The sequence below is a fragment of the Balaenoptera musculus genome, chromosome 12, assembly GCF_009873245.2.
Source record: "Balaenoptera musculus isolate JJ_BM4_2016_0621 chromosome 12, mBalMus1.pri.v3, whole genome shotgun sequence".
NCBI lineage: Eukaryota > Metazoa > Chordata > Mammalia > Artiodactyla > Balaenopteridae > Balaenoptera > Balaenoptera musculus.
The window spans coordinates 39,487,300-39,631,478 of NC_045796.1; the positions used below are offsets into that span (position 1 = coordinate 39,487,300).

The window sequence follows — 144,179 nt, forward strand, 5'->3', positions numbered from 1 at the left end:
GAGAAAGTTGGAAAGCTAGTTAGACTATATGAGCTTGATCAATTCCTGTCATGTGGTGTCAGGAGTATAAGAAATATGTAAAGATATCAAATATAAAACTCATTTGATATAAGACTTCTGTTAAGAGGGCTCATGGACTAAGTAGTTGCAATAATATAGATTTCTAGATCATGGGAAGCTCTTAGAAACACCAAAAAATTTCCTCATTTATAATTGTTTCAGAGAAAGGGTGATCATAATCTCTTTCCTTCTTCCCTCTCTTTTCCCTCTCCTTTCCAGTAAAAGTAAGTTAATAGGCATATTCTCTTGATCTGTCTTCCATAGTGGAAGAACTATGGTCTTTTAACTTCCTGCAATTTTTAAAAATTGGAATTAACTAGGGTAATCAACAAAGAACAATTTACTATGGTTTTGAGCTCAAAATGACTTTTCATCTGAGGTATCTTGTAGTCTCTCTAGGTGTAAATATAAGCCATGAATATACAGACACAACATCTAATGATCTTAGGGTGACTTCCAAAGATAAAGCTCAAACAGTTATGTAAAATTTAGGCCCTGGAGTAGAGACCAGATTTGGGAGAAAGGGGAAGAGAATTCTCGGCTCATGATTCCATCATCATCAGAGAGGTAAAACTTCCCACTTTGATGATGAGTTTTAAAAAAATATTTCTTATTAAGAAAAAAAGGACTCTCCTTAAATGTATACTACTGGCTAATACATAACTTGCTGAAACAACTTAAGATATTCATGCAGTCTTTTTGGATTTGCTACTAAATTCCAGTCACTATTCAAGGCACTGGTAATACAACAGTAAACAAGACAGACACAAGTCTCTGACTGTGTGGAGTTCATATTCCATTAGGGGAAAATGCAAAGTGAACAAAATAAATAAGCTTTGTGATGTATTAGAAGGTGATAAAAGCTATGGAGAAGAAATAGAGCAGAAAACAATACGTGAAGAACCACAGGGCCATGTGATTTTAAATAGGGAAATCCAGAGAGTTCTAAGAAGGTGTCATTTGAGCAAAGATCTGAAGGAGACGAGGGAATAAGCTATGGGGCTATCTGGGGGAAAGAGGCAGAAGGAACAGAGAGTAAAAGTTCTGAGGTGGAGGAATGCTTGGCAATTTCCTGGAAGCGCAAGGATGAGAGTTTAGCAAGACAATAAAGAGTAGATGAAAGCTTAAGAGATGATCTAAGAAAAGTCAAGGTCAGGGGTGAGAGGGTATAGTGTCTAGAACTTAAGAAGCAAGAAATTACTTGACAATTACATTCGCATCGTACAGGTAAAGATGCCAGCCCAATCAGAAAATATGCTCTTCTGTTATACTGGTGCTTACAAACTTCATATCAATCCTCCTCAAACATCGTTATAAGGACTGTGGTTTTTACTCTTGCAGAGAGTTTTGAGAAGAATGAAATCATCTGAGCTCACCCTCACTAACGTGTTATAAATTAATTCTAGGGGGCAAGGGCAGAAGCAAGGAGACTAGTTTTCAGATTATTAAACTGTTCCAGGTGGAAAATGAAATCTTGGAGCAAGGTACTGATGTTGAAGGTTAGAGAAGTGGTCAGAGTGTGGATACCATACTTTGAAAAGGAGCTAAAAGTATGAGCTAACAGATTGGATGTGGTTTTGAGATCAAGAGAGGAGAGATAGGATGACTATAAAGTTTTAAGCCCTAGAAACTAGAAGGTTAGGGTTGACTCTTAGTGAGATGGTAAGGTTATAAAGAGGAAACAGGTTCAGGATAGAGAAGTTTGGTTTTGTAAATGTTAAATGTGAGATGTCCGTTAAACAGCCAAATAAAATGTTTACGTATATGAATTCAACAGAAAGGATATTACCAGTCTTCCCCACGAATCCCAGATACAAAGAACATTTAATAATTTTCTAGCAATAGAGTCTTATTATATATGTTTTTAAATTTTTAGGAAGGATTTGTAAATCAGGATGCAAATATTTTGGTCCTATGCAACTGAGTGGGTTGTGTTTATGTGGGTATAACGTAGAATTTTTTTCTTAAAAGACAACTAAGCATTTGTGGTTTCCAACTGATACTTTTATGTTTCCAGTTAGAAAAAAGGGAATAAGAGCATATTTTATTTTTAGAGAAAAGTGATACTTAGAGATAAGGGTTTTGGTGGTGCTGCTGTGTGCAGACAGACCACATACCAGAGCCCTGCCCATCATGTCCCCATGGCCTCTGTTCTTGGGCTAAGAATGTTTAACTCTTGATATCAGAAAGCCTTGACATTTTGAAATCATTTTCTGTATTTAGAATTAGTAATACAGTTTAATGCGCTTTTAAGTGACAAGGAGTGCAGACCATATCTCTGGCTTTTTGTGTATCGTCTGGTTGCCCTTGTTTTATTCCTACTCAGGATGCTTCTGCAGTAGCTGCTAGAAACTTGGGCTCCTCCTGACAGAGCTTTAGAAAGAGGCGGCAATAACGAGACTTGATAACCTCAAAAGCTGTGCACAGGAAAATCATCTGCCTTTGAGCTAAAGAAAGTCATGAAATCAATTATAGAGGATTCTAGTTAGGTGTCTCTGGCCCCTCCATAGATGGTTTTTCATCCACAGGTAAGATAAACGAGGAAAACTCGCAGAAGATACAAATGTATATTTATTAAGTAAGCATTTTTTTCAAGTCAGGCTGAATTTTTTTAAAATTTTACTTAATATTTTTAAATTTTACTTAATTATTTTTATAGAATTTAAATCAATGTTTTTTATAATTCAAAGTTCTGAATTTAGTTCTTTGTCTAATCCAATATCATTACATGAATATGTGAAAATGTTAGTTATTTTACTTATTGATCATTCCCATTGCTCCATGCAACTTAAAAGTTAACTTACTTCTTCATTCAAGCTCTCCTTTGAAGGCTTGTCTAGAAGTTATAGACTATTGAAAATGTAATTTTGATGAAATGAATTGTGTTTCTCCCTTTAGCCCCAAACATATAAGTATCAGAAAATTTCAGGTGTCCTAACCAAAATAGCTAACCACAATTTCTCTCAAAATAAAGTTACTGTTGCTCATTTTTAGATGACATTTTAGAAATCTCCATTTCACAGATGCAAAGATCCATACTACAAAATTCAACATCTACTATATGCAAAATAAAGGCTTTTTTAAAGCAGAAATGTATATTTATTCAAAATTACATTACCCCATTTGTAATATTGTATTGGAATAAACAATTCCCTCAAAAGGTCAAAGGTAGTTGAGCCAAATAGTAAATATGTGCTCAGTATTCTTATCAAAGACTTGTATAATTACCTCTTAGACATCTTATTTAATCTGTTTTGAAAATAAAAACTACTTAGTTTGGGGGGTTTTATTTATCTTTAACACAAATATGAAAACTGAAAAACTGAATTAAGAACAAGACAAAGCTTTGAACCTCTGTTATATATAACCAATTATAATGCATTGCAATTTTTTAATATGGTTTAGGGTTTGTTCACTTCTTATCTAGGTCCCTCTCATTCACTACAGGAACTAATTTTGACAGAATAAATGCATTGATATCATTAAGGAAAAAAATATTTGCATGAAATTTGAAACTAAGTCAAATACTGACTGACCAAACACCTGAATTGTAACAATGTCCACTATTTACTATAAAAGTGCATTTATTGTATTTAAGACCTATGCTTATTTGTTTTCTAATTTTTTTTTTATTTCAACAGTATCATTTGCACTCCTTTAAAAAAAATAATACAACTTGAGTGTTTCAGTCCAGTGCATTGTTATTTCATATTTTTCTCCTACAGTATAGGGGAATAAATTCCCATGCTCAGCGCAGAATAGGTTCCACAGTATTATGTCCATGTGCCGGGCTAATCTATGGATATTTACTAAATAAAAACTTCAATTCATGAAAAAAATTATATGCTTTAAGCCTTTAAAGTGATATAATAATGTTTCAAAGCCAAGCCTCCTTATGTATTTATTATTTTCTCCCTTTCTAATAGTAATAGTGCTAACTAGTTCCAATAGCATATTGGAAAACAGTTTTTTCAACTAAAACAAAACAAAACAAAATGTTTTTCACTACTAAAGATAATTGCACACACACTGGATATTTAGCCAATCCTCTACGTTTGTTCCAATATATTTTAGATAATCTGCTGATTCTTACACCATCTAACAGCCTCATAAATTTAAAATGTATCACTATTTCTTAGGCTATATAGCTATATAGCACATATAAAATGGAACATTTGCCTATTAGCTGATTGATGCAAAAAATATAAATACCATATCTGAAACTTCACACATCGTGCCAGAGCTCTGCTCCTTTTATTTTTTGTGTTGAAAGTCATTCTGAAATGTCCTCATAACTGGTGGCAATTTTTCAAGTAATCATTAATAAATACACACCAAATAAGAAACAAAAGAAATTATTAACCAACCAAACCAGCTAGATGCTTAGATAAAATAACAGAAGATTGTACAACCTTTCAGCAGGTTTTCCTGATATAACTTCTTTAAAGGACCATAAGCATGTCCATATGCTTTTGGGTTATTTGTAGATGAAAAGGAAGTCTGTTCCTGAAGACACACTGCCATAGCTCTAAAAGTTTCTTTTTGTGAAGAGCAGTAAACATGTTTCTTGATGTTTAAAACAATTCTGCATTATCTTAATGCATTAGAGGGACCTCTGTTCCCTCAGGAATATTATGGAAATTTCAAATGTTTAATTTAACAATGTGACCTAGTTAATATTAAAGAGAACCCAGCTGCTTGGCTTTCTTGCTTATGAATGTATGAATTTTCAGTACTGTAAAGTAAACAAGCATTTTATATGAGAACACTTAAGGAATGTCTCTGCCTACACTTATGCAAACTATTAATGAAATAAAAGTAATCATGCATGCACTTCAAAAACTTGCTTGCAACACTCAATTTAATATTTGTATATTGTTTTAGCATAGTGCCATGTTTGTCAGTAACATGTTGAAGTTACCGTATTGAACTTACACAATAAAGACAATACTATACGAGAATACTCAAAGCAAGACCTCAAATATCCTTCTTCAAATTATAGCTATATTTCACCCTTATAATATAATAGATGCATGTATTTACTTTTTGGAAGAGAGAACAAATAGAATCCATATTCTACTATCACTGCTTTATTCCATTTTTTAAAGAGGCACTTCTTCATATTTCTTAGAATATATTTTTATGATAATCTCTTCCTTTTAAAATATCAGTCAAAAATGTGTGCAAATATCACTGACAACATAAGGAAGTTACTTATTTTTAAACCAGCTTTGGAAGCAGCTGCCCCTGAAACACTGGAGAAAAGAAATGATACAAGAAATAGAAGGTAAGGCAGGCTAAGTGAGGGAAGTAAACAAACTATGGGCCTATTCCAAATCAAACGTGGTAATTCTTTGATGCCTACAAATTTTAAGTAACAAGATAACTGAAAAAGAAAAGCATAGCTCTCAAAATAGAGAGGCAAATCATTAGAGCAAACAGTCTAGTGTTCGTGTGTATATGTGAGTGGGGATGTACTGTGTTCGTGTGTATGTGTGAGTGGGGAAGTACTATCTCAATTAAATCAAAAGAATATAAGGGTGCTTATTTGCTATGTTATGTAACAGTAGACATAGCTACATAACACAGAAAATCACATGAGGAAAAAGAAAATTCCTAAACAGTGTTAGTTAGCTGGTGCTGAGGGGAAAATTCATAAAGTTGATCAAATGTTCTCTAAGCAGCTTCAAAAACATTACTGGAAAATTTTTTTCCAGACTGAAAAGACATAGGCAGACCGAACTAGATACAGTAATTTCAAAACACATCATTGTTGTAATTTGTTCATTCATTTAAAAATATTTTACACAATCCAGCCAACTCTCAATTGCTCATTTGAAGAAGAGCAGTCAAGCAGCAATGCCAATGCAGTTTCCAAATGTGGGGTAGGGAGAGAGTGTGAATGATAACTTATAACTGGGTAGGTATACACAGAAAATATGCCTTCCAAGTTATTTTTGTATATGACACTAGCCTATGACAAGGGGAAAAAAAAGCTGGCTAGGCTGGTTGACATCTGAAGCTGGTAGAATTCTGAAAATTGGCAATAAATGGTGCATATCAATTGAAACTCATGAAAATGAAAAGTTGACCGGCCTTCTGTACTTACTTTGTTTCCATTTTATTCCAATGCATCATATTGTCTAACACTTGCTTGTATAGTATATAAAGCCCAACGCTAAAAAAATGTATGTCAAGTTGGCAAAAACGTAAGAACACCATTGGTAGGGTTCTTAGATTAAGAGTTGCTGTGGCTTTTTCCTCCAGTGCATTCCAATCTCTGTAATGTTTATGGGTGGAGCAGAGGACCGACAGTCATTATTCTTCTGCATTTGATTGGAGGTCAGCATTTTTAAGGTATCTTTTATTCATATTTTTTATGTATATTTATGTATTTTTACAAATACTAGACAGTCCATTGGTGACACTGTAGAATCGTGTACTGATCTTCATTTTAAGATTCTTGGCTGTAGAATTAGAACTGGACTTTTTAAAGCTTTTGACTAAGAAGTATATGAAGGCTGCTACATGCCTTTATTTCTGTTGGTTTCCAAAAGTTCCTTGAGATATTTTTCTTTCAAAAGAATATTTTAATGCTAAATCCTTAGTCTCAAAAATTGCCACTCTGAAAAGGTGGTAAAAATCTTGCTTTTTCACACTAGAATTTGAAATTAAAGTTAAATTTTTAAAATGTGTTATCATTGCAGAATTTTTATGAAATGAAAACTTTAACATAAGGATTCCAAATCTAGATTTATACTATAATATAGTATCTCAGATGCCCTCAGAAGATTTCATTATCTCTCCTGGATGCAATATGCTCTTAAAATCTTTTCTGAGAAGAAAATGTGTACTTACTGGATCATTAGGAAAATTAACTTGAATTTGGGGAAAACAATATTACTCTCCATCACCTGATACTGCCTACTGCCTTTGTTGATACCTGTTGTGTTTTTTGAAGAAAAAATATATTTCACTAAAATGGCAGAGTCAAGATTGCATTACAAATTAAATTGAATTCCCTTAAATAAGTTCACTGAAAGTCTGTTTTACTATACCTCATTTTCATTAACTTTAGTGGAAGTGGTTTTCCAGAGTTAGCATTGCATACAATAATCTATAACATCTCTAAGACCATTGAATATGTGTGATTTATTCTGTAAGCCTGTCACATCAAGGATTTATTAGAGCTCAGTAAAAATATATACGTGTGTGTGAATATATATATTTTTTCAACCAGTGCACAAGAATTAGAAATTAGCCCCTTATTGGTACTTGGCAACTTTTATGTTCAAAATTAGCTGTCAAACACTATTCATGTATGAGTTCTCTTTCTCTTGGTCAAAGAGTTTTGGGGGGAAAAGTTTCTTAAAGTACATCAGACAGGGATAAAATGGGGTCTGGAATAAAGGACACATTGTGAAGACAGCAGTTTAAAAAGAATCCACTCTCTTTCAGAATTCCACATCTTAATTTGGGGAACATATTTTTTCACAAGACTCCAGGAATTAAACAACATAGAAGAGTTCAAGTGTTGAATTTACCAGGTCATTTGCCATTTCTTGTCTTCCAAATGCAAGGCCAGTGATAGTCACCAGGGTACGTTTTCTGTGAACTGAAAATCACTAGACAGTTAATACATTTATCATAATAATTTCCTAGAATCATCTAGTTCCCTGTGCCCATTAAATGTACATTTGAGTACGACAGAGTTTCAGAGAAAAACAACGAAACAATCACTATGATAGCTGAAATATGGCTTCATAGGAAACAGGGCTACATTTAATTAGCTTTGATTGTTTATGTGTCTTTTCTGTTCTTGTTATAGTTCATATCACTGGCATAGACTCATAAGTCAATCTTCCAATTTAAGTTACTACCAAAATTTACAAACTTGACGTGAAGAGTACATTGTATTTACAAAGAACTTGGCACTTACAGAATAAATTATTGACTTTTTAAAAAAAATTCAGACCAGGGCACCCAGGGTTCAGGCAAATGGGAAAGCCTGATGTCTTATATATTATGCTACATTAACATGAATAAATAAATTTCCAGCTGGTAATTCCTCCACAGCGCTGGCCCTGGTGCTGAAAACAAGTACCTTCCATTTCTAATCCATGGGGAGGGTAGAGAAGTTATCAGTCCAGAGAGAGCAAAGGTTGCATGTTTTCTTCCTCATTTTTATCCATGCGTTTTAGCACTGTAGGATCCACAACTGATTGGGATCTAGAAATGATAAAGCCAATGTCAGTGCGTTACTGCCAAACAATCACGTTCTCTTCTCTGTCTTTTCTCCTTTATTACTTCTCTCATGGATGCGGATTAACTTCTTCTACATCAAGAGATTTATGAACTGAGAATGCTGCACATTTAGAGAGATACATTTATGGTGATGTTTTGCATCAAAGGAAACAATCCCCTCTGGCCTCTGAATAAAATAATGCACAGCAGAGGATTCTAAATACACAATAATAGGCTTAAGCTCTCTTCTTTACAATCAAGCAAGAGACTTTTCTTTGAGACTGAGAATTTCTAGTACAGGACTGATGTATTCCAAGAGATCACCAAATGGGGGAATTATTACAGTGAACTTATTGTTATAAGAAAAGAAGTAGAAATAAAAGGAACCTTGATTCCTGTCTGAAAGGGCTCTATGAAACGACTTCAACAGGAATGTGCATTTTTAACCATCTTTTTTTATATTTAATGAGAACATTAGGAAAAAATCAATATTTCAATATGAGTTTTGTTAAATTTTCCATTAGGACATCTGAATAAAATCAATCTTACTCTTGAAAACTTTAAGAAAAGTAGAAACCCCTCTTGTTTAGTCAGCAGCACTTTATGATTAGGAAAGCAAATAATGTGAAAACCCCTTACACATGCCTTTGATAGCAGGTGGGAATTATATCTCAATTCCTCACTAGGAAACAACATAAAACTGGGAAGGAGGAAAGTCAATGAAAAGTGCTACTGTGGTGGCAGGAAGCTGACATCTTAATGGCTATGGCATTAAAGAAGCAGCTGCCCTTTTAAATTCTCCTCCATAATGAATTTTTCCCCTGCTGCTGCATTCCAACCATTTGGCTATTGCTGTGGCAATATGCCACTTAGCAGAACTCATTAATTTTCAAAAAGAAAGACTATAAGCTAAAATACAACCACACATGCTAATGAAAAAGAACAGCAATGGAACTAATTATCAAAGCAAAAATAATTACAGAATTAACTGATAAACTGACTCCTTCATTTAAATAAACTTAAATTCATTTCTAAAGAGAGAATGAAAAGGAAGGTGAGAACTTTAAAATAAGGAGGTTTATTTCCTAAGTCATTTTCACTATTTTACCTCAATAATAGGTATTAGATGCATATGTCAGAATGGAGACTGACTGCAGTTGAAAGTGGTGTGTGTGTGTGTGTGTGTGTGTATGTGTGTGTGCAGGAGAGAGAAAGAGACAGAGAGAGAGAGACAGAGAGAGAGAGAGAGAAGGAGAAGGAGCAATGATAATTTATCTTAGAAAAAAGTACATGAATAAAATACATTTTAACACAATTGACAATTGCACAAAGCACTTAATAATTAGACCTGTAACACTGTTTTTCTTAGACTCAACTGAAATAATTGGTTTCCCAAGATGAATCCATGCTAAAATATACAGGGGTTCATTTAATGTCCTGCACTAGAGCGTTACTTGACAACGAGTACCCACTAGACTATAAATTCCATGAGCAGGGACTTTATCAGTTTCTCTCCTTGCTGTGAACACAATGCATGTCACAGAGTCTATTACACAGTAGGATTTCAATGTCTTAACTTTTATCCCATAAATAGTTTCCATACTGAAAGAGGATGGGTATCAAGCATTGAAAGCGAAGAGTGATGAAGATAAAGCAATTTATCCTGTGGAGAAAGAAATTCTTAACAAAAACATTTATTTTAAAATTCTCACAAAGTTAAATATATAAATGTTGAGGCATATCCTAATAATAGTCATTAAGTACACACCAAAGCTCTTCAGACAGCACAGAGTCTACAATATAAGCATTTGCCATAATGTTCTATTAAAACACACATCATACAAATACACATACACATGCACACACATCTTTTAAACCCTTAAGTTCGTTCCTTGACTACTTTTACTACCAAATGTAAAATAGATAGCTAGTGGGAAGCAGTCACATAGCACAGGGAGATCAGCTCGGTGCTTTGTGACCACCTAGAGGGGTGGGATAGGGAGGGTGGGAGGGAGGGAGACACAAGAGGGAAGAGATATGGGGACATATATATATGTATAACTGATTCACTTTGTTATAAAGCAGAAACTAACACACCATTGTAAAGCGATTATACTCCAATAAAGATGTTAAAAATTTTTTTTAAATAAAAAAATTTATTAGAGGATATGGCAATTTTAATAAAATATTTTAAATTACAGTGCACTAGCCAACCTGGGATTAAGTTCCTAGTTTGCTTATTTTTTAAACATCTATGCGGCTGCTTCCCACTAGCTATCTATTTTATGTTTGGTAGTGTATATATGTCCTAGTTTGCTTTTATCATGCACTACAGATGTCAGAATTGTTGGATGATGAACGCTCCTGGCTCATTATGCAGAACAATTCCTCAATAAAGCAAGCCAGGCAGAAACAATTTCTGATTAAGATTTTTTTTGATATTTAATTGCCCCAAGAGTACTGCTGTTTTAGTCTAGATTTTCTTTTTTGCTCTCTTATACAAAACAACAGGGTGATTTGTGCAGGACCATAACTGTTAATAAATTGGTCTGTTTCAACTGCACTAGAGGAAGTTACTTAACATTAACTCATAGTACATCTTAGCAGTCTCCAGCCTCTACTGTCTTTCAATGAATAACTTGTTTTCCCCTTGAAAACCTATAGCTTAACTTTAATTATCCAGGTATCATTTATTCATTTATTATGTATCTACAATATTGTGCTATACCTTAGTGTTTAAGAGACAAGATTTTAGTCAGAAATGGATTCCAATTCCACCTTCTGCTATTTACTAGTTCTGTGACCAAGGGAAGGCTATTTAAACTTCCTAAGATTTTATTCCCTTACCTGTAAAATGGGGAAAATAATACCTACATCATACAGACATATTGAGGATCAAGTGCAATAATGCATGCATAACCCCCAGCATTAATTCTGGCAGATAGCATATGGTAGTGGTTAAGGAAATGACTTAGAGAATACTATTACCTGTGTTCCAACATTAGCATTGTAGCTTTGTAGCTATGTGAAATGTAGAAGTTACTTACCTTCTCTGTATCTGGGTCTCCTCATCAATAAGATGGGTATAGTATTACCTTATTAGTTGTTTAGAAAAGCAAAGGAGTTGATGTATACAAAGCATTAGATAGGGTTTGGCATGTAGTAACAATAGGTGTTGGATATTATTTAATAAAATGGAAGTGCATATTACTGTAACAACATTAGTGTTGATGCTCACTGCACCTGTTGTGTGCCAGGCACTATCCTGGGTCCTAGAGGCGTAAGGTAAAACACATTCCCCGAGTTTAAGGAACCCACTCTCTAGTGAAGTTTGTATTCTTTCACATGATTATACTATCTCTCCACAAATTTATACAGAGGAACATAATCTTCTAGCTATACAAGTAGCTAAATTCACCCAAAGTAACAGTTATCTACAACTCTTTGGTGAAGGAATGATTTTTCCCCTCTCAATCTAAGAATGATATAAAACTGGAAAAGGAGATGGAGGAAGGGTGGAACCTAGAAACAATTTTCTCCCATCCTTGATGGGGAACTGCCATCCCCTGCCAGAGAGAAGATAAAAATAAAGTGAAACAACTTTCTTGATCTCATTCTTCAGGAGTTTTCAAATAGAACCATATAAGCTTCATATGATACAAAACCTACACCAAACAAAGGATGTCTGAAATTCCAATCAGCCCATGTCAGAAGCAAGAAACTCAGGGTTGGGGAGGCCATCGTGCTATAAGCCAAGTCTTCAGGGGACAAAATGGCCTAATTAATTGGAGAAGAAAATCAGGATCCAAAAAGACTTCAAAAGGTGGATCGCCTGAACCAAATCTAACAAGATGATGTCAATTAAAGTAATGTGCTTGGAGGAAAAAGCTAAACACAGAAATAAAGAATTATGAGGATAAGGATCTATAAGTAAAGAGACCAGTTTTAAGGGGTTCAGTATGAGTCAGCAATGTGCCTTGGCTGCCTGAACGGCAGCAACAGTGACAACAACAGAAACTAAACGAAGCCAATGAGGTCTACACTGCACAGCCAGAATTCTGGAACCTCTATGCAAGTAATGATAGCGTCAGATGTCACCTCTACAATTCTAAACACTGCACCTAAAAGGGGCCACTGACAGACAGCAGAGGACTCCTTCATTCATCTAACTGGTGCCTAGTGAGCATGTTTTGTGTGCCAGGCTCCATGCCAGGCACTGAGGATTCAGAGGAGAACAGGATAGACAAAGCCACTAAAGTCTCCCTGAAGCTTACATTGCAGGACAGGGGGATAAATAACTAAATAAAATCAATCATTTCACTGTCTAATAATGAACTATGAAGAAAATAAAGAAGGTGATTGATAGGAAGTGGCTAGAATGAGGAGGAAGTAGAGCTGATTAAGACCTGGGGACTGAGAAAGACCAAAAGACCCTCTTGAGGAGATGACCTTTGATTGGGGCCAGCCATTGGAAGACAGAGGACAAGAATATTCCAGCCAGAGGTGACAAGAATAAAGACCCTTGGATAGGAACAAGATGGGGAGGCTGAAGGAGAACAAAGAAGGATGTTGTGTCTGAAAGGTAGGGGAGGAGAGAAAAGGTAAATAAACTTAGAGGAGAGAGGTAGGCAGGATCAGATCATGCAGTATATTGTAAGTCTCGATATGGAGTTGATTGTATTCATTGTATAATCAGCAGTCACTTAAAAATTCAAAGCAGAGAAGTGAAATGATCTGATTTATATTTTTTAAATATTATTTTGATTGCCACATGGATAATATAATAAATGGAAGGTAGGGGAGCAGGGTAAAGGTGGAGGCAAAGAGAGCAGGTAGGAAGTTTTGGAGGAAGTGTAGGTTATGGGGGTGAAGCTGAGGCTGTAGAGGATGTGGAGAGAGGTGTGCTCAGAGGAGGGGACCACACTAGTTAACAAGTCACAGAAGGAGGGGCTAAAGGAAATGAGCATTGCTAGCTGGCAAAGGAAAAGACAAAGGGACACCTATGAGAGCTGTCTCCAAATCCTCCTGTAGCTCAGTTCTAGAGTGAGGGCGCTCTGTGTCATGCTGTCACAGAAGAGTAGACAAGATTTATATCAACAACATGAAAGACTCTGTACCTCATGGATTGGAACCTTGTTCCATTACATATAGACTATGTGACTTTGGGGATACAAATATCTGTTTAACAAGGTTACTGTGAGAATTAAATAAGTGAATGTTACCAAAAAAGGTACCTAGTAAGGGCCTAACTCATGAGAAGTTTATTAAAAATGGTAGATTGTAACAATTATCACTGTTAGAATTTTAATTTTTATCAGCAGGAACCTATTCTTAGGCAATGGCTTTTAACCATTTTTGCCTTAGACAACTTTGAGAATTTGATGAAATATGCCTTCTCTCCAGAAAAAAAATGCACTATATATACATTTATATATCTATATATACATACATACATTCAAACATATACACACACAGTTTTGAATACAACTTTTATCACTTTACAGACCACTTTGAGAGTCCATCAATGAACCCCTTTGGTGAGAAGAGCATATAACTCAAATTGGGAAGCCTTGTTTTAAGAGGAGGGAGTTGAAAAGCCCAAACTTGATTTAAAGATAAGCTTGTCAATTAGTGGGGAAATTAAACCTGAAGCTGTTCCTGGCCTTTCCGTTCTCTCCAAGGAGCTGTGGAGCAGCCTGGGGCGAGAAAGGCATCACACCCCGCCCTCCAAGAACAGCAGCAGCTGCAGCAGCAAATAAAAGAGGCCAGTCTCAAAGATGCCACTGCATGAGTCAGTGGTGACCAAATGACCCTAAGGCTTTCCTCAGAGAAGGATGCAAGATAGTGTTTGCAGTGACATGGGAGATGCCCTTGTGTCCTCCCTGAATTAGGTGAAGAGAGACTTGTAGGAGCTGTGGTTCCTATATTTCCTGGATACGAAATGAACCAAGAAATAATATTTGTTATCCAAATGAACCCTGGGCTGGTGTAGCATAAGAATTAGATGTCTTCTGGTGTGCTACAGAATGCAAACTCAGAGGCAGTTATGCATTTGTGTGTGTCTGGCAACCCCGCTGCCCTCGATCACCAGTAGATTATGGCTGGACATATGTTTTACCCATATTGGATACAAAACGCCTAGGAAAGTTTTTATTACACAGCATGTGTTGAACAGATACCCACTGACTGAAAGAAAACAGACCTAATAACACTATGAGAGTCAAAGCAGGAAATCAGATTCTGACTCAACAATGAATTCTGTAAGATTAAAGCTGTAGGGAAGTACAGTGTTTTGCCCCAGGAATGGCTAGACAGAAACTTTTAAACAGAAACTTGGCAGAGATGCTGAAAAAAGAACGTAAGCTGTGAATGTTAGTGTTTGAAGCGTGTGTGTGTGCGTGCGCGCGCTATATGGATCCCCTCCTTCAAATGAAATCTTACACAGAAGTCCAAAAAATTGTTTAGATAGTCAGTCTCACCACAGTGGAGATGGGCACGGTCCCCACCCCCTACCTGCTTGCCCTGAGACACTCAACCAGAACCTTAAAGAACAGTCTGAAAAGCCACTGGATTGGCTGACTTCTAAGGGGTCAGCTAGACTGTGAATTTGGAGCAACACTGAGTTGAGGTGACCTTGAATGAATTTATCTTTGACTTGAAACTCCTTAGACATCCGATCACAGGAGCATGAAAGGCTTTAAAATGTCACCAAATATCTACTTCAGAAAAATATAAAATCTGGAGTTGTATCAGGTGTCCCCACCCTGGCCCAATCCACTTCCCAGCGACCTCCAGCATACCTCTTCATGGACTTGGGGGAGAGTTCCTTCTCTACCTCCTTCACAGGCAAGCTGTAGGAGTCCACACCGTATTCACTGTCATCATCATACTCGTGGTCTAGCAGTGTCCTTGCCCAGGTTCCCATATCGTAAGGGGGGAGCATTCCCCCAAACTCAGAGGGCAAAATCTCAGGATGAATCAGTTGGTGTAGACTGTTCAGGTTGTTACCGTGCAAAAATATCTACAAACGCAAGAAGAGGGTGGGAGAAAACACACAGAGGAGAATAAATATCACCCAAATTTTGGGAACTGGGTGGGGGGCGGGGGGGGATGAAGGATTGAGGATAGGAAAGCCAAAGCAAGAGTTTTCCATGTCTGTTAAAATATTTAAGCCCCTCATCTACTCTGTGAAACAGGAAGGCTGGTTCTGTAATCCTAATAATTCATATAAAAATCCTGAGGCTCAGGGATTTTAGGTAGCTTCTAGAAGGTCAGATGGTTATTGGTTTAAAGAACTCGAACAAGAAATTTAGTTTCCTGCTTCATAGCTGGGAACATGAGCAGAATCTAATGTGCATGTTGATCTGCACATTATCCTGGTGTTAGCTGTACAAAGCTGGTGATGTGCATAATGAATGCTGTCAAAAGACTCTTCTCATAAGGACTCAACAACTGCTGAGCCCATTCAGGTTATTAAACCCAAAAGCTGTCACCAGTATGGCTTTCTCTTTATCTTCAGTAAAAATAAGAATACTGTAACCACTAAATTACTGCTTTATAATACAAAGTATGTGATGTAAATAAAAGTATATTAGCATCATCACAATGAAAGGTTGGCATAAGTTTCACATCCCAAAGGACCAATGTTCTATGATGTTGCCAGCATCTTCTCTGCTACAGATTTCCATGGTTATCATTCAAATCAGAAATGGAATAATGAGTTGAAACTGTAAAGCTGTGTGTATCTGTTAATTATTCTTATCACTGTCTACATAGAGCTTTCTGTTAAACTGGAGAGTTATTTAAGCTACATACTCAAGATCTGTTTCTCCATAAATTGCTACCTCTTTCCTCTTCTTTCACTTCAATCTCACGACTTCAGATCAGTCTTCTCTGATAAAGTACTATTGTCACCTCATATAAACTTATATATTTATTTAAAGATTATAATTTATAAGTGGCTTAGAAATCTCATACTTCAGGTTCAAGATGAACAAGCTAAGACGTTCATCTTGCTTTCCATACTTTTAGAATCCACTGAAGTAAATATACTGGAAAACAAAGACTAGTCTATATCAAATAAAATGAGAGGAATGGGAGTCACCAGTCAACAAGTAATTTCAACAAATTGTGGAAGAGTATAAAAGCACCTGAGAGCGGGTCACTGGCCAAAATGATCACAGCAAGTGGCTGGTGGAATACATAATGTGGGGCTTACAGCAGTGGAAGATACTGTCTGCCCCAAGTTAAATCAGGTTAATTGCAAATTTTACACCTTCCCCTTCCTACTTACAGAGCACAACAGGAAAACACACACATGCACACACACACTCTCTCTCCTATAATTTTCCTGGGAAAATTAAGTTCTAGCACCTGAAATCCCTACTTTATTAGGTATACAACCTTTATTTCATCAGATGTACTACTTCATGTCAGAAACCTTCTCTTTCAAGTCATGCAAGAGTTATGGTAATAAATCCTTAGAAAAGTAAATGTAATTCACACTACTTCTCTTTTCACTAACACTCTGTTCCCTCCTCCCTCAACATCACTTTCAGCTTTGGCCTTGTTTCCTCTTTCTCTGAAAAAATAGGGCAACCAGATGAGACCCACCCACTAGCATCTGTGTCCATATGCTTTGCCTTTGCTCCCAGCACAATGGAAGAATAAACTCTACAAAGGCCAACCCCTCCACCTGTGCACTAGAATTCATTCTCTCTTCCACTCAGTTATATTTCCCAAACAATTCTCTCTTGTCTCTCTCACATCATCAGATTTCCTCCTCTTCTGTATCTTTCCCATCAAAGAACAAACATGCCAACTCTACTCTTCCCTTCCCCCCCCATACAGATGCGTGAAACCTCTCTTGATCTTACCTCTAGTTATTATCCTATTTTTCTCCTTCCTTTCATTGCAAAACTCATCAAAGGAGTCATCTATATTCATTGTCCAAGTACTTTTGTCCCATTTTTCCTGAATCGAATCCAAATAGGCTTTGCCTCCCACCATTGCATGAAAATAGCTCTTGTCAAGATCCTTCTCACTGCTAAATTCAGTGTCCAATAATTCTCTGTCCTTATTTTTCTTAAACTCTCAGCAGCACTGGATATAGTAGATGGCTCTCCTCATTGAAACGCTTTCTCCCAGGATCTCTTGGTTTCCTTCTATTTGATAGATGCTTTTTTCAGACTCTTTTGCTGGTTATTCTTCACCTCCTCAGCATCTTAACATCAGAGAGCTCCAGGCTTCAGTTCTTGGATTTATTCTCTTCTCTAACTATACTCACTCCTTGGTGATGTCATTCAGTCTAGTGGCTTTAAGTATTGTCCATACACTGAAAATTTATATTTTGAATCCAGACCTCTCTTTTGAACTCCATATTGGTATTTCTACTCTCTATGTCACACCTCCACTTAAATGGTAAATGGAACTTAACATATCCAAGATTGAACTTATAATTCTCTCCCCCAAATCAACTCCTCCCTATTTTCAATGTCAGTTAATCGTACAAATATGCTTCTAGTTTCTCAGGCCAAAACATTTGACTCATCTTTTACTTCTCTCATAATCTAAGTTGTCAGTAAATTCTTTTGGTACTACCTCCAAAATCTATCCTGAATTCAAACATCTGAACAACTCCACCCTTACAACCCTAACTCAACTCCCATCATCCTTCACACTGTGTTACTGCACTAGCTTCCTAACTGCTCTCCCGACTTCCACTCTTGCTCTCCCGACTTCCACTTTTGCTCTCCCGACTTCCACTCTTGCCACCAACACTCTATTCTCAACACAGCAGCCAGAATGACCATGTTAAAACATCAGTCAGGTCACATTAGTCTGCTCACAATCCCCCATTGGCTTCCTCTTTCTCTTAGAGTAAGTCCTATAAGATCCTCTATGAACTCTTTCTGTTAACACATCTCCTACTACTCACACCCTGCTGCAATATGCCATGCACACATCTGTGTCATCATTTATTGAAGTTTTACTATATTCTCCCCCGTATGTATTTTTTCTTCCTCCATTTCATGCAAGAAGTCTGGTTCTTTGGGTCTCCTTTGCCTCAGATTACCTTACAATTATACTTAGGCTGAACTTCTAAATTTAAAAAAATTTTAAATTTTATTTTCCTAAACCATGCCATTGAAGAGATTATGGTAGCTGACCATAATTATGGTAGAAAGAGGGTAGAATATTTTTAAGAATTAGCAAGCAATAGAATAGCAAGCCCACGATTGAGGAAGAAGTGGAAATTTGTGACATCTAGCAGGAAAACCTGTTTCCTGTCAGCTCTTGGGGTGTGGCAGGACCACATCCGTGGACCAGCTGAAGAGTGCACTAGGGTAGTGGATTGAAACCTAGCCATTGGGTTCTGGCTTCAGTAAAGATGCTTGGGAGCAGGAGACCTTAATTCAAGGAACTAATACTGGCTTGAACAGTGAGCATGTCAAAAGTGGCCATGATGGATGGGAAGTTAGGCTCTACATGAAAGATTCCAGACACTGGTGAAATTTTGAGAAGAAGAGACCCCTGTGACACCTAAGGTTGACATTCCCATCAGCCCAGCATGTTGGAAACTCAAAGTCTGATTTAATTTAAGAAAATGAAGAACTAAATATCTACTGTGAAAGATGATTCATGACTCTTTCCTAGGTTTCCTTTTACCAGTTTTTCAGAACATAGATTTACAGCATCTGTATTATAAGTTGTTTGAGTAATACTGTAGTGCTGAATCACTTGGGATTCCAGTAAGGAAATATAATAGCGTTGCATTGTGCATTGATTATATACTTAAAAATTAAAGGTGTTTCAATCTATAATTATTTTCTCATACAAAAATTTCCAAGTCATATAGTTTTAATTAAAATGGTAAAATTCAAGTACCTCAGTTCCATCTGGAATAGTGCTAGCAAGGCATTCTTGTAGGCATTGTCAAAATCATCAAATTCCATCAAATAACCCCCAACCTAGAGCTTTCCTTTTTTTGTAGACTTGATACTCTTCAGTCTTTTCACCAGAGCAAAATCATGTCAAAATCATGTCACAACAAGTCACCCCAGCACTCAAAGTCTTTCAAGTGCTCCTCATTTCATTCTGACTGAAAGCCCAGATCTTTACAACAGTGTACAAGACCCTCTATGAGCGGGCACACTACGTTCCTGCCCGTCCAGTCCCCTACTATCCTCCCCAGTAGCTCATTCATCTCCAGCTTTCCTGGCCTCCTTGCTGTTTGTCAAATATTCCAGGCCTGTTTCTACCTAAGGACCATTGCCTTTGCTAGTCCGTCTACCTGGAACAGTCTTCCCAATACACCCACATTTTCAGCTCTACTACCTCCTAGCTGTGATTTAGAGCAAATGGTTTCACCTTCCATGCCTCATTTTCTCATCTATAAAAGGAGGAAAATAACAATGCTTACCCTAAAGCCTTGTTGGAAGGACTAAATGAATTAACATACCAAGAGTACTTAGAACAGCACGCGGCATAGCGTGAACACTACAAAAGCATTCACTAGTACAATTTGTACTAAAAGCCCCAGCAGATATTTTGGATCACCTGATCATCCCTTCATAAAACAAAGCTGAAAGTGTTTTTTCTGAGGCACATCAATACATTTTTCCAAATTATAAAATGTAAATTAATATGAATCTTGGTGGTAGAAATAATTCCTAATATAAATTATAATTGTTTACAGAATTCTTCCTCCTAAATTACTAAAATATATTCAACAAATTCATAAACAGAAAACTCTCTGTTCACAAATGTTTGACACCAACACATGCTAACAATGATTTCACTTTCACACTCACAGTAAGGCTTTTATGGCACTGAGATACCTGAAGTGACTTCTCATTCAGGAGAAACATGGAAAATTATCTTCCATATGGATTTAGAAGTAACTATATTTTACTGTGGAACTAATCATTTGAAAATTGGTCACAGCACAGTGGTAAAAATATCTCTAAATGCAGAGCTATTTGGATTCAAATGTTAACTCTACAACTTTACAGCTGTGTAAATGAATAAGCAAGTTATTCATCCATCCTAAGACTTACTTTCCTCAGCTTCTAAATAGGAGATGATGCTTACTAAGCTTACTTTTCAGAGATGTTTGGAGGATAAAATGAAATAATGTACATTAAAATGCATTTTAAAATATTATCAATAGTGATAAATGTGTTCGGTATTTACAATGTGCCATGCACTGTGTTAAATAATTTATATAAATATTCTTATTCTCAGAAAAATGATTATTTTGGAACATACTTTGAATATCCTCATTGTTGGATAAAACTGAATCTTGGAATTCAAGTAACTTGTAATTTAAAGAGATATTAAAATTTCTACACATTAGTATTCTTTCTGAAATGTGTGATTGATCATGACAATCACGACAAAATTATATTAGAGATCACAAAATTCACTATATTCAATGTAATACATATTGTGAAATAACTAACACCTATTTATAACATAAAAAATTATAACTTTTGTCTTTATATTACTTGAAATTAAGTGTACCAATAACAATATAGTAACATGGTATAATATTTTTTACTTTTAAACCGAGGCTTTAATGTATAATGAATGTGCTAAAATGTTCTCCCCATTTGTGGAAAAGAAAGAGAGCTAGTTTTTAAGTATTTCTTTCACAGATACACTGTTCAGAATTAATCACAAGTTTTTACATTTTGTAAAATATCTTTTATGTTATCTTTTACAGTTATATTCAATACAGAAACACATTTTACCACAGCACATGTTATACATACAGTAGGCATCATAATTTATTGAATGGGGGAGCAGAAAGGAGATAAAAAAACAAAGAAGCAAACAAATACCCTTTTCCGAGTCTTCTCCTTCAGGAAAGGCCGGATTACGGTATACAGGGCATGGATATACCATGGTTGGTTGACAAAATGAATTCCTCCAAATCGTGCTGGGAAACTATCCTAGAGTAACATGGCGGGGGAAAAAAATCAAAACACGCGTTAAAACACTGAGAAGGTTTAGGGAAGGCCGTATGGTATACAAATTTGTTATTCTGCACACTTAAATGATTATCTGCATAGCTAAGGAGAAGAAAGAAGGAAGAACCTTACTGCAATTAAACATTGTAACTTTCATACAGAAACTGAAGCAATATGTAATAAAGCACATCTTTCTCAAGAACAGGTTGTTGATAGGAATTTCAGCATTTTTAGGAGTGCCACGTTTTAAGCCTGCAAACTGCTAACAGTCATTATAGACCAAGAAATACAAGTAAAAGACTTTAGAAATTTGTCAAATAATGAATCTATGTTAGATAAGTGTATATTAAAATGTACTTAAATTAAAATGTTTTATTAAATTTCAATGTAGTTATCTATAATGTGAGGACGGTCAGATATCAAAACTCACTTTATTCTCTTTATTTTATTACCAGCTTTACTATAAACACTTTCCTTTCCTTATTCCAACTACCAAAAAAAGGAAACATGCTTAAGCAAAATTAAAACCTGGAATTGTAGTGTAAGAAATTTGCACTTGCATTTTGCCAAGTTAAAGGAAAGTCAAACCCTCTGAGCTCACCCAACAGGAGGAAAACGGGGCTATCACAAAGCCAGCCTCTCCTTCAGCAAGAACTCAACCATGTAAGGTCTGCATCTGAAGTGACATAGAGGTATTTTCCTCCTTTCTGTGACTAAATAGGTGCATCTCAAGTCCACCCCAAAATCTGAAGAGAATCCTTAAGCCAAATAAATTACCTAGATTTTGCTACTGGTTCAAAATTCCACGCTGAACTGACTACAAAAGTCTCCTTTAGAAAACTGTACCACTAGAAGTGTCTCTCGAGTGGCATCATAATAATTGGCCTACATCTAGATTCTACTGAGAACATAAACAGGAACAAAAGAAAAGAAACTGAAATAATTGTAGATCTATTTGCTTAATTTAAATTTTCTCTTGAACAAGATTCAAAAGATTTAAAAACATGCATGGTGTAACATCATTAAATTATTTTGTTTTTAGGGGACACTTATGAGCATTAGAAATTAATTAGTGACTTTATATATTGATTTTTAGAGTCAGCAAACATTTTTTCTGCAACGAAATTTCTATCTTCGAGAATAACACACTCTGAAAAAACCACAGTACTTCAAATAATAAATACATTCGTAAGCTGTGTCTTGTTTTATGTCAGTGTCTTACTTCTTTTATAAATTTGTAGCTTTCATTCATCAAAAGAGTATTACAAAACAGAAATGAATCAGGTAGAAATGCAGGCATAGTGTCTTTTAATTTTTTTTATTTTTATTTTTTCAGCTAAATATCCTTTTATTTTCATATGAAAAAATACATCTGACTTCCACATAGCAGGTTACTTTAAAAAATTTTTTTATTGGAGTATAGCTGCTTTACAATGTTGTGTTAGTTTCTACTGTACACAGGCATAGAGAACAAACATATGGATACCAAGGGGGAAATGGGGGGGGGATGAATTGGTACATTGAGATTGACATATATACACTATTGATACTATGTATAAAATAGATAACTAATGAGAACCTACTGTATAGCACAGGGAACTCTACTCAATGCTCTGTGGTGACCTAAATGGGAAGGAAATCCAAAAAAGAGGGGATATATGTATACATATATGATTCATAGTGTCTTCTAAAATTAGGACATTTTTATACATAAAAAGAAGATAAATAATGTATATACAATAAAGAGAATACTAATATGTGCCCTCCACTCAGCTTAAGAAATAGAATATAGTTGGTAACCTTGAAGATCACTGTGTTTATATATTCTTTCACTTTCCCCACATTTTAAAATTTCATATTGTATTTCATATATAAGCATTTCTCTTGCTTATCTCAATATTTTATATTTTATTTTATAAATGTTATAAATATATTTATTATTTTTATTTTGCATATTTTATTTTTATATTTTATATTTTTGCTATATATATATATATATATATATCCCTTAAAACATACTGTTAAGTTTTTTAAGTACTTAAACTTTATAAAAATGTCATAGTGAATGTGGTCGCGTAACAGTGTTTTTGCGGTTCATTGTATTTGAAATTTAAACATGTTGTGCATAGCTATAGTTCATTGTCACTGTTGTATAGCATACCATTGTATGGAACACCACAGTTTATTTTCTTCTGTCCCTGCACGTTGTTTTCCAAATTTTCGGTTTGTTTTGCTATCCCCAACACAGCTGCTCTGCAGACTTCATTCTCAGACATGTCTCTTGTGCATGTCCAGGTGTATGTGCAGGGTATTTATCTAAAAGTGTTAACGTTGAGTCATAGAGTGTATACAGTTCAACTTTACAAAATTGTTAGGAGCAAACTGCACCAGTTTATACTCCTCTTTCCCCCAGTAATGCAGGAAAGTTCTGGCTGCTGCACATACTACACTTGGTATTATCCATCTTTCTAACTTCTGCCAGTCTAGTGGGTGTAAAATAGATTCTCATGACACTTTAATTTGTTAGTTGCTTGGTCTTTGCTCATTTTAATTCCATCATTAATAACACTGTTTGATAACATAACCATTTTACACAGAGGTATTTTGTTTCTGGGTCCTTGGGGGCCTGAATTTGTTATCTCTGCTGATCTTGTTCACGATATCTTGTTTATGGTGGATCATATTTGGCTGATATTAATCCTTGGGAATCCTGAAAGAGCTAGTTTGAGGATGCTTTTCTCCCGACAAGATCTATATTAGCTCCTACCAGGTTCTATCCCTGGATATGGGAGAGGCAGAGAGGTTCCTTAAACGTTTCCTGGCCAGCAGGGATTTTCCCAGCACAACCTTTCCCTGAGGATGCAGCACCTGGAGGAATGCAGGTTCTCACATCCAGTCCCCAACTTGCCCTCAGTGTGTGCAGGCCTCACATCTGCTCCTGCCCACCGTGCACCCCCAGCAATCATTACTCTCCAAAACTCTGGGTTCCTACAGTCAACATTGGCCTCCAGAACCACTCAAGCTTCCCTTATTCTGTTTCTTTCCAGTAGACTCCATGTGCTTGTCTCTGTTGGGACTTGTTTTATGTTCACCAGAGTTCAGTAGAGCATCTAGACATATTTTCATTGTGATTTATTCAACATCTTGGTGCTTCATGGCAGGGAGATCTTTAAGAATTTTTAACCAACAGCACTACCTAAAGCAGAACTACTTAGTACACTTTTAAAATATACTCCTGAGTGAGCATTTGATCTCTAGAACAAAACTGAATGAACACCAGCTATCAGGTTTTTAAGCCAGAAGTCTTAGCTCAGTGATTTTTAAACTTTGAGAACCACTTGAAGGTCATGCTTCTTCTACTGTGAACAAAGAATATACACGTGTAAACACATAACTTACACATGATGCCATGGATTCCTTGGACACATCTTTGAATACAGAATGACATGGTCAGTACCAAATCACAACTGAGACAGTGTGAAAGAGAAAGGAAAGTACTGACTTTGCAATCAAGTAGACCTAGGTTAAAATTCTGACTTAACACTCTCTGTGTTAAAAAGGTATCAAAGTATCAAAGTCCAAAACAAGGACATAATACTTGATTCCTTCCTTTCCTCACTGTAATATCACTCATTGCCTTTCTCTTTTTCTTCTCCTTGTGGTATTACCATTATACACATGGTACACCTTTTGTAGTTGCCCTGCAGTCCTTGGATATTCTGTTCTGTTTTTTTTTTCCCTTTGTTCTCTTTGCATTTCAGTTTTTGAGGTTTCTATTGATATATTCTCAAGCTCAGAGATTCTTTCCTTAGCTGTGTCCAGTCTACTAAAAAGCCTATCAAAAGCATTCTTCATTTCTGTCACAGTTTTTGATCGCTAGCATTTCTTTTTGGTTTTTAGTATTTCCTCCTCTCTGCTTACATTGTCCATCTGTTTTAGCATGCTATCTAGTTATCCATTAAAGCCCTTAGCATACTAATCATAGTTTAAAATTCCCAGTCTAATAATTCCAATATCCCTGCCATGTCTCATTCAGATGCTTACCCTGTGTCTTCAAATTTTGTTTTCTACCTTTTTTCAGTTATGACTTATTTTTTCTTGATAGCCAGGCATGATGTACCAGGTAAAAGGAACTATTGTAAAAGGCCTTCAGTAATAAAATGATAAGACGTGGGGGAAGGTAAAGCATTCTATAGTCCAATGGATTAGCTCTTGGGCTTTTAATGATCATGTGCCTCTGGACTGTTAACTCACAAGTGTTTCTTGATTTTTTTTCTCCCCGCTTGGGTGGAACAGGATGGCTAAAGTACCTGGAGTTGGGTATTTGCCTTTTCCCATGTGGAAGACTAAAGTAGGGAGTTTCCCTCCCCCATAGGTCAGTTAAGCTCTAATAATACCCCAGCAGGTTAGGCTCTGGTTACCTGGTTTCTCCTGAGAGCAAGCCTTGGTGAGTAGAGCAGAGTGCTATGGCATATGTAAAAATGGTTCCTTTTCCCCTCCTCCTGATGCAAACACAAGGGGATTTTTCTCAAATATTTACTGGGAGAACTTGGTCAAGATCCTGGAGGTAAATCTCACAAAAGTGTGGAGGGCCCCCCTATACCTGCCCCTCTCCCTGGAGCTTTTAGCTCTCAGCATTTTATACAATGAGCCTCCAGCAATTCGTCATTAACAATTCAGGTTGTCCTTCCCCAGATTGGCTCCCACGTGGGTTTCTGATCATGACTTTCTGCCCCAATAAGCCAAGACTCCCTGTATTCACCTGTTTCTCTAATCTTGGGGGGTAGGGGATTGCCCTGTGTCCTCACACCACTTTTATAGATCTAAGAATAGTTGTTGATTTTTCAGTCTGTTCAGTTTTTTCCTTGTGAGGACAGAGTGGTGACTTCCAAGCTGTTTATATTAGGAACTGGAAACCAGAAGTCTGATCCCCTTTATTTCTGATCACACCTCAAGTCTTGCAGTATTTATGCCCCCACCTCTGTGTAGCTTCATGTTTTCATATTCACCTTCCATATGATGCCAATGTGATCATAGTAAAATCCAAAACCCACTACCTCCATTCCACTCCTTAGTACCATGTCACTTCCCCCCATCCCCTTCATGTCTGTTCATGTTCACATGTTGTTTTATAACTTGTTGATTCTGTTCCTTCCCATACGCATCCCTCCCTTTTTGTATCATGTGCTCTTACTAATCCCTTAAGAATTAGCTCAGGCAATATCATTTCCAGGAAGCTCTTTTGATCCTTTTCCTGACTTCTCATCCCACTGCTCTCACATAAAAGCCCATCTCTACCATCACAGTGCCTAAGTCCATCACTGCACTTGCCATGAGATACTAAAATTGTCTCTATTTATCTGCCTCCGCTACTAAATTGTGAGCTCTTTGAGTGCAGAGGTTGTGTGTTCCATATGGTCTGTTGGTGCTGGGCCTGGTATCCATTTCCACCTGCTTCATGCCCCACCTAACAGAGCAGGGGATGGAAGGCTAAAACAGGAATCTATGTTAGCTAGGGTTGTGACTAGGTGAGATCTGTCAATGAGATGCACTTGAATAAGATGTAAAGGACTAAAGGGAGGCAGCAGTCACCTTCCTGTGCAATGACAGCTGCTACGCAAGCTCTAGAAGAGCAATTGTTTACAGTGGTATCTGCACACCACCTTCCACTTTCTAGTTACCACATTTGGAAGGTAAAAGTCTGCTGGGACATCAGCAGTAAGAGGGTGAAGACATCAGTTTCTTGACCTCTGAATCACATCTGCAGGGTTGTGACCTCAAAACCAAGAGAGCAGTCACAATCCTAATTTTCATTCCTCCTGCTCTTCCAAGGAGGTCTTAAGCACTCACTCACTGCATTTAAATCCATTTTTCCTTGAACTATCCGGAGAGATTTCTGCTCTGGGCGCTGAATGCTGATCCAGACTGTGCCTGATTCATCCTTATACTCCCAGCATTTTGAAAACCTGTGTATGTGTAGGTGTGTGTAAGCTAGACGAATATTTATTAAATGAAATAGGTTCTGATATTTATTATTTAAGTAAACTATTTATATTCTCTGAGCTACAATTTCTTTATCTGCAACATGGGAACGATATTTAACAGGACTGCTAATGGCTCACCATTGGTGTCACTCATTGAGCCCACCTTCTTGGTGCTGAGCTACCACATTAACTCCCACTTTACACATGTGGAAATGACCATGGTGGTAATTTTATGACATAGTTTATTGGGCAATTGTTTGGCCCTAAATAACACTACATAGTACAAAATAATAATCAAAATATTAAGAATATACAGTATGTTGATCATTGGCTCTGGCCACACTGCTCTTCACTGGAGACAAGGAAATAAGTGCTTTGCAATTAGTGAGAATATAGCCAAAATGGGCTGAAAAGAGTTAATAGAATTTCTACCTTCCAAAAGCTTTTGCCAATTCACCTACTTCATTTTTCCTTGAGCAGAATACTTTGTGCTTGAGGTACAGATTGTCTGGTCTGAATTCTTCAGTTAATGGAAACTTGACCCGCCAAAGCTCTAGTGGAATTCAGCATCTCTCCAAGCCTCTGCTGCCCACAAACTCAAATAATTATCCTTCTTTGGGAGGAGATGGATTTGGAAGTACTTCCAGCATGTAATATGTGGGTTACAACCTTAAGAGTTGACTGCCATGGCAAACAACTGCAAAACGAGCTCAATCAAAGCAAAGCCTTGATCTTCTCCTCATTGGCATATAAGCACTATGGACACAATAGACTTTGACACCATTGGCACCATATAGAGGGGTAAACATATTTATATCTATCAAATATACATAAGAGAATTATTCACATATTTCTAGCAAAAAAAATACGTTTGCCCTAAATATCTAGCTATTCAAGAAAAAAAAATTAGAGAATCTGAACGATTAGCATGTAACTCAAATTTTTAACTGATTTTGATGAAATATAAAAATTGTGTATTAAGATTAATACTACTATGAGTAAATTGTCAGATTTGAGAACATGAATCAATATAGTTTCTGGTGTAATTAAAGTTTGAGGTCATAAATGTGAGGAAAATGAACTTTTCTATTATTACATCACAACTGTGGTCTTGTTTCACAAGTAAGACTGTCTAGGACTCCTAAACCAGACTGTCTAGGGTTCCTCAGCTTCTTCTTAAACTTATCAACTGGGTTTAAGAATTGTCCTCAATGTGAACATAGGCAAAAATTGTATTTGTAACTCACCCATTCAGAATTAAATCTATTTGGCCTTTTTTAGTGTTTGTTTTTCTTTCCTCTTTTCTTGTACTTTTTGTAGCACTTAGTTTCAACTACTATATGCGCTATGGCAAAATGCATTTAGTGATAAATTGTAGCACCAGCACCTAGAAATTATACCTTTAATTCCACAACTCTACCTCCGAAGTTATACTAGGATCAAAAATATTGGACTATTCTTTTATGATGCTTTTAGTATAAATATAAAACACGTTTGTTGTAGAAATTTTGAACACAAAACAAAATATAATTTTTAAAATGTCACTCATAACCTTACCACCTAGAGACAAAAGCAATACTCTAAGCATCTTGGGGTATGCCTCCATTTCTTTTCAGTTATGTTTTATATAGATGACATGAAACTCTAACAGTCTGAAATTATGATAATAGATTTTTTTATAATGGCTCATATGTGTGCAACATATACAATATCACTTTCTCTAAAGTATGAGTAGGTATAGAAAGTAGGTGATTATTGTAGCAGTTGGTACTACTGGCTCCTTAGGTAGGATCAACATTAGCTTCCTTCAGATATGTTCAAACTTCTTAAGATCGGTCTGCTTTGATAGCTAGTGGGAAGCAGCCGCATAGCATAGGGAGATCAGCTCGGTGCTTCGTGTCCACCTAAAGGGGTGGGATAAGGAGGGTTGGAGGGAGACACAAGAGGGAGGAGATATGGGGATATATGTATACATATAGCTGATTCGCTTTGTTATACAGCAGCAACTAACACAACATTGTAAAGCAATTATACTCCAATAAAGATGATAAAAAAATAAAAATAAAAACTTTGAAAAGAAAGCATAAAAAATATGCAATCAAAAGATGAAGAGAAAAAAGATATAAAAGATGGTGTTAAGTAGTTATTAAGAATATGATGTTATTTGTATAGATTTTATGATATTTGTGGTATGTGTCAGCTTCTTAAAATGTCTAGTTTATAGTGATTCATTTCTTCATTATGAGTAAAATTTCATCTTATATCTGAAAAACAACAACAAAAAAAAATGATTGGTCTGCTTTGACGTGCTAACCATACATGTTTTGCTAAATATGTATACTGAGGGTGTTCTTTCTAGATGGTAAAATAGTATTTTAATACCTCATATCCATCTTTCAGAATGTTGTATTAGCTATTTGTCTACATGTTGTACCCATCTTCAGAAGGTTAAGATTCCTGAATGAAATCATCTTTGTTCTAGTTCCAAAGCCCTGCTCCCATTCCCAACTCTAGCACCCTGCGTAGTGTCTGGAACTGAAAAGAATGGAACTATAGTTGCGATCCCATATATTTAGTGTCATCAGTAGTGGACAGACAGATCCAGGCAAGTCATTCAACTGCATTCACAAGGGAAACAAAAATTTTTACCAAAACATTCTAACTAGTGCCTTCTGCCAAACTGTAAGAAGACAGACAGGAAAGTATTTAATTATCAGCTAATTGGTATGTCTTTTTCTGTGCCTGTCTCATAACTTGTAATAAGCCATATGTAAATGAATGTAAATGACATATTGAAAACAAAGAATCTTGACCCCGGTATGGAGATAAGAGAGTTTACATTGAAATTGTACACATGCAGGAGGATGCTTCATCTCCATCCTCTTAACTTCGAACTGTCCATTAAAACCTCATGCTCTCCAGGTAGGCATCAAATAAAGGAACTTAGATGGAAAAAATTGTGTAGAAACAAAATTTCACCAAAAGGAAGTAATTGCTCTGATATGTAGGGAAACAATAATGATTAACATTTTCTACAACCAGTTTGTTTAACATTTAGAGTTTGTCATCAGAGAAAAGAGAAAAAAATAAGCGAATGGTTTGTAAAATGACTAGTGAATTCCTGTTTCAGGAAACAAGTCAGCCTTCAAAGATATACCACATTGTATTTCAAAATAAGCACTTAGCAAAGCTTTTTATTTGATGAGCAATCTCTGAAACAAAATGCCTGTAAATTACAGATTTAAATTTTTATGATTCCTCAGAAAACAGTGTCTTAATTTTAATAAGTGTTTGAAGAAACATGGATTAACCATGATGGATCATTTAAAAGAGTGATGAATAGGATACATTAATTTCCCATTAATAAGTGGCATTCTTTTTAGAATTAAAAATTTTTGAAATATGAATATATTTTGAAACGATTTTACCCTTATAAAGGTTAAAATCTTAAATCCAAATACACACTAAAATATAGATAACTTTTTATGTTAAATTTTTAAATTTGAAAATTGATGTTCTTAGATTTGCATTTGCATACTTTACAGTATCTGTTTGTTTTAAGACCTCTGGCAAAATGTCAGCTATTGTTTAAAGTGTCTATCATGAATACAAGTGTGTCAACATGAATTTCCATTAAGGGTGACCAACAGAATGTGCTCTACCCAAAGGCAAATACGACATTTACGACATTTCTATTTTAAAAAATAGCCACTTTCCTTCATCCTATATGCATCAATATTTGGCTAAAGAAGATTTTATGGCACCACGACTCCTAATAAATGTCTCTTTTGCCCTGTCACTCTCCTTTTATAAAATTCAGTTCCCATTATAGAGATATGCTAGCTTTGTTCTTTTTCAGTTTTGTCTGAGGGTGTTCTCTGTTTTGTTTTTTTTTTAAGTTAATTTGAAATGATGCCCCACTGCAATGATGTTGCCTGATATTCTCCTTTCTGGGGAACATAAAAGAAAACTCAGAGGGACTCAATGGGGGGCTCTATCTTCTCAATGCAAATAACTAGGAAAACTGCTATAGGATTCTAAGGTATTAAATTATCATGTCCTTTAAACTGTGAGTGGACATGTGCTGTAGGGAGAGCAGGTCTCACACCAACATTTTGAAGGCAGAGGCATTTGACTGCATTGCTTTGGTGATTGCTTGGACTGAGAGAGTCTTCCAACTTCCACTCCAGAGGACTAGGAGGAAACTTCTCTGGGTCACTCACAACCCAGTGGTGGCCAAGGACTGCTCCAGCTCACAAAGCTACAGGCCTAGAGAAAGGGAAGGAGTGATCCTTTCCTCATCCAAGACGGCACATGATTATCACCTGCTCACATGAAAATGAGAATTTTGTAATGTTCTTATTGTTGTAATTTTAATGTAGACCATCATTTCCCAATTTTTAATTTTGTTATAAAAATCTTAAATACAGTATAGTTGGCTTGCCTAAATCTACAAAGAATAACCTCACTTCCTCTCTCACCAGTAAATTATCACTTGTAAATAATGGTTATACACTAATTCCACAGGAAAAAACACAAATGTTATTCCATTTTTTCCTATTCCTGCTATGTTTCGAACACATGTGTTGAGGTAATCCATAACACTCTTGGCTTCTAGGTTCCAGGGATAAATCCACGTACCTATTAGGTAAATGTCTCTGTCAGCAAAAGTATTCCTGTCTCTCCCTCCCAGCCACATAATCAGAATTATTAAATAGACCAGAGGGATTACTATGGGGAGAAAGCCTACGAGAGTACATTATGACTGTATGATCAGGGTCTCTGAAATTTGTGGGCTGGAACTGACTAATCTTTCTCAAAATCTCAGGTATATTCTAATTCCAGACAAATCACTGTTTTATTATTGTGTTCTTGTGCCTATAGTTGATCATCTGGTGTTGGTTAACTTTGGTTCAAGTACAACCCTTCCCATCCTGTGAGGAACCCTGGAACACAATGTTGGTACATTACAGTGGATAAATCCCTATACCAAGATAAAACTCTCAAATTACACTGGTGACACAGTGACATCAACTTTGCACATGGAAGGGTATGTCTGAGTCTTGAGTACAGTAAAATACAGACAGCTTAAAGTGGGATATTATATAAAATATTTCTCCTCGAAAGAGCACTACCTAGATAAAAAAGTTTCTTAAAGTAAAACCCACACTGAAAATTAATTTGTAGCATGTTTAGTCATCACATAACTGAATGAGCAAGAAGATCTCACTTTCATGAGCAAAATAAGTTGGTATTCTCCCCAGCTATTTTTTCTGTCAGAGAAGGTTGAAAACAGATTGAAACAAATCATAGCAACAGAGCCTTGACACAAAGACACAAGACTTATTTAAGTTAGTCTCTGCTGGTGTGTGTCTGGTACATGCAGGAGGTGAGACAGCCAAGAGGACAGGACACAAAGCCATTCTCACACCTCTTCACAATCCATGAAGTGCCAATTTCAATCAACTATAACAGCAGGAGAGAACCCAAAGTCAAAACTACCACCTTATAAAAACACTAGGCTCTTTTATTAAAACTGAACACATGGGCTTCCCTGGTGGCGCAGTGGTTGAGAATCTGCCTGCCAATGCAGGGGACATGGGTTCGAGCCCTGGTCTGGGAAGATCCCACATGCCACGGAGCAACTAGGCCCGTGAGCCACAATTACTGAGCCTGCGCGTCTGGAGCCTGTGCTCCACAACAAGAGAGGCCGCAATAGTGAGAGGCCTGCGCACCGCGATGAAGAGTGGCCCCCACTTGCCGCAACTAGAGAAAGCCCTCGCACAGAAACGAAGGCCCAACACAGCCATAAATAAATAAATAAATAAATAAATCTATAAAAAAAAACTGAACACAAAGCAAAGTTAACAGACAATTGTGCCATTTCTAATCAAAATAGAATATACAGTAATTTTCTATGACCTGTACCTTGAGTCTTGTGGCTTCAGTCTATGTGTTAGCCGCAGCAAGACAGCCTTACTTTTACCCCCAGCCAGTATATCAATAATGAATTAGGTCTCGCACTTGACTTTTAAACTACTTTAGTAACACACATTCAGAAGTGCTGACGTTCTCATATTCAAAATTGCCAAAGGGGAATGAAGCAGCAGAACTTCAGCCAGAGGAATTCAGAAGAGCAAATTATAAAAATAATTAGGCAGAAGTCCTTAAGTGAATATTTCAGGACACTCCTGCCTACATCAGGCGGGTGAAACTGGCCAAGATTGTTTGTAATGGTGAAACTCAGTGCTGCAAGGGTTTGGCAAGACAGGATCTGTCATATTCTGTTAAGGAAATAGAAATTGGTGAAACATTCCTGAAAGAAACCTCAAAGCATGTACTTTATTTCTCCTAAGACCATTTCTAGAAATGAATTATAAAGAAATTATCATTAATTGCGGCAAAATTTTCTGTACTTGAATGTTTTGTACATATTTTGTAATGAGGAAAACACTGGAAGCAATTTAAATGTATTTAACAAAAGAGTGAATAAATGAATAGTATATTTATAATATATAATACTAAAGAGCCATTGAGATGGCATTTTCAAAGAATTCTTAATAACAGAAAACAATCAAAATATAATATTAGGCAATAAACCAGGAAAAATCTTTATTTTAACAAAGAATATAAAAGATTTAGAAATATACATCAAATATTGGCCTGGTTAACTCTGTGTAATAGAATACTAGATGACTTTTATTTTTTTCTTTGTATATTTTATATTTTTTAAATGTTCCGAAATGACCATACACCACACACACACACACACACACACACACACACACACAAGCATACACACACATATACACTTAGAGAAATATTTTTTAAAAATCAATACAAAGACAACACAGAACTCTAAGCATTGATTAATGCTAACAAATATTTACTGAAAACTGCTCAAGCCTAGGAAACGTAAGGAGAATACGAATGAAGCAGAGTCCTTACTTTGAAGGAATTCATATCCTGGTAAAGAGAATAAGTAATGTAAACCAAGGAAAGATAATGTTCACAAAATGTTCTAAGGTTTAAAGGAGAGAAAGGATGACAGATTGAACAGAAGTTGGAATGATGAGGAAAGAACTCCCAAAAGAGGTAGTATTTGGAATAAATCTTAGGGTGTCGATGAGAATCTGGTCGCTGTAGATGAGGCAACAGAGTGAGTGGAAGAGAGCATCCCAGAGAGAAGGAGTGGTGGGGCTAGACACGGGGAGACGGGGCCACCCTCGGGATCCAGTTGCCAGGACTGTTCGTCTGGAGTTGAAGGTAAGTGTGAAGAAGTGTTGGCAGCACAGCTGAGAAGACGGTTTTGCAGGCCACCTGAACCACCCAAGCTGTCTCACAGAAGAGTTCGTGTGCACCTTGCACTAGGTCTCCTTGAGAAGAGTGGCATGTTGCAGTTGTGCTGGGGGAACATTAACCTAGCAGGGTTGTGTAGTTTGTTATGGAAATTTGACATTTTAATATTTATGTTTTAGTGCAACCATTTTAACGTAGAGACATTCTGTCTCAGGTTAAAAATAAAAAACAACTAGAGTGTTAGTTTTGTCGTTTTGTTTTTTAATGACCAAGTGATGTGTGACACACACATCCATCCACCAGGTCCTCCCATCATGCTCACCTACCACATTCTCACCCGCAGCAGGGATAAGGTGGTGAGGGTTAGGGATGGGATGGGGCTGGAGTAAGACTTGGGAACCAATGGAGATAAGGATGGAATAAGAGTCCTGGGTGTCTCCGGTGCACAGTTCTTGGAATATGAAACAGTGATTTTTATGTTTTTACCTGCCCAATTCGTTTGATGAAGCCTTGCAAAATATCCTACTTTGGGCTTCCCTGGTGGCGCAGCGGTTGAGAATCTGCCTGCCAATGCAGGGGACACGGGTTCGAGCCCTGGTCTGGGAAGATCCCACATGCTGCGGAGCAACTAGGCCCGTGAGCCACAATTAGTGAGCCTGCATGTCTGGAGCCTGTGCTCCTCAACAAGAGAGGCCGCGATAGTGAGAGGCCCAGGCACCGCGATGAAGAGTGGCCCCTGCTTACCACAGCTAGAGAAAGCCGTCACACAGAAATGAAGACCCAACACAGCCATAAATAAATAAATAAATAAATAAAAATTTAAAAAAAAATATCCTACTTTACTTGATTTCAAGTAGGGAGAAAGGGAGGATGGACACATGAGGTCAAGCCTATTAGCACTATGCAGGTAACAAAGCTGAATGTGAGTCATATTAAGGTGTTAACTATAAAAGGAAAACAAGATACACTCGTCAGAAAATATGGTGAATACTGAAGAGGGAGCCTACAAGAGAATGGTTGAAAGTAGGCTGGTACATTTTAATCTTGGTTAGTTGAGAAACCACTACTTGTACTAGAAACTGAAAGAGGAAAAGGATTATATTTGAGGGGAAGTGTGATATGTCGAATTTCAAGTGGCAGTAGGCCATGTGGCGATGTCCCCAAGTTTGGATAGCTCAGACTGGAGTAGAGATATATAAAAGCAGAAACAGAGCAAAAAATGGAGATGCATGAATACACTGAAAAGCATTTTAAAAGGCTACAGACACCTGTAAATTTTAAAATGATAATAATACACATCTGTCTCCCTAATTGAAGTTCTTGACCAATATCATGTTGCCGGCATTGGAGAGAAGAGGTCACTGAAGCCAGTGTGATGTTTTCCAATCATTTGCCAGAACATTTTTAGCTCTACAAACTCCTTCCAAGACTATGTGGTGTCCATATGGATGGTGAGGCAGTGGATTATAAAGATAGCTTGAGAGGTTCTAAAGATGTTCAGGCACGTGTCCTTCAAAGAAGCACATATAAAAAACAGCACGGCCGAGGCTCAGGGTGTAGGCAGCCCCTCTGTCTGACACTGCTAATGAGGAGCTCCCATTCAGTCTCTGAATGTCTCCTGCAAGGCCAGGGGTAAGGAGGATGATGTCTCAGTTTAGCTAATCTGGGAATATTTACGTTCTCTTACCTGTTAGTTTTACAACAGGAAGGAAGCAAGGGTATAGCTTGGGATGGTCACCCCCCTCCGCCTCCAAAATCTGAAAACTTGTAATGAATGTACCTCTAATAAAAAGAAATTCTAATTCAATGCTTCAAAGATTTTTACCGTGCTTTCCTTGTGTTTATTACAAAATCAAAGATACTTATCGATTTTGGTCAATTTGAGAAGATTCTAATTAAACCTACAGGAAATTCATGTGCGCTGTATAGGATTCTTCTTCCTTTTGCTTTACCTTCTGTGACTTCATTGGCAGTAATAATCATCCAAAGCTATTCCCTGGAAGTTTGCCTTCACATTGCTGCAAAGTCCTCCTCCAAATAAAGCTCCTTGGGAAGCTGTATTCAACAAGCTGTTGTACCATGGTGCATTTCATCGGAGTGGAGATGTCAAAGATTGGCACTTACTATCCCCCCATAGCATTCCTACGCACTCAAGGCCTCCTTGAGTGCACAGGAACTGGAGAGTTCATATTAGTCTTTGGTCTGCCAATTTGCATGAACAAGATATGGAAGCATCTTTATTTGTCCAAGCATTCATATCAGGGCAACCACACACATCTGTAGTCTTTCTTTCCATAATCTCTGTCATGGTATATACATAAAAAATAAAATAAAATTCTAGCCCAGCCACATAAAGTTGCAGAAAATCCTCAAGAAAGCACAGATTTCCTGAACAAAGAAATGTTATTTCCAATGATAGCTGTATGCATGGATGTATGTGTTTAAGAAAGCTCCATAGCTTCAACCTCTTCCTTGCAATTCATAAGTAGAAGAGATTGCATTCCTTGCCCTTCACCTGCCCTTGAAGGGAACACAACAATTCTGAACTAGTGACAAAGCTGGTAGATATCCGTTTTATATAATGTGTAAATCTGACTGGGGCAATGCATGTCATTTTAAAAATTGAAGTATGTGACATATTTAGGCTGATATTTTGTTCTGTGTAATTTTTAAAAACTCACTCTCTAATCTTTAGAATAGTCCATGGCTCAACCATGAGTTACAATTTAGGTGGATTCCAGAGATTTTGGAGACAAAACACAGACAGCTACACCTTTTCTCCAACTTCAACACTCTCCCCACCCCATCCATGTAGTTTGTCATTGGATCAGGTCTTGATCATATTCCTTTTTTTCTGTCACCTACTTACAATTCCTTTAACATGGGTCTTATCTGTGTTCATGTATATACATATGTATGTATTTGATGGAAAGCTCCACATGAAGTTCTATGTATTAACTCTAAAAAAATAACCCCCACCTTTAGGTAAAGTCATCAAAAAATTCCTTTACAAGTAAATATTACCAAAGGGGTAGATTTTACTTTAAAAAGTGTTGCTTGGTGGAATTCCCTGGTGGCGCAGTGGTTGAGAATCTGCCTGCCAATGCAGGGGACACGGGTTCGAGCCCTGGTCTGGGAAGATCTCACATGCCGCGGAGCAACTGGGCCCGTGAGCCACAATTACTGAGCCTGCGCGTCTGGAGCCTGTGCTCCGCAACAAGAGAGGCCGTGATAGTGAGAGGCCCGCGCACCGCGATGAAGAGTGGCCCCCGCTTGCCACAACTAGAGAAAGCCCTCTCACAGAAACAAAGACCCAACACAGCCATAAATAAATAAATAAAATAAAATAAAATATACTGGGGACTGTTCAAGACCCTGGGGTTTACAAAGTGTTGCTTTTATCTCTCCAATAGTCTCTGCCATATAGATCTGATCAAAAACAAAACAAAACAGCAAAAACTATTCTACTTCTTTCAATGATGCAAAATAAAAACGTTATTCTGAATGTTATTCTATGGTCTTCTTCAAAAGAGGTAATAAAAGTTTATTTCTCATTCAACAAATATTTATTGTTTTAAGTATACATTGACACGATCTTGGTGGTGAGATTCAGACTCTATAATATTTTCACTTTTTTCACCATTCAGAAGGTACTTGTATCTATCTATTTACTCACTGATTTTTAAATTTGTAATTATAGACTCACAGGAAGCTGCAAAACTGAAAGAGGGACCCCCTGCACCACTCCCCCTTCCTCGTCCAATGGAATATTTGTACAATCCACAAAGCTTACTCAGATGACATCAGTTTTACAAGTACTCATTTGTGAGTGTGTTTGTAGGTACTTCTGTGCAATTTGTATCATCTGTGTAGCTCACCACATTCAAGATCCAGAAATGATCTATCACCACAGGGCTCCCTCCTGCTACCCCTCGAGAGTCACACCCAATCTGACCCCAATCCCTCACCTCTGGTAACCATTAATCTGTCTTCCATCTCTATAATTTTGTTATTTTGAGAATTTTAGATACAAGTAGAATCATACAGTATATAACCTTTTGAGACTGGCTTTTCTCATTTACATAATGCCCTTGATATACTTCAAACTTGTTGTATGTAGCAACAGTCATTTTTTCCCCTTTTTATTACTAAGTAGTATGCCATGGTATGGATGTACCATCATTCACTCATTTTAGGACATTTGGGTTGCTTCCAGTTTGGGGCTATTATGCTAAGAATATTTGTGTGTAGGGTTTTGTGTGAACATAAGTTTTCATTTATCTGTGATAAGTGCTCCAGAGTGAAATTGCTGGGTGATATGGTTGCATGTTTAGTTTTATAGAAAACTGCCAATTGTTCTTCAGAACTGCTGCAGCATTTTACATTCCCACAAGCAACGTATGAGAGATCCGGTTTCTCTGCATCTTTACCATCATTTAGTATTTTCACTGTTTTTATTTTTGTTTTTTTTTTGTTTTTTTTTTTTAAGAAATTCACGTTCTTTTATTTATTTATTTATGACTGTGTTGAGTCTTCGTTTCTGTGTGAGGGCTTTCTCTAGTTGCGGCAAGTGGGGACCACTCTTCATCGCGGTGCGCGGGCCTCTCACCATCGCGGCCTCTCTTGTTGCGGAGCACAGGCTCCAGACGCGCAGGCTCAGTAATTGTGGCTCACGGGCCCAGTTGCTCCGTGGCATGTGGGATCTTCCCAGACCAGGGCTCGAACCCGTGTCCCCTGCATTGGCAGGCAGATTCTCAACCACTGCGCCACCAGGGAAGCCCTTATTTTTGTTTTTATTTTAGCAATTCTGGTAGGTATATACTGATATCTCATTGTGGTTTTAATTGCATTTCCCTAAAGGCAAAAATGTTGACCATCTTTTCACGTGCTTATTTGTCATCTGTATATCCTCCTCAGTGAAATATCTGTTCATTTACTTTGCTCATTTTATTATTGGAGGTTTTTTCAAATGTTGACTTTTTAAGAGTTGTTTGTTTCCTAGATAAAAGTTCTTTCTCGGATATGTGGTTTGCAAATATTTTCTCCTTGCTTGTAGCTTGTCTTTTCATCCTTTAAACAGGGTGTTTCACAGAGTAAATATTTCTTTAATTTTGATGAGGTTCAATTTGTTTATTTTTTTCTTTTATAGATTGTGCTTTCAACATCAAGTCTAAGAAACCTTTTCCTAGCCTTAGATCCTAAAGATTTTCTTTGATTTTTTAGAAGTTATAGTTTTGTGTTTTACATTTAATTCCATAATCCATTTTGAGTTAATTTTTGCATAAAGTTTGAGGTTTAAGTCAGGATTCATTTTTTTGCCTATGGATGTCCAGTTACTTCCTGCATCATTTGTTGAAAAAATTATACTTCCTCCACTGAATAGCTCTCACATTTCTGTAAAAAACCAGGGCATATTTGTGTAAGTCTATTTCTAGGTTCTCTATTTTGCTCCATTTTTCTATGTGTTTATCCCTCTACCAGTTCAACGTTCTAATATTTATATCTAATATTACTGTGGCTATATAAATTTGACACAGAAAGAACAAAATCTACTTCTTCCCAAGATGTAAATTAAAACTATTTTCCAAATATATCACTATGTTGTTCTCTGAAACATAAATAAAAGTTGATTTTTAAGGAAACAATTCTGTCCCTAGAAAAAGCTGAAAATTAACTTGCCATTTTATACCTTTCAATTTCATGAGCCAAATAATGTTAGTTTGAAATGTTTCTGTTAAAGCAAAAAAAGATTAATATGCCAACATGAAAAAAACAAACCCCAAACCTGAATAAAAAATACGTATCTAAAGGTTGAGAAAAATTACTAGGAAAAAATATACAACTGAGAAATAATTAATTTTTAAAAAAATTCTTACATAGATAAAGAAACAACAGACAACAAATAAAACTTTGGTGTTTATGATATACAGAATGCCCATAGCCTCTTGGACAAGTCTGTCATTACATGATCTTAATTTTATAACTGAGAAAACTGAGACACAGAAAGTTTAAAAATTTAAAGGATTAAAGTTCTAATCAAACTGTTGTTAGTTAAGGTGAGCATGGACTCTACCATAGTTTCAAATCTACTTCTTAGTCCACTCTGATATAATTTTTTGTCTATTAGTGAGAAAGAGACCAAATTTTGAATATTAGAGTTAAGTATCATACTAAGAAAATACTGCACATACTCCTGTAGCAGTGACACTGCTTCAGTCACTCTACAGCCAACACCCACCTTTATCATTTTCTTAGTTTAAGCAAAAAAGAGCTTCACATTTTATTGATTATATATATATTTAAGGAACATTCGTTAAGCCCCACTTTTTGCCATTCCCTTAGTGATGGTGAGTAAGATACCATCTCTGCCACCCATGGATTTTGCCATTTAGTTGAAATAAAAATGTTATATTCTATGTTTTACCAGAGAGCATTTTGGTGGCTTACAATGATGCAAAACTTTATTTTAAAGTAAATGAGTAGTTTCTGATTTAAAATGACAGACTGGGCATGTGCATTTGCCTCCCTTACTCCTGAGACTTCATTAAAATGATGGGAAAGGCAATTTTTTGAGGAAATGAAACCATAAATAGTGAGCGGAGTGGAGAAAAAAAACAGGTTCACATAAATTATTTCAAAGCATTTTTAGAATAGTTGAGGGATTTAAAAGTCTAATGAATAAAACAGAGGCAATACAGATGGGCATGAAAACAAGAAGAAAGATATTTTAAAACAAGAAACAGTAGATTTAAACCAGGAATTCACTGAAAAACAATACAGGATGATAGTCATGTAGCAAAACTAGAAAGCAATTAGACAAATTAGAAGAGAAAATGACTGGGCTAAAAGAAAAATGATTTTTAAAGGAATAAAAAGAATTTCATGAGTAAATATTATGAAAAGACGACTATAAGATACTGGCAGTGAATAGTGGGAAAAGGTCTTTTACTTTTAGTTATAAATTCTTTTATTTTTTATGAAGAAGTAAATATCTTGATATAATATTTTTAAATGGAGTTAAGTATAAAAGAAGGAAAAATAAGACCAAGATTCTCAATAATGAGACTAATGCAGTAAGGTATATGTAGTACTAGTTAGTACAGATATATCCCTGGGTGTTTTAGCAGCAGAATTTGAAGTTATAATCCCTGAAAATCTTCTGGAAATAGTCACTTAGAAGTTCATCAGATTTGTGAGTAGACATGTGAGCTGGAATTAGAATTGGCATTTGCTTGTGAAAACAAGCAACTTTTAGAGGTGGCCTAATAGAGACACCTAACACAAGAGAAATTCATCCTTCCCCTACTCTGTGACGAGCTGAATGATAACCTTTCAGGCAGGATTAAGATTCTCCTTAGAAAATGATTTCAACCCCGTCCTAATGCGTAGCAAGCAAAGTGGCAGTTAAGGCCCTAGGATTTACTCCATCTAGCTTGGCAGAGCAAGTTTTAGTCTCAGATATTAACGTGAAGAAGAAAGCATGTGCTGTCATTTGGATCTGCCCACCTTGGTTCCACTCCAATACTACCTGGACAGCAAAGTCCAGTTTGGAGCTATGAAAAAAAGACAAAGGGAAGCAGATCTAAAGAAAATGTTACTGAAGACAGGGCTGACCTTTACGCTTAGCTAGCAGGGAGTGAGCAATTCTCTAAGCAGTCATATATGAGTCTGAAGAACATATAGTTTTAGGTGGCATAAAGCTTGACTTCAACATGACTCGTTCCTGCTTCTCTCTCCCATAGTGCTGAGAACATTAAAACAGAACCTGAGATAAGGTTCTTGGATAACTGGGACTCCACTGGAGATTAAATATTACACAAAGAATTCAAGAATCCAGTCTCTTATCTGTCTCTTATAATAGCTCCATAGACCAGAGATGACATCAAAGACCAGAGAGAGATCAAAGATCAGACACAGATAGAATTGAACAAGAAAAGAACTAAATGTACACACTTTTATTAACAGCCTATTTAAAAGCCTATTGCAAAGAAATAAGAAAAAAAATGACATAAAAGGAGACATTGGGATATTATAAGGCAAGAGTGTGATGGTGATAAACTGTAACTTCCTGCCTTTTTCCAGTCGGCATTGCAGAGCTGTGACAGAGCTTTGACTCGGCTCTCTGTACGGCTCGCTAAAGGTCTGGTGTACAGAGGTTATGAGCATTTCACTAAGTAAGGATGATGCATCTTCAAGTCCAATAGCCTTCTCCATGTAAGACGATTCATGAGAACTATTCTCACAGTAGTTTTAACAAAAACTGCCTCATCAATCTGTGTTTTAATACACAGGTTCCTTGCTACCTGTGAATCCCATCATCAGACAGTATTTGCTATAAGTACAGTTGATGATATGCTTAAGTGAACCAACAGCATGTTGCAACTGTTACAGTGTTTCCCTCTGTTTAACCCATCCTTTATAATAGGTCCACTAGATTTTCTATTAAAATATACTTTTCCTGTCAAGTCAAAAACTTGACTGATCACCTACAGAAAAAAATTTGAACTCTAGAGTAGCATTCATGACCTTATACTATTGGTATCAATTAACTTTTGCAACCTTATTTCCTACTTTACTTTTTCATGAATGCTAATATACAACTAAATTAATCTACTTGCTAATACCCATCATGTACATCATGTACGTATTAATCTCTGTTTTTTCCCCTAAAACTGTCCCTCAGTATGTAATGCTTTTAATGATGCATTTCCCTTCTCTCAAAATCCTTCCAGGGCCTTCTACGGATACCTTTTTTCTTAATCCTTTCCTTAAGTAAAATATAACTGCCCTTTCCTTTCTCCCTCTTTAGTATGTTATTTGCACTTTTACAGAGCATTTGCGATTTTAAGTTAACATCATCTTTGGCTATTTAATAATATACTTTACTAATGGTGGGAAATATTTGCCACACTGATCCAAACACATGTGGAGTAATTATTTTTTTACTTGGGGATAAACTGAAAAAAAAAATGTTTTGAATTTAGAAGAAGGAAACTAGAATGATACACTATTTAGAAACTTGGTCATGAGAGAAAGGATGGAGGAACAGGCCATTGGTATTTGGAGAAGAAAATCATAAAATAAAAAATATCAGATAGCTCCAAATGTTCAAAGGGACAACACTCTATGTTTTTGAAATACTGTTATGTAAAGGGCCAGACACTAGGTGCAGTAGCATTGATCCTGTCTTCATGAGTTGGTATAAGAACCAATGGGTGCAAGATTCAGAAGCAGATTTTAGCTGAATTTAAGAAAGAGCTTTGTTGCCAAACTCAGAGATGGAAAGGACTGCCTTTTGAGGTGCTGTGCTAGCAGGCTCAGATTGTGTATAAACGGAAGCTGCAGAATCATCTCTTAAGACTACCACAGAAGTAATTCTTACATAAGATGGCTTGTGTGACTTCTACGTTTCCTTCAAATGCTAAGATTCTAAAGGTTCTAGCCATGTCTACGCTAAGCTTTTCATGACAGCATCTGACATAGAATGTGCTCCTGTGTTGTGTACCTGCTGAAACTAATTTAGATATATATAGAATGGTCAAGAGCCCAATACAGAATGACATAAAATGCCAAGAAATAGCATCATAATTAGATACGAAAGATCACATTAGGTTGCTCTCTGTTATTTTAATACTTGGTTTTCCATTCACTTGTACTTAGTATTAGTCTAGAAAGTCTACAGGAAAAAGAAGAATCTAGTCATGAATCTGTAACCCTTAAATATTTAAAATATGTGAATAGTTGTTTATAATTTACCAACATTTGATCAGATTTTAGAAGAAAATTAATTCATTAAAAAGTCTTATAAAACAGAATGAACTTTTTTGTACATTCAATATCATAAATACAATTTATCATCAGATCTTGAGCAAATGAAAGTATAAACCTTTTCAAGAAAATCTTTTCCACAAAAGGCTTTACCATGAGTAACAACTAATTTAATTTTCTGAGTATCTTTTTTTTTGAATTTTATTTTATTTATTTTTTATACAGCAGGTTCTTATTAGTTATCCATTTTACACATATTAGTGTATACATGTCTATCCCAGTCTCCCAGTTCATCCCACCACCCCCTACCCCTGCCACTTTCCCCCCTTAGTGTCCATACGTTTGTTCTCTACATCTGTGTCTCTATTTCTGCCCTGCAAACCGGATGGAACTCTAATTTAGGTCCCAAACCGCTGCCTCGCCAAAACCTCTGGTTTGTTTCATTTAAGGTAAGCCTGACAAGCTCCGGGTCTATGGAGCATGCCAAAACCCTTACTTCTCGTCTGTTCAAAGAGACCAATGTGAGCAAAGACATGGGCTGGGGGTGAGTGTCTGGTGACTAGACCATGTTTTAGAAAGACAACTGTGATTACCACGTCCATGTTGAGGAGGAACTGGACAGGGTCCAGTTGGAGGCAGGGCCACTGATTTATCTTTGGAGATAACAAAGGTGAGAGGTAACAAAGATTTAAAGGAGGATAGGGAAAAAATGTGAATTGGAAAGGACACAGACAAAAGTACCCTCCCCTTCTTTTTCATATCACTTGGCCTGAACTAATGCGGACTTTCAGCATCTCTGGGCTGGATTGCTATAAAATTGTCTCCTAAATTCCCACTTTTCCAACTTTTTTCTTTAAGATTATCCCACTCAATAGATATTGGTGGGCTGAAGTCATGAACAAATGAATTACATCACATTAGTTTTTCAATTGGCCATTTTCCATGATTTCTTCTCTGACTTAAAATACTCATTGATTCTCCAGTCTTCATAAAATACAGTTTAAATTCAAAGTCCATCCCACTTTGACCTCAACCTATCAGATTTCTCCAGTGTATCTTTCTTGCCTACCTTACATCAACTCGTCACATGAGACTGCCTAGACTTATAACATATCCAAAATGCAATGTATGAATTTTCGCTCTATACTTAGCTGCACTGTTTCCCTCCCTATGCATCTCTATATACCAAATCATGTCATCTTTGAAGACATGCTCAATCTTTAACTCTTACATAAAACATTTATAGCATTTTAGTCCACACACCACAACTCCTTCTTCTGAACTATTAAACAATTTCTGTCTGTAAAAATTTATTTTGCCATTTATAGAACCAATTTTAATAATATAAGGATACGACTGGTAGGCAGAAATAAGATGTACTGTTTAAAAGCATGATTGTCTTTATAAGGTGTAATTTATGTCCACTTTCTGTCTTTTACTTAATTCATCGATGGCTATCTTATTCAGATTTGCATAAAAATGTTTTTAAATGGGGCTTATTGATGGCTGTTTAACAATTCAACTTACTTCTTTTCTCCTACCAAACACTGGTTAGTTCATACCAGGTATATTAGCATAATATTTTGGATTATATATCAGCCTGGTAGCTTCATAAAACATGCTTTTTTAAGCATGTCTGATCTTTAACTCCGAAGCATATTTACATTTCCACTGACTCTGTTTTCCTAGGTCTTACTGTAAATTTCCTTTGTGGTTCCCAAATGTGACCCATCACAGCTATATGTGTTAGCACTGCATAATCTTCTTAAGATGAGCAGCTGCAGCTGCCTGATTCTATTAATTTTCTCATCAGACTATGTTAATATCACTTTAAAATAGAAGCTAACCTTTTTAACACGGCACATTGTATACTTATTTGTTAAATAATTTGCTTTATTTTCTACTGTATATCATGACTACTTGAATAAAATTTTTATGATAAAAATACTATGTTCCCAATGGTAAAATGTGTAAAATGCAGAAAGTAGGAAAAGGAAAATTTCTCCACAGTCCTACAACTCTCATATAATCATTGCTTACATTCCAGTGCATTTTCTTCTCCTCTTTGTTTAACATATTATCAACATAAATGTGATCATATTTTCATACATTCGTTTCTATCACACACACTTAAGATTATTAATAATCATTGCCCATATTATCACAAACTCTTTGCAAACATTACTCCTAGCAGTTGAAAGATCATCCATCATAGAAACATCCTGGTGCTGCAGGGTTCTTTCTCACAAGGATCTATATTCTCCTTCAGCTCATGGATTCTGAGTCTGAGAACTATCTCAGGTCAGGAAACTAGGCATAATATTCTAACTTTATATTTGGATAGCTGCCTTCATTCTTTTTCTCTTTTTTTTCATTTAATATTTTAAGCAACATTTATTGTCTTCCTATCTTTCTTTCCCATCGGAACACCATGTTTAATAACCATATCCATAGCTCCCTTAGGGCCAGGCCCTTATGATTGCCACTCCGACCTTGCCACTCCTTATAATAACTGCACCCAACATACTTCTGGTGTTTAAATGCCATCACCTAGCCAGCAGTATTTCTGAATCCTGTCATCCCCATTGTTCAGGAAATCCTTTCACTGAGTTTCTCTAATGTACCAGGTCTCTTTACCATAGTCCTTTTGATTACTACTTCCCCTGCAGCTTTCACATGTCTTAGATATTGCACTCTCCAGTGTATGTTCTCCCATGAGTATCCCACCCTATTTCACCACTATGAAAGTTTTAAGAATTGCAGGTCTATAACATGCTTTTAGTCCACCCAGGACCAATGATATGATCCTCCTTGCCAGCCAATTGGTGAGTTATTTAGCGGAACTGTAATCTTGCCATTGAGGAAGTTTTCATCTAGTTGAAAACAGTGAGGAGAGATATGTATATTAATCATGTAAATACAAGTCTCTTCATGTATTTCAACAGAAAATATTTGTGATATTCCCAAGAGTGAAAATCCCCAAAGTCTTACATCCTAGGAACAAAGCAATGAGTTCCACATGTTATAAATCACAATACTTTTTATAATCACATTTAACCATTATCTTACAACTTGGAAGAACAAATGTAGTGACTATAAACTTCAAAGAGAAAATTACCCACTTAATTTCTTAAAAGATGCATTATTTTCAGAAAAAGGGGGTGGGAGACTTTCTTCCCACCTAATTTTAGTTGGTGAGTTTTGCATGATCTGCCAAGTTAGGTTGATTAATTATATTATATAACCACTGTATTTTGTTCTAAAGACGTAATCTTCTTGTTACATAGTTTATTTATATTATCTTCTCCAGCATGGGGCAGGGAAGAAGTGCATGGGCAGGACTGACAGTAACCAAGTGACTTCTCTGACTAGGTATCATGCCAATCTCTTTCATATTGTTATCTTGTTTAATCCTCAAAATAACACCAGGTGGAAGGTATCACTCCCATTTTATATGCGGTAACAATGACCGCGATCAGTTAAGTAGTCTGTCTAAAGTTGAAATCTGGATGTGGCTGAGACAAGACTTAAGCCCAGGAATGCTTGCTTCTAAAGTCTGACCTATTCTAGCACTTGTCAGGGGAGAGACAATTCTGCTTTCAACTATATCCTATATAATTTTTGTCCAAATACCTCTTTATGAAGAAAGCATATAATCAAACCATGACTTTCCTAGCAGTTTTCGTGAGTGAAAGAAGACAATCTCCTTCCTCCTTACATGGCCTTATGATGAAACACAAGTCACAGTGTCATTTCTCTTACCCTCTATCCAACTTAGGAATGTTTTTGTGTTTTTAAAATTAGGATATAAATAACTTATGGGAAGATTCCAAGAATAAAGGAAAGAGAGGCGATAGTTCTAATTCCAATGCCGATACATGAGTTTCCAGTAAACAATCCCCAAAAAACAGGAGCTAAATAATAAAGGGAAAGCCTTAAAAGGAAAACCTTGGACCACGTGAAAAATGTAGCCTTGACTCAAACATAGAAACTATGAGACTCAGGGAAAATGAAGGAAACCTCTACTTCTGTGAGTACTGTGACCTATTCTAAGAGGTAGAGGGGCTTACTGTAAAGGCAGTGATGACAAGAGAAAACCAGAACTGCAAAGAGGAAAAGACAAAGCTCAGCAATGGAATTTCTGGGAGCTCTCCGTGGTGCTGCTCAATTCAGCCTAAGCCTACTTTGATGGTTTCTATGCAGCATTGAAGTCACATTAGCTCTTTTCTGAGTTAAGGCACTTTCCAGATCCAAATATCTATGAAACTAGAAAACAGCCTGTTATGATTTACAGCAGAGTGGTTTACCCTCCTTTCACTGAATAAATTATAGCTCTAAGTTTAGCATATAGTAGTAACCCATTATGATGCTGATTATCTACTCCCTGTTGAGACAGTAGGCCTCAAATACCACTAAATGTAGTTTGTTTACCAGTTCTGTTGCAACCCATCATTGTCTTATGTGGGGTAGAATGTGCTTTTCTTAGCCATCTTAGGAGAGACAATGGTCTGACTGGTAGCATCTTTTTGAGGTTTTTCTTTTAAAACCAAGTGATAAAATTGTCTATCTGCCTGAATTTCATCTTACTTGAAAATAAACCTGGTTTTCTAAGCTTTAGAGTCTTAGTTCATAATGATTTGCAAAGAATTATGGGTATATCTCTTGGAATATTTTTGGGTTTTTGGAAATAAATTTACTCCATATTTAATCCTAGAAAAATATCTCTGGGGATTTAAAGAACATAATAATAAAAGCTATTACTACATAAAAGAAGAAGAATTTCTCCCTTAGATCATTATCTATAGATAGAAATGATGGCTCATGACCCTCATTTCTATCGTCTTGTGGTCATAAACTAGAAAATGGTTGGCTTTAAGGAGTTAAGGAGCTTCCAAGTCAATAAGGCAGACTGAATAAGCACAATTTCCTCACCTTCCTCCACAAATTTAAATGACAGTAAACAGTACAAACTATAATAAATTTACAACAACACTGAAAACTAAATGAGGCAGAGTAACTTTATTAAAGTAGATATTTGATAAAATTTTAGAAGATGAAAAATACATGTGGTTCTAACTTCCACTTCCAGAAAGACAGAATAATCAAATCATACTTTTCCCTATTCTTCTCATTAAGTATAACTAAAAAACCTGGGCAGTATACATAAAACAAACGTAAGAAGACTATAAATGGTGAAAAGAAAAAGGCAGACCAGCTAGAGACTTTGGGACCCAAAGAATAAAATACTGGCACATTCCCTGGGCTTGATTTTGCCTCAGGTATCCCCGATCTATAGCTCAGGAAACTGGCAACTGGAAACGGGCACAGACAAAAGAGCCCTAACTAAAGCTTGCTCTCACTGGCCAAAGGATCAGGAAAGACACATACTAGCAACACACAAAATGTTTAGGCAATAACTACTCTACTCCAGCCAAGCACTAGAGGAAAAGAAAAAAACAAAAACAAAAACATGTGACCTCACTCTCACCCACACCAGCTAAGGATGAAAGCACCCTCATCAAGCTGTGATGAGGTATCCCAGCCCCCACCAGGGTCATGTAAGAGAAGACTGAGTACGTAGCCAGGAGTTTCATCCCTATTATATCAATGTTAATATCCTGGTTGTGAGATTGCATGATATTTTTGCAAGATGTTACCATTGAGGAAAACATATATGAGATCTCTCTGCATTGTTTCTTACAACTGCACGTGAATCTACATTAATTTCAAAATAAAACTGAAAAGTTTAATTAAAAAACATGTGATCCAGAAACATTATGATACACAGAGGATTAAGACCACAGATACAATGTCCATGCGATAGTAATACCAGAAAAGGGATCAGAGAAAAATTGAAAGGAAAGAATAACAAAAATGTTTCTGTTTCTAACTGAAGGATTCATTAAGGTGTGGTAGACACAAGAAGATCTGCTCCCAGATGCATGCTTGTAAAAGCCAAAGATGAAAAAAGATCCTAAAATCTTTTACAGGTACCTACAAAGTAACAAAAATTTGTCTGAATCCAGGCTTCTTATCAGAAATAATGGATGCCTAACAACTATAAAATAATGATTTCAAAGTACTGAGGGAAATTATTTTGAATCTATATTTATATATCTAGACAAAACTATTAACCGATGTGAAAAAATAAACACACTTTAGAGAATGCAAGTGTTCTGCAACTTTACCTCCCTCGTACTCCTTCAGGTGGAAAAAAAAAAAAAATATATATATATATATATGTAAACAAAACAAAAAAGAGAGAAAAGAATTCAAGGACTTGAGGAAAGGAAATCTAAGACACAGCAAATATTACACAAGAATGAAATTTGAAAGTTTTCTATAATGACAGCTCTAATACAGACCTAATAAACAAGAGGAAAAAGTCATAACAGGAAATAAAGAGCTCCTAGAATACCTTCAGGAAGAAAGTGGATTCCTTATAGTACACAATATGATTGAAAAACTAGGTACTGATAGTATAACTTTTACTTTATTAATTTATGTACTAAAATTATATTGACTTTTTGCATGTTTTCACTAGATGACTAAACAATAAGTAAAACTTCAACTGGTTTTTAAAGCACTTGATAGATATTGACAAAATGGTGAAAGCTGGTGGACTCTACATCCTAAAATTTGACATTGATTTCAGTCTTTAAGCCTATGCAACAAGACTACAGTGAAATCCTTTCAGTGTTTCAGCAGCTAGTATTCTTTTTTGGGGAGTTTCTCAAGGTAGGTAATCTCGAATTTTTTTAAAAGTCATATTCTCATTTTACAAAAATTAAATCCCCAATTCAGAGGATTTCTAACTTTCAAGGTAAAGCAACAAAAATATCACTATTTAAGACTACGTCTTACATGTAGTCTTAAGACGCTAGAAGAATGATTTACTATTTTTCTCCTTTTAAAATTGGGATCTTAGGAGCGCTGAACTGATTGAATCACAGCTGTGTTACCTTTGTTATGGGGATATAGCTATAGTGACCCACGTACATAGAAATTGCCAGCACCCCTACCTAGGCAAAGCTAGTCGGGTACAGAGATTGCAATAAGTACACAGAATGGATTGTAGGAAAACTGCATTTATTTCTTTGTGCTTAAATGTTGGAATAAAACCTTCTTGAAACACTGTCTAATTATCACTTCTTCCTTTCAGAGAACATAAGCAAACATGCTATAAAGAGCTGATAGAAGAGTCATCATAGGTATTTTAGGGAATCAGCATTGTGAAGGAGAAGACGAGGTGTCCACCATTCCTCTTCTTCCTAGAATCACAGACTACATTTCTTCATCTCCTTTATAGTTATGGGTGTCAACTTGACTGAGTTTTCTAGCCAACAGAATTCAAATTCAAATAAACAATGGACACTGTTTGCAGGTTTGGCCCATAGACGTGTATCATATGTGATCCTCCATGCTTTTTCACCTTATAGGGAAATGCAATGAAACTGACCAAAGTGACCCGGGAAGCCACACATAGAAAACGGCAGGGCAACAAAGTGGAAGGAACATGGGTTACTGACTCGCTAGGAGAAGCACCAAAGCTTGATCAAAGCAGCCTATTTGATTTCACCGTGAGATGGTTGAGCAAATGCACACATTTTCGTTTGTTTGTTACAGCAGCTATCATTACCTTATATAACTACCTCACACTCACCCACATCTTAAAATTCCAACTGACTGAGGCCTTTCAAAATGCAGTTGACCTCAAGCCATAGAAACACACTATTTTTAATTGTGCATCAAATAGAAGCCCAGGATTAATACAAGGGGGCATTCCTCTTATGAGTTTATTGTGACTTCTCCAATTGCTGATATGAAGAAAATTAAGCCCATTAAAAACAAATCCTCAGAATAGTTAAAATGAAGAATAAAGAGTATTTTAATTTCCAGATCAATCTTAAGAGAATATAACAAGAGTGCTACTCATGGATGGGACAGAAGAATCACTCACCTCCAAGATTCTGGCAATATGGTACCAGAATTTTAAAACTTAAGAAAACAAAAATGACACCCTAATTTGAGATTTCAAAAGATTTTGATTTAGATGTCCAGGAGGTTACATTATGAAGGTGAAATGACTAAACATTTGAAAGATAAGCATGTCAGTTTTATCAACATCTGTAGGAAAATCTGATAGCGCTGGGGTCTTAAACTAATTTTTTCCAGTTTTATGAAGGCATGATTGACAAAAATTGGATATATTTAAGGTATACAGCATGATATTTTGGTATACACATACATTGTAAAATAATTGCCACAATCAGGCTAACATATCTATCACCTCACATAATTATCTTTTTTTATGTGTGTGTGTGGTAAAAACAGTTGAGATCTACTCTCTTAGCAAATTTCAAGTATACAACACATTGTTATTAACTATAGTCACCATTCTGTCCATTAGGTTTCCAGGATTTATTCATCTTATCACTGAAATGTTGTACCCTTTGACCAGCATCTCCCCATTTCCCCAACCTCCTGACCCCTGGTAACCACCATTCTCCTCCCTGTTACTATGAATTTGACTTTTTAGATCCCACATGTAAGTGAGATCATGCAGTACTTGTCTCTCAGTGCCTGGCTTACTTCACTTAGCATAATGTCCTCAACGTTCATCTGTATTGTTGCAAACAGCAGGATTCCTTTCTTTTTTAAGGTTGTATCTAAACTAATTTTTTTAAGATAAATGAATGTTCACATTTTGCCATTTTGATTTGAAGAGAGTGAAAAAAATGAAGTTCTACTGGGAGAGAAGAATATATCAAGATGCATTTACATTGCTAACAAAAAGAATAAGAGAGAACTTGCAGTTACTCATTTTTTTTGTTCTCCAGTTAAGGACTTGTCTTAATATAGCCAATAAAATGAAATGTAGAATAGCTCATATGGCTGTTCAGTTTTTCATTATAGGTAGTTACTTTCTATCCATTTATCATTATCTCAATGACTCAAACAGAAAGATTATTTGCTTCCTTCCCTTTTGTTGCTTAAATTATTTGGCTACTAGAAGAAAAATGATAGCTAGTCTCCTTTTCAGTGGTTGAAAGTGTACAGGTATTAAATTGTATGGATAATTACTGATACTCCTTACTTTAATTCAGTAAGCGTATGTTAAGTAAGCCTAGAGCACCCATCTCTATTTTTTTTTCAAGGTTGACAGCTACTTCCTATAACTAGACATTTTAAATGGATTTAGCTGCTAATCAAAAAAAAAAAAAAAAGCAATTTTAATGCAAGAAAAAATAGTGAGATATAGGCACATACACATGTATGTAGGTACATGTATGTGTTATGTGTATGTGTATATATGTACATATATATGCAGAATTAACCTGGCCTGTTAGCAAAGTTTATATAATCCTTAGCCTGCTTGCTGAACTGAATATTATATATAGCTTTTACATGTCTATTGTCAGATTTTAAAAAGACTTCCAACGTCCTACTTCTGGGGACTAAACCTCTCAGCCAAGCCACATTCTCATACCATGAAATCAAGCAACTTTAGGGTTTTCACTCATTTTGTTTTAGGTTAAGAAACAACTGAAAGGAAGCACACTTAGCTCAGACAGCTATGCGTGTGATGAACAAAATGTCACTTTTTTTTTTTACACAGTGCCCTTGTCACTGTTTCTCAACATGGTTCTGACTGTGCATACAAAATGTGGAAATAAATGCTCCCACCTCCAGGCTGTCTGAATAAATACAGTTCATGAGTCCGTGTGTTCATTTTCAAAAAGACAGGTATTGTTTCAGACCTCTACCATCAATGCACCATCATGCTGCCTTAAATTTACAAGGCAGCTTGCATGCAAGAGGTTTCTGCTATTGCCAGAAGCATTATAAGCCTGAAAACTATTGGTAGGTTAACAAACATTGCAAAAAACACTGTTGCAAAGCAGAGTCCTTTTGTCTTATTATGAAAGCCTAATTTGCTCAATATCTCACTGACTTCCCTTTTTAATATTCTCCATAACTGTCCTACATACACACACACACACACACACGCACGTACACACACATGTGCAATTTCAAAGCTAGCAGGAACTGTGGGTAAGATCGGGAAGACTGAATAAGCTAACGCTAGACTGAAGTTAATGGCGCTCCTCACCCGCTAGCCCTGGACAGGGATATTCCAAGTCATTAGCATGGCCTTTGTTTTTGGCAAGATCCCCTAGGTAGCACTGGGCTTCCAAACAGTCAGAGCCAGAATTTGTAGTGGCAGCACTTTCTGCCTTCCACATGAATGACCAGAGCTCTCAGAGCTAGCAGATTGGTGGCTGCTAGTAACACTGGACCTTTGAGTCAAAAGAAAGGGCCAGCATTAAGTACTGTGAATTGATAACATATTCTTTATTCTTTCACAAGTCCTATTTATTAAGGGCTCTTACAATATCTGGCACTGATTTAGGCACTTTGTGATGGCCCTACATCTGAGTCTTAGGTAGCAATTCAAAGAGCTATTCAATTCTTTGTTACAGCCAAACCCCTTGTCAGCAAGCTACCTCTTGACTACATTCTGTACTTTTCAGCAGATGGAGTTTGGGGATTCCTGTGAAATTGTGAAAGCAACAGCACAGAGACTCAGCAGAACAGAGCTAAGGGGGAATAACAGGTAAATACATCCAAAGGGCAACGAACAACAGAGGTAGGGTCAGGATATGTTTTAAAAAATCACAAATAAGAGATTCTGGATTCATAAGAGAGTTTGAGTTTTTCACTACCAAAGAGTTTTAAGAATGGTAATATTTTATAAGAAAAATATTAAAATAGAGCAACAGCAACCAAAAAATATTAAAAGCATACTGCTTCGTTATAAATTCAGTCTAAGCTGTTCCAGGTATTTCCAAACATTTCATGTTTTAATTGGCTTCCCAGGCAGATATCTTAGAGTCAACAAGTCACATCCACTTAATCTTGTATTGATTTTCTAAAATGCTTCCTGTTACTACCCTAATCAATTACATTCTTGTAAGGTGCAAGACAATTTTCTCTTTCTCTTTTCCTTCCGACTAAGAATGAATACTTTATTTCCACAGAAAATATCTGATGTTGCCTCTTATCTGTCAAGGAGCCGCATTGTGTTGGTAAAAAATCTTTTATGCCTTTCATTTAAAAAAAATGTTTGAAGATTCTGCAAAGAGAAAGCGTACAGAATTGCCTTGGATTGGTATAATGAGTGGCTTACCAACTTGTGGTTGTGAGGATAAAAGTTCTCTTTGGCTAGCAGAAAAGTGCCTTGCCCTTGTCCTTCATCACAGGGAACTGGGAGGTTGGTAGTCACTCAAAGAGACCACTCACTGGGAAGAAGAAAATGGTTCTGACACTTGGTGTCCAAAAAAGTGCAAGGTCAGCCATTTGTGATTATTTTAGTACTGTACTATCCCAACAAAGAAATTTCACCTGGATTGAAATGTGAGGATTTTGGGCATGGGGGAGGAAAGTTACTTTAACCTGAGGCTACCCATTTTTTCTTAGGCACAGCCCTGGAAACAACAGAAACAACAAGGGGGCATGGGAGGCACAAACTATTGGATGTAAAATAGGCTCAAGGATGCATTGTACAACACGGGGAGTATAGCCAATATTTTGTAATAACTGTAAATGGAAAGTAACCTTTAAAATTGTATAATTTTTTTAATTAACAAAAAACCAGAAACAACAAGATTCAGGAAAGACATTCATTCTTTGGAATCAGACAACCTGGACTCAAGCCTTGAGGTCAGTTGAGAAAATTCAGGTAAGTGTCTTAAACTCCCTGAAGTTTCATTATCTGTCCTACAAAATGGGATCAATATAAGTACCTCCAGGGTAGTCTGGGTGTCCTCTATATTTAACCCCTCTCCTTTGATCCAAGTCAATTCTTCCACCCAGCAGATCTTTCCAAAGAAGAAGAGTGACCAGGTCACTTTCCTGTCCCAAATGTCCCCATGTCTGGAGTACACAGGTCAAACCACACAGCATGCCTTCCTCCAGCCCATAGGGCCAGGTCTCAGCCTGCCTTTCCCAGATTACCTCTGGTCATTTGTTTCAATTCATTTCTCACCCTAGCCATATCGAAACTGATTTATCACATACTTTCAATGCTTTATAGCTGTCTGTTTGTTCAAGTCACCTCCCCCAAAGTTTCCCTGCCCAGAATGCTCTTCCTGTCCTTACTCCCTTAGCAAACTCTTGCTCCTCCCTCAAGGCCAAAGCTATCTCCACAATCACCACCTTTCCAACTGTGCCTGGAGTTTCTCCCAAAAGAAACAAAGATTAATTTTCACCAGGTGAAAAAAATCTCATTTTTTGTTTGGCTTCCAACAAGAAAATAATATATTATTTGGCATCTAACATGAAAATATCTAGATGCTACTTAACCAAAAAGTGAAGTGATTTTTAAAAAATGGAATCTGTGTATCTATAATCTGAGCACTAAAAGCAAAATATGATATTTTTCAGATTCCCAAAGTCAATCATCTTTAAGTCTTCACTGCCTAGGTAGTCACTGAATTGTGAGAAAACCAGCACACATCCAAAAAAATATGCCACTTGAAAAATGAGCTTACCCACATCAATTACTTTGATCATTAATATCACCTGCTAAGTGCAAGGTGTATTATTTCTAATGTAATACTTTAAAATTGGTATAAATGAATAGACTGACAGCCAAACAAGTTAAGTAATTTGCCCAAATATTTGATATGTGGCAGGGCTGCCATCCAAACCCAGGTCTGTCTGCCTCTATAGCCCGTTTGCATCCTTCAACAGTGTCTCTCTGTTGGCCTTCTACTGTGATCACAGGTGGATCTTACAGCAATGGTCTCTGTGTTTTTATCCAAAGTATAAGGTGCTATCTCTAGCTGGGTCACTTAAAATACTTGAGGAAAAAGGGGATTGGTGTATGCAGGTAGACAGGTTATACAGTCACCTCTGTATAAAGGAAGACGTAAAACACAGTTACGTCCCTTAATAATACACATCATTAAATTAAGTTTCCTCCCTGGCACTAGACCCACTGGTAGCTTTCCTTACTTTTGGTTTAATCCCCTAGGATATTTTTTTGTTTGCCTAAATAAAAGTAACATATTATAGCAGAATGATAGCATGATATAAATTATCACTGAGTTATTAAAAATATTCTCACCTCTTAATTTCCCTGACTGGGTTAATTGGAAGGGGTTTATTATTGTGGTGGTGGTCTTAGTGATGGCGGTAGTTGTGTTTAACAATCTAAAATTGCGCATATGTGTCTTTACTTCAAACGCTTTACGGTTTCCTGTTAATCTCAAAAAATAAAGTTGATTCATGCTCTGCGTGAAACATATCAATACACAATAATATTTCTCACATAGTAAGTGCAAAATAAAAGAGTCTTCATTAGAAAAGTCAGAAAAGGTTACTTCAGTATGAAAGTAAGTATGAAATCACACCTGTCACAATGGAACATTTTTAGCACATCGTATATTCCTATTCAGAATCACCATTGTTTATAGATATCGATATAGACATAGACACAGATATAGACATGGATATAGAGCATTTAAAAATTAATTTGAACTAGAGAAAAAATGAGTTTAAAAGTTAGTAACGTGTCAAATTTATTCCCAGGAGGAGCTCCCTTCTTTTAAGTGGCTTCCCGATGGGCAACGAGGAGGAATCAACCCTGCTTACTCAGTCTGGGTCCTGGGAGCGAGGAAAGGGGCTTGGGACCGTGGTGGGGAATAGAGACAAGGCAGTTCAGCAGAGGTCCCTGCAGGGAGGGGGACCATTCCCCTCTCTAACACAAGCACAGAGCTTTAATCTGGCTGTAGCTCCTGTTGGGCTGACCCTCAGCACTTAAAAAAGTCCTGATCGGAGCCATGGGTAATGGGGAAGTTCCCCAACATGTCCAAGTGGTCAGTTTTTTCCTCCACCGAGGACTTATCATATTACTATTAAATGACTCCATAAAGTGTGTAAATTAGCAAACAGCAAGATATTGAGTCTATTCTTGAGGTGTTTGTTTTTTTCAATTTTTTTGGAAATAATATGAGTTCTCCAGCTCTTCATATGCTGAAGGCCTAGACGACCCCTCATGCCAGTTAAATTGGGATCACGATTATAAAAGGCTAGGTTACCATTTTGTGTTAAGTAATATGGTTGGTGGTAACCAATTTTCTCTATAAAGTGAAGAACACTTTACATGCTGATGGCAGGAGGGCAGAATTAGGACTGATTCTAAATGATACACACATTTCCAAACACTGTGTTTCCCCATGCCCTCCCAACTCTGATTAACTGTCTCTATGGAGTTAAAAAGAAAGTGTAGTTCAAGATAAGGTAAGAGCAAGGCTGACTCACCAAGAGCAAGTCAGGAAATCTGCATCAGGGAAAGCCTATCAGAGAAAAGGATCAGTGTGTCTTATTCACTCCAGAGGCAAAACCCAAACTGTGAATTCAATTTGGTTAAGATGTCCTGCTACTTGGAGAAGTGACCTTTTTTTAGCAGGCCATCATCTTTCAATTTAGGTGCCTATAGACACAGTCAGAAATTACTGTGAAGCAGAGATCTAGATAATTCTGGTTGTTCTACTTAAAAAAAAAAAATCTAGCATCCTGGACTAATGAATGACAACAATAAAATTAGTTATTTTGTGATATTTTCAGTGATAAATGTTACAAAAACTAACTGCTGCAAACTTCTAAAAAGCAAGTTGAACATACTGAGAATAAATACTGAATAACATCACTTAAGAATTAATTTACAAATCTTTTTAAGAATTTAAATTTTATTCCATAAACATTATATATAAAGTAGCATAAAGCAAAGCAGAGAGCAGAAAAAAGACACCTTAAAACTTAAAAAGAAATCGTCGATATTAGGTTTATAACATGCCACTAAATAATAACTGATTTTCCATTTTATAATTCCCAACCAGTTAAATGTCATTCATTGGAAGACGCACCATTCCTCTGTCAACTCCACATCATGGCCCTTCCACAATAAAAAAAAAAAAAGAGCAAAAAAAACCCCAATTAAGTCTAAAGAAGTAATTCAAAACAGTGATTCCATATCCTAGATACCAAAAAACATATGATTGATTGGCTTTCCAACAGTTGTTGGGCAACTAAATGGAACAATGAAGCAAACATTTAGCTAATTAACAACTATACACAGAAAAGGAAAGAAAAACAAACAAACAAAAGCCTAGATAGCTAATAATTAAAATCCAGAAGATGTTGCTTGTTCTGATTATCAAGCTAAAAATCCCAGATCATCACTGGCACTTATGTTTAGACATAGTGAGGGCTTAGTGCCAAGTATCACAAGCTTCCATTCAGTAAAAGGCCCACATCTTCTAGCTTTTCTTCTATGATCCTTTGTCCAGTTAGTGTTTTAGTGTTTGTGCTTGAAAACTAGTTTTTTAAATGTGCTTTTATTATTCCTTAAGTAAGATCTTCTGTTGTTCTATCACAGATAAGCCAAACATGGGAAACTGAGAAACTGGGTAATTTGTAAATCATTACCTGAAGGCCTTCGATAGCCAAGCGCAGCATGCTTGGTGTAAGTTTAGAGGCTTGCTTGAAGGTGAAGTTACTCCAGTCTATGATCAAAACAAATCCATTCACTTGAAGCTCAGGATCTTCAATCATGGCTTCTAAAGAAAGTAAGATGGCACGCAAAATATCCACCAGTGTGTACCTATCAGCAACAGAAAAGTGCTGCATTAAATCTGACAACCACTTTTGTAGAAGCTATAGAAAGTTGAGAAGCATACTAAAAATTCCCTTTTAAAATACATCAGGAATCTTAAGGAAATGATTTTGTTTAAAAATCTTTTAAGATGAAGTTTACTTTATTCGCTATACTCAGGGGACATATTAGAATTTAACATGCATTCTACCAAAACAAATTCCAATGCTTTTGAACACATTACAATTTGTTTCATATTTTAAAACCTTTTCCTTTCCTTCTAGGCCTTCCTATGAGTTTATAAAATCTCATTTCAACAACCCTAAAAACTAGGCATGGTACTTTTAAATAGCTCAAGAATGCTCTCAGTACTGACGTTTCATATCTTCACATGTGGAAAATTTGAGAATGAGATTTGAAGGAGTTTCATCAATAAACAACACTATATGTAAACAGTTATGATTGAAAGTGTCAACAGATTTTAATTGTACTGAGTTTATATCATAAAGATAAAAGAAAAGAAAAGAAAAAGGAAAGGTGGGATGGACAGAAAGAAAGGGAAATCAATGAAAATAAAAGGGAAAATGTACCTGTCTGTTATTACATAGGCCATCCAAATTTAGGGGTCAAGACTTTATCTTTTTCTACCTTGCAACTTAGCACAGTGCCTGGCACACTGTAAAAACATAATAAATGCTCTTTACTTTCTTCTAAAATGGAACTAGACTAGAGTGCAAAGACACTAATTGTACATTAAGACACTGCCTCAACGAAGGCAGCAGAAGTAAGAAGAAAAGAAGCCAAATTTGAGAAGTATTTTAGAGGTAAACTTTTTAAAATTTAATACTTAATTAAATGTGAGGGCTTAGATTGAGGGAAGAGTATAAGATGACACACAGATTCTAGCTTCACTCTGATTAAATGGTAAAAATCTTTCATCAAAATCAATAATGCAAATAGAGGATACAGTTGAGGATGGCTGGAAATGTGGAATTTGGAATAGTATCCGTTGTACTTGAGAAACATGTAGTATACCCAGAAAGATATATCAAGTAAACATTTGAAAAAGTAAATTCCAAACTCAGGAGAGAGCTCAAGATTGAAAATTCCAGAATCAAAAGCATACCAATCCTACGTTCAAGGAAGTGAAGGAGGTAATGCAATCTGAGCTGAGAAGAAAATGAGATAATTATTCTAAGAGGGAATCCCAGCATTTCAAGAGGGATTAGTACATTTATGGAAGATGTTAACAATTTTCCATTTTTAGCAGCCTGCATTTCAAGTTTACTTTTCTGCTTAGACATTCAGGTGGAGGTATCTGGGAAAAGTGAGAGAAAGAAATCCTGACCTCAGGGAAGAGGTGGTGTGGGGAGGGGGGTGGATGAGGAGTGGAAATCATTGGGATTCAGTGGAAGCGATGGGCTCACCAGGAAGATGCATGAGACTGTGGCACATGTGAGGGAGTAGTTCTATTTTGACTTCTAAAAACATTTGGAGGCGAATGGAGAAAGTGTAGTAGTTCAGAAAGGAAGGAATAATTAACAGTGAAACCTCAGGCAATTTCTCACTTTCTCTGGGCCTCATTTCCTCATCTGTAAAATCAGTAGTTTGGAATAAAATCTCTTTAGGGTCCCAGCATTAATCAAGCAAAGGGCGTGGTGTCAGAAGACTTCAAGACGGAATCTCTTCCTGTCCCTCATTAGCTGTGTGGTCCTGGACATGTCAATGATTTATCATTCTGAGGCTTAGTTCCCTTAAATGAGAGTATCTATGATTATCTCACTGCATCTCACTGGCAGTGGCAAGGTGGGAGGAGGGGGTATGGGAAGAAGTCAAAGACATGATTCAGGTGAAAGCATTTGCACAATGCTAGGTATATAGCATGTGTTCAGTAAATGTTGGTTGGAATACACACATAGCACACTTTTTATTGTAATGGTAACCACAGACATAGGGCACTAGGCAGGGTATAATCAGAACTAAAGAATATTTGCTTGTAAATTTTACTTAAAACTTAACGATAATCTTTAGATAGCTTACTACTACTGTGAAAGGCAAGGATCAAGAGATTATTTTTAAATCTCTGGAAAGTATACAGGGTATTTATAGGCCTAAGGCTATGGCATCCCAAAATACTACATAAACACATGAGTAAAATTTTTTGTAGAGCTCTGTTACTTGTCCTTAAATCTGTGAAATATGAATGACTGAATACCTTTATCTGTCACTTCATGGCTGGCTCACCTCCTTTTTAAACATAATCGCCTAACACAGTATTGTGACCAAAAGCCTATAAACCTACACAGACTGGAAAGTTGGAGCAGGAAGGCTATAGTTCTGGTTAAAATTTAGATCTACCCCCTCTAAAAAAGTATTCACTTTAATTTCTGAAGTTCATAATAATTATCACAGTTAAAAAAATTAAAAATTAGAACAATCCAATTTAGAACTTCCCCCCATTATGATCATTCTTACATTTCCTATAAGAATGACAAATAGCATTAATACCAAACAGCCTTAAGTAAAAGTGGAATCTGAAATCGGCTTTGGAAGAATGATGCACTGTATGTATTAAGAATAAACCATGGCACCAGTAGGGCTGAAAACAAGAGGCAATTTGTTTTAACTAACACATTTTAAGTTTGGTTTTTCCAAAACTGTGTCAAATCAAGAGAGAAACTTATATACATATCATTATTCCAAAGGAAAGGAAATAAGGCAAATCCCAGGATCGTCAATAGAGAAAAGCAGGTTTGCAAAGTTTTCAAGAGTAAATCTAACCAATGGTTTTTTAATTTAATATCTTCTTCCAAAAAGAGAATTAAGTGATCTTTATATAAATTATACTAATGTATAAGTTTAATAAAAGAAACATAAAAACATCCTAGCTAACTGAATTCAAAAGGCAGGTCAAAACCACTCTTGAGGGGCTTCCCTGGTGGCACAGTGGTTCAGAATATGCCTGCCAATGCCGGGGACAGGGGTTCGAGCCCTGGTCTGGGAAGATCCCACATGCCGCGGAGCAACTAGGCCCGTGAGCCACAACTACTGAGCCTGCGCGTCTGGAGCCTGTGCCCTGCAACAAGAGAGGACGCGACGAAGAAGAGTGGCCCCCGCTTGCCACAACTAGAGAAAGCCCTCGCACGAAACGAAGACCCAACACAGCCAAAAATAAATAAATTAAAAAAAAAAAAAATCCTTCCCTCTACTTTAAAAAAAACAAACAAACAAACCACTCTTGACACTCCAATCCTCTGTTGTCAAACATGTCACATTACTACCATTAGCAGCTCAGCAGGTTATTCCTAAGCAGAACATTATTACATGAGATCTTGCCAAAGTCCACAAAATATCTTCCAAAGAAATGGAGCATTTTATGAATTTTCTGTCTTCAGGAATCCTACTTTCATTATTCTCTTTGAAACTATTTTTGAACTGTTGTATTTTACAAATTAAATGTCACTACAATGAGTATTTCACGAGCTCATGTTTGGGGTTCACACCCCAATTATAGTAGCTCTACCATTGCTATTCTCCCCTCCTATGTTGAAAGAAAGCCATAAACAATAAACTAGCATATTAATGGAGCTCCTGACTCCTGATTGTGCTTCCCAAAGCAGCATTAGGTAAAGCCTGAACCTGAAATCAACTTGAAGAGGATGAAATAATGACACCAGTACAACTGGGACTATGTAGACCATTGCTCTAGAAAGAAGTCAAAGCTGCTATAATATGCAAAAAAAAAAAAAAATTTCTCCTATTTAGTACCAGTGTGATCAAGAGCAGGGAATCTTCTTCTCCTGCCTCTGGCCTTACAAGGTTTTGGGGAGCTACCTAGTCTATGCTTCTCTCCTGGGGTTCACAACGTCTCATCCCCTACTAGAGCTTACAATCAGTGCAAAGAGCAACTTAAATCACAAACAGGCCATTTCCTTCCTACTCTCCAGCCCTTTCTTGTAGCCTGACAAGGAAAAACTGGCATCTTGGCATCACACTGAGCAGCACAACAGCAAGTAGTTTCCCCTCTGTCACTAAATCAATCAGCCATTATTAAATTCTTCATTAGGCTGCCCCCAACCCTCAGTTTTCATTATGCCACATTTTCTAATGTCTGAAGCACTTTGTGTTAGAAAGGTGCTAGGGGAAGAGACAAAGGAGAGGAATTACTTTTATTAATGCCTCGGAGTATCATTAGTGCTAAAGTCAATGAATTCACCAAGGTATTTTATATTACTGAGTGGTAATAATAATATCTCTATCTGTGTAATCGTTTAAGATTTCCAAAGCAATTTCAAACGCATTATCTTAATCTCAAAATAAGCCCAAAGTCTCTGTGCCTGGCTTAGTTCCTATTATTTTGGAGATGAGGACACAGATGAGGTCTCAGAGAATTTAGACAGTTTGTCCAAAGTCACTATGGGAGTAAAACTGGAAGCCTAGATGAGAAGCTGGGTCTTTCTGACACCCCAGTGCTCTCCACTCCTTATGGTGCCTAGACCTAGAACCGAGTTTGATGAATAGCTGTTCTGCTTTCTCATGTCTCAGTGTCTCATGTCTCAGTGGCATACTGTGTGTCAGAAGATGGATCAGAAAGATGGATGGAAAGATGGAAAGATGGATCAGAAAGATGGATCGATACCAACATGGCGCCAGGCCAGGTACCAGGGTAGCTCCAGCCTGGTCCCAGCAAGGGGCTTTGGCAGAAGAAAAGTGACAAGACATTCGTGAAAGTCAGGATGGGAACAGGCTAAGTCTACAAACCTTGGAGGAAATATGAAATCCAAAATAATTATGTGTCTGGTTTGTATCGCTAGGCACAGATTAGTTGTCTCAGCCTTGCTTTAATTTTACTGCTGTGGAAATGTAGGTGAGTAAGAACAAAAGAATCCTTGTAAATGAAACATCTAGAGGAAAAATGTCATTCTTTGAAAAAAAAAAAAAAGGTTAAAAAATGTGCACCTGATGCCGCCAAAATAAAACGAAATGAAATAAAACAAAGTTGTGCTGGAAAAATACAAACATTGAAAAGGCAACTCTTCCTCAGGGCAGAGTAAGTGTTTACTTAGCTGCTTGATACAGTCTTTGCCTTCAGAATATTTATTCTACCAACTTAAATTTCTGTGCCTAATGGTCTACATTCTGATGTTTAATCAAGATTTTCTAAAACATAGATGAATTTTTTAATTATCAGAGCTTGCTTTTTTTATAATTATATTTAACTGTCTTTTCCCAGATTTATGTTGGTTAACTATCTGTACACACAAAGCAAGTCTGACCAATTCACTCACTAGCTGTGTGGTTATGGGTGGAATAACTGCTCTGTGCCTGCAAAATGTGGATGTTAACAGAACCTACCTCGTATGTATGTGATAAAGATTTAATAAATGAATGTTTATAAAGTGCTTAGAATAGTGCCTGACACATAGCATATGCTATAAAAGTGTTTTAAAATGAATGAATGAATTAAATAATGAATTAAAATGAAAAAATAAAAGGTTGAATTACATTCCCGAGCAGGTGATTTTCTCTCTATACGACACAGCAGCCTGGTACCCCTGCCCTGAACTTCCAGCACTGACAAGCAGCACCCTCATTTAGCACTTAACGACCTCTCTGAAGTTATTTAGCTTTTTGTGTTTTTTCTTCCCAGAGAGGTTGTATGTTCCTTGATGGTACAAAGAATGTGTCATGTGTCTTTTTTTGCACCTAGCACCTATTAAATGTCCACGTATGTAGCAAATGCTGGAAAAAAGTATACTTTTTAATACATTGGTTTGAATCAAGTACTGTTCTATTCACTCATTTTACTCGATGTTGTAAAGACCCAACCAACGTACGGGGACATCTTTTCCCTCATTTTCAATAATGCCGCTTACTATGTTAATGAACTATATGTACCTGCCTTCAATGATGTAAAAGAATTCAATCTTTTTTCCCAGAATGGAGGAAATATAGTAATTTACTAAGGATAATTTAATAATTTACTAATTGTTGGCTCATGTTTTAAAATATCTTTCCACATTTTTTGAGACATCCTTTCAGAGCACTTTAGTAACATCAAATCTGTTGCTTCTTTTCAACTTTGTTTAAAGTTGCATATTTGAAACATGAAAATAGCCTGGTTTGGGCCAGACCCAATCAACATCCTGCTGAAGTTTGGAACTCTTGGTCATTGCTGTTATTTCAGGATTATTTCACTAATTACTGCATAATTACCCTCGTTTTTAGAGACTGTCTTATTTTTTTTAAGAGATTTGTCCCAATATTTCACTAACACTTCTCAGGACAATTTTTTTTTCTCTCCCATTTTCCATGGTATGAACCAAGGGCATATTTTGAAGTGAGCTGCAGTTCCCAGAGTATTTGTTTAAAGAGCAGCCCTATAAGGAAGCAATACAAAAGTCCTGCTGGGACAGAAACCCCATGGAACCCACACCTGCCATTCCTAGTATTGACCTAATCTCAAAATCAGCCGTAATACAGCATAGCAGTGCCTTTAGGATTTCGAAGGTAAGGATTCCTGACCCTGCCAGGATATATGACACCAGGAAACAAAAAGTTGAGAAATATTTAAATATTTTAATAAACAGAGCCAAGAAGACTTGAAAAATCAGTCCAAAAAATTAAGCCTCTTTTTTGGCTTGTTTTTTGTTTTTAAAATGATCAAGTAAGAGTGTTTCTCCCTAATTAACTAGTTAATTGCCCTTGTCTGTTTTAATCTATTTCTAATCATTTTATTTTATTTTATTTTATTTTAGTGCACTTCCACAGAAGAGTAAAGCTTTGTGGCTGAGAATAAAGCAAATATGTATAGTCTATGGCTATTTTTTAAAAATTTTAAGCTACCATCATCATAACCTTCTTTCATTTGAAGATTGGCCACATTATTTTAATAAATGAGAGCATAGTCATAATTAAAACTGGAGCTTCAAATAGCTGGCCATTTGTATAATATTTTCCTTTGTATGAAAAAGCCACACAATAAGAATGAACAAACTGACAATAGTACATTTTTTAGGCAAATTCCAGGATAAGTTAGAGGATCATAGCATTGTCTCACCAATCAGTCTTTGAGCCCTTTCAGTACTATAAGTGATAATCAATGTCCATTATGACAAGCCAAACATGGTACAAGACAGTCAGTACTTTCTGAATTGCCACTATATTAGAATCATTTTAACTTCACTGTATTTAATTGTTTTCTAGTGGTTGTTAACCAGATTCCAGATAAATTGTTTGTTTACAATTGGTTGGTTGTGGTACTAAGTATAGAGAAGTCATTTATAAGTCTAAGAAGGTAAAATACCACTTGCAGGCTAACTGACAAATTACAGGCCACATATCAGAATACATGTCATCATTATGTTTCAGGTAACACAGTTTACTCATGAATATTCCCAATAATTACATGCCAGGGAATTTCGACTTCTCAGATACCTGCTCTCATGCCCTAGGGTCTAGACCACAATCTACTTTCGTTCCAAACTTCCTTTTCTTAAGGTAGTATAATCTATTCTAGCTTCTTGGTACATTATCATCACACTCTGTTGATGAAATCAGGTGGACAATTTGAAGGTATCTGCTGAGTCCTAAGCAGGGCACTGTCACTCAGGAAAGCAAGACAGCATGTAATATATGGAGGACTACTGCATCACAGTGCTGCAGGGTAACAATCCGTTTGTTTTTAATTTTGTGGAATTTACTTTTGTTTTCAGAAATTATGTTAGACGATTTGAAAAGAAAACAAAAAGATAAAAGTGTGTGAATCTTTGCCAAGGATAGCCTGCTCAATAAATGTTAACAAATCATCTGAAACATGTTCTATGTTTTTTTAAAAAAGAACCACAGACCACACTGAAAGTCATTTTGACATTTCAGTATTTCAAATATTTTTTTAGCTGTATTAGAAGGTGGGTACACTGTAAATATTATACCTCAGTCTCCTGAAGATTCAATATTTCTTGTAAAAGCTTTGGAAATGGTCCAGTTACTTGCAATAACCTGAAACTGACCTGCACTATACTGCAATAGGAAGAGACACTATTTTATTTATAGTCACCATCTCACACACATTTACTGTTTCCAGTCTCCTGAGAAGCACAGAAAACTGTCCTAAAAATTCAATATAGGAGAAAGTATATATCAGATAACTGCCTGCTTAGAATTCTTTTTTAAAAAAATGCATAACTCAATTCAACTCAACAAACATTTACTGAACATTAACTCTAGTTCAGGTGCTGTTATAATAACATGAGGCTTAGTCTTTTTTTGTTATACAAAATTCTTTTACAAAGTTTTTCAAAATTCACAAAAAATCTTGATTATTCCCTTTGGGAAGTTGGAAATAACCTGTTATCCAAATAAAGGGGGATATTTTCTTCTACCTCATTTCTGGAATTTCCCTGTGTAATCCTGGACAATTCCCACCTATTCTTTCTTTAAAACAATGCTATTTTGCCCCTTTTAATAATGTTATTATTTTTTTTTTTTAGTTGTTGAAAGCCAGGTAATTCACTGAACAACTCAAGAAGGTGGTTAGAATTATGTTCAGATGTGCAGTCTTCTCCAGGGACCCAGGTTGTTTAGACTGGTGGGATCAGAGCAGGAAGGTGAGATCACCTCACTCACAGAACAGGGGAGGGATGAGGAGCAAGAGAATTTGGCACATGGCATATCCAGCTAACAGAGCAAGCATAAGGTAAACACCTAGGGAAGGTGGCAGAGACTTCTGTAGTAGTCAAGTCAGATAAGCCTTGAAAATGAATAGTGGAGGAAGGAAGGGGATTCAGGCCAAAGGCAGGAAAAGAGCTGGTGACACTCTGGGCACTGTCAGAAAGGCAGCTGTCCTGCTGGTTTCAGAGCAGGGCAGAGGCAGTTCTTATGCACATCTCCCAATGATAAAGGTTTACAGAGGATGCCGAGAGGGTGGACCTGCTTATCCACTCGTCATTGTATATGTATATGTAGATATGGGATAGGGGGGCGCAGGCAGGGAAAAGGAGGGAGGGACTTTTTAAAAAATATATAGGAGGAGGAAACTCAACTGAATTTTAGATAAGCTCCAAATAACTTGTATACCTTTTGATCTTGAAGTACTACAACTTCTTGATCACACCTGTTCATTTCCAACCACAGAAATTGAATTCACAATTATTAGTCTATAGGCCCTGTAAGGTATTTTTACAGGACATGGCTTTTCATTTTTAATGTCACATGTACAAAGTTTTAATATTTAAGATTTTGTGTAGATTTAAAGAAATAGTTCGACATATCAATTAATAAGTCCCCTCCCATTGTAGATTTCCAGGGAGATATATTTGGATTACTAGTAACTTATCCTTTACATGAAAACATGAGATAGACAACTAAAACATAGTTTCTTTAGTAAGTCCAAAATAATCACCTTTTCACATACATGAGAACTACAAGTGGCTTTTATCTTAATTAGGTTTATAAATCAATGTCAATATTAGCTCAGTTATAGAAATAAATGAAAATAGGTTTGATGTATGCTCATGTCTCCCTAAGGGCAATCTGCTTCCCTAATGATATCTTTAACAGACTTTGAGACATATTTAAATACACAATTTCCACAGCTCCCATTTCATGGCAACTCAATAAACTAAGTTCCAATCTAACTCATAAAATACTAGGTTCTTTCCTGAATAAAATTTTTCAGCTTTGATATACACAATAATTGGTTTGCATAACCCTACAATGTACTTCTTAGATGAACTAAAAACTTTTTAAAGAGAAATTGTGGTCAAAGGATGGCATTTCACGAGCCTTTAAACTTTGCTACCTGATAAAGAGTAGAGTAAAATCTCTATAATTAACCAAAGTAAGAGACAGAAAGAGAACTCCATTCCCCTCAATGGCTAACTCTATGAGTTTCTTAGCTTTATGATACTTCAGGTAGTAGTTTATCTTTATATTTACCTAAAAAATAATCGGAGTAGTTCTCAACGTAGAATTACAGGGAAAAGGAGACCAACTGAAGGGTTAAACGCCTGTTAAAAATATTAATTTGCATTCTAAAGTCCCAAGACTCTGAGAAGCCTATCTAGAGACCTATAAGATCCATAGGATTTCTCAGTAACTGTAAAAGTCTTTTAAAGTTGCTCCAGAGATGGTTTAAACGAACCAGATGCATCAAAAATCACCATTCACTGCACTAAAAATACAACGATGTTTTAACAACAAGCTTCTTATGATTCATAATTCTGGTAACACTTTTAAGTTCCATGACATTTATTTAACTTCGAACTTAATTGAAACTACCTTACACAAAGGTCTTTTATAATTTCTTGTATCTTTCAATCTGAGAAAATAACTCCTCCAACTGAGGAAGTAGAAGAGTCATTGTCTGTTTTTTTCTATTGTCATGTAGATGAAGTAAGAATATTAGTTCTCCTCCATTAAAAAGCCAGAGAGCTCAAAAAGTCTACCAACTGACAGATCTGAACATTTTTCACTTCCTTCCAAAAGATGAAAGATCACATCAGACAGGAAACACATTCTTTAGATTAGTGACAGGTGTAGAACAAGCACACAAGTCAGCCTGTATTTTCAGGGTCGGCAGCGTGCTCAGCAACAGAGGGGACAACTCTTCCTTTTTACTGAAGTGACACACATCATATTATTCCTTCATCTACACATCACCAAGCAGAAAAGTTTCCAAGCAATAAAACTACTTGAGCTTGGTTGAATGCCAGGGTAGTCTTAAGAAAATAAAATCGCAGTACTAAAGAGAGAGATGAGGAGGAGGAGGTGGAGGACGATGGATGATGGTGATGAATCCAGTTTAAGAATTTCTTTAGGAAAAAAAGAAAAAAGAAAAAAGAATTTCTTTAGGAGGAAGGAGGGAAAGTTGTCTCCATTCTCACACTCATTTCTCCACAGAACAGTAAACTTATTTAGGAGTTGAAAAAATTAGCAGCTTTATTTAGAAGCTGAATGATTTAGATTATACAGCACAATAATATGGTTCATGAAGCACCTAACGCTGCAGTAGAAAACGGGCGCTAGTGAAGTACGAGTTTCAAAGGTAAAGATAAAAGTCCCAGCCCTCCCCCCAGGGTGCCCACCAAAAACGCATTTCTTAGTTCCAGTTTCTCTTCCCCCCACCCCCCACCCCGCCCCGAGCCAAATAAACAGTAACGTCAAAGCTGTAAAACTATGACACTACTCAAGATAAATTCTGGAAAGTGGGAGAGTAAAAGAAGCCTTAGTACAAGTTCGGATTTAGGACTTACCTGCTCTGATCCCAGTTGGCAGCGAAAAGGACTAGAATCTTCCTGCCATAGTGGTCCAGATTGGCTAGGCCCCCAGGGAAGCCATCCTTCAGTGCCTGCTTGATGCCAGGATCAGTGGCCTTGAAGCTTTTGAACATGTCCAGGTTCTGCTGCCGGTACTCAAAGTACTGGGCCAGGAGGCGGAAAGCCTCGAAGTGATGAAACTTCCTGGCCCGCAAGAAGCGTAAGATGAAGGCATCATCTGTGCGGAGAAAGCCAATGTCCGGCCTGGTGATGACCATATCCCTCACCTCCTGGATGTCCTGGTGCAGTGTGTCTGGGTTCTCATTGAGCTCCAGGCGCGCTTTCTCCAGGGTCTCAGGAGAGAGACCAGCCTGTAAATGAGTCATTGTTCTGCTTGTTCCCGAGCCCTGCCTTTCTCTCGCTGGCTGTCCCGCCGCACCGTTGGCCCTGGTCACTACCACACGCCGGCCTCCAGACCTCGCTGCTGCCTGCCTTCTCTTCTTTACGGGAAACGATTTGTCTTGGTGTCCAATCAAGTACCCTGTTGCTCCTGCTTCCCCACACCTTTTCTATGAAGGATATAAACTTCTTTGCCCACCCCCTAAAAACAACGTCCCACTTTAGTTCCCTTGTCCCTTTCCTTCAAAGAGATGTGGACCTCTGGCGGCCCAGCACTCCTCTTCTTGTCCTTTCTCTCTCCTAACAAAACACCCTTAATTGCACCCCGCACGGGTGGTGCTGATCTTGGTGCTGTCCTCTTCTCTTCCGAGATGTAACAGAAAAAGCCCCCACGCACATCTCAGCCCCAGCACTGTGATGCTTCTGCGGTCCCTACTGAAGGATGCTCCTGCCAGGGATAACGATGGAGATTCTGATTAATAATAAGGCGGCTCTTCAGCGCGGAGCTCAGGGCGGGGGAGAGCGCGTCTTTGCCAGCAGGAAAAAGAGAGAAAGAGAAAGAGGGGGGAAGGAGCTTATTTCTCCTTCTACTTATTCAAAGATGCTATTTCTAAGACATTTGTGGGATTCTATTTAAAATGACTGTGATCCAGTTAGGTGGAGGCTCTGCAGATAGCGCACCTTCCCTCCTCCCCTCCTGGATACACCGTGATCTCATAAGGCACCAGAAGGGGGTTTGCTGGCGTTGGCACCAGCGTGGGCTCCCCCCTCGACCCCACCCCCAACTCCTGCCTTCCTCTAGCCCTTTATTTCAACGGACTTGCTGCGGAGGGGTTGGGGGGAGGGATCTCGCCGGGAAGGTACATTGCAAATGCAGGGTTGGGGGAGGAGAGGGTGGGGAAAAGGAGTGGAGGATAAAACCTTTTCTATAATACCCCAAAGCAAGAGAGAAGAGAGAGCAGCCGGCTCCTACCAGCAAACCCGGAGGCGGGGACGCTAAGCGAGGCGGCCCTGCCTGGCATCCATCGGCCGCGGCTTCGGAGGCGGCGGCGGCGGCGGCGACAGCGGCATCAGCTCCTGTCGGTGGGTCGGAGCGAGCGGAGAAGAGGGACGGCAGCTGGGACCCGGGCAGAAGACGCTCCGGGGAGCAGCCCTGACCGCATCGTCCGCGAGCAGCCCGCTTCCTCCTAGGGCCACCGGTGCCCCAGGTTCTCGCCCGGCCCTGCCATCCTCGCCGTCGGGAGAGGAGAAGGAAGCGAGCGAGAATCGCACGCCTGGATGGAGAAGGCCACGCGGGTAGCCGCCGCCTTTGCGCGCCCGGAGCCGCCGGGACCGTGGGCGCGGCGGGGCGGCCGCTGCGGGGCGCGGGCCTCACGCTGGGCGCTCCCCGGCGGCCGCAGTCGGGCGCGCCCCTCCGGGCTGCTGCTGCGGCGGCTGCGGCGGCCGCTGCTCAAAGAGGACGCGGCTCAGCCTAACTCCTCTCTAATTACCCCGGCACAGATCTCGCTGCGACGTAAGCACTCACTCAGCTCGCGCACGCCCTCGGGCTCCTCTCCCCCTGACTCGTTTGGGTAGGATCGCAGTTTCCGTGGCATTCAGATATCCCGAGCCCCAAGTTGAGCCCGCTCCTGGTCCCCACTGCCGGGATGGCTGCTCGGGCGGACATGGCCTGGCCGGGCGGAGCCGCGACGCCTTGCCGCCTCCCCACGCCCCGCTCTCCCCCTTTGTGTGCGAGACCCCGGCGCTGCCCGGCGGCGAGTAGCTGTAGTAGATGGAAATTCACAGCGGCACACATTTTCTAGTTCCGGTAGGAGGTAATTTGGTTGTGGAAGGAGTACGGAAACATTGTGTCCTTTCCACATTTTGTTGTTGACAGAAAGGTTGAATTTAGTAAAGAAGACCAGAGTGGTTCCAAAGCATTGTGCTGATGATTCAGTGTCCGGAGGAACTTATGTGGATAGGATTTCGACCATAAACTCTGGCTGCTAAATTCCTGTTGAAGAGGATGGAAATGAGCACGGGGGGGGGGGGGGGGGGGGGGGGGGGGGGACCAGTTCTCAGAGGAAGGAAAAACAGGCGCTCCTTGACTTGCTTCTCATCTCATAATAAAACACATTTCTGGAGATGCATATGATGGTTCCCTCAGTTTTATACATCTGTACACAAGAATCATCATAAATGAACAGAAGTCTTTGAGCTTAAGATGATTGTCTACGGGTTTGAGAAAAAGCAATGTTTTCTATTTTCAAAGCACAGCATGTTACTGAGCATGTCACCGAGAGCAACTTTTGGCTTACAGACTGTCGAATGGGGTCCTGAGTTCAGGTTAACTCAATGCAACAAATATTTACTGAGCTCCACTGTGTGTGAGCCATTGTCCTAGATTCTATGGATAGGTGGTCTTGAAGATAAGAAAACATTGTCACATTTGATGACTATTAGTACCTTCAGATTACAGGCACACACTTTTTGTTATTGTTCTTAAGGTGATGGTGTTGACAAAGAGAAAGAAGGAGGATGGCAGACCTATACCACTTTATTAATTAAAGTAGTACAAAGTAATGTAGGAACCAGAATAAGAAAATAAATTATACACACACAGGAAGTCATTATCCTCAGGGAATTTACATTTTAAATGGGGGAGGCGGAAAACAAACCATATAGATGTATGTGTATTATATATATATGCACTCTATGTATTCAAGGTCCTTCTAGGACTTCATGTGATTATGACTCTCAAAAGCATTCTGAATGCAATATGAACTGTTAAAAATTTTTGGTTCCCATTTAAAAAAAAAAAAAGGAAAAATTCAGTTTAGACCAGTATTCAGTATTCAGTTTCTAACTGAAGAAAATGTCTTATATCAACTGTATAAAGAGGTTTTAGCCGTCATCAATATGGAGAGACAGTTCTCCCGGGGTCTTGTGTTTCTGCATGTCTTATGAGCAAGGCACTAGCTATCCTTTTTTCGAGACTATCCTTTCAAGGCTGTATGCATAGTGAACAGCCTTGGAAGAGCCTTGGCAGCTGGAGATAGTACCTCCATCTGAACGAAGGGTATAGGTTTGCTTAGAGCTTTAGGAGATAGTATCTCTCTCTCTTTCCTGAGCAAAGGGCAAGCAGGCTTATTTGGTTTCCTTCAACTCAGAGCTACTCTCCTGTAACGCCACCCACTGTGTATGCAAATATAACCTGAGCCTCTTCTCTTAGGCTTGTGGGAATTGGGGCTCAGGAAACCAGTCCCAAATAAGCTGATGCTCAGTGTGCTTTCTGCATCTGAGTCTTTCATCGCTAACTCAGGAGTTGTGCATCCATGAAACTGTGGCCAGCTAACTTGTTAGCTTACAAACTGGGTTAAATCTCAAATCCTTCAAGGTGCTTAAAATGCAATTGCTTAATTTTGTTCTCTGAGATGGAAATACTAGACTATATCTTTAGAAAGGAGTTTATAAAATAAAATTAAACTCGTTGGTCATTGGTATGGTGTGACCTATATTTAGTGATGATATTTTCATTATATATCAATAATAGAATTGCCTCAAATAAGGTTCATTTTAACATATCAGTATATGATCTAAATAGCTTCTGTTATGCAGTAGCATCGTTGGAGTTGGTCAGTTATATTTACAAACTATTCAGTCCTGCAATGATCCTACTTTTATTCTGTTTCCCTTGCACATTTGAAATCAAATTAAATATGTAAAGCCATCCAAGAATTAAACAAGGTGTTTATCCAGATGACACCAGAGCATTTGATTCTCATTCAATATTAACTCACTTTGCCAAATTAATGCAAAGTAATGTAGAAACCAGAATATGAAAATAAGTTAGTTAAACAAAAAGATTAATCAAATCGTAATCAGCAAATAATTAAATCAAGGACTTCAGGTGTTTTCGAGCAACCTGAAAAGACAATTTGTTTTACTGCAATATTTAAAAATGGATAGAGTGAGTGATTTATGCTTTAAAGCATTTTATCCCATTTGCTGTTCAATACAGTATACATACCAAAAGGGGCAAAAAACAAGATGTACAGTTCAATGATATATTACAAAACAAACACCTGTGTAAATACCCACCCAGGTTAAGGAACAGAACATTGCAGGTACCCAAAAAAACCCCATCTCCTCCCCTCATAACTACTGGCCTCTCTTCCCAACAAAGAAAGCCATTCTATCTTCATTTTGAAAGTAATCACTTCCTCGTTTTTCTTTAAAAATTTACAAACTAAGGAGCGATGCACTACAAATTAGTTTTTTGTTCTTTAAGTTGAATAAATGTAATCATTCATATGTAATTTTGTGATTGGCCACTTTCACTCAATATTATGTTTGTGAGATTCACCTATCTTGTTGCATGTAGTTAGTTCATCCATAGTCAGTGATGATGCATGGAATTTCATTTTATAAACAACATACTTATCGATTCTCCTGTTGATGGAAAATTGAGTTGTTTTGTACTTGGGGCTCTTAGGACTCATGATGTATAAATATATTGGTACAAGTCTCTTAGTGCACATGGACATACCTAGGAATGAAATTGCTGGGTCTTGTGGGATATGCATCTTCAAATTCAGTAAACAATGCCAAATTATTTATATCCAAATGATTGTGCCATTTCACCTTCCCCCCAGCAGTATATGAGGTTTCTCTCTGTGCCACGGTTCTCGTAAGTTCTTACTAGTGTCCATCATTTTAACTGTATTTTAATTGCAACCATGTTCTGATTTTGAACAGGGGAATTGCATGGTGACTTTCATATGCATTTCTATGATTACTACTGAGGTGAGCTAGTTTTTATATATTTGGCCATTTGTATAACCTTTTTTGTGAAGTGTCATTTTAAGAATTTTGCCCATTTTTATAGTGGATTGTTTATTATTGTTGGAGTTCTTTATAGATTTGGAATATGAGCCCCTTGTCAGTTACACATGTTATAACTATCTTCTTCCAGTCTGTAGCTTGCCTTTTTACTCTCTTAATAGTGTCTTTTGATTAACATAATTAAAAATTTTAATGTAATTTAAAATTTCCCCTATGAATAGTGTTTTCTGTGTCTTGTTCAAGAATATTTTAAACAGGTCACCGAGATATTCTCTCATACTACCTTCTAGAAGTTTTGCTGCTTTTGCCTTTCACATTTAGACCTGCAATCACTTGAGACTGGGTTGAGTGCATGGTGTAAGAAAGGGATCAAGCATTGTTTTTTTCCTATATGAATATCCAGTTGACTCAGCACCATTTACTGAGACTATTTATTGAAAAGACTATCTGTTTTTCCTGCTGGGAAGAAGAGCTACCATCGTCACAAAATAACTGTCCATATATGCATGGATTTTAACTCTATATAAATTTTAAGCCCCACAAGACATCATTGTTTTATACAACTAATATTTCTCAGTGGTTCTCAAAGTGTGGGCCCCAGGCATTAGCATCACCTGGGAACCTGTTAGAAATGTAAATTCCCACCCCTGACATACTGAATCAAAAATCCTGGTGAGGGATCTCAAAACGTCATCTGGCCAGCCTTTCAGGTGTTCATAATTTACACTAAAGTTTGACAATTGTTGCTTTATATTTACATACATATTTATTCTTTTTGTTGTTCTTCATTCCAATGTCATTGCCACAATGATCTCTATTGCGGTAGTTAATAGACAAGATTCTTTCCTCCAGAGGTTTATCTTTTTTTTTTTCCTCTCTCTCTTTTTTTCATATATAGGTAGTACTACAGATAAGAGTATGGCCTTTAATAACATTGCATAGACTAGGTGTTGCAGATGTAGTTGACAAATTCTCATTTCATCTTAGTGTTGTATTACCAGTGATATCACACCTTCACAGAAACCAGTAATGGGAAATTGATCCAGCTATCCTCCTGATGATACAAATGCTTCCCAGAGACCCCATTTGATACAGCGAGGGTGATTGTACTGCCCTCCCTTCTTTCAGAAAAGTAAATGTACTCAGGGAGGTGATTACATTAAATCTTATTAGCCTGACAGGTTTTATTAAATTTATAACACATATTATATACAACTATTTAAATTATTATTTCATATCACAGATCTATATTAAATTAATTGTTAGTTATTTTATTTTATTTTGCAAAGTTGCTCTCTACTTTTAAATAAGGCTTTCCTAAAAGGATTTGCCTGGATCACTTAATTCTATGTGTCAGTAGTTCTGATATAGCTGTGCAGGTGAAACTAGATTAAAATTATCATTAAGGACCACCTCAAGGAAAAACACTCCATAAAAGGTTTAAGAGGGGTGTGTGTGTGGGGGTGTGTGTGTGTGTGAAGGTCTGAATGGATGTATATGAACCTCAGCTATTTTTAATACAATCAGCAGCTGGGTGCTCACTCCCCGGGCAGCAGTTTATTATAAGCAACACTAACACCCCTAAAATGAGTCCCCCGAATATGAATACTAAAGAGTCTATCAGGGTGAAGATACTTCAATAAAAAAGCATGTGGAAAACTACTATTTTGCTGAATTTCCCAGAGTTGTCATTTCTTAAATAAAGGCAGTGTATCCAGGCTTGTCAATGGCAGTGAACATGCCTGTGACTAAATGTCATCCTGTTGCTAGTGTCTCATCAGTAGATAAGAACAAATTCAGTTCTGCTTCATTGCTCTTATTTTGAGGCATATAATTTCAGTTATAACATATTTTCATACCAACTGCTCAAACTTGGATCTCTTTCATTTTTGTTCTCCAAAATATTGAGAATGCTGTTATTGCATCATATCTGTTAATAATCATCTAATAGGACCTGGGTTTGTTCTAATGGAACATAATTAGCTGAACTTCATGAAAGTTTGAAGTAAATTTTATACAACAAGCACATGGAAACCATATGTATGTTGGCCCTGCCTATAGTCCCAATGCTCAGCACACATCAAATGTTTCAAAGGCCCCAAGTGGAAGAAAAGTAAAACTTGTGGAGTTAAAAAAAATCCCTACATGCTCCAACTGTAGGCGAATTTTTTAAAGTGGAAATAGTGCACATAATATACAAGTGAAATATTTTAGATTTTTGAAACCAGTTGTCTTTGACATTTGCCTGAATGTTATAAAGTGGCTTTCTAGGATTTCTTCTGCAGTCCAGTTAAATCATCCTTTGAAAGTACTTTCCTTAGATTTCCATTGGTTCAATTCCTCTCAGGCTACAGTTACAAACATTCATGTGACTTTTCCAAACTGTTTATCTTCTGGCTTACTAAGGAGGATTTATATAGAAGAAAGTCTGGAAACTGTCCAGCTGGATACGTGTTGATGGATTATTAAGATGACACTCTTACTGATACAAAGAGTGCTTTAAAAAATCATCCTAGTAAGTCATGGACCGATCCTCACATGAAGTTTGAAAAAAAAAAATGTTTAAAGATGGGAGTGGAGTTTCAGTTCTTTGCAAATTCATTTATTCTTCACTAAATATTTATTGAGAACCAATGTAGACCCTGTGCTAGGCAACTTTCTGCTTCCTTTTTAGCTCACCACTGTAGAATATACTGTAGCTAAATTATCTGAACTATTAGAGGATTATTTTGCAAAAGTGTCATTTTTAGGGTTGTATTGCAAAGGTCATGGTTTCTAGTTTCAGATGGACACAGGTCTATAAACTCAAACAGAATCCTTTGGGATAATGACCACTATCGGGGATACTGTGGATTTTCAAATTAGCGCCTTAACCTAAAGGGCATCCTTTTAGCATCTCTTTAGGAGCAGCTAAATTTTTCTCAACCATCCAAAACAGGTTTTCTCAACCTATTTTAGATATTGTCCCATGAACCAATAAATAAGATAGACCTTTGGGTGTTGTGCAATCCCTGGAAAGCTTGCTTATCTAGTATACTTCCACTCAAATAAGTATATTATAAAAGAGGAGTGAGTTATAAGAATACAACCTGGGATCCTTACAAAGTGTGTCTGTTGGCTCCCTGTAATTAAGAGCGACTGGTCTTGGCTTCATCAATTGAAGTGAAGTTTAGCTAGTTTCTGTATCTGAATAATTAAACGTCTTTGATAGTACTTTTGATGACAGTTTTCTCTTTAGCGATGTCAGCAGCTACCTTACTTTCTCTGTCTCTGGTTGACCCAGCTTCTCACAGCTGAATCCAGTGTTAGCTGCTTCTGAAGAGTCTGGTCCTTCTCAGCCTCCCAGGTCAATCAAAACAAAAGTAAAGTGTCAACCAGAGTTTCCAAATTCAAATGGCATTAGGGACCCAGCAGCTGGTATCTTAAACTGTGAAGCAGCCTGTGTAAGGCCACAGGGAGTGTTGGTAACTGCGGCAAATTTTGAAAGCATACTCAACGTTCAGACCTTCTGGTTTGTTTCCACACTATGCAAGCCACCAGAACATCTGCTGGGCTGCCAGTTTGCATCCCTTGACATAAGCTAATATTTTCTGCCTAAGCTATTCCTCTATCATGCTTCAAACCTGAGATTTTGTGGACCATCCACTGCAACTCCCAGACCCTCAAGTTGTGCTGCCCCACTGACCTCCCCTGCCCTTCAGCTTTAGCAGCCAAACTCCCTGGGACATGGTGTACCAGAAGCTCACTTCCCATACATTCCCTAAGTCACAGCACCTCAGAACTCCCTCATATTTGACCCGCAGGTGGGCCCAGTCCGTGAGATTGAACTGCAAAGCATGCCCCGGACACTTGCACGCTGACCACCATCTGTTATTCTGCTTTGCTGGTTCCGGTTGCTGTCCTTGTGGCTAGAACATGGCCTTGTATCTGAAACCAAGCATCAGTCCTCAATCAAAAACTTCTCCGGAAGTTGACCAGGAACTCTCTGACTTCTGAACGTTCTCCCACCAGTCTAAGCACTGGAGGCTGCAACCCTTGACTTCCTGGGCATGCAGCCAGGCACCAGGACCTAAGGGCACGTCTCTCCTCCAACACTGTGTGGCAAAGATATAGGTCCTTCCGGAGAAGCAGCCGGAGCCCAGCAGCATCTCAGGCAGCAGATTTTCTGACTCCATCTTTCTTCTTTATCCAGCCAACATTGTTCCTGAGTCTACCAAAATTACAATTCAAGGCAAAATATACCCTGAATAGGCCAGAATAGGCCTTCTGTTTTCCACTCACTGGATTATGCAAGTTTCTCCTCATATTTGAAGAAACCGATGGGGAGCTTGTCATTGGCCACCAGATGGAAAGCCATCTGTAATACACAGGCCAAGATGTGCTGCCCTGTAAAACGGGGATTTGGCCCAGTCAACCTGCTAGCTGCCCATTTGCATACTACTTGGTTGCAAAGGTTAAAAGACATATTTACTATAAATACTTCCCCACACCTCAGCCGCTTTGCTGCATGTGCCTGTCAAGTTACTATGAAAAAAGATTTGAACAACTCTCACAATGAGGTAAAACATAAGAAAATAACATCATAATGAGAAAAAAAACTGTTAGTAGTGATTTTCTCCAATTAGAATTTTCAAATTATTGCTAGAACCCTAATGACTGAAAATAATATCCTACTTCTATCTTCTGATCCCGTAACCCTCCAGAAGCTACAAGACAGGACTCTAAAGATAGTTGCAAGTTTTCTGGGATCCAAGTTACAAAGGAATATTAAAATAGTTTGATGTATATTCATTGTGGAGCAAAAGAAATAAAACACTGGTGTCATGATTTCAAAATTAAACAATAAGTGACTTCATATGGCTGTAAGAATTCCTAATATATAAAACAACTGAGGGAAAAAACGTATGGCTCAAATCTTCAAGATACCCCCTGTTTCAAATGAATAGATTTACTCACCATCCCCCATAATTGTTTTACACTTTCTTCCATTGCCATCCATTATTTCCTGCTCACAGCTTCAAGAGCGGAGCTCAAGTCAAAGACGTGGTCTGGCTTGCCAGCAGAGGGAGCTACAAACTCGCTAGAGCTTGACTAACATCCAGGTACCAAAAGCACAGTGGTCACGTGGGGTCTGGGCTATCTAAAGCCAGTTGAAAGTAGGGTTGCCTGATTTAGAAAAGAACAAAAGAAAATACACTCAGATAAATTTGATTTTCAGATAAATAACAAAAAAATTTTTAGCATAAATATGTCCCATGAAATAATTGATATATATTTATACTAAAAAAAATTAAATCCAAATCTAACCGGATAGCCTATATTTTTTCTGGTAGGCTTAGTTGAAAAGTCTGTTGCCTACAGAGGGGAAGAAAGAAACTTTAACAGTAAAAGACAGTGCCTATTGTATCAATACCAGAAATGGAAGCAGGGAAGAAATAAGGGAAGGAGCTGGTGTGTAAGAACCAGGCTCATACTGATGGCACTGCACCCGTCAGGTCAGGTGATCCAATGTCTGCAGGAGAGTGGGCTGCAGGACTGTGGGGTAGCTGTGAGGGTAATAGGAGCAGTGGATTCAGGAGGCATTTTCCACTGGAATTCACTATGCATGTCTGCAGCCTGGGAAGCCCGTCGTTTGATTTATCTGGTCTATTTTATGTGATTGCCTTGACTCTTGTAGGGAAGGCAGAGGCTCTAGGACATTGCTCTGTCTCATGCAAGGGAATCGAGAGGTTGGAGAATTAGAAGTTCAGAGAAACTCAGTGGATGTTTGAGTTAAATGTGCTTTTGAGTATAATCCCAGCCTTTGAAGTGTGCTGTGGTTTAAAGGACCTGGAAACAGCAGGCACAACTGTGTCCACTTGCATCCACAGGAGATGTTTGGGATTCCTGAAGAAACGGATTAAATCTTATTTGTATTGACTTCCCCACCCCTGATACAATCATGTCTCAAAGGAGCTGCCATGGATGTTTATGTTGATTTGATGTTTTGTGATTATGAGACTGAAAATTATTTTTCTCCAAAGACAGGAAATGGGACTTTCAGAGCTTCAAGAACTGTATATTTGTTTCAAAAACAATCAATGAATCAAAATGTAATTGAGACTTTAAAAAAAGGGGGGGGGCTTCCCTGGTGGCGCAGTGGTTGAGAATCTGCCTGCCAATTCAGGGGACACGGGTTCGAGCCCTGGTCTGGGAAGATCCCACATGCCGCGGAGCAACTAGGCCCGTGAGCCACAACTACTGAGCCTGCGCGTCTGGAGCTTGTGCTCCGCAACGGGAGAGGCCGCGACAGTGAGAGGCCCGCGCACGGCGATGAAGAGTGGCCTCCACTTGCCACAACTAGAGAAAGCCCTCACACAGAGACGAACACCCAACATAGCCAAAAATAAATAAATAAATAAATAAATAATTTTTTTAAAAGAGGAGGAAAAGTAATCTGGTAAAAACAATTGCATCTCTTTATTAATATAAAGCTGAAATATTTCACTTTGAACACTAAAAACTATTGAAGCTAAATCTTTGCAAGACCAAATACTCCTGTCCTATAGGAAATGGTTAGCTATACTCTGGTGACAGAGTAATTTTAATGTGACCAGAATTTAAGTCATTGGATGCGTAAGGAGAGTACCATGTAGAGGAGCAATGAACTTTATTACCATCTGGTGATGTGCTTTTGGAATCACGTCCCATCCTGTCCCCTTCTCATCTCACACCACTACCCAGTGCCTTGACTTGTACAGAGACTCACCTGTATAAACAGCACTGCCTTTCCACCAAGTGAACTGCAGCATTCCCAAGGAAGACTGGTGTTTCAGCCTACGACGCTTAACCCCGGAAAAAATCATTTTGAGCATAAAATACCATATTAGACACCATGAGAATAAGGAAATGGCATGAAATTAGGAACATCAGTCAAAGCAAGAGCTTTAGTTTAGCTCATAAGCTTTATCTTTTATGATAATGCTCAGGCTGTCTGGTTTACATGAAAAATTACTTAGCTTGTATGCCTTAAACCACCTTCTAAAATTCACTTTACTGCTTGTATAAAAGTATATTTTAAACTTTCTCAAACTTGAGAATTTCTTATAGTGTCAAATAATAGATCAACATTATACTAATCCCTATTAGCTGTCATTTTCCGTGAAAATGACACAATGAGAATGTACTCTTAGTTTATCTCCTGCAGAGGAGTCACCAAACTCATGACATTGGTAACTGTTCAGGTGAAGGCAGGGAGGTAAAATCAAAGAGGGGCATCATGGGGCTTTAAGTAATTTGGCACTATTTTATTTTTTAGTATATCAGTGGATATAAGGGTTACCTCATAATGTGCTTTCTATTTCTATGTCTTAAATGTTTCACAATAAGCTTTTAAGAAAGAAGAAATCAGAGTTGCTTCAATCATACACATACTTTGGTGACTTGTCTATACGGGTCAAGGTATGTGATGCACATTTGTTTAGTATGATTTTTGCTTTTAGGCACATAATCACCCATCTTCTCTGATGTTTCCATATTCATCCAACTACAAATCAAAGAAAAATATTCTGATGAGCTATCAAAATGGCTTTATATTTTTAAAAAAATGTTATTGTTTATGGGGTTCTTCAACCTCATAAACCTCTGACTACCACCCTATCTCCTCTCCTTTAAACTTGTTGAAAAGGCTGTTTAAAGTCACCATCTCCTCTTAATCATCCTCCATTCACCCTCAACCCTGCCCTCTGACTTGCTCCATTAAAGTTGTACTCACCATGCATTAGTGGTTGTCACGAACAAATTCTTGCTAAATATTACTTAATCTCTGTAACATTTGCACTGTTAATATCCCCACGTTTCTTGACATATTCTCCAGACATCTTTGGGCTTCTGTGATCTGATATTTATTTGGCTTCTCTCTTCTGAGTCCTGCTTCCACCGCTTATTAGCCGTTTCCCTTGACAATTTTACTCTAAGCCTATTTTTACCTGTAAGCCTAATTTTCTTCACTGTAAAGATTACTCATTGTAACATTACTTGGACTGCTTATTGTATCCATACAATGAAATACCGGCAACTGTTTTAAAATATAAAGTAAACCAGTTGTGATCATCTGGAAAAATTAAGTTGCACAAAAGTAACACAATCTTAAAAAAAAAAAAAAAAGAATTATCAATCACAACATAAATATGCAGAGAGAAGGAAAAATTAGAGGGATATGCACTAAACTTTACTGAAAGTTATTTTGCAGAATGGATTCTATAATACAGTTACCTTCTAATTATGTATTTATATCATTGTGAATTTTGTAAAAGCATATATTATTTTGATAGTCGTAAAATGTGAAAGACAAGGTGAGAAATAGGGATGTAATATACTTCATTTTATTGTTGGATTAATTAAATGATACAGCACTTGGCACGGTCTATGGTATACGGTAAGCCCACAACAAATGTTAACCATTATTGTTATTATTATCTCTCTGCACCTTTGTAGTTTCATTATTCCTTTCCCAATCCTAAAACATTTCTGTTCCTCAGGGTTGCATTTTCAGCTCTTTCCTATTACTCTACACACTTCCCCTTCCATTCTATGCCAATGACTCACACCTCTCTATCCAAATTTCCCTGAGGAGCTCCAGACCCACCTACCACAGTCTTGAGCTTATTTCTACCTGTAGATCCTTCAGCCTAAAAATGCAACATGCATAAAACTGTAGTCTTCACGTTGACCTTCCATAAGTACTCTGCCTCTGGGTTCCCTATTTCAGTGACTGGTAACCCCGTCAAGCCATTGTGTAAGCCGAACCTGAAGGTCAACCACTGTTCTGCCATCATCCTTCACTACCAATCCCTTGGTTCAGTCAATTCGTCCCCTGTATCTCTCTTTTTTTAAAAATTTAATTATTTATTTATTTTATTTTTGGCTGCGTTGGGTCTTCGTTGATGCACGCGGGCTTTCTCTAGTTGCGGCGAGCAGGGGCTACTCTTCATTGTGGTGCATGGGCTTCTCATTGCGGTGGCTTCTCTTGTTGTGGAGCACAGGCTCTAGGCACATGGGCTTCAGTAGTTGTGGCTTGCGGGCTCTAGAGCGCAGGCTCAGTAGTTGTGGTGCATGGGCTTAGTTGCTCCACGGCATGTGGGATCTTCCTGGACCAGGGATAGAACCCATGTGCCCTGCATTGGCAGTCGGATTCTTAACCACTTTGCCACCAGGGAATCCCCCCCCATATCTCTTTAGTAGCTCCAGGGACCATCCACTTCCTTCCAATGCCATTGCCATTCCCTTGGTTACATCACATATGTAACCACCTCATGTTAGTCTCATTGCCCCAGCTTTATACCAATTTATTTATTCAACAAGCATTTACTGAGCAGAGGTTATAGCCAGCGAGGAAAAAGATAAGAAAATTTGCAGTCACGACTTCTGTTTCCAACAATGTCGGCTTTATTATTCTTATTTCGTATAATATCACACATATTATTCACATTTGATTTTTTTTTAAGAATACAAGCATTTTCATGCAATCATATTATGGATGACAATGATATGACAGTGATAGTATGGTTGGTCTTGAAGACACAGAGTAGATGAAAACCAGCTTAGAGTAGGACTGTGTGATTTCAGGAAAGGCTTCCTGGAGGAAGTAACATTTGGGCTGAAATCTAAATTATGAGTAGGAGCTGCCTGGACAAAGAAGAAGAGAAGTGTCCCAGGTAAGAAGCCACATTGTAACATACTGACATACTGAGAATTTTCGATGTCGCAGAAGCCAGACTTCTTAGCATGAGTCATTCTGTTCCAGTGCAGCCGAAATTTGGCACCAAGGTAGAAGAAACAGAAGCAAATCCCTGTAAACTGTGTAAGGAGATTAGACTCTGTCCTAAGGAAATGGAAGCCATCACACAATTGAAAGCAGGATGTCACATAGCAAGATGACTGCCCTAACCACAGGGTGCCAGTCTCTGCGCTTCAGTCAGAGTGAACTTTGTATCTCCTCCTGAAGCCCCTTCAACAGATCTCTTTTTCCCTCAGTTTAAAGTCCAAATATTATCTGACCCTTGCATACTTCTCTACTCATTTCTCTTGTCATTCACCCAGCTTCAGTAAAATCAATCTCCTAGCACATCCTTGAAAGTAAAAGTACTGCACAGTCTCGCTTCTGAGCCTTTCCACACTCTGCTCCCTAATCCTGGTACATGCTTTTTCTATTCTTCTTCACTGTGGGGGTAACAAGCGCTAATCATTCAGGGCTCAGTTTGAAATCAACCTCATTATACGACCCACCCACCTCTGTCCACCATTGAGCCGTGCTCCTACTCTGTACTCATAACAATGTATGATAACCTTACTGTATCATATATCATGCTCCAGTGTAATTGCCTGCTTTCTCCTTGTTTATCCTGTTCCCTAGCATGCATAAGTTCTGTAAAGTTAGGGCTTTGTCTTGTAGGGATGTGGTAAATACATGTTGAATTAATGAAACACCATTTGGTTTTCTGGTTTAAAGAATATACCAGGTTTCTCAATGAATTAAAAAACTCAAATAAATATATCAAAGAAAATAATATAATCACAGTAATTTAAAACAGATAAGAAAAAGAGTTATGAATTATATGGTAGAAATTAGATGAGTAATGTCTGAGTCAAGAGACCAGATATTATGTCTTTCTTACTTGCTATGTTATTTGGTTAGGTTATTTAAGATCTCTTAACCACTTTTTCTTCACTTGTAAAGTAAAGGTGTTCATGTAGATGATTTCTTACACTTCTTTCAAATTTAAAATCCTCTACTCAGATAATAACATTAAATGTAGGTAGCATCTATGTAAAGTACGAATGTTTCCAAGATTATTTAACTAGCAATATGGTTTGTTTACTTCTTTTCAGTTGTGTAAAATGAGAGTAAATGAAATAATGTATATATTATTAGCTATAATATATAATGGCTATATTATTAGTCACTATGATTTGATTAAATATCTTTCATACTCTCTTTATAAAGTGGTTTGTTTTTGTGATTTTGCTACTGAATGAAAAATTTAATTCTTAAATAAAATTGAAGTGGAAAACAAGTTTGTCTCAACTCGAAATGATGTCTTGAAACCCACTCTTAAATCTACCCTTAGTAATTCAATTTTAATCACCAGAATTCAATCTTAGATAGAAATTCACTTTTCAGTTGAACGGTCTTTTTTCTCTGACTCTGTATCTTTTATTAGTAACTTTTTATACATTAGCTTCTTTGATTAGAGCAATATGGAAGCTGGCATGGAGAATTCAAAAAGTTCATATTATACTCTTTCAAATGAGTATGATTTAATGTCAGTATGTTGTTATGTGGCTATAGATATAGAATTTCCAGCTTTAAATGAAAAAGGTAATAATCACCTTTGAGAATCTACCACAAACTGTCAGAGCAAAATTAAAAGCAATTCATCAAAGAGCATACTGACTGTCTTAGTAGAATGGACATTGATTATGTCCCAATTAAAGCAAACATGACTCACACTGAATGGAAATCAATTGACTGTCTGTATGATAAGCGTGATCCTCCCTTCGCTGTCTAGGACAATGGAGCTATGAAGATGGCGGGGAGAGAGATGTGCTTCATCTGTATGTCACACAGCACTGTAGTGAAGTTGCAGAAAGCTGAGGATGGTCCCAAAGAATGTGTGGCCAAGGAAAAAACAGACACAGCACACCGTTCATGCCCCACTCCACTTAGGTACCAGCAGGCCTGAGGAGGGTACTGTAGAGGAAACTCTGTAACGTGCTGGCCCCAGGGAGATCCAGAGCTTCTCCATGGAAGAAGCCTGTGCTTAGGGGAGCATCTGAGTGAAGGGCGAAGGAGGCCCCTTCTCCCATTATAGCCAGGGGGTGTGCATTACAAGGACAGAATCATAAAGCACGCGCCTTTAAAGTGTTGTGTGCAGATGTATCTCTCACCAGCCCTCACAGCAATGGGAATTCCACAACATATCCTCCCTATGCTGCTGTGATACACTCAAAGATTACCCAAAAGCATTTTTAAAACGGAAAAAATAAATTCTGAGGTTATACACAGTTTGTTACATAACACTAGAGTGTGAGAGTGACGGCATTAAATCTGATCAGCTCCGTTTATTAGTTGCCGTAAACCTTTTATGGTTTGTACAGACAATTGAGTATTGCAGTGTGATGAGACGAGAGCGACCACCGTGGTGCCAGAGTAAGCTCTCCGGGTTGTGTGAATTCAGGAACCCTCACACAAACCATGAGAGCAGCTGCTTTGACTAAAAATCTTACTGTAATTCTATGCCATTCTTTCCCCACAAAAACTGTTTATTTCTACAATGTTATATAGTGCATTTAGCTAAACTGCTGATTAAAACCCTCTTTTTTCTTATTATTTGTAGATTTTTTTCTGTTGTCAATTACAAATATGCTACATATTATCAACCTTCTTTTGAGGTTGTAGATAAAAAGAAGAAAGGAACAACCTATGCTGATTTAATTTTTAGACTTCATACTTATTTCATGCATTTTTTTAGTGGTATCTCGGGTCAAGAATATGATATTTGATTTTTTTTAAGCTCTGGACACAAACTGCCACCTACTAGTCACATTTTGTTTCTCTCCCACTCTTCTTTTCCTCTGGTCTTAATAGCTCCTTCCTCTGTCGTTGCTTATTTGTTCCTCTATTAAAGTATATATTTTATTCTGTCTAGCAGCAGATCTTTTTTTTGCATATTTTTCTCTATGACAGAATTTCAAGCTCTTAAAGGGCAGTGCCCGTGGCTTTTTCATCTTTGCATCCCTCGCAGCCACAAGATATGGTACGCTCCAAAGACAAAATTCAGTTTTTTTGTGTCTAATTGAACCAAGTTTAACTTAACCAGTCCAAAATATTCTTACTTTAAAAAAATTATTTAGGGAAAAACATAATTTCTTGCAAACAGTAAATCACTGCAGTCACCATGAACAACAAGTGATCAACAAAAGTTCATGTGAGAAGATCCATTTAGTCACCATGTTAGGCAGCAAAAATGCCCTAAACACACAGGTTGCAGATGAGATGCAAAGATCTGACATTTAACCTAAGCAGTAGTGTGAAAATAGGGTATTTTTCTTGCTATTACTACATAATGATAAAGCCTCTAAATGAAGAAAGAAAATGTCTGTCAATTATATGGTGCTTTATTGGCAAAATACTAAAATGTCAAATGGTCTAAATGTATACTTTATATACACTATATATTCAATTGCTATTGCTAAATAGCTACCTGCTCAACATTAGTTGAGCAAAACACTTGTTGAAGTGACTCAACTCTATGCATTTCATACAACTACCTGACATTGTACAGATAATGTCTTTAATTCATTTTTTATAGACTTTTTTTTCCATGTGACACATACTTGTTCAGTGCTTTTATGCTAACTTTCTATAAAAGGTGCCATTGTATTTGAGGTTTACAAAGTCAGCTTGCATTCTCTGTATGTTGCATCCTTATAACAACCCAGTATTTGTCTCTGAGGTAAAAGACATTTTAAAATTTCCACTTTAGAAATGAGAACTGAGGGATTTCCATGGTGGTGCAGTGGTTAAGAATCCGCCTACCAATTCAGGGAACACGGGTTCGATCCCTGGTCCAGGAAGATCCCACGTGCTGTAGAGCAACTAAGCCCATACACCACACTACTGAGCCTGCGCTCTAAAGCCCGTGAGCCACAACTACTGAAGCCCATGAGCCTAGAGCCCGTGCTCCGCAACAAGAGAAGCCACCGCAAATGAGAAGCCCATGCACTGCAACGAAGAGTAGCCTCCGTTAGTGGCAACTAGGTAAAGCCCGCAGGCAGCAACGAAGACCCAATGCAGCCAAAAATAAAATTAATTAATTAATTAATTTTTAAAAAAAGAAATGAGAACTGAGGACACAGAGGTGAAGGTGCATGACTGAAACCCCATTGTTAATATGTGTCTGAGTCAGGATTGTAACTCAAGGGAACTAGAAGCTTGCCAAGGCTCCTTTTCACTCTCTACTACTTGAGCATATCTAGAGGGATAACTGTGATTTTCTTTTTTTTTTTTTTTTAATTTTTATTTATTTATTTTTGGTTGTGTTGGGTCTTTGTTGCTGCGCGCGGGCTTTCTCTAGTTGCCGCGAACGGGGGCTACTCTTCGTTGCGGTGCGCGGGCTTCTCATTGCGGTGGCTTCTCTTGTTGCAGAGCACGGGCTCTAGGCGTGCGGGCTTCAGTAGTTGTGGCACATGGGCTCAGTAGTTGTCGCTCACGGGCTCTAGAGCGCAGGCTCAGTAGTTGTGGCGCACGGGCTTAGTTGCTCCGTGACATGTGGGATCTTCCCAGACCAGGGATCGAACCCGTGTTCCCTGCGTTGGCAAGAGGATTCTTAACCACTGCGCCACCAGGGAAGTCCCAGCTGTGATTTTCATACTCATTTGAATGTTTTTCTTGCACAATTCTTACTCTTTAGCAAGAGCTTTATGTAAATGAAATTATTTACAGGCCAAATGACAGGATGTCTGGGATTTACTTTAAAGCATGTGCTAGGAAAAAAATGGAGATTAGTGGAAAGTTTAAAAACATTTGGGATAATGTTGATAATTGTTGAAACTGGGTAATGGATATAAGGGACTTTGTTTTGCTATTCTCTCTAATTTTGTATGTTTGAAAATCCCCATAATGAAAAGTTAAAGAAAATAAAGAGGATTTTGAAACACACACTTGGGAGCATAGATGGTAAATTAGTCAAGTAAATGGTTCCTTGTGATGCTGACAAGAGGATAATTTTGGAGAAAGTCCAAGATTATAATTCTTAGAGTTTTAGACCTGGATAGTCCACTTAAATTCATCCCCTTTCAATAGACAAAACGTTCACTTTTCAGAATGTTCACTGATTATTCAAATTATTCCATGGACTAACAAAAAAAAGCCTAAGGGAAAATCATGCATAAAAAAGCAAACATTAAAATTTCTTCTCAGGACAATGGGTAAGAAGAACTATGGGGAAAAGGGAAATGAAAAGAAAATACAATTTAAATATATTATTTTCAAATTCTATGATACCATGACTTGGCACACTCGAAATTTAAGACTTGAATGGAACTTAGAATATATTGTTTTAAATAATTCAAGAATAAAACCAAGAATATGTAAAAATTTAATATAGGAGAATTTAATTTAATTAATTAAATTTAATTAATTAAATTTAATTTAATTTAATTGAGGAGAAAAATGAAGAGTTTGACCATGAAAATCATAATGTTGCATAACTGCTTTACTCTGAGACCCTTACATGATAATACAGGTGAAGGATGACACAGGAAAATGGCTACAGATTCTTTATGATTGCACCACAGTGTAGGTGTGACAGCACTTAGCATGTCACATATGAAGGGAAGGAATATAAAGGAAAAATGTAAAAGTAAAAATGGAGATGAAAAACATCAGGCTTGCTCCTACTCATAGCATACAACAGAAATATTTAACCCGAGATTAAATGTCCCCTGGAGAATCTGCTAGTACTAGTCAATCAAGACAATTTTCCCAGTTTCTTCTAAAAAGATACAGAGCTGAACTTTTCGTGGCGAGTAGCTAATTACCTTAAATGATTTATGGCCACCTCTTCAAGTATTTAATAATACTTTGTCTGACAAAGTAGGCAGAAGTTAAAAGAAAAGAGTGCAACCATTAGGTCTCTAATTGTTTCTGCATTAACTAAGGACAATAGAATTCACATTTTTCTGTCAGGAAGTCAAGAGCATACCACACAAACAGTTAAGAAGAAGAGTGTATGTTTGAGTCACATCAGGAGAGACAAAATATGAACATTATTAATGATTCTAGTTGCTCCCTTTATCTTCAAGCAATCGCACAAGATGCTGTGAATCAATGTTAATATTTTTATTGCTTTTGAGATGCTATAGTGATTTTGTCAATCATGTAAGGCAGGCTAACTCTAACATAGATTTTTCTCATAGTGGAGCCCTCTTTGGATTTTTTTCTCACGTGTTTTTAGAGAGTAGACTCTGCAATTATGCTGCTGTGTTTGAATTCTTCCACACCTTAGCTGGAGCAAGTTGCTTAAATTTTCTGCTCTTAATTTTCATATCAGTAAATGAACATAATTGTACCTACTTTAATAAGATTGTTGTGAGGGTCAATTTAGGTAACACATAAAGAGCTTAGATAAGTATTTGACATGTACTTAAGAAATGGTAGTTAATAATATTATGCTCTATATAACATACATTCCTTTTTCCTAAAGTAAGTTTTCTATTTTAAATGAAAACTAGTTGTCATAGGCCAACACATCCCAGCCTCTGATGCTGAAATAGTCTTGTTTCCTCAGGAGTCAAAGATCCTGTTTTAATAGAGTAGACTGTTTAACTTACCCAGAATCTAACTCTGTTCTTCCTTTTAACAGAACTCAATTGTGTTTTTATTTGTTGTTTTTTTTGTTTTTTTTTGAAATTCACGTTCTTTTTTTTTTATTTATTTATTTATGACTGTGTTGAGTCTTCGTTTCTGTGCCAGGGCTTTCTCTAGTTGCGGCAAGTGGGGACCACTCTTCATCGCAGTGCGCGGACCTCTCACCATCGCGGCCTCTCTTGTTGCGGAGCACAGGCTCCAGACGCGCAGGCTCAGTAATTGTGGCTCACGGGCCCAGTTGCTCCGCGGCATGTGGGATCTTCCCAGACCAGGGCTCGAACCCGTGTCCCCTGCATTGGCAGGCAGATTCTTAACCACTGCGCCACCAGGGAAGCCCCTATTTGTTTTTATTGTAGTAAAAAACATATAACATGAAATCTACCCTCTTAACAAATTTTTAAGTGTACAGTACGGTATTGTTTTATACACACTGTTATATACACGTTATATTGTTATATACACATTGTTGTACAGCAAATCCTTAGAACTTTTTCTTCTTGCATAAATGAAACTATACCCATTGAACCGCAATTTCCCATCTCCCCCTCCCCTTAGCCCCAGGCAACCATCATTCTACCTCCTGCTTCTATGAGTTTGACTATTTTAGATACCTCATATAACTGGAATACACAGTGTTTATCCTTCTTTGACTGGCTTATTTCGCTTAGCATAATGTCCTCAAGTTTCATCTATATTGTAGCATATGACAGGATTTTCTTATTTTTGAGGATCAGTAATATTCTGTTGCATGTGCATACCACATTTTCTTTATCCACTCATCTATCAATGAATATTTAATTTGTTTCCGCGTCTTGGCTATTGTGAATAATGCTGCAATGAACATGAGAAGGCAAATATCTCTTTCAGTTTCTTTGGGGATATACCCAGAAATGAGATATGGGGCTGGATCATATGGTAATTTTATTTTTAATTTTTTGAAGAAACTCCACACAGTTTGCCATAGTGGCTACACCATTTTACATTGCCACTAGGAGTGCACAAGAGTTCCAATTTCCCCACATCATGGCTTGTTATTTTGTTTTTATTTATAATGGCCAGCCTAACAGAAGTGAGGTGGTATCTCTGTATGGTTTTGATTTGCATTTACCTGATAATTAGTGTTATTGAGAATCTTTTTATATACCTTTTGGTCATTTGTATGTCCTCTTTGGAGAAATGTCTATCCAAGTCCTTTACCTAATTTTTAATTGGGTTATTTGTTTTTGCACTATTAAGTTGTAGGAGTTTCTTACTTATTTTGGATATTAACCGCTTATCATATATATATTGTTTGCAAATATTTTCTTTTATTCAGTATGTTCCCTTTTCACTTTGTTGATTGTTTCCTTTGCTGTGCAAAACATTTTAGTTTGAAGTAGTCCTACTTATCTATTTTTGCTTTTGTTGCCTGCACTTTTGGTGTCATGTCTAATAAATCATTGCCAAGACCAATGTTGTGAAGCTTTGCCACAGTGTTTTCTTTTAGGAGTTTTATAGTTTCAGACCTTACTTTTAAGTCTTTAATCCATGCTGAGTTGATTTTGTATGTGGTATAAGATAAGGATTCAGTTTTATTCTTTTGCATGTGGATATCCAGCTTTCCCAACACCATTTGTTGAAGAGATTGTCTTTTCCCCATTGTGTAGTCTTGGCACTTGTTGACTATTATTTGATTGTATATACCTAAATTTATTTCTAGTCTCTCTATTCTATTCCATTAGTTTATATGTCTATCTTTATGCCAGTACTACACTGTTTTGAATACTACAGTATTGTCATATGTTTTGAAGTCAGAAAGTGTGAGGTCTCCAGCTTTATTCTTTATCAAGATTCTTTTGGCTCTTCAGGATCCTTTGTCATTCCATATGAATTTTAGGCTTGTTTTTTCTCTTTCTATGAAATATGCCATTAGAATTTTGATAGGGATTGCATTGAATATGTAGATCATTTTGGGTAGCATGGAAATTTTAACAATATTAATTCTTCCAATCTGTGAACATGGAATGTCTTTCCATTTATTTGTTTTTAATTTCTTTTATAATTTTTGAAGTTTTCAGTGTACAAATCTTTCACCTCCTGGTTAAGTCTATACCTAACTATTTTGTGCTTTTAGATGCTATTATAAATAGGACTGTTTTCTTAATTTCCTTTGGGGATTATTCATTTTTATTATATGGAAATGCAATTGATTTTTATGTGTTGATTTTATATCTTGCAATTTTACTGAATTAATTTATTGGATCTAACAGGTTTTTGTTGTTGTTGCTAGTCTTTAGGGTTTTCTACATATAAAATCATGTCATCTGTGAACAGAAATAATTTGAATTCTTACTTTCCAATTTTGATGATTTTATTTCTTTTTCTTCCCTAATTGCTCTAACTAGGACTTTCAGTACTATGTTGAATAGAAGTGGTAACAGTGGGCATCAGTGCCTTATTCCTGATCTTAGAGGAAAAGCTTTCACGTTTTCACCATTGAGATTATGCTAGCTGTGGGTTCTTCATATTATGGCCTTTACTATACTGACATAAATCTTTCTATTCACAGTTTGTTGAGTGTCTTTAAGAAAGTGTGTTGAATTTTGTCAAATGCTTTTTCTTCCTCTATTGACCATGTGACTTTATCCTTTGTTCTGTTAATGTTTTGTCTCTGTGGGGGAAGGAAGTTTTGGGACATCCTCTTCTGCCATCTGGCTCTAACAGAACTTAACTTAATGCTTTATTCACTCCATCCCATTCAGTCCCTGACTTTCAAGAGAACTGACTCTACCACCAGCTCCTGGAGGTGGGCCTGACCCCACTAAAGATCATCTCATCTCTTTGGCTAGTGATGAGATTTATTGGGTTCCATGATGATGAGATTAGATGAGATTTTACTGGAGCTAATGTAATTCAAGGAAAGGACTGCTGTCCCGTTGGAAGGTTCTGGGAAAGTCTGCCTTCCTCTCCTGGGAGAGCCTCCAAAAACAATGTTCTCTGTCACTCCCCTTGCATGTGAACAAGGAAGTATGCTCAGTTGCTATTGGCAGGCATCTTATGGCCATGAGAGAACTGGCCTTAGGTTGAAACCCAAACTGTGTATGGTTGCACAGAGAGACCAAAGGAGCCTGAGTCCTTGATAACATATTTGGTTCAGTGAATCTGTCAACACTGAAGCCCACCCTTAGCTTTGAATTTCATGCAGTATGAATTTTTATTGTGTAAGTTTGAATCATAAATTCTAATAGTTGCAGACCAAAGCATAATGGGATGAATTGGAGAATGTCATTAATATAGCTAAAGCTCAGTTCTTGGTTCTGTAAAGTCCTTGTAATGATTAAATATGATAATGTTTCATATATACTGCTATGTATAAAATAGATAACTAGTGAGAACCTACTATATAGCACAGAGAACTCTACTCAGTGATCTGTGGTGACCTAAATGGGAAAGAAATATAAAAAAGAGTGGATATATGTATACATATAATTGATTCACTTTGTTGTACAGCAGAAACTAACACCACATTGTAAAGCAACTGTACTCAATAAAAAAATTTTTTCAGGTATGATAATGTTTTTAAAGCTTCTATCAGTGTCATGCACATTCAGTTCTCAATACGTGTTAGTTCCCTCTTCTTTCTTGTATACTGAGGCTCAGCATTTCTTTCCCCACATACCCCTAGACTTATTAAGGAAAGTGCTTTCTATTTTTTGTTTCCTAAGGTAAAAAAAAAATAAATCTCACATCTGTTTCCAGAAGAAAAGAGTACAATTCCTCAAAAAGAAAAATGGTTTTTGTCTTTTGTTCTCAGTAACAAGATTATTACAAATCCCTTGTCAATTCCCACCTTCATTCCTCAGCCCCAATTTTTCTACAAAATTTTAAATTTACATGCCTGACAGCACTGTTAATAAAAATTGGAATATAGGAACATAGGATCCAGAGCTGACAGTTCATATTCGAAGTCTAAGACCAGAAAGAGTGTTCTCTCACCAAACTGTACAGACTATGTTCAGGCAGTACTTTTTACATAAAAGCAAAGGAGAAAATGTACTAGCGTTGTAGGCACTGGAGGAGACCACTGGGTTTTACTCAACCCAAAATACATAAATGCATATGCCAAAGGAGTGGGAGACCTCAGGTCCTGCATATAACCACTTGTAGTTCAAGGAAACAATTGGATCAGTAACTTTTAACCTATAAATTGTGATTTAAACTTCCATCTTTTTTCGTAGCGACTTTGGAGTATCAATCAGATGGACAGCATGCCACATAATAAGCTAGAACAGATTTAAACTGATACAATAAAAATTTAGTATTTTATGTTCCCTTGTGAAATATTTGTGCATTTATGAACTATATCATTTATATGGTTTGTGGAGTCATTGGATAAGTGACACTGATACAAATAGTGTCCATTGTGTAACGTAGAGATTTTAAATTTTGTGTGTTGTCAGGCAATGTTTATGATACCTTAAAACTTCCACACAGCTAGTGACAAATTATAATTGAAGCGAAAGCTAGCTCTAAAATAACTCTACTATAGATTTTTGCTCTCAGAACACATTATCAAAGACATTTTTCCAAACTTAACACACATCACTGCCCTTCATTTGTGGATTTAGCTTCCTCAAAGTTGTTTTCACTTCTCTCACTTACATTTTCTTTTTAAACAAGAGTTACACTTCTTTAAGCAGCTTCAGTGAAGCATATAGTTTGGGATTACAGGGTTTCACGCAATATTGGCCATGGTACTTTTTAATCCATCAATGTCCATAGCTTTAAAAATGGACCAAAACCTCTGTGGAAAGGAAGCATACAAATCTAACACAGAAAGTTCTGACTCAATAGTACATCAAGCTAGATACTCCCTATGTGTAACTATTGGTTGCTAACAAGGCACTTTAAGAAGTTCTTAACTCTGTGAGACTGCTTAATCACACCTCATAAAGGACAGTTTATTTACCCTGCAAACATATAATTGCAGCGATAATTTACTGATTTATATTCGAATCGCTATGTTACTCCATTTCATATCTTTCTTCTAGATCGCTGATATAAGCCTCCAATTTAAGAGCAAACAGTTATAATAGGTCAGTAGGTTAAGAATTACTATAACTAAAACAATTTTATGCCAACTCAAGTATTTATTAAACACTTTAGCACCAGGCTAAAGGGAACAAAGTAATAAAGAAATTATAAGGCACAGTTCCTATTTTAGAATTTAGTTGAGAAAGGAGAATAAAAGTTGTACAGACATATATATTTTTAATATACACACATATATGTATGTATTATAAAAGCTATACAGAGCTATAATTACATATTGTTAAACAGTTATATATAATTATATAGTGTAGATAGTTATGCTATTATATATTATTTATATATTATATAACATAATTTTAATATGCATCTAATATACGTGAAATGAATATTATATTTACAGTATACATTTTTATGTGTGTATATATACACATTACATTTATGTATTTAATATACATACAGTATATATTATATAATATACATTATGTGGTCTATAACAATATAATTATATGATAAAGTATCAAAATTGAGCTTTTTTTTTTCATTCATTCGAACATTTTTGGAGTAGAACAGAGGTTGGCAAACTGTTTTGTAAGGAGCCAGATAGTACATATTTTAGGCCTTGCAATCCATATAGTCTCGGTTGGAACCATTCTATTCTGCAGTTCTATGATGCACAAATGAATGGGTGTGCCTGTGTTCCAATAAAACAAAAGTTTCTCCTATAACCTACAAGGCTCTACATGACCTAGCCTCTTGTTTGCTCGCTGTCATCATTCAACACTTGCTTGCTCACAGACACAAGGACTCCTTGTTTGTGGCTGCCACCACAGGGCTTAGTATTCGTTTCTACCTGGAATTCTCTTTCTTCAGATATCTGTATAAATTCTTTCTCCTCCCCCTTCAAGTCTTTGCTCAAATATCACCTTCTAATAAAGCCTTTCTTAGTATGTTATTTACTACCATGGTATGTAGTATTGTCACAAAATATCCTACAGCCTTGTCCAAAACTCTGTATTTTGCTCCATGGCTCTGATTTAGCCCAGTGGTTGGGAAAAGCATAGACTCTGGAGCAAAAGTGTTTGAGTTGAATTCTGGTTCTTTTACTTATTGACTGTGTAACTTTAGGCTAATTATTTTATCTCTCTAGGGCTCATTTTCCTTTACCCATAAAATTAACATACTAACAGTATATAATTCATGGAGCTGTTTGAAAGAATTAGTTAATATATAATTCATTTAATATACATAAAATGCCAAATTAATACTGAACTGAATAAAATTTCTAAAATAACAGAGGAATAAAAAGAAACTATCCAGCAGAAGGCAGGGAAGGAGAAATATAAGAAAAGCAAAAAAATATAAAAAGCAGAAAACACAAGATAAGTTGCAAAAATAAAGCCATTGTATTAATCATTAACTATAATCATTAGCTCCAATATATGTAAATGGATTAAATCCAGCTATTAAAAAAACAGATTGTTGGGTTAGATTTTTTTAATGAAATCCAGCTCTACACTGCTGACAAGGAAAACATCCAAAACACTCACATGCATACACAAACATATGTACACATACACACATACACATATTGAACTTAAAATGATGGGAGAAGATATATTTTGCAAAAACTAATCAAAAGAAGCCAAGGTAGCATGTTAATTTTAGACAAAATATGTTATGGCAAAATTCATTATAAGATAAAGAGACACATAAAAGTAAAAATACACCTGTATCAGAGAGATATATATAAATGATGAACTTGTATGCACCTATCTTAATCTGTTCAGGTTGTTATAAGAGAATATCATAGCCTGGGTGGCTTATGAACAACAGACATTTATTTATCATAGTTCTGGAAGCTAGAAGTCTGAATCAGAGTGCCAGTGTGATTAGATGAGAGCCCTCTTCCAGGTTGCAGATTTCTTGTATCTTCACATGGCAGATGGAGCTAGGGAGCGTAGTAGAACCTCTTTCATAAGGGCACAAATTCCATTCATGAGGGCTCCACCCTCATGACCGAAGCACCTCCCAAAGGTGCCACCTCCTAATACCATCACATCAGGTGTTAGGATTTTAAAATATGAACCTGTTGGTGTGGACAGTTTAACACAAACATTCAGATCATAGCAGTACCTAAGATAAATGTGCAAGGATTTTTATTGTGACACTATTTATAGTAACAAAAAATTATGACATTCTCTTATTAAAAAATCATGTGATTAAAAAATTCAAATTAAAAATATATTTTAGGGCTTCCCTGGTGGTGCAGTGGTTGAGAGTCTGCCTGCCGATGCAGGGGACATGGGTTCGAGTCCTGGTCTGGGAAGATCTCACATACCGCGGAGCAACTGGGCCCGTGAGCCATAACTACTGAGCCTGCGCGTCTGGAGCCTGTGCTGCGCAACAAGAGAGGCCGCGATAGTGAGAGGCCCGCTCACCGCGATGAAGAGTGGCCCCCGCTTGCCACAACTGGAGAAAGTCCTCACACAGAAACGAAAACCCAGCACAGCCAAAAATAAATAAATAAATTAATTAATTAATTAATTAAAAATGTATATATATTTTTTATATGCCATGTTTATAAAATATATATATAAATTTATATTTGCATAGAAAAAGAAACTAAAAACACATCAAACATTTATCAATAGTTATTATTTCTAAATGGTAGAATTTCAGGGTTTCTAAATTTTTTTCTTAAAAATTTTTTCTAATTTAATATAACGTACATCATTATGTATAATTTTTTAAAAGCAGAAAAATAGTTTTAATTCAAAGTTTTACCAATAAACAGCAAAAGTTTAAATATATTTGCATCATGACATCAACATTAACTTTTTTTTTTAACATTAAGATTTTTCTAAAGCAACTGCTCATAGAGTGCTTGTAAAACAACTATTTCCAACTGAATGTTGAACATATTCAGATGTTTCAGTTCCTTATTGCCTCTAACCTGAGTTCAGTACTGCAATTTTAGCTATATATCCATAGTAGAAATCCTTCACATATTTATTGAGAACATAAATATTCATTAGCATATTTTATTTCCCTCCAGGGTAACCTCAGTCTATATCAACACTCCAACCTCTCAGTTTCCACACTTCAATTTTGCAGGGATGAGGGTATATTATTTATGTTTTCATACATACATTCTAAACATTTGGGATGAAAACCCCCTGCTCTCATTATCACTCATTTAAATCATTTTGCACAATGCCACAGGAGAAATGGTTTGAGAAGAAATAAAATGCACTTCGGTTGTTACATTTTATGATTTAACCAGAAAATGTCTGGACATTTTTTTTAAAGTATGCTGTAAATGCCAGTCTATTGTCATTCTAAAGGAAGATTTTCTGCATGACTCTGTGATTCTTTCTTAAATAGTCACCTCACCTCAGGTGCTTGCCTAGGCATTTTCTCTCTCTCTCTCTCTCTCTCTCTCTCTTTCTCTCTGGTTCTCCTTTCCATCCCTGTTCTTAAGCCTTGGGTTAGGCTTGAGTTAAGAAAAGGAGAGAAACCTTAAATTGTAGGTAAAATTAGAATTTTGATTTACATTAGATTTCATTTTGAAATGAAAATGACTGAAAACTATGAAGTCTTCCCAAAATATCGAGAAGGGGCAGGAAAGATTGATCCTGGAGACTGTGTTTGCGTGGTGGTGTTAGGAGAAAATCCCTGTTTCCTCGTCATACCCTACTGAATTCAATCTACGTAATGAATCAATTAAAATTCATTCCTAATTATCAGTCCACTCCATGTCGGCTCACTGTACTCCACACCGGTTTTTGTTTCACCAGTGCTTCTAAGTTGACATAAGCTTTGAAGGTCTTTCCTACAGTCTTAAGGTATCTAATCTCCACTCTGTCTCCACCAAAGGAGCTGCACTGCAGTCTTCAAAATGCCAACTTTCCATAGTAATCTGCTGTTACACAAAGAATTCACCCTCACTTTAAGTTTTCCTACTAAGTCAAATATTTTATGCACTATTCCATCTTCTTACGATGAATTACTATCCATAAAAATGGATTTCCATATGACTGTCCCACCAGTTCTCCAGAGATGTCCATATGTGTCTGATTCCCAGATATGAGTATCGTTTGAACTTAAGCTGGAATTCCCACTATATCAGTCAAAATCAATACCTCATTAAGTTACTTAATCTATTTTTTTTAAATAAAAGAGTTACCAGAAAATAATAGTTCAACACACACATTACGGATAAAATTATAACTGGAAATAATTAAGTATTTAAATACACACATACATGTAAAATTATAAACATCATACCACTAAGCACTAGACTATACACCATATATAATTATAATTTTTAGATTTATATCTTTCTGGAAGTGATATTAAGACAACCTTTTTAAAAAACATCAATAACACTGATATTATTTCAATAACACTAACAACAAATATTCTTTCCACCTTTTGTTGATATTTCCTGGTTCTTGTAACTAGCAACCAACAGATTTCTTCATCAAAACCTCCCATGCTATAGTTGTATGACAGGCATTTAAAAGCCATTACAGGCAATGGGCTGTCCCAGGTTATACAGAGAGGGAGTAAAGCATGAAATTCACATCTAACTACAAATGGGTTATGTATGGAAATAGAGTGCAAGGTTAAAAATTATTCCAAGACAAAAACCTAGATATTTTTGCAAAGCACAAGCCTGTGACATCTGTATTGTAATAGAAAAGCTTGGTTTTTTATTTAATATTCAGCCTTGATTTTACTGCTTGTCACTGATTCTAACATTTTAAAGAAAATTTTCTTTTTCTGTCTTCTTACCTATTCAGGCATCATTATTTATACTCACCAAACCCCCTCAATAAATCTAAGTGCATAATTGGGTATGTGAATAATTGTGTACATTTATGTATACATGCATGTGCAGCAGTGTAACAGCTATGCCAGAAAAGACCTCCAAGTGGGACCTGTGAGAAATGAAGAGAAGGAGAAAATTAGATATTTTAAGAATCTACTATCTGACAAGACTAAAGTATCATCAATAAATTATCTCATTTAATTGCCATAGTCTATTAAGATTACTAATATACCCTCTTCTTGCTAATGAGGAAACTGAAATTCAGAGAGGTAAGAAACTCACTAAAATGTACACACTGGTTAATTACAAAAATGAAATTCAAACCTACGTCCAACTCCAAAGTCCTTATTCTTTAAATTATACAATAGCTCCTTTTTTGTGCTTGTATTCAAATAGAGTATGGGATGTGTGTGTTTGCCTGAACATATTTTTCTTCAAAAGACATCATGAATAGTAGATGTTTGTACCTAAACAGACAGCATGATCACAAAGGCTGAGAACATTAAATAGATGTCCCAAAACACAAGTCTTATCCAGTACTAGGCTTTACTGATGATTAGCAAAAGATATGACAAGTTAAGCAGCATGTCCAGCATAAATATAGTAGAGGCCTTGAACTGATAGACACAGATTGCAGCTGTGGTTCATATATTGCAAATTTGTTTACAATAATCACACTGAAAAACCAGATATATGCTTCTAAGTGCATTCTTAAATCAGTAATCAATATATAACAAGTACAACACCCTCATTTGTGTGTAGCTAATTTCTTTAGTCAGTATGAGAAAGGACTTCAAGTTGCAGTCAAAATGACATTAGATATTTCTGAGAAGGAAGGAACATATAAGGTATAACAATTCTGTTAACTTTTTGTCTCTGAAGACTTTATTGTGTAGAGATTGGCTAAAATTTATATCTGGATCTTGAAAAACATGGAAAGACAGAAATACTCTTCTGCCTAAAAACAGAGGATGGTTATGATTATCTATATAATGTATATGTAGATTTATATCAAGTGAATACATTTGCAAATCATTTTAGGTATAATAAAGCTCCTTCAGAATTAAGACATTAACTTGCTGATTACTGTTTTAATGTGCCTGGGATAGAGCTTCTGAGACTCTGCCTAGAGGAAACAAGAGGCCCTGGAAAGACTCTCAAAAATATTCTTCCTTCTCAGTTATGCCAATTACAGGTTACTGAGTTTTCAAGATCTCTCTTTGGACCATTAATCATTCACATCTAAACATGAATTAATCAGCTAATTTTGAAATGTTACAGATTTGCAGATTTAATAGATGAAGAGTATAAGTAAACTAGACATACTTTGAAGAAAGAAAGGCCTGAATAGAGTCTCAGTGTAGGCAATGTGAGAGCAGTGACCAATTTGTGTTTGGAGAAAATTGGGAAAATGCCAATACAGAATAGGAAAGAGAAAGAGAACTAAGTGAACACTCATCACAAATCCAGCATCTTTGCAATTTTGACAATGGCAAATCTTGATGGTGTCCCCAAGATCACACTGCTGAAATCAACATCCCAGCTGTCGTATGTTGTTGGTCCTTGCGTATATCATTCTCCGCTCTGCCTGAATTAGTCTTGTCAGCTAAGGAGTAATGGCTTTATAAAGTCAATATCTCTGTATAGAAACAGAGTCATTAAAGTTTCCCCTTGATCCTTTTGTCAATTCAGAAATGCAAAAAATACATTATCTGTCTGTTAATAGTAAATAATGAGACAAGTAGACTTTAGTATAAATGCAGTTTAGCCTGGAGGAGATATTATGTCTATACCTGAAACAGAATACTCTGCAATAAGAAAGTAATAATATGAGTGAATTAAAAAGATCATGAAAATTAAGAATATGATTACTGAAATAAAAATTCAGCTGAGAATTAGATGATAAAATGAAGATCACCTCCCAGAAATCATAACAATTAAAGAGGCAAAAAGATAAAAAATAAAAAATCTTAGAAGACCGATTCATGCCATCAAACACGTAATTAATAGAAATTCCAGAAAGAGAGAATGAAGAAAAGAAGTGGGAGGAACTTGTCATTTAAGCAATAAAACCAAATATCCCAGAGTGGAAGTAGATCATAAGACCCTAGATTCAAAGGTGAACGGCACTGAATGAAAAAACAAAACACAACACTACATTATGAAACTGTAGCACACCAAGAATAAAGAGCATATCTTAAAAACCTACAGAGGATTAAGCTGATCACTTACAAAGTTCTGTATGAAAAGTCTCATCACTGGAATCTGCTTGACATAGACCAATCCCTTCAAAGTCCTAAGGAGGCACTTTTTCATTCTAGGAGTCCAAAAGTAGGCAATTACCAATCTTTTTGAAGGTAAAATTGAGATTTTTCACACATGCAGGGACCCCCAAAATTTACCTCCACACACTTTTCCTTAGGGCACTCTTTAAGGCAATGTGGGCCCCATCAAAAAAGGTCTCAGTCAAAAAACATGCAGCAGACACATTTCAATAGCCAATCTTCCATTCTTCTTACTTTGAGGTTGGGGAAAGGAGTGGGTAGGTGTCTACCTTTCTCCCAGATGATCTTGGAATGGTGATCCTAGCTCCTACCTAAGTAAACTTTGATTATTTAAACTAATCATACTAATTCCATTATCCTTGCCAATAATTTGTTTAGGAGTGAGACAAGAACAGAAGTCTACATAATGGCTTCTAAGGAAGTTTTCCTAAGCCTGAAATAGAGAAATAAAAAAGAGACTGTATATTTCCATGCCTATGTATGACACTTAGAATTGTGGCTTCCATGTTGCCATCCTGACAGCAGCAAGACAGTTGGACAAAAACAATGCACTGAGGCTGGCAGAGCAAAAAGATGGAAAGTAATTACATCCTTGTTTCCACTTAGTTACTGAATTAAACAACCCTAGAATCACTCCATCTGAGGCCTTCTTTTGTGTGAGGTGATTATTTTTGTAATTACTTACATCATCTGGGTATGGATTTGTTACCTGTAGTCCAAACTATTCTAGTGATACAAAGAAAAAAGTGTTGTATTCAGGAAATTTGGGGATAAAATATGAAAAATAGAGAAAGTCTCAAGATAATTGTTACATTGATATAAAAGGTCTAGATGGCAAATAAGGCCAGAAAAAATTCAGAAGAGAGCCTCAAGAGGAAAAGGGAAGTTAATATAATGCTTGACTGGTAGATTAAAAAATGAAAATATGATAAACTAAATAACACAAGGAAAAGAAAAAAGCAAGGGAAACTTGAGGAAAAGTAAAAAACTGTACACAAAAGGAAAAAAGCTCATGGCAAACCACTGGTTCTTTAAAGAGCAAGATTTTACTACTCACAATAATGTAAACATTGTTTTCCTTTTGAATTTTTAGAATGAACTTATGGAAAAATTGAACAACTAGTTTTGGTTATAGAGCATAATTTAGATATTATTAAAATTAAAAATTCAAAAGTTTAGATGACAAAACCCTAAAATGGAAAAGATGAAAAGATTTGAAAACAATGAAATCCTTATCCTATATATTGAAAAATGAAGATATGCAGTCTAATATAAATGGAAAAAAAAATTGCTTAAGTATATAAATGTGTTAAAATTTATGTAGTAGGTAACTATAATCGCGATGAAAAATTCCCAACTTAGGGTCTTTGTTTTTGCTTTTCTTACTATCTGGAATGTACTGCCCATTTCCATAAGGGGAATCCCTCTACCCAGGTCCCAACTCAAGATCTGTTCCCCAGAGAGCATTCCCTGACAGTCCATGGAAAGTGGTACCGTGGTTCCAAGCACATTTTTTCCTAACATTACATTACGATGCTTTATTGTCATTTCACTCCATTAACATTTGAATGTTCTCATTAATTCATTTACATGCTGGTCTCTCTCCTCACAAGACCATATGCTCTTTGAGAGCAGGGACCTTATCTGTCTCATTAATTGTTGTATCCCTACAACCTGGCTCACAGTATCCACACCGTGACTATTTCTTAAATGAATAAATGAAGAAGGGGATGAGATAGTGTAAGTAAGCCAGCATAACATGAAACCAAAATATGAGGCATAAAATTGATAACATAAAACATGTCAATGTGAGGATATTATTTAGAGATATAAAGACAACCAGAGAAGAAATAGTTAAAAGATTTAAAAGTGGTTAAGTTGCCTCTTGGAAGACATTATTAATAGTCAAATAGGAACTTTCTATATATACTGTTTCAGACTATATTTATAATATCTTATGTTTTCTTTGTGATGACATTTAATATCCTCAATCCATTTTTTTAACCTCTTACACTTGTCTTCCTAGTCCTCCCGTGCTGAAATTGAAGATCATAAATTGAGGAAGATGGTGCAGCAACTTCATTTCTTAGACAAATGAATATAATACTTGGATAAATCATCATCCTGCAGGCAATGCCCTTATAAAATGTTTTATGCCTTTAAACATTTTCCCAGGGCTTAAGAACAGAAGTCTGAAACAGACTCATCTACTGAAACATTGACCTACTGTTGATCTTGACTTTAAACATTACAGAAAATAGGAAATTTAAAGAAAAAGACATTTGTTTATAGGTATACCAGTGTCCCTTACCTATCCATAGAGAAAGGATTTGTTTTGTAGATTTCATAATAAAAAGTTAATGGTTTTATTTGAATTTAATATTTCTGGGAGAAGTAACAAGGATTCACTTAGTGTTTAAAGATAAGACCTGAAGGAAATATATATTTTTTAATAAAAAAAATAATTCTTGAAGGATACTGAAACCAAATTGAAATTCCCTGGGGTTTTAATTTCATCCTAGGCCTAAAAGAAATATAACAGAATTTCCTTTTAATTCTGTATTATAGGCAGACTTAAGACATTTTTCAGTATAACATTACTCTCTGTTTACTCCTAATGTCTTTTATATTGCAACTCCTGCTATTATGAGGTCAATAGAGTCTCCTATCAAATTGGATAACCTTCGGCCTAACATTGAAGTGTTTGATATGAATTCTTTGATTTGACTCTGAATAGAGTACATGACCAGTGGAACAAAATTCCTTGATGAACTGTGTGTACTCTGACTTGCCGTTCTTAATGATACTATTTACTTTCACCAACAATAGTGAGAAACAACTTTTACTGTATAAGACTAAAGCAGATTTCATGGAGAGAAGTGTGGAATATGACAGTAAACAAAGGAGAAACATAAATGAAGTAATTTCAAGCTTTTAAAATTTCCAGCAAAATCTATACAGAATAGTTAATTGCAAGTTGTCCGAGTTCTGTTTCCTTACTAATTTTCTGTCTAGATGTTCTATCCATTATTGAAAGTTTGGTATTGAAATCTTCTATTATTGTGTTGCTGTCTATTTCTCCCTTCAGTTCTGACAATGTGCTTCATATATTTGGGTACTTTGATGTTGGATGCATATGTATTTATAATTGTTATATCTTCCTGGTAAATTGACCCCTTTATTATTATATAATAACCTTTGTCCCTTTTGACAGTTTTGAGTCTTTTTAAAATTTTTATTGGAGTATAGTTGATTTACAATGTTGTGTTAGTTTCAGGTGTACAGCAGAGTGAATCAGATATATATATATATCTCCACTCTTTTTTAGATTCTTTTCCCATATAGATCATTACAGAGAATTGAGTAGAGTTCCCTGTGCTATACAGTAGGTCTTAATTAGTTATCTATTTTATATATACTAGTGTGTATATGTCAATCCCAGTCTCCTAATTTATCCCTCTCTCCCTTCCCCCTTGGTAAGCATAGGATTGTTTTCTACATCTGTGACACTGTTTTGTAAGTAAGTTCATTTGTACCATTGTTTTAGATTCCACATATAAGCAATATCATATGATATTTGTCTTTCTCTGACCTACTTCACTGTTCTGAGTCATTTTGCCTGTTTTTTATTTCCTTTTTATTTTTTTATTGAAGTATACTTGACATACAATATTATATTAGTTTCAGGAGTAAACCTAGTGATTTACAATTTAAATTCATTATGAATTGATCACCGTGATAAGTCTAGCAATCATCTGTCACCATACAAAGTTATTAAAATATTACTGACTATACTCCCTATGATGTACATTACATCCTTGTGAATCATTTATTTAGAACTTGAAGTTTGTACCTCTTAACCTCTTCATCTATTTTGCCTAACCCTCTGCCACCCTCCCCTCTGGTGACCACCAAGTTGTTCTCTGTATCTATGAATCTGTTTCTGTTTCATTTGTTTGTTTCTTTGGGTTTTTTTTTCAGTCTATATATTTTTATCCATTCATCTATCAATGGACACCTAGGTTGCTTCTATATCTTGACTATTGTAAATAATACTACAATGAACATAAGGGTATATGTATCTTTTTGAATTAGTGTTTTCATTTTCGTCAGGTAAATACCCAGAAGTAGAATTGCTAGATCATATGGTAGTTCAGTTTTCAATTTTTTGAGGAACCTCCATACTGTTTTCCATAGTGACTTCACCAATTTACAGATCCTCTGCTCATATTTTAATCAGATTGCTTATTTTTTAGATTGAGTTGTGTCAGTTCTTTATATATTTTGGATATTAACCCCTTATCAGATACATCATTTGCAAATATCTTCTCCCATTTAATAGATTGTCTTTTCATTTTGTTGCTTGTTTCCTTCACTATGCAAAAGCTTTTTAGTTTGCTGTAGTATCATTTGTTATTTTTGCTTTTGCTGCCAGTGCCTGAGGAGACAAATCAAAAAAATTATTGTTAAGACAGATATCAAAGATAATACGGTTTACATTTTCTTCCAGGAGTTTTATGGTTTCAGGCCTTACATTTGAGTCTTTATCCTTTTTTGAGTTTATTTTTGTGTATGGTATAAGAAAGTGGTCCAGTTTGATTCTTTTGCATGTAGCTGTCCACTTTTCCCAACAGTTATTGAAAAGACTGTCTTTTCCCCCACTGTATATTCTTGGCTTTTATGTCATAAATTACTTGACTGTATTTATGAAGGTTCATTTCTGGGCTCTCTATTCTTTGCCATTGATATATGTGTCTGTTTTTGTGCCAGAACCATACTATTTTGATTAGTATAGCTTTGTAGCATAGTTTGTAATCAGAGAGTGTAATACTTCCAGCTTCTTTCTCAAGATTATTTTGACTATTTGGGGTCTTTTGTGTCTCCATACAAAAGTTATGATTATTTGCTCTAGTTCTGTGAAAAATACCATTGGTATTTTGATAGGAACCGCATCAAATTGGTAGATTGCTTGGGGTTGTATGGACATTTTAACAATATTAATTCTTCCAATCCATGAATATGGTATAATTTTCCATATATTTGTGTCATCTTCAGTTTCTTTAATCAATGTCTTATAGTTTTCAGAGTACAGGTCTTTCACCACCTTGGTTAAATTTATTCCTAAGTATTTTATTCTTTTTGATGCAATTGTAAATGGGATTTTTTTTTTTTTAGTTTCTCTTTCTGATAGTTTGTTATTAGTGTACAAAAATAGAACAGATGTTTGTACGTTGATGGTGTATCCTGCAGTGTTACTGAATTCATTTATCAGTTCTAATAGATTTTTGGTGGGGTCTTTAGGGTTTTATATGTATAGTCATGTCATCCACAAACAGTGACAGTTTTGCTTCTTCCTTTCCAATTTGGATGCTTGTATCTCTTTTTCTTGTCTGATTACAGTGGCTAGGACTTCCAATATTATGTTGAGTCGAAGTGGTGATAGTGGGTACTCTTTGTTGCTCCTGATCTTGGGAACAAGTTTTCACAGTTGAGTGTGACGTTAGCTGTGGGTTTGTCATATATGGCCTATATTAAGTTGAGCTATGCTTCATCTGTATCCACTTTGTTGAGAGTTTTTATCATAAATGGATGTTGAATTTTGTCAAATTTTTTTCTGCATCTATTGAAATAATTATATGATTTTCATCTTTTGTTCTGTTAATGTGGTGTATCACTTTTATTTGCAGATATTAAATCACCCTTTCATTCCTGGAATAAATCGCATTTGATCATGGTGTATGATCCTTTTAATGTTATTGCTGAATTTAGTTGGTTAATATTTTGTTGAAGATTTTTAAATCTCTTGTTTATCAGGGATATTGGCCTGTAATTTTCCTTTTTTGTAGTTCTTTGTTTGGTATTGTTATCAGGGTTATGTTGGCCTTGTAGAATGAATTGGAAGCATTCCTTTCTTTTTGATTTTTTGGAGTAGTTTGAGAAGGATAAGTATTAACTCTTCTTTAAATTTTTGGTGGAATTCACCTGTAAAACTGTCTGGTCCTGGACTTTTGTTTATTGGGAGGTTTTTTAATACTAATTTGATTTCATTACTAATGGTTGGTCTGTTTATTTCTTTTTCTGAGGTTTTGCCTTTTTCTTTCATTTGGAAAGTATTCCTTTGTGTCCATATTATGCCTAACTCTCTGTATTTATTTCTATGTATTAGGCATATCAGCTATGTCTCCTGCTCTTGAAAGAGTAGCCTTATGTAGAAGATGTCCTAAGGGACCCAGTGGCACAATCCTCCCAGTAACCAGTCTCCTATCCCTTTCCCTTTGTTCTTAGCTGTCTCCACCAAACTATGCAGGGTCTGTCAGTGCTCTTGGTGAGGTAAGACAGAAGTGAGCCCCTCAGACAATGAAGTGAAAGATTGGGATGGTGGAGACATGCTCCACGACTCTCCCTCTCTCCTGGGGAAGAAGCCTCAGGTTCTGTGCCTCACCTCCATCTCATAGAGCCATGTCAGCCACAATAAGTCACCTACTCTTTTTGCTTTGTTCTTAACTGAACCTAGGCCTCTGAACTATGTCAATTCCATCAGTCCTTCATGTGAGGTGAGACAGGAAACTGGCCCATAGGGCAGTGCACCAAAAGACTTACACCACTCTCTCTTTCCTCCCAGGTGCTGTCTTGGGGAGGGCCTGATGGAGGTAAAGTGAGATTGCTGTTCTTACTCATTTCAATGTGGCTGTTCTTGGTTTTATGCTCATCTGAAGTATAACAATTTTTAAACTAGATTCTAGACTTCTCATAAAGTTATTTTGATCCATATATTATTGTTAAACTGGTGCTTCTGTGGGGTAACGAGGACCAGCAGTTCTTATTCTGCCATTTTTGTGGAACTCTTTCTATGAATGTGTATTTTGTGATTTTTTTTAACATTCCTAGCTAACTTCTTCAACTCTAAAGACAAATAGATAGAATTACTTTAATATATAGTTAAAAGCCTAGTAATTGTGGTCAAATGCCCTATGATTTGGGGGTTCTTCCCTTTATCTTCATTTAATTTAAATTTTGAGACAAAAGGTTTTAATATGAATGTTGTTAAAATTACAATTTTTTGTTACAATAAAAGCTACTTAAAAGTGGGGGTGGACAATGCTAATACTTTGTTACTTAAATGCCTACCTTTATTTAAGTTTATTTAATATAGTTGCTATTATAGTATTTACTTGTATGAGTTATAATGATAAAATAGAAAGATTTACTTTTAAAAATTTAACTTACTGAACGGTATACATCCAAATGAGTGCTAACATCCAAACTATTCACTTGAAAGGCTAAACACATGCGCCAATGCTGCTGCAACCATTTTTGAAAATTCTCCTTTGAAATGTCCTTCCAAGTCAACTTAGAAAACAGTATTCACTGTTTTATAGTTTCATATTTTATCGTAAATCAAAATTCCACATTCTACCAAATATAAAATGAGATGTAAAAAACTATTTTCACTGTGTTAAAGCGTAGAATCTATTGGCAGCACAGCTGAGGTGGATAAATGTACATCTGACAGGTGGAGAGCAATAGGTGGTCACTGTACCTGGAACAGTTCAAGGAACAGATGGTATTTGTCTGTGTTTTTGAACAAGAATGAAGAGATGCTTATTTATTTTATTTGAAGTGATATCCAGAAAGATATGAAAGAACAGAATACTGCCTTAAGAATAACAGGATAAGCAAACAATGAGGATAAGTAAATTTCATGTGCTACGAAAGGAAAGAGCACATTTTCTTTCAATTAAAAACACTATAATCCAAAGAAGGTTGACTCATAGCTTAAATCAAAATATAAGAAATACATATTTTAAGATGCTATATATCTTCATCTTTTTACTAACCTAGATACATAAATACATTTAAGTCAACTTTATGGTAGAGCCTGTTATGTTTCAGAATACCTTTTGCTTGGTATTTGAATAGTCTTTGTTCTCTTATTCCCCGTGGGTTGCCTAAGAAATTAATATGACAAAGTAATTGGCCTATGATGGTAAATGGTGGATGTTGAAGTAAGTTATTTCTCCTTTAAAAGCCTTCCAGGGTACTTCCCTGGCGGTCCAGTGGTTAAGACTCGGAGCTTCCACTGCAGGGGGTGCAGGTTCAATTCCTGGTCGGGAACCCGACAGGCTGCGTGGCCAAAAAAAAAAAAAGTGAACAAAATAAATAAAAGCCTTCCAGGACTAGTGGTAAATTAATAGGATATCTTTTTTGAAACCTAAGAACATGTACATATAATTGAAAGTTATCCTTCAGAGTCTAACATATACTCATTCCAGGGAGGCTGTCAGTAGTCTAAATATTTTGTGAACTTGTTTTACAATTACCTTTATACAAGTTCTGAGACCAAAAAAAAAAAAAAAAAAAAATATATATATATATAACTTTACATTCACATTGTGATTATCATACATATCAATCTAGTAAAATACCTTTTTTATTACTTTTGGGTCCAAATAACTTTTGGAAGCCTCCATTGAACCTAATTCTCCACCAAACAAAAGGGGTGGAGATCTGCCACCACTGAAGATTTCCACAAGAATTTGACACAGATTCTGAGGATTCAGACATGAGTTTGAATCCTGCCTCTACATTTATAACCATGAGACCTTGGGCAAATATTACTTAAGCTCTCCAAGTCTCAATGTTTCATTTATGAAATAAGAGTGATAATATTACTAACGTTTGAGCCAAAAATCATGATGCCAGAGGGTGGAGGACTAGAAGTAAATTTTATGCATTCTACATACTCAGAGCCATACATATCATACAATACATGGTATGCATTTAAAGATGTTTATTGACTATATAAATGATGGTTTCATTTTTAAAACTATGGTTCCTGGGTTAAGAGTTTATACATTTTATTAAGAGATTATAGGAGGATTTTTTTAAAAAAAGACAATTTGAGAGTTGTTTAAAAATTATAGTGAAAAATATGTGATGGGTAAAGAAGAGGATGTTTTAGAGAAATGGGGAGCAGAACACTGGAAGAAATTGGAAAGGAGATAAGATAGCTTGTTCAAGGTCACAAAAACACCTGAATGCATTCATCAGCCAGGATACGATATGATAACTTTAGAGCAGGAAGAAAAAGAGGGGCCAAGTGAAAAAGATTTCTAAATCCAGAGTAAAATACAAGTAAAACACTGATTTCAGACCTGAAAACAGTTCTTAACTAGGATGAATAGATGATACTAGGACTTGGGCAGTACTTCCTTGGAAACCATCAAATCTCTGAGAAATATTTCTAGTGTTGTATTGAGAACACTATCTATGTAGAATGTAAATCCAACGTCAGCTGTCCACGTGCACTGAGAAGCAGAAAAAGGCAATCTACTGGGGGCAAGGACGAAACTGACCTGCTTGAAAAAACCACTGAGAGAGACCTCACGGCCCTGAAAGATGGAGCGAGGAGCACCAGGTCATCGCTGTTCAGCTCCTGGCTCCAGACCCTCCTGAGGACCACCTGCACTTCCAGCTGGATCAACCCCACAAAACAACTCTGAATACTTCCAATATTTTCCCAATTTTAGTAAAGCTAATTTCAACGGGATCCTGTTCTTTGCAACCAGACTCTTTAGACTATGATAGAAAGATTAATACAGTGCAACCTTATCAGAATCTATAACACTTTTGGATTCAAACATGCTTGAGTTTTAATTTTGGATCTACCAGATATCATTTTCCCAAGAACAAATCCAGTATAACAGTACTATAACCCATGGTCCCAGGTAATGAGGTTCAAGTAGGAAGAAGCCATATCCTTAAGGACCTAGAGGAGTTAAATAAGATACAGTCAGAAAACGCTGCATTGAGAAAGGAGGGAAGGAAGGAAGAAAGGAAGGAAGGAAGGGAGGGAGGAAAAGAGAGAAGTAGGTAATAAAAAGCTTTTAAAGAGCTGTTTTGGTGGAAAGTTAAGCCAGAAATCAAGGTTTCCTTTGAAGGGTAAAAGCAGTAGAACAGTTGCTGGTACAGAGTGGGTCTGGTTGTTCATACAATTGTTTATTTGATTTTTTATGTTTTAAATTAGTTTAACAAGGAGTTATATGAGTGTGTTTAAACCCTGATTGAAGGAGATAACCACCCCCCCCCCCCGAAAATTGTCTCATTTTATTAGGTAGAAAAAAAGAAAATTTTGGTGTCAATATACATAATTGGGCTTATAGGTTCATGGGCAACATTTTGAAAATGCTCTGTTTGATGGATTTATTTTCTTTGAGAAGTAACAGACAAGACTATTTGCCCAAAATATGAGGGGGCCTAATAGAAAGGTAGAATGAGAGGTTTAAGAATAGAATGGAACATTTGAAATGGCACCTGTGGAGAAAGAGAACTGATAAGGGGAACATAGTAGAATTCTTGGAAAACCTTATGGTCATGGATAGTATGTCCCCAGGTCCATTAATATATAGTGACAATTATCTGCTTGATTGTGTAATTACTTCCAACAATACTGCAGACATTAAAAAATGTAAATAGCTGGATTTGTGCAACACGGGGTTAGTCTGTGTGACAAAACAATGGGTCAAAGGAATTCAGTATACATGTAAGGGATTGATTGAAACTGTGCACCATGAAATCTAACCTAGGTTGGAGATGACATGAAAATGGAAAATGTATAAATAAAGTAGATGTAGTAGATGGAGATGTAGACTAGAATTCCTGATAAGGCAGAACCAATGGAAAAAGAAGTAATTAATATAGCGGCTATTTGTAATATTTTCTGGCTTCAAGGAACCTTTCAAACACCTGTATAATATTTGAGTACTTTCTGCCTTCTGAGAGTCCTGTTTAGCCAAAGTAGAAACCAAGAATCTTCCCTGAATACATTTTCTGCTAGAGTACAGCATGTGAACAACAAAACCAGGTTCATGGTCCTAGAACATCAATTTTAAGGAGTGAGCATTGTGAGGAGGTGGGCAAGAGGGATTTAATTCCTAGCAACTATATCCATAAAGATGCCTGGCTCTTCAGGACAACTGGTGGAGAGTTTTGAGCATCCAGTGACACCAGTGTCATCACTGGTACCAGCAACACCAATGGTACTGAATATTGGCAGCAGGGATATTTTCACTACAACAGTCCCTAATAGGGTCAACCCCTTTCCTAGTTTCTGGCATTTATTTAGACATGGTTCTCTGGTTTCTTTGAGCTAACTAGTATACTTCAATTTTTTTCATAAAAAATCCAGATTAGTTTATTTTGTTTGCAATAAAGAATGCTGACTGATACACTGAGTGAGGTAGGCGGAGGGATTAAAAGATGGGGTGATAGATTGGACCAGTTCTGAGCGCTGATCTGGTCCACAATATGGCAATGGAAATGGGTTACTGAGAAGCTGTAGATGTCAGTACAGATGAGGCACCTGAAAGATGGGGCAGCCCAGATGTCGGCTCTTCATCCAGAGATGTTGATCTCACCCTGGATCCTGGAAGGGGATGAGAGCAGAGGTTGAAAGAGAAAGAAAGTTCACAACAGCTACAGATAATACAAAAAGCACAGCTTATTACAAAATCCTCAAAGAAGTAGGAGACTTACATGAAGGAGGGGGATTAATGGTTCCAACATGGTAGTGTGGACCGAGAGCTCATCAACCCCATTCCTTTACCCTAAGATTTCGGAGTAAGATTTGTAGTCTTATTCTGAGAGTCTTCAATTGTAATTTAATTCGTAGGCTAGAGTTACCAAGTTCACTAGGCCACCTTGAAAGCCCCCCACCCCTATAAACAAAAAATGTGGGAGTGTAAGTTAATTTCACTGTATCATTGTCACTGGCTCATTACCTGAGCTCAAATATTATGTTAAGACTATCCAAAACCCAGGTGTGTAAGATGGGGCTCAGGAAAAAAATGGATAAAAGCCCAACAGAACCTTTCCATATTAGAAATACTAAAGTGTCTCCGCACTTTTATCCTCATTCATATAGTCTCCTGAGGTTAACAAGGCTCAGTTTCACAGGATTTTATATAATAAAAGCGCCAGCCTGACACTAAACTTGGAGACCATGGGAACTTGCACTACATGAACAAATGTCCATCTGAGCGGTGTGCGACCTATGGGGAAAAGGGGAAGAACGCTACCACTTTCCATTCCAAATAAACTTCTGTAGTGATTGCTCTTCCAACAATAAGTGTGCCTGACTTTTTAAATTAAAAAGCCAGTAAAGGTCTGTTGTTTATGTTTCTTTTAAAGGAGCAGGTCTTTTTCTCAGGAGTCAATAAAGTCTAATGATTACATCTCTGGATCAGACTGCTGGGTTTATAGCCTGGATCTGCTTCTTCTAGATGTGTGACCTTGGGTGTGTTATTTAAACATCTGATGCCTTCATTTATTTACCTACAAATGAGGCAAATGTTTTCCTACAAGACTTAATAGAGTTAACATAGGTTAAATATTTAAAAGAGTGCTTGGTATATAACAAGCACTTAACAAATATTAACTATTACTATTATTTCTTTGAAAAGTGATACTATTCCATTTGTGAGGGTTTTTTTAAATTTTAAGTTCAGTCTTTCCAAGTTTCAAAATGCCGTGTTTATTATGTGTATTTTACTACATTGTTATGTCCATTTTCCTGCTCATGTATCAGTGTATTTTATACTAGCCTCCTTTAACACTAAGGTCATGAGCGTTTGTACTTTTTTAAGCCACCCATCATTTGAAACTCTTCCCTGCATTTTGGGAATTCACATCTTACCACTCATGAGAAAAAGAGCAAACTCTCCCTGATGGAGCTAAACCCACCAGATGCTAATTTCCCAGCCTCCTTTACAGCTAGTGTGTTCCAAATGTGATCCAGAATTGATCAATCAGATTTACCCAACTTAGACTATGAACAAGAGTTAGTGATTCAAAGATGCAGGGGCCATGCAAATTCCATTTTGTTGGCAGATATTGGCAACTGGCAGCAAAACCATTAGGTCTCCAGAGACCTCGGGGACAGCCAAGCAGTGTAGTGCTTGGGCTCTGGTGCCTCGATGAACTGCCGTGAGCTTTGATGGTCAGTGTCAGCAGGAGCGTCTGCACAGGACTCATTCGGGGCATACTCTCAGCCTGGTCCTAGCTGATGCCTGGCTCCCTCGTTCCTATTTTCCAAATCCTACACTCAGTAATGTTCCCAATATCCTCTAAGTAAATTCATTTTCTGCTTAAATCTGTCAGAGTTGTCTTCTGAACCTTACAACTAACAGACCTTGACTGATACAATTCAGTTTCATGTACTATTGCATGGTTGAATGTATACTCCCTCAATCAGCCTTCCTCTTTCAGCTCCCTGGAAATATCTGATATAGAAACAAATGTTCTTATACTAGAGTTATAGAAAGAAGTTAAATTAATAGAAAACATACAAAATACTGTTAGTTTCCTATCACTGCTGTAACGAATTATCATAAATTCAGTGACTTAAAAGAAAACAAATTTATTCTATTAGAATTCTGGAGGTCAGAAATCTAAAATAAGTCTTAACAGGGTCAAAGTCAAGGTGTTGGAAGGGTGTTTTTCTTCTAGAAACTCCAGGGGAGAATCTGTTCCTTGCCTCTTCCAACTTCTAGAGGCTGCCTGCATCCCTGTCTCCTGTCCACACCACTGGGATCTCTTGCTTCTTCCATCACATTTCCTACTACTGACTAATCTTTTACATTCCTCTTACAAGGACACTTGTGATTACATTTCGGGCCCATAGGATAATCCAGAATAATTTCCCCACCTCAAGATTCTTAACTTAATCACATTTGCAAAGTCCCTTTTGCCACATAAGGTGACATGTACAGGTTTCAGGGATTAGGATGTGGACATCTCTGCGGGACCATTGTTCACTACCACAAATATCTAGACCACTTATTACTAAGTATAGCCTAAATTAAGTAATCTCAGGTCCTCCAGGGACCTCTGACCCCCTTTGTATTAGAAAAAGTCCTCTGTCTCCTCCAGCCCTCAGTTTACTTCCAGATATAAGTGGTATAAAGATGCTGGCTGCCAGATTCAAGGAAACAGAGAAAGTGTTCTTGAGAAGAAGCTAGAGGGAGAAAAAAAGTCACACATATAGAGCGGTGTGATCTGTCTCATTCCCTGCCTAGCTTGGTCATAACTCAGAGTGTACATCACCAAAATATGCATGCCCACATGTTCCAGGCAAAGAGGAAAATTCTATTCAATTTTCTGTCAGTCAGATATATATATAATATTTTATATTATATATAATATTTTATATTATATATAATGTTTTATATTATTATGTATATAATATATATATTTGGCAACTATGAATATCAGTATAGGACAACATAGTCCTAATCAAAGTACATCTTTATTTTACACATGAGGACACTTTTTTATCACATATACATGCTTTAAGAAGAAGAAACACTTCCTGATGGTCTCATTAGGTAATCATAGAGTTGCCTCTACCTGTTGGGAGCCATAACCATCATGGCACACCTCTTCCTGTTGGACAAATCTACCTTTCATTGACAAAGCATCTCACCCTGTATATGGTCATTCTTTCCTGGTCACCACCACCACCAAGAATGATTTTACTTTCCCTTAGACATCCCAATTAGGTCTGCAGAGCTTCATACTGCTTCTCTTCCTGAAGGTCAAGTGTCAGTCTCTGAATTTAAGGACTCTCATGTATTCTTTGGTTCCAGTGCATCAGGGTAACTTCTGCCTGCCTTTATTCTTGTTCTGAGTCTCATTCCCTTCTTTTCTTTTGGTTCTGTCAATTCGTGCCTTTGTTTCTTTCCACCAATTAATAAGATACCTCCTTGTTTCATTTCATGATAATTCCTTTGCTTTATCTAGGAATGTGAATTATCCTTAAATACTTGAAGGGTGATTATGTGATCAAGAAACTCAAATTATTAGGAGTAGCTCATGGGGAAGAATTTGCAGGAACTAGTCACTAGAAATTATGATGAAGTAGATCTAAGTTTATGTTAGGAAAGACTTTCAAACAGTGCTCTTTAGAGGTAGAAAGAGCTGCCTTACAAGAAAATAATTCATTAGAATTATTCATGCAATGGGAAAGTAGTCATCCATCAGGAATAGTGTTCTAAGCAGAGGAAATTCTATAATGAAATGAATGGTTGGGTGGAAAAATCCCTCGGGATTTCTTCATCTCTAAATTCTATTATACCAAGTCATATGGTACATGTATTACAATGTGTTTTTGCCTATAGTTGATACTTATTTTATATTTACAATACCTCTTTTAGGTTGGTAGTGGCTCTGATTTTGTGTAAAAGTAAATATAAATATACAAATAAAAGTATATGTTCAATATGGAAGTAAAAGGATAAAAACAGGAAAAATCTACTGTCATTTCTAATCAATGTGAGATTTTCTGTGAGGGTGCTTATGAAATTAGAGTTGCATTAGTGAAACAGATGATGAATATATGTCTAATGTGTGCTACCTAAGATTTTTGAATTGCCAATTATCTTGAGACAGTTACATGTACTACCAGAGGCCTGAGTAATATAAGTGTGACAGTTGGGCATTAGCAAGTTTACCCCTAAGAAAATGTGAGACACAGCAAGTTGAAACCTTAGTACAAACAGCCAAATGCAACTAGGGAATTGGAGGGTGCAGGAGCCAAAAGAACAGATGGGCGGAAGAGGCAATGAGGTTAGCAACAATTTCTGTGATGGTGAGGCTTCTGTCGGTACTGCCACCATTAATGCTTGCCACCCAGAAAGTCACATCATTAGCTTGTATTACGGTTAATTCTTGAGATTGTACCACATCATCATAATAGATCTAGTTCTACTATCATTCATTTTACTTGGAATGCTATTCTAGCAAATACGCCTGAATTTAACTTCAGAAAGTTAAGGTTAGGGAACTTTCTAAGCCATGTACAATACTCAGAGAAGTGCTTTATTGAGTGAATTACTCACTTGCTCAGAGTGTACACATGTTCCATCTGGGCCTGGTATGAGGTGTAGGATTAGATCTTTGCAGGAGGCATTTCAGAGAGTTCAGAGTGTCTAGAAGCTTAACTCCATTGGAAAAGGCTACTTTAACAACAGAACAAAGTTGGACTTAAGTCTTTGGAGAATGGGGTGGTCTCCCCTGATCCCCCTTGAGGAAGGCAGAGAGCTCTCTTTCAGCTGGTAGCCCTGTGTTCTCTGAAAAAAACTGAAGGGCATCTACAATTTCGGAAATGATTCTATTCTTGGAGTTCTATATGGGTTTTTTTTTCTTCAGTTTTACTGACATACAGCACTGTATAAGTTTAAGGTGTACAGCACAAAGATTTAACTTACATACATCATGGAATGATTTTCACAGTAAATTTAGTGAACATCTGTCATCTCGTATAGATACAAAATTAAAGAAATAGAAAAACACTTTTCCTTGTGATGAGAACTCTCAGGATTTACTCTCTGTACAGCTTTCATGTGTAACATACAGCAGTGTTCATTAGACTTATCATGTTCTACATTACATCCCTAGTACTTGTTTATCTTATAACTAGAAGTTTGTATCATTTGACTGCTTTCATCTGTATGTTTTAAATTTTTTTTATAATTTTTTATTTCCTTGATAATTTTTTAAAGTTAGGATAGTCATTCAAATACCCACACTATTACTTAGGTCTGACTTTCAATAATTTATAATCAAATACAATACATTTGTGCAAATTCGTATCCATAATTAGTTTAATCCAAGCAAAAGGTAAATGTGCATGTGCTCTGAATACGTGGCGGGACACCTCAAGGCTCTTGATAAAGTTTATAATTCAAAGAAATCGCCCTAATAGCTCAAGTAATTGAAAGTAATTTGAATGGGATCCATTTCCCAACCCATGGCAACACTTCTTAGGGGCATCTCATAGTGCTGAGCAGAGGAGCCCAGGGACTCAGCTGAGTGACGACGAAGCGGCAAAAGGAAGTAGGAGGAAACTTGGAATTTCCCACAGACCCATCCCTGATATTTCCGGTGTCTTCTGCTGCGCCTTTTTATAACAACAAAAGACTCCTGACTCCACAAACCAGAGAAATCAAGATATACTCTAACTACATGTAACACTAAATATATTTTCATAGAGGGAAAGTGAGATAAGAAATTAGCCAGACTGTTATTTTCTGTAGAAAAATGCCCTAGGGTTTCCTAAATAATTAATTTATACATAGACTTTGGGAAAGTAACACATTGCTGAGTTGGAGACTACCTACAATATTTCATTTTTGTTCTAATATGTTTCTGCTGTTTTAGTATCTAAAAAGCATACATATATTATGTAATATATAACATTGTAATATACAATAAATAATATGTACAATTCTATAGGTGCTATTCAAAAAACAAAATTGTCAAACATTTCTGCAAGAGTTCATTTTCACATAAAAGCATAGCACTGCCCACCTCCTGCTAATCCACACGTGCCACGAGGAGCAAGTAGCATATCATCCAGACAATGAGGTGGGAAATGATTTTAAATTATCATGCAGATAGATAATTCCTAGGGGAGTGGGGGAGCCCCTTTTGCTTCTCATTGTGAGAATGATCTGGATTATTGCTCCAATTCAGATTTTTGCCCTGGGAGTAAGAGTTTGGACTCAGAAGCCTCTAAGGCTACAGCAGCTCTACCTTCAGACCCAGAAACCATGGTAACCGACGGCCACTGCAAAGGCAACTTCCTATGCCGCTGTGTATTTCCTAGATCTTTATAGCTGAGACTTGAAACACTGTTTACAATCAACCAATCCCACAGATTCTGCAGTGAGCTTATTGCCCTTTATTGATATGACTGGCATGATTAGTTTCTGGATGAATGTGCACATAAGGCAACATTGTAGAAAGAAGAGATTAGTTTTGTGCTGTTCTTTTCTTGCTATCATCATTATGCGACAAACTATGGTAGCTCTCTCTATTTTATTATTTTAATTAAATTCCCAGGAGGCAGAGAAAAGTGAGGAGATGTAATGTCCTGAACATAAAAACAGATGCTCTTGTTTGTTCTAAATATGACATGTATATTTTTCTCATAAAGGAATATCCCAAAGATTATCTGTCTCATGGGCTATAAATAAAATAAAGAATAGGCTTCAGGATATGGTGTGTGTATATGGTGAGGGAGGTGGTAAAAACCTAGAATTTTATTAAATCAAAGGCCATGAAATGTAGCAGCTTTATTATTATGGGGCTCCACAGTTTTTTAATGTGTCATTAAATAACTCCACTAATTAGTATGTAAACCCTCCATTCGCAGCACCTAAAAAATATTGAAAGATAAGAGTGTAGTAGTTTAAAGAACAAATTCCAGAGCCAGACTACTTCGTCTTCTTCCACATACTGGCTGTGCCACCTTAGGCAAGCTACTTACCATCTCTCTCGTGCCTCAGTTTCATCACCTCTAAAATGGGGGTAATAATAGCTTCTATTTCTTTGGACACTTATGAGGATTAAATGATTTAATGTATACAATTCATAAATATACCTAGAATTTAGTATTTCATAAGTATTAGCTATTATCATAATTATTATCACCATTATTTTACTATTATTGAACTATTTGGTATAAAATTGGATTCCAAAAATAAAAATGATTTAATATATATAATTCATAAATATACCTAGAATTTAGTGTTTCATGAATGTTAGCTATTATCATCATAATTACCATTACCATTATTTTACTATCATTGAACTATTTGATATAAAATTGGATTTCAAAAATAAAATAACTAATTGAAGACCAAAAAGTTAAATAAATAAATACTAGAGAAAAGGAATTAGATACACAACTGTTTCAAGTAATAAAAAATAAATTATTGTCTTTTAAACTAGAAAAGATCTTAGAAATTATTCAGTGCAAATGTCATATTGCACAACTGTGAACACCAGATTCAAGGGGAGCAGTGGTAGCCCAGGGTCCTGGGGCTGGTCTGTGCTATGGAGGCAGGTTGGGAGAGGCAACTGACTCAAGTTTCTTAATTCTAGTCCATTTCTACCCCATAACACTAAACCCCTTTATAACTCTGATACTATAGGTTAACTATGGTAAACTCAGCTTTCAAGAGATAGAAGTTAACTTGCAATAGTAATATATCTAGTAAATAGGATCTACCTATTACTGGTTCTGTTTATGTGTGTGTGCATGCCTAAGTGTAAGTGTGCATAGGTGTGTATGTGGCATTCCTTAATAGCTGTTAATGACAAGATGAACTTCTTAGCTGGCTTCTGGTATATTATATGTTTCAAAGTTATCAATAGGTACAGTTCAGTGGCTAAGAGCATCGGCTTTGAAATCAAACAGATCAATACTCCAGTCTTGAATGCTGACTCTGCATTTTAATTGTGCCTCAGTTTTCTTATTTGTAAAATGAGGGTAATAATAATAACTCCCTCGTGGCTTTACTCTGAGGATAAAATGAGATAAACTAGATATAGCCCTTAAAGTACCTGACAATAAACAGTGTATCAGCTATAACTGTTGTTGATGCAGACAACTTCTGATTACAGAGCTGTGACCAAATGATTCTTTAGTACTCTTCCAGTATTTCTATGCTCAGAGTTTTTCATTACTAGCTTTTACATGTGGTTGGAACCAAATAGAGAATACTTGGTAAAATCTAAGGGGTTTTATAAATACCAGACTTTCTAGAGGTTTGTTGACTCCTTCACTTCTTCACACCCACAATGTTTAGATCAATAGCAGAGTCTCTACCTTGGTTTCATGAAGTATCATCTGGGGAACTTTTAATTTCCTAGTCTTCCCTATAATTAAATTGGAATCTCGGAGGTGTGACCCAGGCATCAGTAGTTTGTAAAGCTCTCTGGGTTTCCAGTGTGCAGCCAAGGATGAGAAGGTATGATCTAACTGTTAGTTTAGATATTAGGTATGATTACAGATTCTTTGGATGGCTGGACACACAGATAGATGAAAAGCAAAACTCCTTTTCACTTACTTCTCCAAATGACAGAAGGCTGCCACTCAGGGCCACATAGTGTGTTGTACCAGGGACAGGGTTACAGTGTAAACTGGAATTGTAGAAGGAGGTGTATGTTTGGCAAGTGGGGTGGGCTTAGCTAGGTTTCATGGGCTTACTGGAGATTGGATATTTTTGAATAACTCCTTGGGCTCAAGGAAGAAGGGGTCATACCTGGAAGTTAGGTATCTGGGGCTCTCTCTAGCTGGGTATGTGTGTATTGTAACCCAGTGGTGTTGGAGACTGATGAGAGAGGTACAGTAGTTGGAGTAGGGGCTTAGCAAACTGCCTGCAAAGGGGAATTGAGAGTTTTTAGTCATGACTTCAAAACCAGGTCAAGACAGCATTTGTAAAATATTACAAGAACCACTGTTCTAGATCCTTATATAGAATGCAATGCTCTTTAAATGTACTCATGCAGTAGTACACTGAAAAATGACCTAGTGCAAAGGATGCCATATTACTGATCAGAAGACTTGAGCGCCGGACAGGACTCTGCCACTTAGCAAATATGGGGCCAAATCATTTAATCTCAGATTTTGTTTCTTTATCTATCAAATGGGCAGGACATCTGCCCTGCAACCTCACGATGCTGTGATGCGGATCAGACAAATCAATGCCTATGGATAAGTGCTTGGTAATCATTAATGTTCTAAGTGTAAGTCATCATTTTTTATTAGGTATTATTCCTCTTGGCACAAGATAGGAGGTGCCTGAGGTGCACAGATGAGGGAAGGCAGAAAAAAGAGAGAAAGACGTTGGTGATCGAAAATAAATGTAGCCTTCCGGCCAAGCCTGAAGCCAAAAGCAAGCTCTCTTTCTATTGCCACGTATCCGGGCAGTTAAGGGCCCTCTCCTGAATTGTGGAAAAGTAAGTGTTCTTCCTCAAAGTGGTTGCTCTAATGCATTTCCCCCTTCTGACTTCCCCTGCATTTCCCCAACCCCAAAACACAGCAACCCAGACTTCAGATTGCCCTTTCCAGCCCTTCTGGATTCAGCCAAGTAAAACCTGACACAAACGGGACACATCTTGCCCTCTTTGCCTCACGTTTCTGATTTGTCTGTAAGTCCTGCCCATTTCTCTTCCTTAACATTCTCTCCCTCCCCTCTGCAGAAGCTCTCATCACTTCCCATTTGGAAACCTGACAGACCCTCCAGCCTCCAAACCTTGCCCCAGACCAGACAATCCTCTGTCCTCAGGGTGATATTTCTAAATTATAAATCTGCTCTAGTCTCTCCATAGCTTAAAATCTTTACTTCAGGTTTCTGGAAAGCACCATTCAGTTTCACCCTTTATGGCTTTTTTGTAGTTTCCTCTGTCCTAGAATATAGTGAAGAGAAACCAATTTCTTACTTTAACTTTTGTGGGGGATGGAGGTTGATTACTTTTTATATTTTAGGAATTAAGTTGATTGGATGCTTAATTATTGTATTAAGCAGATTTGCTCTTTATTCAGCATATCATACAGCCTTTCAAAAATACTGCCACGCTACTCTTAGAATTGAGGATGGAATATGGAATGAAAAGCTTTCCAACCGAATATGAAACTTGAATAGGATGTGGTAGACAAAAGTTTAAGATGGCCCCAAGATTCCCAGCCCCTGGTGTACACACATCTTCTCCCAGTTATTCAATCAAACATTAATCTAGGTGCTGCTGTGAAGGGATTTTGTAGATGTAATTAAGATCCCAAGTCAATCAACCTTAAAATAAGGAGAGTGTTAGATGGGCCTGATCTAATCATGTGAGCCTTTTAAAAGCAGAGCATTTTCTTTGCCATGTGGCAGAGGAAGAAGCTGAAGATTAAAGCACAAGAATAATTTGACCAGCATACCACCACTAGCTTGAAGACGGAGGGGGTCATGTAGCAAGGAATGCAGGTGACATATCGGAGCTCAGAGCAGCCCCTGACTAATAGCCAGCATGGAGATGGAGAGCTCAGTCTTAGAGCTAAAAGGAACTGAATTTTGCCAATGGTTAAGAATGAAGTTGGAAGAAGATTTTCCCCAGAGCCTTCAGATGAGAACTCTATCTAGCTGACATCTTGGTTTCAATCTTGAGATACCCTGAGGAGGGAATCCAGCCATGACAGGCAGACTTCTGACCCAGAGAACTCTGAGCTAATAAACGGGTGCTGTTTTAAGCCACTGAGTTTCATAATTCATTACACAGCCAGAGAAAAATAATACAAAGAGCTTTTCAATATATTGAAAACAACTGTTCTCTGTCATCCCTTTCTTAATGTTTTTCTCTTCCCTTTGTGCACCTGGCTTAGAGACCCCTTGTTTTCATCATATTGATTGAGAGTAAATAATCTTACTTATTAGTAAATTTATTTTAAAGATGCCAGGAGTGACCCCTAAAAAGGCAATAGGATTTCCGTGGACATGCACATATCTCCCTGGTCTCCATCATGTCAGCCCTCATTACCTCCCAACTTTGAACCTGGACAGAGTACAAGGGTTGTGTACAGTGGCTCGGGGAAGCATTAAGAAACTCACCCATGGTACCACAGCAAACAATAGAACTTGGACTTAAATGTCAAGCTGAATTTAAATCCAGCTCTGCCCCTAACTAATCATATGACCTTTGGCAGATTTCTTTTTCTGGATCTATAACAGTGATTCTCAATTTGGCTGCACATTAGAATCTTATGGGAACTTTAAAAAAAAAATTCTGATATCCAAACAATACCCAGACTAACTTAACCCAAATATCTGAGGGTGCGCACCCAGCCATCAGTAATTTTTAAGGTTCCCAGGTGATTCCAATGTGCAATCAAGTTGGGAACTACTGGTCTATAAGAGAGAACTCAGACTACACGACATCAAAAGCCTCTTCCAGTTGTAACAGTCTATGAGTTTTTCTTTAATAAACATAAATTAACACGCAATATTTTAATGATGAGGAGGAAAAGGGGGTCAATTATCATTTAAAGCTACAATTCACTACAGCTCTGTCTGTCCCTAACTGAGTTGGCATAATTTCAATCCAGAGGACATGCCCATTTTATTATTTCAGCAACCACCTTAATAGGACAGTTTGGACGTAAGAGTTAATCTTCTGTGTTTATGACTTTGTCAAGGGTAGAATACAGAACAAAAGGTGTTCTGTCTCTGTACAGAACAGAGGTAAATGGGTGTTAGTATGGTGGGGACAGAGAAGGAGAAGAGGAAAGAGAAAAGCAAAATAATTATCTCTATTAAATATATATATATGAAAGTGAGAGAAAAGAGAAAGACTGAAAACTAGATAGACAATGACATATCCTTGATAATGAACTGAAGGACATGTCAATGCTGAGATGTAATAATAGCTGTGTATTTTGCAAAACATTCTGTAAAATTGACTATTACATAAAAAGACTTGTGGGAATATAGGAGTGTTTTAGGGACATCAAGATGGAAAAAGCAATGGTTGTTTTTCTTAGCTTACTAGGCACAAGGCAGAGAGCAGAAAACAGCTCTGTGAAAGGAAACACTATTAAAATTAAGAGTTTGCAAGACATAAAATTGAAACAAAAAATTACCATGACAAATTAAGTCCTTTGGAATTCCAGAAATCTTGGGGGGAAGGGGGGGGGCACTAGCATTTCCACTGAATATGGATTGAGGGAGCTAGAACTTATGTCACTCCTCGTGGTACTCCAGTTTCCTGATCTGTAAGATGGATTCAATAACGGGACCCACTTCATAAGATTACTTGTAGATGAAATAATTTAATAGTTATAAATCACTAAAAATAACATTTGGCCCATGGTGTTATATAAATGTTTATTACATAAAAAAATAAACGAGGGACTTCCCTGGTGGTCCAGTGGGTATGACTCTGTGCTCCCAATGCAGGGCACCCGGGTCCGGAAACTAGATCCCGCAGCATGCCGCAACTACGAGTTTGCATGCTGCAACTGAGTCCACACGCCACAACTGAGTCCACATGCCACAACTGAGACCTAGCGCAGCCTGAATAAATTAACAAGTATTTTTTAAAAATTAAAAAAAAAACGAGTTGAGCTAAATAACAGAGGATAGTTAAAACAGTGTGGTCCTGGCAGAGGACTAGGTAGATAAATCAATGGCACAAATTCAAATGTACACACAGACTTGGATATGTAATCAGTCAGTATGTGATGAAGATCACATTTCTCCTCAGTGAGGAAAGACTGGAGTATTCAGTAAGTGGTGTTGGGATCACAGCTCCTTCTGATGTTTCTTCCCATTTCTTGGTTCACCAAAGCTCTGAAAAGAAGACACTAGGGGCTTCCCTGGTGGCGCAGTGGTTGAGAATCTGCCTGCTAATGCAAGGGACAAAGGTTCGAGCCCTGGTCTGGGAAGATCCCACATGCCGCCGAGCACCTAGGCCCGTGAGCCACAACTACTGAGCCTGCGCGTCTGGAGCCTGTGCTCCGCAACAAGAGAGGCCGCGATAGTGAGAGGCCCGCGCATCGCGATGAAGAGTAGCCCCCGCTCGCCGCAGCTAGAGAAAGCCCTCGCACAGAAAGGAAGACCCAACACAGCCAAAACTAAAAATAAATAAATAAATTTTAAAAAGAAAAAAAAAAACAACAGTTATTGTTAAACATGACTTCTGCGAACAGAAGGATTTATTTTAATATGTAAAAAAAAAGAAGACACTAAGCTCAGATTGACCTCACTTGTCCTCTCAAGCACTGACCTAGCTAAATAATTTATAGATATAATTCAATGTATGGACTGTGATCTCTCAGCCCCCAAACTGAGATTGTTAAAGCCCTCAGCTCTTTCCATTGTATTCTTTTGTATATTTGCCTTTAACTCTATCTTCAGAATTGGAAACTGCTTTAGACATAATGAACATGTAACTACATCAAAACCTAGAGCTGTATATCATATATCCCTGGCCTAGATGTTTTTAGCATGTTTAATGTTTAGATTTTTAGTGTAAACAGTAAACACTCTTCCTTATACAGCCTTGCTTTTCCAGCGTAGAGCAGATGAAGCTGTTAACGGAGAAGTTTAAACTGGCCACATCTTCTGGAGCCACAGGCAAAGCAGGATTAATGGTCCCCTGAGAGCATCTACCCCAAGCCAAGAGGAGGCTATATATTTCTCAGTCGTGATATTCAGTAGTCAGAGAAGCAGGGAAGGAGGTCCAGTTAATACACTGGTCTATCTATTAGTAACTCTTGAGGTTGCTGCATTGCATTTAGAAAATTACTACATATATTCATTGCCAAAGACAACACTATTATAGCCCCTTCGGGGTTGTAATGAATCCCAGGAAGAAAGATTGATGGTGCCACTTTTGACATACTATCCTCATATGCTTTCATATACGTGATGAAATAAAGCAAAAGCACAAATATTTCTAAGAGCTCTGGACAACATCTTGCCTAGTATACACCTGGCTCATATGGTAAAGAATAAAATTACTGTAGCTTGGTTTAGGAACAAAGTCTGTGAATCTTTGCAGGGTATCTTTCAATCTAGGTACAAAGACTAAATGTTTAAATTGTATCATTTAATAATATTCCAGAAATCCTTGAATCTATGATGTTTGACCTGCTTGCTATCTCTCACCTTTTTCTATCCCAATATTCTCCTGCCCTCATCCAGATAATTCTGCAATGATTGTCATGATAAATTTAATATTGTGTACCTTTCACTCAGTGAATGTGAGGTTGCAGTTCTCCGGTGTGTTCCCTTCCCCTGGCCTCATAGTGCCCCCTGCTGGACTCCCTCAGGAATGCCATCTTCTCTTAGACAAGCTTCCTACATACATTAATGGATGAAACCTAGTCTCTAGTGCTATGATCCCCAAACTTCTTCCTCCTTTTCCTTGGTTCCCAGACTGACCCATCTAATAAAGATTTAGATTATTAACAGTTTTTGCAAAAGTTTGTGCTTGTCCCAGTGCAATGGACTAAATGTTTGAGTCCCCCCCCCCAAAATTTGTATGTTGAAACCTAATCACCAATGTGATGGTATTTAGAGGTGGGGCCTTTAGGAAGTAATTAGGTCATGAGAGAGGAGCCTTCATGAATGGGATTAGTGCCCTTACAAGGAGAGCCAGGAGAAAGACATCTCTGTCATGACCATGTGAGCACACAGTGAGAAAGCAGCTGTGTACAAACCAGGAAGTGGGCTCTCAGCAGACACCAGATCTGCTTGGTGGTCTTGGACTTCTAGCCTCCAGAACTGTGAGAAATAAATGTTTGTTGTTTAAGCCACCCAGTCTATGGTATTTTTGTGATAGCAGCCAGAAGTGAGTATCAAGGGACTGAAAGCAAGTTTCTGAAAGTTAAAATTATTTTTGTTTATCTTGTAGTGCACAAATAGCCATGCCTAGATTCTACCTGGGAGGTAGCCTAGTAGCACTGGGATAGCAATCAAGAAATTGTAGCCCCACCAGGGAACTCCATAGTGACTGGTGGTGGTGGTGAAATTCTATTCTTTATCTTCTCTTAATCCAACAGCTATGATGTGCCCCTGCTTGCCTTTTCCACCAGAAATCCCAAAGTAATCTCTTCCAAGATGATAGTCCTTCTCATACCCCATCTATTCTTCAATTACTGTTAAATTTGCTCTTTTGATTGCTCCTTTCTGTTTCTCCTGCCTCCTGTACTCTTAATCTCCCACCTGGTACATGATGACCTCCTTTTAGTTTATGAAATAGCTGCTTAGAGAACCTGGGGTAATTTATTTTCTCCACATGCCTTACTTATGTTAATGCTGCAGGTTTGCTAATTTCCTTCACTATTATTTAATATTGAGATTTGTCATAGAAACAATGAAAAGTTGTAAAACAAGAGTTTACCAAACACAGATGGTGTGCCCTGCCCTGTGCTAAGTTCTGTTAATACAAGTAAACATACATCCACAGAAGGCCTACTCCATCCTGGACACGGCAGAGAACTCAAGCAAGTACGTTACAATAGGTTCTCAAGAATGTACAGTTGACACTTGAACGCCAACAGGGTGCGGGTCACCGACAATCATGCGGTTGAAAATCTTCGAACTTCTGTCTCTGCCTTGAAAACAAAGGAGTTGATAAATGACTCAGCCAAGGGCAGGAAGTTGAAACAGTTGGGTTAGAATCAGGACTTAAATCCCAGTTCTTTTGATTCTACATGTTGTGATCTCTACTAGAACATAAACTTTTCCCTACACTTACTTAATTTAAAGATCTCTAAAATGAAGATAAAAGTACTTTATTTAGGGCTTCCCTGGTGGCGCAGTGGTTGAGAGTCTGCCTGCCAGTGCAGGGGACACGGGTTCGAGCCCTGGTCTGGGAGGATCCCACATGCCGCGGAGCAACTGGGCCCGTGAGCCACAACTACTGAGCCTGCGCGTCTGGAGCCTGTGCTCCGCAACAAGAGAGGCCGCGATAGTGAGAGGCCCGCACACCGTGATGAAGAGTGGCCCCCGCTTGCCGCAACTAGAGAAAGCCCTAGCACAGAAACGAAGACCCAACATAGTAATCAATCAATCAATAAATCTTTAAAAATAAAAATAAAAAGCCTGTGCCTTTAAAAAAAAAAAAAAAAGTACTTTATTTATTGAAAAAAATCCACGTGTAAGAGGACCTGTGTTGTTCAAAAGTCAACTGTATAACTCCAGGGGAAGGGTGAAAAGAAACTGATATTTATTGAGCTCCTAACACATTATCCTCAAAATAAACCTATGAAATTGTTATTATTACTCCCGTTTTACAAATAAAAAAATCAGAAGGTCAGAAAGATTAGGAAATTTGTCCAATATCCCAGAATGAGAAGAAACAGAATCATTATTGAAAGTATTTAACACCATAATAATCCCCATATTATACTGGAGGAATAAAAGAAGTAGTCAATTCATCCTAACATAGGGGTAAATAGACAATTAACATATTGTGACAAAATGATTTGTGTATTTAAGAGAGGGATAAATCACATCTGGTAAGGGAAACTGGAAAGGCTTCATAAAGGAATTGTATTTAAGAAAGGTCTTGGGTGGGGCTTTCCTGGTGGCGCAGTGGTTGAGAATCTGCCTGCCAATGCAGGGGACACGGGTTCGAGCCCTGGTCTGGGAAGATCCCACATGCCACGGAGCAACTGGGCCCGTGAGCCACAATTACTGAGCCTGCACGTCTGGAGCCTGTGCTCCACAACAAGAGAGGCCGTGATGGTGAGTGGCCCGCGTACCGTGTTGAAGAGTGGTCCCCACTTGCCACAACTAGAGAAAGCCCTCGCACAGAAACGAAGACCCAATACAGTCATAAATAAATAAATAAATAAAAAGAACGTGAATTTCTTTAAAAAAAAAAAAGAAAGGTCTTGGAGAGGGGAGAAGGGCGAGATGGAGTAGGAGATTAAGAGGCACAAACTACTATGTATAAAATAAATAATGTACAAGGATATATTTTATAGCACAGGGAATATAACCAATATTTTATGATAACTTTAAATGGAGTATAATCTATAAAAATATTGAACCACTATGTTGTACACCTGAAACTAGTATAATACTGTAAATCAACCATACTTCATTTAAAAAAAAAATAGAATATTTTGTACAGGAAAAAAAAGACAAGCCTTAGAGAAAGGTTAAGATTTCCAACAGGCTCATCTGGGGAAAAATGAAACAGGTCTACAAACACATTCATAAAACTAACAAGTGGCTTTAACATGAACACAGGATACACAGTAAACACACAGATACCAATGACATTTCTATATACTATCAAAGTATGTTTGAAATTGAATTTAGAAACAATGTCATTTACAGTACCTCCCCACAAAATGAAATAGGTATAAATCTAACAAATCTTCCAAAACTATATACTGAAAAGTACAATATGCTAATGAAATAAATCAAATATCTAAATAAATGGAGGGACATGCCATGCTCAAGGATCTGAAGATTCAACATAGCAAACATGGCAATTCTCCCCAAATTTTTCTGCAGATTTAATGCATTCCAATAAAAATCCCAGCAAGATTTTTGTGTATATAGATGAGAGAATTCTAAAACTTATATGGAAAGACAAAGGAACTAGAACTGATAAAATAAATTTGAAAAAGAATAGTGAATTTGGAGGAATTACTCTACCAGATTTTAAGATATACTATAAAAGTACAGTAATCAAAATAGTGTGGTATTAGCACAGAGACAGTGGACCAGAACAGAGAAGCCAGAAATTGACCCATATGGTCAATACAGTTTTGAAAAAGGTGCAAAAGCAATTTCATGATAGAAGGATATTCTTTTCAACAAATAACAATTGTTGTTATTGGATAGCCATATGCAAGAAAAAAAATTTTACCTAAACTTCACAGCTTTTACCATTTGTCCTAGGGTTTACTCTGTCTGTTATTTTATTTATTTTTTTTTTAGTGTAGTTTTTAGTGCATATTATCATTGGTGGATTTGTTTATTGGTTTGGGTGTTCTCTTCTTTCTTTTTTTAATTACTTTAAAATTTTTTTACTCTAATAAATTTTTATTTTTTACTTTTAATAACTTCATTTTATTGTATTTTATTATTACTTTCTTTCTTTCTTTTTTTTTCTCCCTTTTCTTCTGAGCCATGTGGCCGACAGGGTCTTGGTCCTGCAGCCGGGTGTCAGGCCTGAGCCTCTGAAGTGGGAGAGCCGAGTTCAGGACATTGGTCCACCAGAGACCTCCTGGCCTCATGTAATATCAATCAGCAAGAGCTCTCCCAGAGATCTCCATCTCAATGTTAGACCCAGCTCCTCTCAATGAGCAGCAAGCTCCAGTGCTGGACACTCTATGCCAAACAACTAGCAAGACAGGAATACAACCCCACCCATTAGCAGAGAGGCTGCTTAAAATCATAATAAGCTCACAGACACCCCAAAACACACCACCGGACACGGTGCTGCCTACCAGAAAGACAAGATCCAGCCTCATCCAACAGAACACAGGCACCAGTTGCCCCCCCAGAAGGAAGCCTACACAACCCACTGAATCAACCTTACCCACTGGGGGCAGACACCAAAAACAATGGGAACTACGAACATGCAGCCTGCAAAAAGGAGACCCCAAACATGGTTAAGTTAAGCAAAATGAGAAAACAGAGAAATACACAGCAGATGAAGGAGCAAGTAAAAATCCACCCGACCAAACGAATGAAGAGGAAAAGGGCAGTCTACCTGAAAAAGAATTCAGAGTAATGACAGTAAAGATGATCCAAAATCTTGGAAATAGAATGGAGAAAATACAAGAAATGCTTAACAAGGACCTAGAAGAACTAAAGAGCAAACAAACAATGATGAACAATACAATAAACGAAATTTAAAATTCTCTAGAAGGAATCAATAGAAGAAAAACTGAGGCGGAAGAATGGATAAGTGACCTGGAAGATAAAATAATGGAAGTAACTACTGCAGAGGACAATAAAGAAAAAAGAATGAAAAGAATTGAGAAGAATCTCAGAGACCTCTGGGACAACATTAAATGCACCAATATTCGAATTAGAGGGGTCTCAGAAGAAGAAGAGAAAAAGAAAGGGACTGAGAAAATATTTGAACAGATTATAGTTGAAAACTTCCCTAATATGGGAAAGGAAGGAGTCAGTCAAGTCCAGGAAGCGCAGAGAGTCCCATACAGGAAAAATTCAAGGAGAAACATGTCAAGACACATATTAATCAAACTATCAAAAATTAAATACAAAGAAAAAATATTAAAAGCAGCAAGGGAAAAACAACAAATAACACACAAGGGAATCCTCATAAGTTTAACAGCTGATCTTTCAGCAGAAACTCTGCAAGCCAGAAGGGAGTGGCAGGACATCCTTAAAGTGATGAAGGAGAAAAACCTGCAACCAAGATTACTCTACCCAGCAAGGATCTCATTCAGATTCAATGGAGAAATTAAAACCTTTACAGACAAGCAAAAGCTAAGAGAATTCAGCACCACCAAACCAGCTTTACAACAAATGCTAAAGGAACTTCTCTAGGCAGGAAACACAAGAGAAGGAAAAGACCTACAATAATAAACCCAAAGCAACTAAGAAAATGGTCATAGGAACATACATATCTATAATTACCTTAAATGTACTTGGATTAAATGCTCCAACCAAAAGACATAGACTGGCTGAATGGATACAAAAACAAGACCCGTATATATGCTGTCTACAAAAGACCCACTTCAGACTTAGGGACACATACAGACTGAAAGTGAGGGGATGGAAAAAGATATTCCATGCAAATGGAAATCAAAAGAAAGCTGGAGTAGCAATTCTCATATCAGGCAAAATAGACTTTAAAATAAAGACTATTACAAGAGACACAGAAGGACACTACATAATGATCAAGGGATCAATTCAAGAAGATATAACAATTGTAAATATTTATGCACCCAACATATGAGCACCTCAATACATAAGGCAAATGCTAACAGCCATAAAAGGGGAAATCGACAGAAACACAATCATAGAAGGGGACTTTAACATCCCACTTTCACCAATGGACAGATCATCCAGAATGAAAATAAATAAGGAAACACAAGCTTTAAATGATACATTAAACAAGATGGACTAAATTCATATTTATAGGACATTCCATCCAAAAACAACAGAATACACTTTCTTCTCAAGTGTTCATGGAAAATTCTCCAGGATAGATCATATCTTGGGTCACAAATCAAGCCTTGGTAAATTTAAGAAAATTGAAATTGTATCAAGTATCTTTTCTGACCACAACACTATAAGAATAGATATCAATTACAGGAAAAAATCTGTAAAAAATACAAACAAGTGGAAGCTAAACAATACAGTACTAAATAACCAAGAGATCACTGAAGAAATCAAAGAGGAAATCAAAAAATACCTAGAAACAAATGACAATGAAAATACAATGACCCAAAACTTATGGGATGAAGCAAAAGCAGTTCTAAGAAGGAAGTTTATAGCAATACAATCCTACCTCAAGAAACAAGAAAAATCTCAAGTAAACAACCTAACCTGACACCTAAAGCAATTAGAGAAAAAGAACAAAAAAAAACCCAAAGTTAGCAGAAGGAAAGAAGTCATAAACATCAGAACAGAAATAAATGAAAAAGAAATGAAGAAAATGATAGCAAAGATCAATACAACTAAAAGCTTGTTCTTTGAGAAGATAAACAAAACTGATAAATCATTAGCCAGACTCATCAAGAAAAAAAGGGAGAAGACTCAAATCAATAGAATTAGAAATGAAAAACGAGAAGTAACAACTGGCCCTGCAGAAATACAAAGGATCATGAGAGATCACTACAAGCAACTATATGCCAATAAAATGGACAACCTGGAAGAAATGCACACATTCTTAGAAAACCACAACCTTCCGAGACTGAACCAGGAAGAAATAGAAAAATATAAACAGACCAATTACAAGCACTGAAATTGAGACTGTGATTAAAAATCTTCCAACAAACAAAAGCCCAGGACCAGATGACCTCACAGGCGAATTCTATCAAACATTTAGAGAAGAGCTAACACCTATCTTTCTCAAACCCTTCCAAAATATAGCAGAGGGAAGAACACTCCCAAATTCATTCTACGAGGCCACCATCACCCTGATACCAAAACCAGACAAAGATGTCACAAAGAAAGAAAACTACAGACCAATATCACTGAAGAACATAGATGCAAAAATCCTCAACAAAATACTAGCAAACAGAATCCAACAGCACATTAAAAGGATCATACACCATGATCAAGTGGGGTTTATCCCAGGAATTCAAGGATTCTTCAATATATGCAAATCAATCAACGTGATAAACCATATTAACAAACTGAAGAAGAAAAACCATATGATCATCTCAATAGATACAGAAAAAGCTTTCAGCAAAATTCAACACCCATTTATGATAAAAAAAACCCTCCAGAAAGTAGACATAGAGGGAACTTACCTCAACATAATAAAGGCCATATATGACAAACCCAAAGCCAACATCGTTCTCAATGGTGAAAAACTGAAACCATTTCCGCTAAGATCAGGAACAAGACAGGGTTTCCCACTCTCACCACTATTATTCAACATAGTTTTGGAAATTTTAGCCACAGCAATCAGAGAAGAAAAAGAAATAAAATGAATCCAAGTCAGAAAAGAAGAAGTAAACCTGTCACTGTTTGCAAATGACATGATACTACAGATAGAGAATCCTAAAGATGCTCCCAGAAAACTACTAGAGCTAATCAATGAATTTGGTAAAGTAACAGGATACAAAATTAATGCACAGAAATCTCTTGCATTCTTATACACTAATGATGAAAAATCTGAAAGAGAAATTAAGGAAACACTCCCATTTACCATTGCAACAAAAAGAATAAAATACCTAGGAATAAACCTACCTAAGGAGACAAAAGACCTGTATGCAGAAAACTATAAGACACTGATGAAAGAAATTAAACATGATACAAACAGATGGAGAGATATATCATGTTCCTGGATTGGAAGAATCAGCATTGTGAAAATGACTATACTACTCAATGCAATCTACAGATTCAATGCAATCCCTATCAAATTACCAATGGCATTTTTCACATAACTAGAACAAAAAATTTCACAATTTGTATGGAAACACAAAATCCCCCGAATAGCCAAAGCAATCTTGAGAAAGATAAACGGAGTTGGAGGAATCAGGCTCCCTGACTTCAGACTATAATACAAAGTTACAGTAATCAAGACAGTACGGTACTGGCACAAAAACAGAAATATGGATCAATGGAACAGGATAGAAAGCCCGGAGATAAACCCACACACATATGGTCACCTTATTTTTGATAAAGGTGGCAAGAATATACAATGGAGAAAAGACAACCTCTTCAATAAGTGATGCTGGGAAAACTGGACAGCTACATGTAAAGGGATGAAATTAGAACACTCCCTAACACCATACACAAAAATAAACTCAAAATGGATTAAAGACCTAAATGTAAGGCCAGACACTATAAAACTCTTAGAGGAAAACATAGGCAGAAGACTCTATGACATACATCACAACAAGATCCTTTTTGACCCATCTCCTAGAGAAATGAAAATAAAAACAAAAATAAACGAAATGGGACCTAATGAAACTTAAAAGCTTTTGCACAGCAAAGGAAACCATAAACAAGAGAAAAAGACAATGGAATGGGAGAAAATATTTGTAAATGAAGCAACTGACATAAGATTAATCTCCAAAATATACAAGCAGCTCATGCAGCTCAATATCAAAAAACAAACAACCCAATCCAAAAATGAGCAGAAGACCTAAATAGGCATTTCTCTAAAGAAGATATACAGATTGCCAAAAAACACATGAAAGGATGCTCAACATCACTAATCATTAGAGAAATGTAAATCAAAAATACAATGAGGTATCACCTCACACTGGTCAGAATGGCCATCATTAAAAAATCTACAAATAATAAATGCTGGAGAGGGTGTGGAGAAAAGGAACCCTCTTGCACTGTTGGTGGGAATGTAAATTGATACAGCTGCTATGGAGAACAGTATGGAGGTTCCTTAAAAAAATAAAAATAAAACTACCATATGACCCAGCAATCTCACTATTGGGCATATACCCTGAGAAAACCATCATTCAAAAAGAGTCATGTACCACAGTGTTCATTGCAGCTCTATTTACAATAGCCAGGTCATGGAAGCAACCTAAGTGTCCATCGACTGATGAATAGATAAAGAAGATGTGGCACATATATACAATGGAATATTACTCAGCCATAAAAAGAAACGAAATTGAGTTATTTGTAGTGAGGTGAATGGACCTAGAGTATGTCATACAGAGTGAAATAAGTCAGAAAGAGAAAAACAAATCCCATATGCTAACACATATATATGGAATCTAAAAAAAAAAAAATGGTTCTGACGAACCTAGGGACAGGAGAGGAATAAAGACGCAGACGTAGATAATGGACTTGAGGACACGGGGAGGGGGAAGGGTAAGCTGGGACGAAGTGAGAAAGTGGCATGGACATATATATACTACCAAATGTAAAATAGATAGCTGGTGGGAAGCAGCCACATAGCACAGGGAGATCAGCTCGGTGCTTTGTGACCACCTAGACAGGTGGGATAGGGAGGGTGGGAGGGAGATGCAAGAGGGAGGGGATATGGGGATATATGTATACATATAGCTGATTCACTTTGTTATACAGCCGAAAGTAACACACCATTGTAAAGCAATTATACTCCAATAAAGATGTTAAAAAAATAAAAAGAAAGAAACTAAGTAGACTGAGATTAGACTGAGAGGGCTATTAATGATGGATTCAGGGGTAGGTATCTAATTTCATAGGTATTGGGGAGCTATAAAAGGATTTTTAGAAATGCTTTAGGAAGATTAGGCTATAATGTATAGGATGTATTAGAATGTAGAAAAGCAAGTGAAAAGAGAAAGGAAACAACTACCAACTTCTCCAAGAGTCAAGTTTCATGGTCATGGCCATGAGGAAAGGTAAGTAGCAATTCATGCACAAAAGTATAGAACCAAGCAGCCTATTTGAGAATAGGTTAAGGAAGAAGGAGATGAGATTGAGTGATCAAAGATGTCACTTGTTACAGAGATAAGGATAGAGATAGAGATATATATCAATAGAAATATGGATATACAGATATATAAACATAGAAATTATATTTCAGGGGAATTTTTGACAAGGATCAGAAAAGATCACTTTCTCCCCGCCAAGTCTGAAAGTAATGCATTTATACATCAGGAACAAAAGGTTCAGAACAGCAAGAGACAGATATTAGTCTGCAGGGTTTTCCAACAATATTTCTTTATTTTCAATGCAAGATAACATAAGGTAATAATCAGAATTACACAAATTTATTGCTCTTTGACCTCTTTTAAAGCTTGAGCATCAGTGAAAAGTCCCACTCCTAACCCACCACCACCCACAGTCAAGTTCTTTTTCTGTTTCTCCTCCCTGATAAGAGATTTGATTTCCTCATTTGTGCCCCAAGTGACCGACACAAATAACATGTAGTCATACTTTTCCCCTCCTCATGGGGCACTGAGCGGCAGACATCCTCTGCTTTCTAATCAAGACAAATTAGCAAACAAGATACAGAGCCAGATGTTAGGGCTGAAGAATGCCTCATTCTTTCCTTCCCTCCCCTTGTTGAAAATTCTGAAATAAGCCCAGCCTTGCTGTACATGCCTCCTTAAAAACAGTTTATCAAGTCCATCCATTCTCAAATGAAGGAAGCTGAGTCAGACAGCAAATTGCTCAAACACCCAGCGTGAGTCATAGGGTTGTCCAAGGGTACAAAGCGTAGTAGGTGCTTGGTATTTCTGTATCCATCACAATTATAATTTCTAAATTTTTTTATTTTTAAACTGCATTTACACGGCTCATGTCAGCAGAGCAGCTTTATGCTAATTCTAAAGATGGAAAAACTAGTGCTCAGATTGGTTATGAGCTTACTCATAGAACTAGAAAATGGCAGAGTCTGGATTCAGATATTCTGATTCCCAATATTTTTTTCTTTTTCCTGATATAACCAAAACATTCTTGTTCTTTTATCTATAGAAACTCCTGGTCTTTGAAAAGAGGTTAAAGACCAAGACTTTTAACCAGTTCCAAGGAACTGGTCCAGCTTCACCATCACATCATTCTCCCCTTAGCCCAGCAGATGGGTTATTCTTTGCTTCCACAGGTTAAATTAGAATACTCTGGGCTTTATTTTTCATTTGCAAAGTTCATCAGTGAATTATAAACAAGAAGCACTCTTCAAGAAGAGATATCCAGTGCAATCTCTGTTCAATTCAGCAACAGACTGAAAGATTTATTGACCCCCTGGGTTTTTAAAAAAGATATTTTTAGCTTCTAGAAATTAAAAAACGTTATCTATGGGTTTATATCAGAGAAACTATTCTCTGCGAGATTATTCAGAAATAAATTACTTTCTGAGGAAATCTAATAAAAATTTTCTTCAGGTGTTTGTTTCGCTCAAGAATTTTTAGAATGGAGATAATGGAGGAAGTAGAAGGACCTGATGTGAACTCTAGTTATGACACTTAGAAATTTCAGTCTTGCCAAATAAAGAAACATTATGCTAATATAATGTTTTCATATGTATACCTTGGCTACTTGATTTTTATATTGAAAATTGTGGAAATGTTTATTTTAGCATTATACGTGTAATGACGTGAATGCATGCATAAGTGCCTTCATAGCAAACAGATACACTCATTTGTAGAAATCCAATCTAGAGCAGTAGATGTAATTTATTATCGGATGGTTTTATTAACTTTATGGGCTGAATCATTTCATCATTTGTCTCTCCAGCAGGGCAGGGCATCTGGAATGGCCAATTGTGCATGTTGGAAAGGAGCAGTTGATGCTACTCATACATCAGTGCTGACAAAGCACCTTTGAGAGCCAACCCCAGAGCCCATCCTCACCCCTCCGCCCATCTCCCTTCCCCACATCTGCAGGATCTCCCTCCTGAAGGGATTGCCAAAGTGTGTTCACAGACAACCAGTATCGAGTTTTGTGGTGTTCAGTTAAAATGTGACACAGGCTCCTTACCCAAATACTCAGTGACCCTTCACATATTGGACTTTCCCATCTCCAGCCCAAGCAACCAATTATGTAACTCCTGCAGTGAGCTGTGATCAGCTGGCTATCCAATCATAGGACAGGATCTGATAAACGCTTACACAGAAATGCTAATAGATAATACTCTTATCCTTCCCAGGCCTATATGCCTTATTATGGAACATAATGGAATGAAGATATATAACAGATACATGTGTATGCAGTGTTCTGTTCCTAATGTGTTATTTCAAGTAACAGAAGTAAGCTGGAGAGATAGACACCATCAGCATCTTTCTTTCCAGTGTTATTCATGAGAAACTTCAAATTATAATAAATTTAATAAAGAGGAAAGAAATCCCTTCCTGTGTTTTCATGGACAGCTGCCCTAACTGGGCATGTCTCAATAAAGTCATGTCAGCAGCAAGAGGGAATATTCTAATCTCAGAGGCAATGGATAGAAGAAGGGGATGCCCAGGCACAAAAAATCATGTTGGTTGGGCAACACACACACACAATTTTAAGCATATTTTCTGAATTAAAAGCTAACTAGGCTGTACATAGGATTTTTACACATGAAAATTTCATCTATAATAAAAAGCAGAATTGATTTTCTAAGTCACCCTTGCCTATTGTCTTTTTTCCTATTTAATAAATATTTTTGTTAAAGTTTAACATACATCAAGGACCCAGTTCATAAGTCTATAGTTTGATGAATTTTCACAAAATAAACGCATTCATGAAACAAGCACTGAGATTGAGAAACAGAATATTCCCAGCGTCTCAAGAGACTCCTCATGCCCTTTTCAAGTGACTAACTTCCTCTCAGATGTAATTGGTGTAACTGTTCTACCTTCTAATGCCATAGAACAGCTTTGCTAATGCACTTTTAAATGGAAACAACTTTGCCATTTTATTTTAGTCATATTATTACCCATTTGGCTTTAAATCAAAGATAGTGATTAGAGACCTTTGGTTTTCCTAAGGTATTCTTCAGGGTATCTGTTTTTCTGAAAGTACATCATCTTGAATTATCAAGATCTGAAAGAGCCAAGTTTGAAAAGATGACTTTTTAGCACAAGGTCCCAAGACAGAAGAATGATGATGCTGAAAGAAGTCACTATGTAAGAGAATCATTACTGCAACTTGATATACAGGGTAGTTTCAGCCATAAATTCAGAGTAAACTTCCTTTATGTGTAACACTTTATTATTTCATTATTATCAAGGAGAAATATAACTTTGCCTTTAGCCATGTTCAAATCTTCTGAGGGAGAAATATTAAATATATAAACATGTGAGGAATGAACTTCAGCAATGTAATCCATTATGAATATATTTGAGGCATAAAATCTATAATAAATGGATAGAACCTGTACTAGCCCATTTCATATTTAAAGTGTGTCTAGTAATACTTCATTCCAGCTGAGCAATTTATAGATTGGGTAGTTGTTTTCCTTACTCTTTATTCAAATAGTAAATCAATTTTTGTGTTTTTTAGAAGTTGAATGATGAATTAATCAGAGCCTGAGTTTCATACTTTTTAAAAGTTAGGTGACGAGTTATTCAGATTTCCCTACTACCAATTTCACTTTTTTCGAAGCAGAGGGTGGGAAAAATAAACTGACTTATAAACCCTCCTTATCCCTTGGTAGTTTCTTCCATGAACCATCGACCCTGATAAGCATAATATGAGAAAAGGGGGAAAA

At 36.9% G+C, this 144,179-nt stretch overlaps 1 protein-coding gene across 2 annotated transcripts; it reads right to left on the reverse strand.

Annotated features, from left to right (window-relative positions):
- Window positions 1-2,738: 2,738 nt before the first annotated feature.
- On the reverse strand, window positions 2,739-80,279 carry CLVS2 (clavesin 2). Of its 2 annotated transcripts, none has more exons than XM_036872108.1 (8): window positions 80,269-80,279; window positions 80,188-80,190; window positions 72,621-72,834; window positions 71,246-72,175; window positions 59,825-59,999; window positions 21,150-21,260; window positions 15,105-15,325; window positions 2,739-8,289 (listed from the first exon to the last, which is right to left on the reverse strand). In XM_036872108.1, the coding sequence occupies exons 4-8, from the start codon at window positions 71,632-71,634 to the stop codon at window positions 8,202-8,204; spliced, it is 984 nt and encodes a 327-aa protein (XP_036728003.1). In that variant the 5' UTR covers window positions 71,635-72,175; window positions 72,621-72,834; window positions 80,188-80,190; window positions 80,269-80,279; the 3' UTR covers window positions 2,739-8,201. The 2 variants fall into 2 exon arrangements, with proteins under 2 accessions (XP_036728003.1, XP_036728005.1); XM_036872110.1 differs by having other exon boundaries at window positions 2,739-7,675; window positions 8,165-8,289; window positions 71,246-72,834.
- Between the last annotated feature and the right edge of the window lie 63,900 nt (window positions 80,280-144,179).

What these genes read in the sequence shown, in the direction of transcription:
- CLVS2 (XM_036872108.1), bottom strand. Translation starts at nt 71,634, where the DNA reads ATGACTCATTTACAGGCTGGTCTCTCTCCTGAGACCCTGGAGAAAGCG. An exon ending in GCCAACTGGGATCAGAGCAG is followed by an intron (nt 60,000 to 71,245) that starts GTAAGTCCTAAA and finishes TGTTGCTGATAG; the next exon opens with GTACACACTGGTGGATATTT. An exon ending in TGGCTATCGAAGGCCTTCAG is followed by an intron (nt 21,261 to 59,824) that starts GTAATGATTTAC and finishes ATGTTACTCTAG; the next exon opens with GATAGTTTCCCAGCACGATT.